General features: G+C 43.2%; 2 protein-coding genes and 1 pseudogene across 3 annotated transcripts in view; 1 reads left to right on the top strand and 2 right to left on the bottom strand.

Moving 5' to 3' along the window:
* Nucleotides 1-484: 484 nt before the first annotated feature.
* LOC125101884 (ubiquitin-40S ribosomal protein S27a-like) lies at nucleotides 485-943 on the bottom strand (annotated as a pseudogene).
* Nucleotides 944-24,096: 23,153 nt separating this feature from the next.
* Nucleotides 24,097-85,188, top strand: RNF182 (ring finger protein 182). Of its 2 annotated transcripts, none has more exons than XM_047733792.1 (2): nucleotides 24,097-24,185; nucleotides 83,731-85,188. In XM_047733792.1, exon 2 carries the CDS (start codon nucleotides 83,941-83,943, stop codon nucleotides 84,682-84,684), a length of 744 nt encoding a protein of 247 aa, XP_047589748.1. In that variant the 5' UTR covers nucleotides 24,097-24,185; nucleotides 83,731-83,940; the 3' UTR covers nucleotides 84,685-85,188. The 2 variants fall into 2 exon arrangements, with proteins under 2 accessions (XP_047589748.1, XP_047589747.1); XM_047733791.1 differs by lacking the exon at nucleotides 24,097-24,185 and adding an exon at nucleotides 24,616-24,690.
* A 58,665-nt stretch (nucleotides 85,189-143,853) lies between these two features.
* LOC125101533 (basic salivary proline-rich protein 1-like) overlaps nucleotides 143,854-144,179 on the bottom strand; it is a 1,136-nt gene continuing 810 nt past the window's right edge. The window contains exon 3 of the mRNA XM_047731956.1: nucleotides 143,854-144,179. This exon is cut by the window's right edge and continues 32 nt beyond it. Within this exon, the coding sequence (XP_047587912.1) occupies nucleotides 143,854-144,179 (326 nt within the window).

Genomic DNA, 144,179 nt, shown 5'->3' with positions numbered 1-144,179 from the left:
ATGCAATTGGAGCTTCATTTAGAATATCCAAGAATTGGATATGGATCAAATTTCAACAATAGGGAAAAGGTTAAATGCAATGCAATTCAATTTTACAGTGAAATACTTCACAATCATTAATAAATCATTAATAAAAGAGTCCTGTTTTTAAGGAATAGTTAATTGCAGGAGAAAATGTTCACAACATAACAATAACAAGAAAAATAGTTAACAGCTTACAGTAAATCCCAATTTTACTTAATACACACCTATGTGCATGCATATGCAACACCAACACCCATCCTAAAAAATCCTACGGGAAATATGAGACAACGTTAATAATGGTTTCACCTGGGTGGTGGGATTATAAATGACATAACATTCTTTATTATAGTTTTTTTTTGTTTTTCCTTCTTCCATTTTCTGTAACCAATATGTATGCTTTTATAAGCAAGAGACTTTTTTTCCTCTTAGTTCATGTCTTTTATTATTAACCCATATACAATTATTCATCTTCTGGTTTCTTGAAGCAATAGGTCAGATGACATTTGCCACAATAACGTCTGTCAAAGTGGCTGGCCAAAAACACTATAGCATCACAATCATCTGAAGGGCACTTCCGATGAAGGTAACTGACTGACCTTGCCATTCTCATCCGTCTTTAGGATCTCAGGACGGCCAGTGTAACCTTTCTCTTACACCTATTCTTCTTGGGAGTGGTATAAGACTTCTTTTCTCAGCCGCAGCTCGAAGTCTCAACACAAGATGAAGAGTGGGCTCCTTCTGAATGAGTCAGACGAACTACATCCATCTTCCAGGCACTTGCAGCAAAGATCGGTCTCTGCTGACCGGGAGGAGCTCCTTCCTTATCCTGGATCTTGGCCTTTTCATTTTCTATTGTATCCGAGGGTTCAGCCTCAAGAGGGATGGTCTTCCCCATAAGGATTTTCACAAAAATCTGCATTTGGGTGGTGGTTCCTCCTGAGGTTGAGGAAAAGGAAGAGAACAGTCAGACCTGGGGACACAGAAGAGGGTGCCAGGTAGGCCGCTGGCTGGAGAGAGCAGCAAGGAAAAATTGCTGACGGCAGTGTCTCATTTGGTTGCTTCCTGGTGTCTATTTCATAAAAGTCAACTTCCAGGCAGGGTGCAAAGGAGGAAATCAGCTCACCTCATGACTGTCATGTCTGACCTCCTGTCCCATTCTCCTAAGCTGTCCAAATAGGAAAAACAGCTTGAGAAAAGAGAGGGCACTGAGTTTAAGCTTCTTGCAAGAATGGTAAAATACACTTTGGTGTACACTCCTTGGGGCTGCACATTTTGGGAGAAATGCTTCCTTCTTCATATGAAAGAGTATTGGGTATTCAAGGCAAGTCAACATATTTTTAACTGTTGCTTTGTGCCAGTACTATGTATCCTTATTGCAAAATGGAGGGGTGGGGGGAAGAAATCCAGTGTTCTCTGGAAAAACTCAACTATCTTAGATATATTATCAATTTCCAAGGAGGCATTAGAAATGCTGCAGTAAAATACCTTGGACTCTGGAGCCTGATAAGTCAGGGACCTAGGACAGTCCCCTGCTCCTTCCCCCAACCCAGCCTAACTCTGGGGTTGCCAGAAAAGTTAAAACAGCATGTGAATCTGAGAAGCAAAGAACAGGAAACCCCTAGGGAGTGAAAAGGGGGTTGTGAGAGCTGTTGGGAAAGAAATGGGGTTGGAGCAGAAGAGGTTTGTGCTCAGTAGTTTGGAACAAATTGAGCACCCCTCCCCCATGGGTCATCCCCCACCTCATGGCCTTGGGAAAAATCATAGCATGCCTCTTTGTGGATAAACAGCAGCATCTGTCCTGTACTGCACACATTGGGTAGGGATAGTGTCCGGGAGACAGAGGAGCCAGCCTACTGGTCCACCACTGAGCATTCCTTCCTCATTCTTCCCCTCCAGACCCCAAGCAATTGGTGAGTACACTCAGGACATTTTCCTGAGAATAATGCCCGGACAGAGAATTAAAAGTGTACGGGGGACAGGATCATGGTGAAAGAGAGTAGTTAGTTGCCTGTGGGTGAGAAATAAAGCTTTGAGTTAGCATTGAACTATCCAGAATAGTTGTTACAGCAGCACCTCCTATCCTATCCTGACTATCGCATTACTCTAGGAATTGGAAATAATCGGATAGATCAAGAATTCCAAATAGTTCGATACAGAGTATCAAAGAGATGAGAGAATGTCTGTGACATGATGCAGGGACAAGACGGTGTGTAAGAGGATCTACTGATTATAGATTAAAAATACGGTTACAGGGGCACCTGGGTGGCTCAGTGGGTTAAGCCTCTGCCTTCGGCTTGGGTCATAGTCTCAGGGTCCTGGGATCAAACCCCGCATCGGGCTCTCTGCTCTGCAGGGAACCTGCTTCCTCCTCTCTCTCTGCCTGCCTCTCTGCCTACTTGTGATCTCTGTCTGTCAAATGAATAAATAAATTCTTAAAAAAAATACAGTTACAATATCAAACTCAAGAGATAGGATACAGAGTCGAAAGTATGTAGTTAGAGAACAAATTGGTGAACCGCAGTATCGGGTCCACAAACACTCCCAGAAGGCAAATTGGTGAAGAGAGGAAATGAAAGGGAAAAATAAAATAAAGCAAGAGAGGCAAAATACTGGGAATTGATGATAATGAACTTGTAAAAATATAGAAAGAGGAAAATGTAAAGTAGACGGGTGACTGGCGTCAAGAGACCTGGGTTGGCCTGGCGCTAAGTGGCAGTACCTTGGACAGATCGTTCATCCCTCGGAAGCCTCACTTCTCTGCCCTACAAGAGCTTAGAGAGAAGGATTCCAACACTGGACTGAACCTACCTCGCTTCAGTCTCCACTTTCGTCAGCTTTCTCTGCCCCTTTAGATGTTCGTGTCTCTGTATGTCGAATAAGTAACTAATCCGTCCCCAGCACAGGGTAGGTAATTTCCAATCTCTTCATTTTAGGAAAATTCTAAGATTTAATTTAGAATTCTTTAATTCTAAGAATCTAATTTAGATTCTAGTTCAACACAGTTGTTTCCCAAGTGAAAAAGTTGAAAAATGGAGGAATTAAGTCACTGAGTGTCTGACTTGTGACGAACTCAATGCTTCCGAAGCTGGCCTGTGGATCCCTGGGTGCTCATTTGTGATGCTAAGCTTAACCATTAGAAAAATAGACCTCCTTTCGTGGGTATTTCATTTTCCATAAATTATTTGGTTTCTCATTTAACTTAATGAAATTGTCTAATTTTACAGTGATTCAGTGGAGAGGTCGGTGGGTCGCTCCAGAGTGCTGGGAAGGTTAAGGGCAGCTGAAGGATTAGAACTTGTTTTTTTTTTTTTTTTTTTAAGTATTTTTAAAAAGATTTTTTAAAAAAAATGTATTTATTTAACAGACAGAGATCACAAGTAGGCAGAGAGGCAGGCAGAGATAGAGGGGGAAGCAGGCTCCCTGCTGAGCAGAGACCCTGATATGGGGCTTGATCCCAGGATCCTGAGATCATGACCTGAGCTGAAGGCAGAGGCTTTAACCCACTGAGCCACCCAGGTACCCCCAATGTGTTTTTTTTTTTTTTAGATTTTATTCGTGTGTGTATGTGTGTGTGTGTGTGTGAGAGAGAGAGAGAGAGAGAGAGACAGACACAGAGAGAGAGAGAGCACAAGCAAGGGGAGTGGCAGGCAGACAGAGAAGCAGACTTTCCCCTGAGCAAGGATCCTGTTGTGGGACTCAATCCCAGGACCCTGGAATCATGACCTGAGCCTAAGGCAGACACTTAACCAACTGACTGAGCCACCCAGGCACCCCAACAACGCAATGTTTATAGCACACAGTAACCGTCGAAAAGGAGCGTACTCTGCTGATACGTTAACTTTCATTTGAAACTTTCAGGTTATTAACGTGAAATGTATTTATTACATCTACTCATATTTAAAATAAGGTAGATACCTTTTTCAATTAAAGAAGCACTAGGTGATGATTTTGAATAAGGTTGAAAATGGAATTATTTCCTAGAGTAATTATTGTCTATATTTTGTGAACACTTCCAGATTTTTTGATATGCACATACTGACATTTACTGCTATTACTACTGCCAGCATTAGAAACATGCACAATGTTTTGCATCTTGCTTTTTTTTCGTGTATTTGTAGATGTTAAATATCTTGTCACTGACGCACGCAGGTCTGCTTCATTCTTTTTAATAGCTGCACGGTATGAACACAGCACAATTTCTTTGTGTCATCTCCTTTGATAGACATTTGGGTTAGTTTCAAGTTTTCTCCTCTTACAAACAATGCTACAATGAGAGCTCTTGGAAATACGGTTTATTTTTAATGAGCATTTACTGCTGTGAAAATGTAACTTTGGAAATAATTGTTGGCAAGATCATTCTCTCTCAGTGTGCTGAGAAATGCAATATTTAAACATCATTTAAATTTTAAAGTTGGGATTGAGTCATTTCCATTAAAACCAGGTTAAAATCACAATGATCTTTTTTCTCTTATATCAGAATGAATCCTCTTGCTCCAGATGGGACATAAAGCTCCTTAAATTGAAATTCATTGCATGGGGGCTCTGATGGCCCTTAACAGATGGGAGAACAATCTCATTTGGATGGTTATGTAATTCAGTGATGATCATGGAACCCTTCAGATCGTCTCAGACAGAAGGTGGACGGTAAGTAAGTAAGGCAGGTGAAGAGGCTATGGGTTTACTATATTTGCTTCTTTGTGTGTATTTCTTTGCGAGAGTCAGTAAGACTGGAATCAGATCTTAGCAGATAACACAGTCCGGTCTAATGACAGACTTTGGGGTCCCCGAAGTCAAGCATTTGGATACCAGTTAGAATTCCAATAGTTTCTTGTTAAATGACCTTGGGAGGATCATTCCTTCTCTCTGAAGGCCTCATTTTCACAAGTATGCCACATAATGCCTCCAGTAGGAGGGTATGATAATAATGTTTATTCACAGATACTCACTGAGCCCTGTGTGCTGAGAACTGTTCCAAGTGCTAGAGAAATAGCTGTAAACAAAATAGATGAGAATTGATTTTTCCCCCCCAAAGGTGATGTTACTTTCTTCCGCTGGAAGTCATCACCTGCTCTACTCAAATGTGGTCAATGTATCCCACCAAAATTTAGCTTTTATGTATTACATGTTAGTAACCCTGGCTTCACCACGGGGCACTTACTAGTCAAATCAAACGACCTTGTCTGAACTTAACTCATTCAACAAGATGCTATTTCTCCTGCAGTATATCATGCCTGCATTGCTAAAGTTAACACCCAGTGTTTTTTTTTTTTTTTTTTTTAAGATCTTATTTATTTTTTTGACAGACAGAGATCACAAGTAGGCAGAGAGGCAGGCGGAGAGAGAAAGGGAAGCAGGCTCCTTGCTGAGCAGAGAGCCCGCAGGACCCTGGGATCATGACCTGAGCCGAAGGCAGAGGCTTTAACCCACTGAGCCATCCAGGCGCCCCAACACCCAATTTTTAACACACACTAAAATCCATTCATCCTTCTTTCATTTTACCTGTGACAGTACCTGGAACAAGTATCTAGAAAGTAAATTTTTGTTGACTATAAATATTCACAAATATTTATTGTTTAAACTTCAGGCACTAGGGGACGCCTGGGTGGCTCAGTTGGTTAAGCAGCTGCCTTCGGCTCAGGTCATGATCCCAGCCAGCGTCCTGGGATCGAGTCCCACATCGGGCTCCTTGCTCATCAGGGAGCCTGCTTCTCCCTCTGCCTCTGCCTGCCATTCTGTCTGCCTGTGCTTGCTCTCTCTCCCTCTCTCTCTCTGACAAATAAATAAAATTTAAAAAAAAATTATAAAAAAAAAAAAAACTTCAGGCACTAGGAACAGCTTTGGAAAATACAAGGACAAATAAAATACTGTTCCTGCTTTCAAAGATCTTACATCTAGTTAGGAGATAGGAATATAACCAGAAATATGATGAATGCTTTAACAATTGAGGGCACTGTACGTCTGCCTCAATCTCGCCAAATGAAGTTGTCATTTCCTATTTTGCTGTTCTATTTACCTACCTCAGACTCAAGGAGCCCGATGCGGGGCTTGATCCAAGGACCCTGGGATCATGACCTGAGCTGAAGGCGGACATTTAACTGACTGAGCACCCAGGCATCCCTGCTCTGGACTTTTTAATTTGCCTAAAAATTAGCAGACCAGGTAAGTCAAACAAGTTTCTTTGTTTCTGCTTTTTGGTGAATCAGAAAGAACAGTTTCTATCTTTTTCAAGGATGTATTTGGAAGCAGAACTGGTAAATGTTTTATACTTAATTGCAAAGCTGGTATAAATATTTCAGGACACAATTGAGTTTTTCTCATTAAAACCCGTTCTCCTATCTCTGTATGCATAAGTTTCTAGCTGTGGAGAGAAACTACTATTTTAAAATAATTGCAAAGTTCCTAATTCCATGGTAACCGTGACAAATAGACCTTTGTTATAATAGGTTTTGACGGGCTTATTTTTAGTTAGAACAAGGAAAGACAGTTTTTGTTATTAAAAAAAAATCCCTTAACCTAACTTGGCCTCTGTTTTTTAACTTGCTCCCAGTTAAAGGCTCTGGTGGGCCACACAAATCAGAATCAATTCGTTTTTCAAGCCAGTGGCATATTCTGTGCATCACTGTTCTCAGGCAGATTTGAAGATATTTGTTGTAGGGTCGCTAGAAATCCCAAATATTTTTTTTCTTATATTTCTGCATTTAGGAAAAATCAGTGCATAAGCAAAAAGACCTTCTTTGGTACTCTCCATAGAATTATGTTTAAACGAGAACAAACAGGAGAAATTTTCATTTTCCTTTTGGTCACTTTTAACGTACTACCCATAGATGGCAGCAAGCGCTCACTCTGCTAACCCTCCAGACCCAGCCAGTCCCCGGCAGGCCCAGGGCCGATAAAACCATGATAAAGGGAGGAATACGGAAGACAGCAGGTCACGTGTCTGGAGGATGCTTTATTTAGTTGTCCGCGATGCGGTTCCTCTTTTCAGAGCTGGAGAACATTTTTTTTTTTTTAAAGATTTTATGTATTTATTTGACAGAGACACAGTGAGAGAGAGAGAAGAGAAGCAGGGGGAGTAGGAGAGGAAGTCCAATGCTGGGCTCGATCCCAGGACTCTGGGATCATGACCTGAGCCGAAGGCAGACGTTTAACCAACTGAGCCGCCCAGGCGCCCGACTTTGTTCTGTTTTGATTTTTCTTATGAGATTTGAGAGAAGAATCCCAGCAACACTGAAGGAACAGTCAAGGCCAGGCAGGGAGGGTGTGTGGCCTGGGGCTTCCCTGGGTGGCTCTGGTGCCTTCTGCAGTGTCAATCACTCAATTCATTCCACTCAACTCCTTCAACTCAAGTGTGCTGAAATGAAAGTTCTGGAAACTCAGTCTTACCCATTTGGTCTCTATGGGTCTGGAGTCTCTTATTTCCCAGCATTCCAGCAAATTGTTATTTTGGGGGGGCGCCCCCAAGTCCTGATGTACACCAGCGCCCCCACGAGGTTGGAGGGTCAACCTGCAGGTATTTTTAGACAATAATTTAAATAAGCATAAACTGATTGATAGGGCTATACATGTTTTTTCTTTTATTTTGTGCTTTTTATTTGTCTAGCACACTTTATATACATCTCATTTAATACTTAAAAGTGCTCCATAAATTAGAGATTATGAATCTTATTTGGCTAATGAAGAAACAGAAGTGAATGAACTTGTTCAAGTTTACAAATCTGGTTTAAACGGCTCTGGCTAGTTTAAGGAAGGCTCCTTCTTAAGAAGTTGTAAGACTTTGACCTTAGCAGTATGTATAGATTACTTCTGTGTGCGTTATGAAAGATATAAGTGTTCCAAACCCTTGAAGACTTTATAATGGAAGGGCTCACACACAGTAAAAAGACATCAAGGTAGTAGCGTTTAGAATTATGGAAATTTGGGTCTTTGGAAGACACTGGAATAAAAGAATTTTCATAGCAATGAAAGAGGCCTGGGCAGAAAAGTAGCAGCTAAACAGAAGCCTGGTGAACTTAAGATGTACTATCCTATTTTTCTGATTTTCTTTCATTGGTTTAACATTAAGAACACGGTCATGGGGCGCCTGGGTGGCTCAGTGGTTAAAGCCTCTGCCTTCGGCTCGGGTCATGATCTCGGGGTCCTCGGATCGAGTCCCGCATCGGGCTCTCTGCTCAGCGGGGAGCCTGCCTCCTCCTCCCGTCTCTCTCTGCCTGCCTCTCTGCCTACTTGTGATCTGTCAAAAAAAAAAAAAACAAAAAAACAGGGTCATGTTCACCTTGCAAGGGCCAAGTTGTATGAAGCGGACCTTCTCAAACTCTCATGGGAACCTAGGATCTAGAGCTGCTCTCAGAGTATCTCCGGTGGTGTAAGTTCTCCCGAAGGGTCGACACGAGGTACTTAATAAGAATCCACAGCTTACGAATGGCCACTACACCCACACAAAGATGTTCGACATCATTAGTTATTAGGAGGATACAAATCAAAGCCACAATGAGATACCACTTCACCCTCACAAGGATGGCTGGAATCAAAAAGTCAGGAAACCACAAATATTGGTGAAGATGTGGAGAAATGCCTTACTACCCATGGCAAGGAAAAATGTGCAGCTGCTTTGGAAAACAGTCTGGTGGTTTCTTGAATAATTACACCTAGAGTCACCATAGGTCCTAGCATTTCTACTCTTAGATTTATATTCAAGGGCAATGACTATATTTGTTCACACAACAACTTGTACATGGATGTTTACAGCAGCATTGTGCATAATAGCCCTAATGCAGAGGGGCTACCTGGGTGGCTCAGTTGTTAAGCGTCTGCCTTCTGTTCAGGTCATGATCCCGGGGCCCTGGGATTGAGTCCCATGTTGGGCTCCCTGCTTGGCGGGAAGCCTGCTGCTCCCTTTCCCTTTGCCCCTGCTTGTGTTTCTCTCTTGCTATGTCTCCGTCAAATTAAAAACAAAAAAATTAAAAAAAATTGGCCCTTGTGTGGAAACGCAAATGCCCATCAACTGATGAATACGTATATTTATACCGTGGACTAGTGTTCAGCAATAATAAGGAATGAGGTATCAAGACATGTCACAACATAGGTAACACTCAAGAACACCACAAGTGAGAGAAGCTAGTCCCAAAGATCCACATGTTGTATGATTCCATTTATATGAGATGTGCGTAATAGGCAAATCTATAGACACAGAAAGTAGATTAGGGGTTGCCTAGGGCTGGGGGTGGAATGTGGGGGGATGGGAGGTGATAGCCAAAGAGTATGGGATTTCTTCTGGAGGTGATAAAAACATTCTAAAATTTATTCTAGTGAAGGTTGCACTACTCTGTAAATATATGGAATTATACAGTTGAAATGGGTGAATTGGATGTATATGAATTATATCTCAATATAGCTGTTAAAAAAAAGAATCCAGGGGCACCTCGGTGGCTCAGTCGGGTAGACGTCAGCCTTTGGCTCAAATGATCTCAGGGTCCTGGGTTTGAGCCCCACCCTGGGGTTCCCTGCTCAGAGGGGAACCTTCTTCTCCTTCTCCCTCTGCCCCTCACCCCCCTTGTGCTCTTGCTCATGCTCAATCTCTCAAATGAATAAATAAAATCTTTTTATGAATAAATAAATAAAATCTTTTAAGAAATATTTTATTTATTTATTCGACAGAGAGAGAAAGCATGAGTGAGAGCATAAGCGGGGTGGGGGGATGGACGGGGAGGGGCAGTGGAGAGGTAGAAGCAGGTTTCCCTCTGAGCAGGGAGCCCGAGGAGGGCTTGACCCCAGGACCCCAGAATCATGACCGGAGCTGAAGGCAGCCGCCCAACTCACTGAGCCACCCAGGCGCCCCTAAATAAAAAAAAATCTTAAAAAAAAAAAAAAAGAATCCATAGTCTGCCACATCAAATTATGTAGAACTTATTAACTAGGTACTTTTTGGTAAGCACTTTGCATATGTTAATTCTCATAATCTTCACAACAATCTCGTGAATTCTTTAATCTTCCTTATTTTGCAGGTGGGGGGACCGCACGGTAGACAAAGGGGATGAAGGATCTCAGCCAAGGTCGCCTAGCTTGTGAGAGGCCGCATTAGACCCTCTTGGGTAGAACTAAGAGGGTCCCAGATCTGTGCTCTGAGTCCTAGGAATTCTGCCCTTGGGAGAGGAAATCTTTGTGTGTGATCACCTGGTGGATCCTTTCCTCATTTTATATATAGGCAAAAAGGGGCAAACTTACCGTGGCACTGACACAGAAGCTCTGTCTACCGCTCCCTGTCTGGGACTCACTGTTCCATCCTGTCATCCAGGTGCAAAAGGGTTAACTGGGACAGAATCCTTGGTACTGCGGTACCCAGGAACAAAGTTTTTTCCCTTAATTGTATTATTTTTGAATCTGGAAGGAGAGGTAGTTCAGAAAACCCAGACGGTGGTGGAGGAGTGTTACAAAGAAGAAAATGAAGGCGCGGGCAGTGAAATTGGTTGGGGATTTGGGAATCTGTGAGACATAAAGTAAAATAATACAAGCGCGCCCACAAAATAGTGCCTGTTTCATTTTTTCATTATGTATTACAAGAAGATTTCAAGGGGAGTAAATCTGCAGAAAGATCTCGCCTGAAGTTAGAGTGATTCTTATATGAGAAACGATTAGGTATTCCATATTCCATTTCTGCTCAACTGTTCGAGCTAGCGGGGCGGTCGGTCGGTGGGCTGTGGCAGGCATGAGACACCAGAAACCAACTCTGACATTCTAGTAAAGTAACTTAACGTCATAGTGTATTAAAGAAAGCCCTCTGGGGCGCCTGGGTGGCTCAGTGGGTTAAAGCCTCTGCCTTAGGCTCAGGTCATGGTCCCAGGGTCCTGGGGTCGAGCTCTGCAGTTGGGCTCTCTGCTCAGCCGGGAGCCTGCTTCCCCCTCATTCTCTCTGCCTGCCTCTCTGCCTACTTATGATCTCTGTCAAATAAGTAAATAAATCTTAAAAAAAAAAGCCCTCCGTATTAGCAGATGATCAAATTTCCCATCAATGTTCCTCCTCAGAGCTATCTTTTTTTTTTTTTTAAGATTATTTATTTATTTATTTGACAGACAGAGATCACAAGTAGGGAGAGAGGCAGGCAGAGAGAGGAGGAGGAAGCAGGCTCCCTGCTGAGCAGAAAGCCCTATGTGGGGCTTGATCCCAGGACTCTGGGATCAGGACCTGAGCTGAAGGCAGAGGCTTAACCCACTGAGCCACCCAGGCGCCCCATCCTCAGAGCTATCTTGCAGGCAAGCATCCCCTTGTTTAGCTAAGTCAGCCTTCTAGAACAGACCTCAGACAGCTTCTGTGCTCCCCCTGTCTCTTTACCATGCTGGCAGCCAGTCTGGCCCACAGTCTTCTGCGTTTTCTTTGAGCCTCAACTATCTTCCTCTTGCTTCCGTCCCTTCGGTCATTCCTTCTTAAATGGCTCAATTGCTCTGCTCATTCCCACCGAGGTCTCTTGAATGGAGCCCAGGCTTCAAAAAGCCCTCTGCTGTTTGTAGTCTCACATTGGATCTGCAACCTTGCAGCTTTCCCTCAGGGGAAGGTAGAGATGTGAGGGCCATGCGAGATTGCAACGTGTAGGAAAGAACATGGCAGTGACCGTGGGAATGCCGGATGCCAGGCGAAGAGCAAAATCCCTGAAGAGGTACATAAAGTAAATCCGAGGGAAGAAAGAACAGCAACGACAAGAGAGGATACAAAGAAGCGTCCTGTGGATGCAGTGATGAAAGATAAATGACACCTGTCCACGGGCGGGCAGGATGTGACAAAGGTTGGGTGACTCGATTTGAGCGAAAGCTCCCGGTAGTAGACAGAGGAATTTTCCCACAAAGCAGGATAAGCCTCTTGGCCCCGTCGTTATCGATAAGCCACCGTTTACTTAGCAATCCACGTGAGAAGAAATGAATAGTGATAGCCTTTCAGCTTAATTGAAGTAAACAGAAGAGAAATGTTTTCAATAACAGTGCCTGAAAATAGCCGAGACAGTAAAGCCACAGCTTAAATGAATCAGGTAGACTTGTTTTGCTTATATAGATTCAGCTGTTCTTCATCCTCTTTCTGATGATGATGATGAAAATAATAGCAATATCAGTTATGACCATCATTTGATTGGGTCTCGGTTAATCTTTACGGAAAGTCCTTCATTCACTCCTATCACTACCGATTTCCTGCCTATACAGTACCTTATGGGTATTGAACCAGACAGGGAGCAGACCTCAGCCCTGGGCGGGTGCAGCAGCTTCCTTGCCCAACGACTCCCTTGCTTTTCTCACCTGACATTGTGCTCTCCTCTGGGACATGATGTCTTTTGCCTACACCAATCATGGCTTTAGAATTTCCCTTCAGCTGGGATTGGCCCGGGGTATGAGCATGTGACCCAATTCAGTCCGAAAAGACTTAAGTTGCTGAGGAATTCTGGGAAAGATGTTTTCCCAGGATCAAAGAGAGTAGTGTAATGAGGAAGGCCTTTTGTCCCATCCTACTTCTTCCTGTGTGGAGGTAATTGAGTGAGGACGTGATGTTTACAGCCGTGGCAGCCATTTTGTGACTATGAGGGCCCACTGCCTGCTTACTGGGAAAGGAGAGCAGAAAGATGGCAAGAGCTCACCCTTGGTTGGTAGTAGGAGGCTTGTCTTCTTGCAGAATTGTCTTCCTCTAGATGTCTTGTTTTGTGAAAGAAACACCTGTTATTTGGGCTCCTTTTAGTCAGTCATTTCCTTCTTTGCAGTGGAAAGCATCCTACCTGATCCAAGGTGCTGTGGTCTGAATGGGTCCCCCTAAAATTCATATTTATTTTAAAAAATTATTTTAATTTTTATTTATTAAGATTTTGTTTATTTATTTGACACAGAGAGAGATCACAAGTAGGCAGAGCAGGCAGAGAGAGAGGAGGAAGCAGGCTCCCCTCTGAGCAGAGAGCCCGATTCGGGGCTCGATCCCAGGACCCTAAGACCATGACCTGAGCCGAAGGCAGAGGCTCAACCCACTGAGCCACCCAGGTGCCCCTAAGATTCGCATTTTAAAACCTAATCCCCAGTATGGTGGTATTAAGAGGCGAAGATTTTGGGAGGCGCTGAGGTCATGACAGTGGAACCTTCATGAATGAGATTAGTGCTCTTATAAAAGAGACTCCGCAGAGATCCCTTCCCCTTCTGCCATCTGAGGTTGTAGCAAAAAGACCGCGGTCTATGCACCAGGAAATAGGTCCTTCACCAAGACACATTTGCCAGCGCCTCCATCTTGGACTCCCCAGCTTCTAGAACTATGAGGAAGGAATATTTGGTGTCTGAGCCATCCAGGATAAGGTGTTTTTGTTAGAGCAGCCCAAACGGACAAAGACACAGGTACTTGAATAATTTTATGTTCCGCTGCCACAATTGTGAAAACAGTCAAGACAACCATCTGGGGTATATTCCATTAGTTTGTTCTGTTGTCCCCCGAGGCTGAGCTATCTTTCTGCTCCCTGGCATTTCAATCACTTTAATCATCTGATTTTGTGCACACACATCCCAGTTTTACAAATAAAGTCCCTGAAGAGAAAACAAAACCAAATTAAAAGTTTGCTTAAACAAATTGATCCCATAAAATCCTTTTGGAGTAAAAGCTGATGGAACAAATGTGTTCCGAGCACTAGAGCGTTCGGGGCTGTTAAACAGGGCAAAAGTCCAAGAAAGGAAAAAAAACCTCCAACAAAAGAAGCCCACATGAGTAATTAGGGACCCAGGAAAGGAAGCCCAGATTGCAACTCCGAAGCTCTGCTTTTTCTGCCAGTAAGAGCGCCGTTAGAGCAACGGGATGAGTTAATTTCCAGGCTCCATTTTACAAATTGGCAGCTCTTCAGTTTGCCTTCACCCAAAACCCTGAACAACCAAGCACCACCTCCCGTACAGAGCAGGATGACAAAAGAAAGCCTTCATGTGTATGGCCGTTTGAAGCCTAAGCAGAAATCCACAGCAATGACCCCCATGCAGGTTACACCTGGACCGGGAGTTCTACCCTGGGTGAAGTACTTAACTAATTAATTCAACGAAGAGCTCCCATTGGAGGGCAGGACACCATGTCAGGAGGGAAGATGCTGTGAGAGGGGATACGTGGGATTCAAAGGTAAGACATCCAACTTTGTGGGTTGGGATTTTTTATTCCTGACGTGCAAATACCACTCTAGCACAAAATGCAAGGGGGCAAGTTCTACAAGAGAGATACAAGGTCATGTGCTATGGGAAGTACCAGATGGGAGAGATTCTATCTCACCAAGAGGATGGGAGATTGGGGTGTCTGGATGGCTCAGTTGGTGAAGCATCCAATTCTTGGTTTTGGCTCAGGTATTGATCTCAGGGTCCTGGGATCGAGCCCCATGTCAGGGCTCTGTGCTCAGTGGCGAGTCTTGTGAAGACTCTCTCTCTCACCCTCTCCTCACTCCTGTGTTCTCCCTCTTGCTCTCTTTCTTTCTCTCTCAAATAAAAAAAAAAATACATCTTTTTTTTAATGGATGGAAGATTGCTTCATGGAGGTGGGGAGCTTTTCAAGTGAGCTTTGAAGTGTGAGTAATATTTGAACCTGGGAAGAGTCTGAGAAAAGGGCACTCCAAGCCACATAAACCCATCACTCCAGAAAGACACTGTATTTTAGTTTAGCTGTGGCATGAAGACAACGTAGTAGGCATTGCCATGGGAAAAATAAGTTAGTGCCAGCTTATGGAGAACAAAGGAATGGAGAAAAACTGTCATTCTATAGGCCATAGGGAGTTACAGAGTGTTCAGGAGTAGATCATGGCAGTACGTTAGGAGGGTCAAGCCAGCAACAATGGGGAATGACTAAAGGTGGGGGGAGACTGAGGTCACATGACTAGTTAAGAAGCTCTCGTGACACTTCAGATACAATGTAGTAAAAACCTTACTAGGCTTATGGAAATGAAAGTGAGGAGGAGGGTGGGCTCGAAATTCAAATATTTTGAAGATTGAGTTTATAGAATGTGGCAAATGGCCAGTACAAAGGACAGAGAAAAAAGTTCACCCGGCCTTCCCTCTATAAAGTGAGTTTCTGAAAGAACGGAGTACCCTCCTAGCCTGCAGGTTTTGTTTTTATTGAAGTCAAACTGTTCTAATGAATGCGTTTCCTGTTAGATGAGTTAACTGAAGCCCCCTGTGATGCCACAGTCTCCATCAGCCTACACAATAGGCAGCCTCGCAAGATTCCTGGCTCCCTGCCTTTCCCGGGCAAGCTGTTATTGGTGAGGCTAACAATGGCGCTGGTCTTGGCGACACTGGATATCCATCCATGGGAACCTGGCCTGGGACCAGCAGGCCTCTGAACTTCCAATACACTTCATTATTAATCACGGTCAGCTGTAATACTTGCAGAGGTCCTTTGAAGGCGGTCTCATAGAGGATGTCAGGGAGCATTTAAGGAAGGGTGTGTGTATATGTGGGCACTGAGGGGGTGAAGTCCCAGGTCCTCAGCTGGAAGGACAATGGTCCCCTGGGACTGTTCATCTTGAGAGTTAACATTGCGTGGGGCAGGAAAATCCAGGAAGGGACAGAGTTAGGCTCTGTGAGGTCCTGTTCACCGGGAAAGGATTTTTCCAGAGCTATAGATTTTACCACTCTGGGTTTTAATTTTACTAAAGAAAATGACTTTTCCTTATGCAGTTCCATACAATCTACTCTTTGCTACTGTCCCAATATCGTTTCCTGCCGTGAGCCCATAAACACCCTGAATTCTGGCCACACCGAATCAAGGTCTCAGAGCTTGATATGCTGGTGCGTCCGTTGTTCCCTCTACCTGGAATGACCTCCCTTTCCTTTGTTGCTTCCAGAGCCAGTGGGAAAATTACCTCCTGGGTGGCATGATCTCTGGATTGCCACAGAATGCTTACCCACTCCATTGCCACGGACTCTCGCCCCTTCTCTGCCTTCTACAGCCCTCCTTCTCTCGTGACAAGGCTGCCCCTTCTCTACATCTAGGGCTCTCAAAGAATGCGATCTTTGAATTGACTCATGTTCATCAACAGGTAGGAAGTTCATATCTTAGTGGGTTATTCTTCTCTTGACATATCTGTTCTAATCTTTTAAAAATCTGTGGCTTTTCTCCTTATTAGAGGTTGACATATTTGGCTCATTCCCTGGCCTTCCTCCAGTCCCCTTGGTGGACTGAGATTTCTATGTGTATCCTGGTACAGCCCTTTGGTTGGTGAGGAGCAGAAGCCGGTTGAAGAAGCTGAAGGAAAAGAAAAGATGACTGTAAGGACCTGGCTAGGAAACAAACTACGGCCGGATCCCTGTGAACTAGAACCTGAAACTGGAGAGCCATCTGCAGAGAGACTCTCCACCCGGTGATTACTGGGTTCCTACCATGCCAGGTGCTATTCTAGAAGCTGGGGAGTCAGCGGAGGGTGGGGTGGTGGCCAGTAGATACATCAACCAGTGACAATGTCAGAAGATGGTGTTTGGAAAACAATAAAAGAGGGCCATGTGATCACGAGGAACTGGGTGCTGTTTCAAATTGGGTGGTCGGGAAAGTTCTCTTTGACTCGTTGTCGTTGAGTGAGCAGATGTAAGACACAAGGGAAGTAGATCTGGGGGAAGAGCATTCCAAGTCAGGGGAAAAGCAGGGCAGGGGACTACCATGGGAGTGTACTCGATGGGTTCAAAGAACAGAAAGAGAGCTCGTGAGATACCCCATAGGCCTCTTGGGGGCCACAGAACTCTTGTCTCTGCTTCTCTCCTTTTTTCTTTAATGCCAGAAGAGATCATTGAATTGGCCGGGGTCTTCTCCTTCAACACAGAATCCTTCATGGCAGGCCAGACACCCAAGATGCATTCTTGGCGCTGTCCTCTTCCTCATGCTCTAGAGGAAACCACTTCTCTGTTCTTCCTTCTTGTGAGACTTCTCCTCTGCTCCATCTCCATGGCCACCCGCTGTCTACTCCAGCCCGTAATTGTCTCTTGCCTCATCTACTGCCCTAGTGCATTGTGGGCCTCCCTGCATTCATCTCGCTCATGGCTAATCTTGCCCATGGCAAATCCGTTCTCCCTCACCTACAGTCATCTTCCAAAAATTGCTGATTGCTATTTGCTCATTCATGGTGGTGGTGCATGTTCGAGGCTTTGGGGTAGGTTTTTCAGACTTATCTCCCTGTTGGGCAATCGGATACTTCTGGGAAATCTGAAGGAAAAAATGCCAGATTGGAGGGTTTGGTTTTGTGAATGGTCTTGAGGCAGGAGCTCTGAGAACCACTCCTGTAGCCCAGTGATTTGGGACTCAGAGCCAGCTTCCTCTGAGTATGGTCTTGATCTTGTGCCCAGTTCTAATAACTGTGCTCTTCCTCTCCCCATCCTCCCCATGTCTGTCCCCATTTTCTTGGCCAACCACTTAGCTCATTGCCATTATCAGCCATGACCATGGTCGTGTAGAGTAGGGCCCTTGTTCTGCCTACTAGAATAGGTTCTTCCCAGGAGCTCCTTCTGCCCCTGTTGAAATCCTCCCTGGGCTCTGCCTACGGTTGTCGGATTTAGCAAATAAAAACAGAGGATGTTTAATTAAATTTGAATTTCAACACACCAAGAATACACCACTTAGAATCCATATGTCCCAAATACTGCACATCTGTATTTGATCTGGCCATTCTAACCTGTCCTTTGTCTAGAGTCCTCCCCACCGCACTAAGCAGAGCTTGTTCCAGATCTCTCTAGTACTGCCTAGGCTGCCACATCTGGCTACAGTCAAGCCTGCATCTGGTTGTTTTCCGTGATCGCTGCCTATCTAGCAAAGCAAGGCGTGGCTCTCAGAGTGATGGTGAGGCGTCAGTGGAAATGGCACCAGGCATCCTTCCTTTGACAATGTTGCATACCTCAGCCACAAAGAGCCTGTCTGGTCATAACACCCTTGGCTTGCCTTTGATGGGGTTGAATTCTTCATTTATAATGCTCAAAAGATCTAGTCACCAAGAGGGCCTTTAAAATAATTTTACTATTGGAATGATGTGCACAGCACATAACTTCCCTTTGATACCTCTTCTAGGTGCTCCCTGCAATCGTATTATGGCACTAGAGTCACATAGAACCTTTGATCAATGAGCTTTACTAAGTGATCTAATTCAAACTTACGAAATCCATTACCGGGCATAAGGGCAAGCTTCAATACCCTCATTTTATAGACGAGGAAACTAGAAACAAATCATTTCCATTCTGCTAAGAGCTAATTTGCAGCTGTGTCAGGGATCAATAAGTAAATGAACTATGAATTTCAAACAGATAATACCGGATCTGGTTGATATGTTGACACATTTTTGCCACTGAAACGAGATGAGCTGTGAGTGTGAGGGAGGTCTGATGCCGGGGACCCCTGAAAAGAGATGTGAGCCTCTACTTCATGACTCAAGCAAAGGAGGCAGCACCTTGACGTCAACTCCTTGAATACGACATTTTTGAACAAAGCCGAAAGTTAATTTATTTCACACAAAATTTATTCAAACCAGATTAAAGCACAGCAAAAGTTTACTTAATGTGATTTGATCAATATCAAATTATACTTTTGGCGGACATATTATGTTGAATCTCTCCATAGGGAGCTCTTGGCAAAGAACTGTGATATATTTGTCTCTATTCTCTGTTTACCTACCATTTTCCCCATTGGCAAATAATATATATATATTTTTGAATTGGCTGCATAAGAAACACAAGGAGATAATAAATGTGTCTAAGGCAGTGCTTCTCCATCCTGTGTACTTTTGGCTGTGTTCTTCAGGATTCTTAGAGGTTACATTCTGCTAATTAGCAGGAACCTTTCTCATACTGAAATTGAGCCCAGTGGTTCAATATATTTCCACTACCAAAGACTGACAATATTTTCCACCAGACCTGGTTAAGTAGCAATGTAATTTCAAAATTCATCTTATCTTTGTGGAATGGATTGCGGGGAGAAGTTAGTCTCTTTCCGTTCCCTAAGTAGTTATGGAACTGGAACTGAGCTGATAAGAAAGCTGGATGTCTTTTTCTTTTCTTTCCTTGCAAAAGCCATTAGGGGAGTCTGTAGTTTTTTGTCAACCAACACTTGTCCAGGGACCTCATTTCAAGTTAGGTGAAATGCCCTGTGATTTGGCTGGATCTTTTCTTTCTTTTTAAATTTTTTTATTTTTTTAAAGATTTTATTTATTTATTTGACAGAGATCACAAGCAGGCAGAGAGGCAGGCAGAGAGAGAGAGCGAGAGAGAGGAGGAAGCAGGCTCTCCACTGAGCAGAGAGCTCGATGCAGGGCTCGATCCCAGGACCCTGAGATCATGACCTGAGCCGAAGGCAGAGGCTTAACCCACTGAGCCACCCAGGCACCCCGGATCTTCTCTTTCTTGAAGAGATTCACGATGAGGAAGGAATTGAGAATGTAAATTGGGCGTCTCTCAGAGTCTTTGAAATAAACATCAATCACCTAAACGGTCCTGTATGGCCACAGGTTGGTTTTTAGTTCAAAGCCCCCAGGATGCTCATACTGCTTAGGAGCAGTGTGTAAAGAAGTGCATTTTTCTCTCCTTGCATGGATAGGACGGTCAATATTTGCCTTTTAGGCAGATCTGTCTAGTGTCCTGGCGGAGTTATGGGAGGAGAGGAATTTGTGAGTTCTGGATTTTTAGCTTCTGTACACTCGGCGGGATGTTTGTTTTTCTTTTTCAAGCCTTCTGAATGGCTGGAACCAATCAAATTTTAAAACTATCCAGGAAGAAGACTAATTTTAAGACATAGGCAATAGAGGTATTTTTTTTTCCCTGTGTTTTGAATGCATTCCTATCCCCTCATTAAACACTATCCAAAGAGGCCCAGAAGAAAGGGTCCAGGAAGAGGAGCTGCTTAATGAGGTTGTAATGAGGATACATTGAAGTTTGCTTTTTTTTTTTCCCTGCCTATTCCAGAACTCATGGCTTAATGGAATAAAGTATATTTGAGCTCAAGCTCTCAAATAACTTAAAGATATTTCCTAGTGTGCTTAAGAGTCTAGTAATTCTGCTTCTAAACACCTGCATGACCTTGTACCCACTGTGGAATGAATATCAGCTCTTTTTTTTTTTTTTAAAGATTTATTTATTTATTTATTTGGCAGAGATTACAAGTAGACAGAGAGGCAGGCGCAGAGAGAGAGAGAGAGAGGAGGAAGCAGGCTCCCTGCTGAGCAGAGAGCCCAGATGTGGGGCTCAATCCCAGGACCCTGGGATCATGACCTGAGCTGAAGGCAGATGCTTTAACCCACTGAGCCACCCAGGTGTTCCTGAATATCAGCTCTTACTATGATTTATAATTGAGAAAAAAATAAGGATTTGGGAAGACAGATTCCAAATTATTACAACAGGAATTTATTTATTTATTTATTTATTTATTTACAACAGGAACACTTTTATACAAGTGTTTTGTGAGCGATGTCTTATTTATTTTACACATCAGGGCTTTGATGAGAATAAACAGAATATAAACCGCTTGAGGATATTTGTTACATTTGGTTAAACCTGGAAATTTTAATATTTATCAAGATTATCATGAATGCTGTTCCGGTAATTGAAACTTTTTATTTTGCTAACTTAAAATAGATCAAAATATCCCTTTGATTTTGATAATAATTTTATAACCAGTTCAGGGTTGAGGAGAATTAAATTTTCATGGCTCTGCCACAGTTCCAATCAGCTTACTTAAAGGTAGATGAAAGATTTATTATAAATATAGACTAACCTGAATTGAAGGTTAATATACCAGGTTACAGAGTTATGGTATAAGCAAAAAGTATAGAGACAAAGTATAAGAGAAAAAAAAACCCACACTAAAATTTATTCAGCATTTCTATAAGTAGAATTTTTCATGCGCTTGTTTTTTTCATTCTTACAACAACACAGTGAGGTAGGTACCATTATTACCTCCATTTTACAGATGTGGAAGCTGATGACCAGATGTATTAAACAGCTTGCCCATGTCATGTAGCTAGATTCAGGCCGGGGTCATCTAGCTTTAGTGTCTGTGGTAAAGTCTTTCTAAAATATAAGCAAATGAGCTAATGTTTGTATATAACATTTTTTTCTAATAAGTTGACACTATTTAACACAAATGGCTCTATTATGACACCTCTATGAATTGGGAAGCATTCATGAGATAATTATATATATATATATATATATATATATATATATATATTTTAAAGATTTTATTTATTTATTTGACAAAGATCGCAAGTAGGCAGAGAGGCAGGCAGAGAGAGAAGAGGAAGCAGGCTCCCCGCTGAGCAGAGAGCCCAATGCGGAGCTCGAACCCAGGACCCTGGGATCATGACCTGAGCCAAAAGCAGAGGCTTTAACCCACTGAGCCACCCAGGTGCCCTTATAATTTGTTTTAACTAAAAAGTAAGGAGAAGAGCTAACTTTGGGTTTCTTGATGATATTTTATTTTATTTTATTTTCATTTTTTAAAAGATTTTATTTATTTATTTGTCAGAGAGAGTGAGCACAGGCAGACAGAGTGGCAGGAAGAGGCAGAGGGAGAAGCAGGCTCCCCACTGAGCAAGGAGCCCAATGTGGGACTCGATCCCAGGACACTGGGATCATGACTGAGCCGAAGGCAGCTGCTCAACCAACTGAGCCACCCAGGCGTCCCATGGGCTTCTTGATGATATTTTAGCAGAAACACTCATTCTAAAACAGAGCTAGCCAACATGCCATATAATCTTTAACATTGTAGTAACCACATTATAGAGAAAAGAAACAAATGTAATAATTTTATTTTTTTAAAGATTTTATTTAGTTACTTGAAAGAGACAGAGATCACAAACAGGCAGAGAGGCAGGCAGAGAGAGAGAGAGAGAGGGGGAAGCAGGCTCCCCGCAGAGCAGAGCCCGATGCGGGGCTCGATCCCAGGACCTGAGATCATGACCTGAGCTGAAGGCAGAGGCTTAACCCACTGAGCCACCCAGGCACCCCCAAACATAATAATTTTAAAATTAGATTTTATTGAACCCAGCATTTAAAGACATTTCAACACATAATCAATGTAAATATTTTTAATGAGATATTTTGGGGGTGATTGTTTCAAGTCCATGAAATCTGGTGTGTATTTTAGACTTACTGAGCATATCAGTTTGGACCAACCCCAATCCAAGTGCTCAGCAGCCTCGTGTGGCTTGGAGTGGCCATTGAATTTGACTGTGCGCTTCTGCAAAATCTTTTTAGCCAAGTCAGTTTAGCACTTTACATATTTCAAAAATGATGAGAATAAGAAAGGCTATTCACGCATCCACACAAAAATTTCTCAGTGTCAGTAGCTCTATTTCCGGCATAACTAAATTGGATTAATGGCTGCCACATAACCTGTTCAAATGATGTCCCCTGGCCGGTACAGTGACACATTTTTGAAGGGTAGTTTCCTTACAATTTTGTCATTTTGTCTAAAAGTTAGAATGGAGCAGACCTTCAGATGAAGCTAAATCTCCTTGAGAAAAGTGAATGTCTTCAAGGATACCTCACAGAATAAGACAGAACTAGGTCACTAAGGAATTCGCTAAGTGTGGGCCACTGTGGACTTCTCCAAGCTTGTAGCATCTGAGGGCAGGGCTGGCCCATTTAGGTCTACACTGCTCTGTATTCTGTTCTGAGCCAGGCGGTAATGTATCTGTCAACAAACATTTAGTAAGGACCTTTTTAAAATTATTTATTGAAAAATTGCTAATACCTGCTCATCGAAAAACAGCAACTAATACATTCAATGATTCTGAGCTGTATGTAGTAACAAGTGATGATTCCTTCAGTTTTTACCCTAGTTTCAGAGATAACCACTATTAACAATTAGGTTTGTATTCTTCCAGATCTTTATCTATATGACTATGTCTATGTGTGTGTCTGTCTGCTATCTATCTAGAAATTCTCTTGCACAGAAATGGATCACCCCACACATGTTCTGGAGCCCCTCTCTTTTTTTAGAATAAGAAATCAATATCTTCCTGTGTATCTTATATATATATATATATATATATATATATATTATCTGTAATGGCTACATAGCACATAGGCTTTTTAAAAAAAAAAGATTTTATTTATTTATTTGACAGGCAGAGATCACAAGTAGGCAGAGAGGCAGGCAGAGAGAGAGAGGAGAAAGCAGGCTCCCCACGGAGCAGAGAGCTCAATGCGGGGCTCGATCCCAGGACCCCAGGACCATGACCTGAGCCGAAGGCAGAGGCTTTAACCCACTGAGCCACCCAGGCACCCCAGTACATAGGCTATTGATGGATATACAAGTTATTTCAAATTTCTGCTACCACAGACTGCTGCAAGGTGTGTGCTTGCCCATCTGTAATTGCACACTTGTATATTTATGCCTGACAGATTTCTAAGAACTGAGATAGCAGGGTAAAAGGCATGTATATCTTAAATTTTTTTTTTAAAGGATTTTACTTATTTATTTACTTAGAGAGAGAGTGTGTGTGCATGGGGAGGGGCGGTTGGGGGAGAGGGACAAGCAGACTGTACCTTGAGTGCAGAGTCCATCTTGGGGTTCCATCTCACCACCCTGAGATCACCACCCTGAGATCAAGACCTGAGCAGAAACCAAGAGCTGGGTGTTCAACCCACTGAGCCACCCAGGTGCCCCTGCTCATCTTAAATTTTGACAAATACTGCCAAACTGCTTAACAGCCTGACGGAAAGACCTTGTGTCTTGACTTCATCTGGATGAATGTTCCTGTTACAGGAAACCGGCCAGCCTTCCAGAAGAACAAGCTGTTTCTATTCTCCACCATAAAACGGATCTTATATTTTCATCGATTAATACGTATGGCTTCAATTGGTAATGACATTATTCTGCTTTATAGCTTTTCAGATAGGTAGCAAACCCAGAGAACATCAGGTACCCTGGATTTTTTTTTTTTTTTAATTTAAGTTATTGACATTCCTTTGGTGATTCACAAATGCCAGAAAATAAATGCCATGCTCCCTGGGGCCTAAATGCCATGCTCACCACGGGTTTGGGATTCAGGAACTGATCTTTCAAGAAAACATGGTATGGGGTGATGACTCACTCACCCCAGGGTAGCTGTCCTCTAGCTCTGTCCTTTAGAGGAAGCATTACCGTGGGTCTGCTAGTACTTTTCCTCCCTCTCCAAGAATTTCCTTAAGAAGGGACGCCTCGCAGGTGCCAAGGTCAGCCTCGCCACTCTCTTCTGGGGAGGGCCCTGCCACGGTCCGTAGCGCGCGGCAGGTCGCTGGCACGGGATGAGCCCGCACAGCCTGGAACCGAGCAGCCGCAGCCGCTGTGATCCACAGGGCAGCCTGAAAGTTGAGTTTCTGCTTGGGAGGTTACAAGTGCATCCTGTTGTTTATAGTGAAAAACCGAAGCCCACTACCCTCCCCCCGCCCCCATCTCTCCTCCCGGAGCTCTCCGCAGGACCGAGGCGTGGTTTGGATGGAGAGGAAAGCAGACCCAGGTGGGGCGATGCTGGTGAAAGAGGAGGAGCAGGAGGAGCAGGAGCAGCAGGAGCAGGAGGAGGAGGAGGAGGAGGAGGCGGCGGCGGCGGCGGCACGGTTTCCCTTGGCAGCTCCGCGCACGCTGCGGCAGTGGTAACAGGAGCGTCGAGTACCAGTTGCTCAACACTTTATCAGTTTGCCCTGCTCGCTCTTCTCTCTTCAGGGAATTTCCATTTTGAGGGTACAGCTCCACAGCCGAGAGGTGCGGTGGGCGGGGCCTTGGAGTGTCCAGGGCGGGAAATCAAGGGGTGGGGGGTGCCGACCCGGGTGGGAATAAGACCTGCCCCGGGCTTGCTCGTCTCTGTCCCCTGCCCCTCTTGCAGGGGCGGGACCGACCATTCGGTGCGGGAGGCCGGGAGAGGGGTGTGCTTGTGGTGGCCGCGGCTCCTGGTTGGGGGGGGGGTCCCTTGTCCCCTCGGAGCACCCAGACTGCCGAGCAGGAGGGCGGGGGTCGCGGCGGCGGCCCCGCGCGGCCCGGACCCGGGTGGCGCGGGGGGGGGGTTCCCCTACTGGGCCCCGGGCCCCCGGCGGTTGCCATGGTGACGCAGGGTCGGCGGCGCGGCGCAGTGGAAACAAAGCGGCCCGCCCGCTCCTCGCGCGAGCTCCTCCTCCGCCGGCGACTCCCTCCCCTCCCAGGCCCCGCCGCCGCCACTGCTGCCGCCGCTGCCGGAGCGGCTCCCGGCCCCGCGCCCGCCGCCCCCGCCGCCCCCGGCCAGGTAAGGCGAGGGCGCCCGCGGCCGGGGAGGACTCGGGAGGGGCGCTCGGGGGTGGGGCGGCCGCCCGCCGCGGGGAGCGGGCGCCGGGCCGGGTCGCTCCCGTGTACCCGAGGGGCGCGTCCCTGCCGGGCTCCGGCCGGCTGCGCCCCCGACGCCGCCGCCACGCGGGGGCCTCTGCCCCGCTGGCGCCTCCCGCCGGGCCGCCCGCCGCCCCGGACGGCGCCGCCGGGGAACCGGCGCGCTGCGGCCGGCGGGGTGGGCAGAGCCTCCGCAGGCGGGCGCTCGGCCGGGGCTTCGACGGGCTGCCCTACGCGGGGCTGCCCCGAGCGGCGGTGCGCGGGGGGCTGGCGGCGCCCACCGCGGGGCTCTCCTTTGGTTTAGTTTGGCGCGTTCGGCTGGCTTTGGAGCGGGGGGGTGGCGGGATTTCCCTTTGGACTCGCCTGTTTCCTAGTTGATCCTCTTGGAGGACGGGATGGGGAGGCTCGCAGGGGGAGAAAGCGAGACGTTTTTCAGTCTCCGGAAAGTGAGCCCGTACTTAGGTGCCTGGGACCCAAGCGTTCTGGTGCTTCTGAAGTTCGTGTGCATTTTGAACACAGTCACCTTTCTCTTTGGAAGGTGTAGTTACACCTGTAACGGAATGGGAAGGGTAGCCCGGGCTTCCCATCCAGCAACACCAGAGTTAACAGGAGGACCAGTACTTTGGGGGTTAGGTGCGTGGCCCCGGTGTCATTGCTATTGTTTCTGGAGGGTATTGTGTTCATGCTTTAAGGAGTTGCAAAATGCCTTGCCTTTTTCTGTGGAAGGAAGCAGCAGTCCAGAGCACCTCGGGAGGCAGGTAGCTGGGCGGTGTTTGCACCTGTGTTTTGAGGGCAGGGAGAGGGTTAAGATGCTGTTGCCAAGGGCGTTTGGGTGCTGGCTGGGGAATTGCTCAAGTTCTTGGTCCCTCCGTCCCTTCTGAACGGCCCCAAGCCTTGCCATCATTTCATGATACTTAGTTTTTTGCAGGCACAAAGAATGAATACCATTGTAAAGACCATTTTGTACCTCTTTAGATAACATGTGTGATAATGTGGAAGACAGCAGTATTCATTTTCAGAAACAGAGCGCATCAGTCCAGAAGGAAATAATATATTAGTACTATTTGTTTTAATTGGCGAGAGATGTGGGTTGGTAACTGGAAAATGATTCAACTAATTAAATTGTATTCCCAATTGAATAAAATAATACATAAGTTGGAATAGGCCAGTCAGAGAACGTTCTATGGAATGCGAGAAAGAAGGTTTTTGCCTAAAGGTAGTTCGTGAAAAGAAACCAGTGGCACGGATCATTTTGAATTGCAGTTAAGTTGATTAGAATTATGGTTATTAAAGCTACTTGAGGTGTCAGGCATAAAGTGATTATCTAATATTCCTCTTCTTTCTTTTGGGATTTCAACACCTGTTAGTCTGCTGATTACTAGGTTTCTAAGTCAGTTTGTATTTGCTGGCAATTTTAAGTAATGCCAATTCATAAGAAGATTGTATTGAAAACTAAAGAATGAAGTTGCAACAACAGTTTCCAGATTATTTCACAATGGGGTTTGTTTTTAAACTGATTTTACCTGTACAGTGAGTCACAGAAGCTCCGCTAAATAGTCTTTGATGACGATAATGAAATGGTACATTGATTGAAATGAAGTAGATCTGTTTTGAGAAGGTAACCAGGAGAGAAAATAAGTATTTTTTCATTCAAGCATGAAGGCAATCGCAGTATTGAAGCCTAGGCTTGTTATAGGCGCAGAATGTAGTTTCATGTCTTGTAGGAAAAATAATGATTTTGTGCTCGGAGGTACCAAGAATACAGCTTTGTTCACGTTTTTGTCAGCAAATCCAGCATTCAGGTGCGAAGACTCTGGACCCTCTTTGCAGCCGGATGGAACCCTCGCTCTGGGTTCCAGCCTCTACATTTACGTTGTGGTCCTTAGTTTGTATTCTGAAGGAGGGAGGTATCCAAGGTTAATTCAGCACCATAAAGACTCATAAATAAAGACTCACAATAAAGACCTTTGCTACTCAAGGCACAAGATTCAATAGAGTTTGGCATTTTTATTCATTCATTCGTTCATTCATTTATTATTTTTTTTAAGAGTTTGGCATTTTTAAAGATGTCTCTCTTCCCAAAAAGTAAAGTCAGTAAACATCAGGGTTAAACAGTTAAGGGACTACAGGCACCGCTTTGTAGTTTATTATGCAAGTTCTGAAGCATGAAATGGAGCTTTCATCAGTGCATTAAAGAACGATAATTTGGCATGTTCATATATGTTGCTAGAATTCTGGGGCATGTGCATACCCCAAAATGAAAGAAAAAAAGTACTTGTCATCTCCTCAGTAGCTCCCTAGGAAACGCAAAGGAAAAGTTTGCTTTATGGCCTTGATTTAGATTAGCCACCTGGTGGAAATAGGGAATAGCACAGCCATCCTCAGGTGTGAAAGCTAGTTGTCTCCCTGGCCTTTTCACAGTAGCGGGACTCTTCTCCAGAATTCCTAGGCTCAAGACTCTTTTAATTCTATGAAGTGAATCTGGTCCTCGTTTTTGGGATAAGTTATAAAATATGGTCTGATAATTGTAATCACAGCCATTATTCTACCCGAAGCATCCTGTAACTTCACTTATCAAGCCAGTCCACAGATGGAAAATGTGCCCAGAAACATTCTCGGTCAAGTTAGGATTCACATTATACCCGTGCCTTTGAAAGTCTGTTGTTCTGTAACCGCGTGAGCAAGCTGGCAGGGGCAGCAGAAGGCCACCGAAAACTTTATTGGCTGTTTCTGGGTCAGCGTTCTCTGGCAGTTTCTAGTTGCCCTGTGCTAACATGCTGACTGGTTGGTATCTTGGCATCGAGTACCACGTGCTGTGGCCTTTATAAAAGTCTATTTGTGAAGGATGATAGTTTTTTTTTTTTTTAATGATTTCTTCATTACCAAAGCCTTAGGCGTGGATTTGTGGCTGGGGAGAGGAATATGCCCCTGAGACCTGGAGGAAAAATGCTATAAATATAAGGTTAACTGACCTGTTGTGCAGGGCGGTATTGATCATAATGGTAGCGCCGAGACGAGGCATGGGAGGCACATGGCAGTGGTGATGGGAAGGGGTGTTTTGTGACATGGATTATTAATAGTGAACTATGGAGATTGAGGAATGTTTGCTGGGCATATCTTTTATTTTTTGTGCTCCCAATTAACATGAAGTAAGATGTCTTAACCATTTGGTATAGCACAAATACTTGGGGAGGGGGATATATACATTTATACTGTCTGGCACTTGATGGGAGCGTTTATAAGTACAGTTCAAGGTCAATAATTGATTTCCTTACCTGTCAGTTTTTGGTAGCAATTATATAGTGCAGTATTAATCATCAGTCAATGAATGTTTATCTGGTGTTTCCTTCTGTATATTCTGTATTGCTTGATCGAAGTTATCTGAGCTCTAGGGGTGACGAATTACTTTTTTCCAACTATTGTGATTATTTCTTGTATTTTATCTATAAATCGTGATGAACAAAATCCAAATATTCTCCTTTGGCCTAGTTTTCAGCCTTCTTTTTTCTTATGGGGAAAAGTTAATTCCTTAATCTTCTTAAATAATTTTATATCCCCAGAGTGTTGAAAAAATATGATTTGGTTAGCTTGTTATTCAACCAGAAGAATACTGGAAACTTAGTTTATAATAGTGTGCATTAATAAAAAAATGCAACACATGTTACAGTCTCACATTTTGGACATTTACCTAGATGTATGATGAATAGGAAAATTTGGGGTTCTGGAGGGTGAGGAATTGTGTAATTCCCTAAGTGTCTTCCATTAGATCCCTACTTCTTTACCTTATAATCAGCTGAAATAAAAACCAAAGGACCCTGAAGTGGAGTTTTCAGTGAGTTAACAGATGTTAGGGAGTTTAATACATCCTGAAAGTCTGCAGGGGTTTGATGCTCCAGGGAACAGGAGGGAAAAAAAAAAAAGAACTCTGATGGCATTAATAATCTCTTTCTCACTTTATGGTCCAAACTCCTGAAGAGATTATGTGAGGGCTGTTTTCCTTGGTTTTCAGAGGTTGGCCCCTCCTACATTAGAGATGACAGTCCTGGTCTCTTAGCCCCACCTTTTCTCCCCACTGACCTAAAAGTGACTCCCTTGAACTGTGGCTAAGTGCACTTTGAATAGTATAAACCACAGATTAAGGTACGAGAGTGAAGGTTTTCTTCGTGGGGTGTTATGTAATCTGATTGGTCAGGTAGATGAGTTAGATAGCCAAGATGGTAACGGAACTATAAAACTATGTGTTTGCCCAACATATTTGATGTGTTTACATGAGAAATTGTGTTTCTAAGGATCAGTCCATTATGAACCTTCTTCCCTTTCTGATAACCATAGTCGTCCAACGGAGACATGGCATTTTCCACAATTTTATCACTCTGTGACATGTCAGACATAATTATGTTGAAGAACAGATGCTTACTCAAAGTCTTGAATTGTAAATCTACACTAAAAGGTTTCTGTGTGGTCTTATCTGGCATTTCCTCTCATTACATATGGCTTCCGCAGACCTTGTTTAGTGTGACTGCGGTTGCGTCTTTTTTCTGTCAATCAATCAAAACCCTCACGAGAGCTTCCTATGAGCCAGGCCCTTTCCTTTGAACTGCACAACTACTGGCTTATATAATGCTCACAAGAACCCAAGGAGGGAAGTACTTTTGTGATCTCCAGTTTAAGACGGAGAAAACGGATGTGATCATTTTTATTGTATTAACCTAAAGGTACACAAAACATACCAGAATCCCAGTGTGTGTGGTGGTTTTTTGTTTGTTTGTTTTGTTTGTTTGTTTGTTTTATGTGAAGGAATGCAGGGAGCTTTTTTAATCAGGTCACTGATATGTGTGTGTGTATATGTTTGTGTAATAGTATAGATATAATGATGCTCATTGTTATGGCACTTGGACATTTTTTCTCATTTTAATGATGAGAAACAAAGCCTAAAATCTTAAAACAAGAAGGATTTCTTGGTAGCATATTGTGACATGTTCCAGTATTCTTTTCTGTATACAGAATCTATAGTAGGGGCTCTGGGCTGGCTCAGTCGGTGAGCACATGACTCTTGATCTTGGGGTTGTGAGTTCCAGCCCCACACTGGGTGGAGAAATTACTTAAAAATAATATCTTAAAAAAAAAAAAAAACTAGAATAGATTGATTTCCAAAAATGATGCTTTCTGAAGATAGCTGTCCTTTCACTTATTATTTGTATTCAATATTAACAGAATCCGTATTTCCTATGGTGTTAATTTGTTGTATACGTTAAGTGTGTCTTTTTTTTTTTTTTTTTTAAAGATTTTATTTATTTATTTGACAGAGAGAAATCACAAGTAGGCAGAGAGGCAGGCAGAGAGAGAGGAGGAAGCAGGCTCCCTGCTGAGCAGAAAGCCCGATGTGGGGCTCGAACCCAGGACCTGGGATCATGACCTGAGCCAAAGGCAGCGGCTTAACCCACTGAGCCACCCAGGCGCCCCTAAGTGTGTCTTTAAATGGTTGTCTCTTTTGCATTGTCTTTTGTGGGCTCGCCTCAGTCTGGTCTTGCCTGTTTTTTCCTTAGCTAACTTCTTGCCCTAAGGATTAGATTTCTGTGTATGCCTTTTAAAAAAACCAAAATGAGTTGATACGTTGTGTTGAAAAATACTTGTATCTGTTTCTTTGTGCTAGACTGTAAGCTTCTGAAGAACAAGAACCACGTCTTACTCATTTGAAAATATAAGGTAGGTACAAGTATGCTCTTCTTAATTGAATACTTAAAAGATTTTTTATGTGATATAAAATCACTACATTTTACTCTAGTTGCAAAGTCAGTAGTGAGGGCTTAAAAAAATCAATTTTAGGGGCTTAAGAAACTGACTCTCAAGTTTAATGTATCATTAGAAATTCACTATAAAATTAATTTGAGATTTTTAGTTATTGGAAACACAACGTTAGAAATCACATCATAGTTCTGTTTCAACTTACTTGGATTCCTGATATTCATGTCTCAAAGGTTATATATAAAAAGCATAAAAAATAGTACCTAGCTTGTTGTAGAAGTACAGGGTATTATATGTAAGTGTTGAATCACTACATTGTATGCTGGAAACTAACATTATACTGTACATTAACTAAATGGAATGGAAATAAAACTTAAAAAATAGTAGCTAACTTAATTTTATTCTAGCAATTATGAATGAACTTTTGATTATTGTAGTCAAAGAGCAAAAAATGGATCTTCAAATATCATTTACGTTTGTTCTTATAATAATTTGAGTGTTTTGCCTCCTATTGCTCCTCCCTACTCCATTTAAAGTGATTAAAACTGATTAAGCATTTTAACTTCAGTGGGTTTTTTTTTTTTTTTTTTGAGATTTTATTTATTTATTTGAGAGAGAGAGTACGCATGTGTGGGCAAGAGTGAGTGCAGGAGCAGAGGGAGAGGGACCGGAGACTCCCTGCAGTGCAAGGAGCCCAAAAAAGGGGTTGGGAGAGAGGATCAATCCCAGGACCCTGGGATCATGACCTGAGCTGAAGGCAGCTGTTTACCCCACTGAACCACCTAGGCACCCCTCAGTGGTCTTTTCTTATTTAAACAACATGAAAAGTAAGAGTAAGGGACAGGTGTCCATAAAAGCAAGGACTGAAGCAGAGTTCTGTAGGTTCTTTGAATGAATATTATAGTAGCTCCCATTTATTGTGCACTGACTTGGTGCCCAGTAGTCTATCAGTAGAGTTGGTGAATTTAAAAACATGATTCATGTGAATAAATCACAATTTGAAGTTGACCAGAATTAATTTGCTGATTATGGGCAAAGACCGTTTCCTGGTGCCTCGAAGATGCTTTTCCCTGGAGGGTGCTTTGGGAAGAGAGGCCATTGAGGACTGCAGGCTGGGCAGGCTCCGGACGGTGGGTGTGGTCCATTAGAGGAAGAGGGGGTTCCTCAGGGGAAAACCAAGTACATTACACCCTTGCTTGTGCTTGCCTTGCAGACACCAGGTGGGGTGAGTTCTTTCTCTCCATCTGTTTTTAGAATTAACTCCATTTAATTTTGGTTTTATCTTCTATCCCCTGAATTTATTTTATTTTATGAAATGAAAAAAATCACTCCGTACACATCGTATACCCAAGGGTGGGTGCCTCGGGTCAGAGCCACATGTTCTTTGTCCCATAGGGAGAGGTCCTTGTCCTAGGATGCTGGGGGTCTGGATGAAGTTAGAAGCCTTGATCTTGGAACTCACCGAACCTGCTCTGTTTGCCAGACCTTAGCACTGTTTGCTTTGCTGAGACTGCTCTTTCTCCAAAGAGTTGTGTGCCTTACTCCCTGTTTCTTTCAGGTCTGTGCTCTGATGTTACCAGAGTGGCCCTCCCTAAGCATGCTGTGCAAAATTGTAACATTTATCTCCAGTACGGACTCTCTCTGTTCTCTCCATTCTCTGTTCTTTCCCACAGCTCTGTTACCGCCTGGCACGTCATGTAAATTAACAAAAAGTATATATCTGTCTTACTCTTCCATTGTGTATAATTCCAAAAAGACTCTTGCTCTTCTTTTTTTTTTTTTTTTAAATTTTTGAAGATTTTTAATTTTTTGCTACTGTCTTAGCCTCTAGAATGATGTCTGGAACATAGTAAGTGCTCAGTAAACACTTCTTGAACGAATAAGATAATTTTGTATGATCGTTGCTTGTTTCCAGCAGAGGGACCAGTTTTAGCAAAACTCTGGAATATTATAGGGGAGTTTTAGATTTCCATAGTTAAGCCTCTGTCTGCTTGATGTGGTCAAATGATTGTCTCTCTAACTTATTAAGTGATCCCAGAGAAAAGCACAGAAAATACTGTCCTCTATTCTAGTAAACCGATCCAAACTATTGATTTGGTGAAACTTGAGACCTCTATAATCATTAAGATGAGAATATTTCCATGGCAGAGACTTTCTCAAATTGGTGGAGAGCTTTTTAATAATACCTTTATATTTTCATTGTTTTGTTGAAGTCTTAAAAAAATGTACTGTATAGTTCCCTTCTTTTTTCAAAGGCTTTGTAAAAAATGAATATAAACCATTTGGAGATAATTTTTGAACCCTCGCTAATGTTAATATGAATTGGAATTTCTTTTTTTTAAAGGATTTTGTTTATTTATTTGACAGAGACAGCGAGAGAGAAAATACAGGAGGGTGGGGTGGGGGATGGTGGGAGAGGGAGAGGCAGGCTTTCCACTGAGCTAGGAGTCCCATGTGGGGCTTGATCTCAGGACTTTGGGATCATGACCCCAGCTGAAGGCAGACACTTGACGACTGAGGCACCCAGGTGCCCCTGAATTAGAATTTCTTATGTACAATTTTAGGTCTAAGAAATAAAAGGTAAATGGTAAGCCCACTGCTCCATAAGCTTGAATTAGCAGTTTGCTTGTAGATATTCAAATACTAATGGTAATAATAAGCATTTTATTTTATTTATTTTTTTTTAAAGATTTTATTTGTTTATTTGACAGAGAGAGATCACAAGTAGACAGAGAGGCAGGCAGAGAGAGTGAGAGAGAGAGAGGGAAGCAGGCTCCCTGCTGAGCAGAGAGCCCGATACGGGACTCAATCCCAGGACCCTGAGATCATGACCTGAGCTGAAGGCAGCGGCTTAACCCACTGAGCCACCCAGGCGCCCCAATAATAAGCATTTTAAAAGACAGGGCTTCCCAAGAGTTGTAGGGTACAAAATCAAGTCAGTCTAACAGTTTTCTGATTTATCTGTTGTTTTTTTTTTTTTTTTTTTAAACTGAAGTGTATTTTTGCGGGGAGGCATTGCCAAGTTGTGCTTTAGCAAAGGTTTTCATTGTCTCAATCAGTGCGAAATGGGCAGGACTGTAGAAACTACAGAACAGTTCCCCATTCCCTGGGATTTAAGACGTTTTGCCATTTGTTGTATCTGATGCATCTTTGTCACTTATGAACATTTTCTTTTTGAGCTTGTATCCATGCTTCTGAGAAGGCGAATAGATTTAGTGAAGATCATTAAGTCAGCTCTCAGGAGCCCAACGTTGGAAATGAAATCTCGGGTGCTTGGTCTGACGTGTACCTGCACAGTACCTTCCCGGCAGGGACGCCAAGAACCCGGGCTTCCTGGTAGTCAGATCTGGGCTGGAACACTGGCTTTGCCCTTTGCGTCTTGCAAGGGGTACAGGTCTCTGGGTCGAAAAATAACAAGATTTAACTCTACCTCCAAAGCCAGGGCTGAGATTGACTAATTCAGAGAATGTGGGGAACAGATACATTTGTTGGGATAAGGTAGGAAGTTCTTCCAACAGACAGATGGTGATGGTATGAAATTAAATTTAAGGAGCACAGTAAACAACTCTTTCTGTTCAGACTCTGGTTCGCCTAGTTCTGAAACTGTCAACCCTGTGCTTAGCCCATGAGCTTTGGGTTTTATAAGAGAATGTATCCATTGCACAGTACCTTTACCCGGGTAAGATAGATGGCACACGTACCAGCGAGAGCCCAGGAGCTAGGGGACCTGAACTGCGAGGGGGTGTGGTGCCATCTCCTTGCAGGGTTGTTGTAAGGACATGTGATGGATGCAGGTGCAGCACACAGATGACAGATAAAAAACACTTAATAAAGGCAGCCCAGGGGCACCTGGGTGGCTCAGTGGGTTAAGCCTCTGCCTTCGGCTCAGGTCGTGATCTCAGGGTCCTGGGATCGAGCCCCGCATCCCTGCTCACTAGGGAGACTGCTTCTCCCTCTGCCTGCTGCTCTCCCTGCTTGAGCTCTCTCTCTCTCTCTGATAAATAAGAAAAGTAAAATCTTTAAAAAAAAGAAACAAAAAACAACCATTTACTTGTGTAACATATTAAGATGTCAGACATACTATAGTGTCAGTAATATTTTAATGAATAGAATAAGGATTTCTTATTAAACTAAATCTACAAAAAATTTTCATCAGTTGATGTGCATTATAAAACATTTTTCATGTAGCAGGTTTTTTTTTTTAAAGATGGAACAATCTATTGAAATCAGGATAGAAAAATAAGAATGGATATGATTAAATTGTGGGATTAAATATGTTATAAATATGTTATAGTAGCTCCTTTTCTAAAATTATTACTAATTGGGGCCCATGGGTGGCTCAGTCAGTTAAGTGTCTACCTTCAGCTCAGTTCATGATCCCAGGGTCCTGGGATCGAGCCCCCATATCAGGCTCCCTGCTCAGCCGGGAGCCTGCTGCTCCCTTTCCCTCTGCCTGCAGCCCTGCCTGCTTGTGCTCCTCGCTCTCTCTCAAATAAATAAATAAAACCTTTAAGAAAATAGAACTGTTACTAATTGAATACCTTTTTTATACTTTATTTCATTTGATTATTATGAAATAATTTTTTAGTGATTTTTAAAAAAAGATTTTATTTATTTGAGAGAGAGAGAGAATGAGTGAGTGCACAGGCAGGGGAAGGGGCAGAGGGAGAGGGAGAAGCAGACTCCCTGCTGAATAGGAACCCGGATGTGGGGCTTGATCCCAGGACCCCAGGGTCGTGGCCTGAGCTGGCCTAAGGCAAGTGAGTGAATGCTATCTTAGATTAGGAGGCAAGATAACATTTAAACTGTGATCTGAGTGACAAGGGGAGCCTTTATCAGGAGCAGAGCAATTTCAGACAGAAGGAACAAGTGCAAAGGCCCTGAGGTAGAGAGAAGGCAGGAGAATGGTATGAGATGATGTCAGAGAGGAATGGAGTGGCCAGATTGCTCAAGGTTTTGTAATTCGTGCCAAGGACTGGGTTTTATTCTGTGTGCCCTGGGAAACAACTGTAGGACTTTTTCCGAGGTAGCAGTTAGGGAAATGTGAAAAATTTGGTTTACATTTAGAAATATTTGTGCATATAGGTGTTGGATCATGGGTGAGCAAGACTGGTAGCAGGCAGAATGATTAGGAGCCCAGGTGAGATGTGGTGTACTTATTACAATTGTAATTTTACAATTATTTTTTGTGCTTATTTGGTTGATATTGCCCTTCCTAGACTGTAAGATCCATGAGGAAAGAGACAATTTTTTTTTTTTTTTTAGTTGTATTTCCAGTGTTTAGCCAGAGCCTGGTAGCATATGGGCACTCGGTGACCTAGTACTTGAGTAACTAGAAAAGGATTATGAGAAATGAATAAGATGTAGTCCATATATGTTGACGGAATGATTCAGTGTTTTTCCGATATTACGCATGGAAGATTGAGGTACGCACCATGGCCAAGGAAATTGTTACGGCTAGCAGGGAAAAAATACGTGAGGTCATAATATCAAGGTCTTTATTCAGATATTCAAGTTAGTGTTGTCAGCCCTTGACTCTTACTCTGATAGTGAAACTGTGACAAGCCACATGGTAGTGAGTGGAAGGTATTTTCACAAGGAATCTGTGAGAACATTTGGTAGTCAAAAATGATAACGTGAGTTATAACCATATGATATCACTGAAACTACTGAGGTTGTTACAATCTCTTCATTGTGGTAATTTATGTGTACAAAAGTCACTCTGAGTATCTTACACTGAGTGTTCACCAAAGATATTTTAAAACATTTAATTAGAAAAAATCAGACACAGGACTGTGATTGATTTAAGACCAACATCACTTACTGTAATGGGGCATTGGAAATGAACCAGGATACGAATTTATGCAGTGTTGGTATGGAGCTAGCAACATAACAGATTAAGTGTTTTCTCTTCTCCTGTCTTTATAGACAATGATGGAAGAGTTTGAAAGCTTTAAACAATTTTACTCAGACAGTGGGACACATAATTAGGAAGAGCTTAAAGCGTTTTAGAGCTCTAATTTATATCTGGACGGAGATTCAATTATTTGTTGCTCTGCAGTAAATTTAAATGGTTTGATTATTAACCTCTAGGTCATGGTTGATTGATCTATAAATGATAGATTTTTCTGCCATAGTCAGCTTAAAAGAGGAGAAAATTTAGACAGCCCATGTAAAACTCTCGTGTTGTAGAAAAGAGGAATTTCTTTGGTAAATGCATTAAAGATTCTGCTGACTTTACTACATTTTTTCAGTAAATACATATTGAATACCCACCATGTATAAGGCTCTGTGCTGGGCACTCGTGACCCCAAAGTGAACACCTTGTTGCAACTGGCAATGAAGGATGGTCCCAGCAAGGCCAGATTAGGAAGACCTTAAACTCTTTTCAGCAGGGAAGTAAATGATCAGATTTGAGTTCTAGAAAAATCTCTCTGGGGATGAGTGTAGACTTCTCAAAATCACAGCATTCTTTTACCTGTCTTGTGTTATATATATCCTGTAAAGATAAAAGGAAGCATCATTTTTTGTTTGTTTATTTATTTAGTAAGTAAGTAGGCTTCATGCTGGAAGCCCAATGTGAGGTTTAAAATCACGACCCTGAGATTGAGACTTGAGGCGATATCAGGAATTGGATGCTTTAACCTACTGAGCCACCCAGGCACCCCAGCATCATTTTTAAGTAAACTTCGTCATTGAAGGGGCGTCTGGGTGGCTCAGTGTGTTAAGCCTCTGCCTTCGGCTCAGGTCATGATCTCAGGGTCCTGGGATCAAGTCCCACATCGGGCTCTCTGCTCAGCAGGGAGCCTGCCTCCTCCTCCTCTCTCTCTCTCTGCCTACCTCTCTGCCTACTTGTGATCTGTCAAATAAATAAAAAAAAAATCTTTAAAAAAAAACCAACTTCATCATTGAAGATGAACATGTGTGCACAGAAAGAGAGCACAGGTCATAAGATTATAGCTTTTTGCATTCTCTAAAATAAGCCACCTTTGTAACCACTACTCAAACATCAAAACGTGAAATATTATCATTCTCCGAGAATCTGTTCGTTGCCTGCTTTCAGTCATTACCTGCACCGGCAAGGTGACCACTAGTCTGAGCTCTATCACTACTGATTGGTTTTGCCTATTTTAAAACAAATGGAATCATTTAAAACAAATGGAATCATTCAGTGTGTACTTTTCTTGGTCACTAAGCATCTCTTTGTGACGTTCACCCATGCTGCTGGATGTAGTGAAACTTGGTTTTTCTTCTCCCATGCTTTGGTGTTTTATTATTGTATATTCCACCTTTGTTTTCATCGATTCACTGTACGTAGCCATTTTAGATCATTTCCGGTTTTTCGCCATTACAAACAGTGCTGCCATGAGTGGTCTCGTACGTGTGTATGTGGGCATTTCTGTGGAGTGCATACCTAGGGTTGGGATGGCTCAGAGGTTATGTGTATGAGTTACTGCTGGTACCGCCAAACATTTGCCTGAAGTGGTTGTAGCACACATTCCCAACATCAGTGTATGAAAGTTCCATTCTTGCTCACGTTGCTATCCTAAGTCCTAGTGGTGGGTAAAAAGTGATACCTCATTGTGCTTTTCATTTGTACTTTCCCAGTAAGTGATGTTCTCCTACACTGTGGGGCTTGCTTTTAAATCTTGTAATGTCGTGCCTTTGATGAACAGAAAATTTTAATTTAAATTTAAATTTTTTAAGATTTTATTCATTTATTTGACAGAGATCACAGGCAGAGAGAGAGGCAGGCAGAGAGAGAGGAAGGGAACCAGGGTCCTGGCTGAGCAGAAGGCTCGATCCCAGGACCCCGGGATCATGACCCAAGCCGAAGGCAGAGCCTTTAACCCACTGAGCCATCCAGGTGCCCCAGAAAATTTTAATTTGAATGAATTCCAATTTATAAATCTTTCCTTTAGGTTTATGCTTTTTTGTCCTAAGAAATTTTTGCTTGGCTTAAGGTCATGAAGATATTCACCTGGCCTTTCAAGAAGTCTTATTGTGTTACCTTTCACATTTAGATCTATAACCCTCTTGGAATTGTATTTTGTGTGTGGTGTGAGGTAGGGGTCAAGAGGATTTTGATCTGTGTAATTATCTTGTTGTCCCAGCATTACTTATTATAAAGATCATCCTTTCCCCACTGAGTTACAGTGGTACACTTATCCTAAATCAAGTAATTGTGTTTGTGAATCTTTTTCTAGACTCTCAGTATTCTGTCCTATTGGGTTCTTTGTCTAACAAAATACTTTATTTATTTTTTTTTTTTTAAAGATTTTATTTATTTATTTGACAGAGAGAAATCACAAGTAGGCAGAGAGGCAGGCAGAGAGAGAGGAGGAAGCAGGCTCCCTGCTGAGCAGAGAGCCCGATGTGGGGCTCGATCCCAGGACTCTGGGATCATGACCTGAGCCGAAGGCAGCGGCTTAACCCACTGAGCCACCCAGGCGCCCCTAACAAAATACTTTAAATAATTGTAGTCCTAATTCCAGGTAGTGTAAGTCTTTCAATTTTTTTTTTCTTCTTGATTTCATTTTGGTCTTTTCTTGGTGTTTAGCAGTTACATATGAATTCTTGAATCACCTCATCAGTTTTCACAAAGACACTGGCTGGGATTTTGACAGGAATTGCATTGAATATGCAGATCAGTTTGGGAGAGTTGCTTAACACTATTGAGTCTTCTAATCAATATTAGAATAGCTCTCTCTCTAATTAGGTTGTCTTTAATTCCTCAAAGTTATGTTTCAAGTTCTCTCTGTAGCATTCTTGCACATCTTTCATGAAGTTGATTCTTCTTGTTGTTGCAAATGACGTCTTTAAAGTTTCACCTCTTAATTTTATGTTGTCTGTGTATATAAAATACAATAGATTTTGGTATATTGACTTGGATTCCAAGGATTTTGCTACATTGACTTCTTAGTCTTAATAGTTTATCTGTAGAATCATCCATCCTCACTTAGGAATTTATTCTCTCTTAGCACTTAACTGCTTCACTCACCATACTTTAACTCGGTAAAAACCCCTGTTATTGATATTTTGGGCAGTTAGGATCTATTCGTGTTTACTGTTTCTTTTTATTCCTCCATGCAAATAAGTCTGTTTCCCTCTGGGATTATTTTTCTTCTGCTGGAAGACCTTTCTTTAGAATTTCTTTGTATTTTTGTTTGAAACTTCTAAAATTCTGTCTTAATTCTGGGAGTGTATTTTTGTTGCATGTAGAGTTCTAGGTTGTCTTTTTTTCTCCTCAGTGCTTTAAAGATATAAATTCATCACCCTCTGTCTTCTATTATTTTTGTTTAAGATATCAACTGTCAGTCTCCTTGTTGTCCTTTGAAGATGACGTGCTTTTTTTTTCTGTTTTAAATTTTGTTTTCTATTTCTTTGATATTCAGGAGTTCTATTATAATGTGCTTAGGCACGTTTTTCTTACTAGTTATTCTGCCTGAAGATCATAGAGCCTCTTAAATCAGTTTTAGAATATTTTTGACAATTACCGCTTTAGATATTACTTCTTCTGGTCCAGTCTCTCTCCTCTTTTCCTGAAAGTACAGTTTTATGTATAGTAGACCTCCTCACTATGTCTGATTTGAATCAAACTATTTTCTGTATTTTCCATTGTCGATTTTTCCCTCTTTGCTTTAATTTGGAAATTTTCTTTTTCTTTACTTTTATTTTATTTCATTTTTTTTATTATTTGACAGAGTGAGACACATTAAGAGAGGGAACACAAGCAGGGAGAGTGTGAGAGGGAGAAGCAGGCTTCCTGCTGAGCAGGGAGCCCAATGTGGGGCTCAATCCCAGGACCCTGGAATCATGACCTGAGCCAAAGGCAGATGCTTAATGACTGAGGCATATAGGTGCCCCATAATTTGGAAATTTTCTATTGATCTATTTTCCAATACACTAATGGTTTCTTAATGCTTAATCTGCTCTTAAAAAACATCTATTGAGTTTTTATTGTTATAGCTTTATTGAGGTATATTTTATGTGCCATAAAATTCACTCTTTGTAAATGTACAATTCAGTGATATAAGTTAAATTTATAGAGTTCTTCAACCATTACCAGATTGAGTTTTAGAATATTTTTTTCCACCCCCAATATTCTCTTGAGCCCATTTGCAATCTCTGTTCCCCGCTCTAACTCCAAGCAACCACTGTTTTTCTTTTTTAATATTTAATTTTACATTTAGTTCAAAAACAATGATGGAATTTTGTACATGCTTTTAATTAAATTTACTTAATAGGGTTTTCTTTTATTTTTATTTATTTTTTTAAATTTAAATTTTAGGTAGTTAACATGCAGTGCAGTATTGGTTTCTGGAGTAGAATTTGGTGATTCATCACTTACATACAACACCTGGTGCTCATCAGAATAAGTGCCCACCTTAATCCCCATCCCCCAGCTAGCCTCTCCCCACCCGCATCCTTCCATCAACCCTCAGTTTGTTCTCTATAGTTAAGAGTCTCTTGGTTTGTTTCCCTCTCTTTTTTTTCTTCCCCCCCCTCCCATATGTTCCTCTGTTTTCTTTCTTAAATGCCATACATGAGTGAGATCATGTGGTATTTGTCTTTATCTGACTGACTTATTTCACTCAGCATGATAAAGTCTAGCTCCACGCACATCATTGCGTGGCCAGGTTTCATTCCCTTTTTTGATGGCTGAGTAATATTCCATCACACACACATCACATCTTCTTTATCCATTCATCAGTTGGTGGACATTAGGGCTCCTTCCATAGTTTGGCTCTAGTTGATAATGCTGCTATAAACATTGGTGTGCAGGTTCCCCTTTGAATCTGTATGTTGGTATCCTAGTAGTGCAGTTGCTGGATTGTAGGGTAGTTCTGTTTTTAACATTTTGAGGAAACTCCAGCTGCTCTCCAGAGTGGCTGCACCAGTTTCCTTTCCTACCAACAGTGCAAGAGGGTTCCCCTTCCTTGCAAGCCTAGCCAGCACCTGTTGTTTCTTGTGTTGTTAATTTTAGCCATCCTGACAGGTGTGAGGTGGTATCTCATCGTGGTTTTGATTCGTATTTCCTTGACGATGATTGATGTGAAGCATTGTTTCATGTGTCTGTTGACCATCTGAGTATCTTTTTTGGAAAATCGTCTGTTCATGTCTTCTGCCCATTTCTTAACCTGGTTATTTGTTTTTTGGTGTTGGGTTTGGGAAGTGTTTTGTCGATACTGGATACTAACCCTTTATCAGATATGTCATTGCAAATATCTTCTCCCATTCCATAGGCTGCCTTTTAGTTTTGTTGAATGTTTCCTTTGCTATGTGGCAACCACTGTTTTTATAAACTTGCCTTTTCTATGCATTTAATATAAATTGAATTATACAAACATAGTCTTTGTATCTGGCTTCTTTCATTTAGCATAATGTTTTTGAAACTTATAAATATTGTCCATTTTGTAACATGCATTGATTGGTATTTTATTCCTTTTTATTGCTGGGTAGATTTATTCTGTATGGATATACTTTGGTCTGTTTATTCATTCACCAGTTAATGCAAATTTGGGTTGTCTCCAGTTTTTGGCTACTCTGAATAATGCTGCCATGACAATTTGTGTAAGTCTCTGTGTAAACCTGTGCTCTCATTTCTCTTGGGTAAGAGAAGTAGAGTAGAATTTCTGGATTATATGGTGTATGTATGTTTAATTGTTTAGGAAACTAATGAACTGTTTTCCAAGTGGCTGTAACATTTTAATTCCCACAGTGTATGATAGTCATTTTCTTCATATCATTGTTGGTAATTATTGATTATAGTCATTATAATGGATGTGTTGAGTTTAATTTGTGATTTATTTATTTATTTTTTTAAGATTTTATTTATTTATTTCACAGAGAGAGATCACAAGTAGGCAGAGAGGCAGGCAGAGAGAGAGAGAGAAAGAGAGAGGAGGAAGCAGGCTCTCCGCCGAGCAGAGAGCCCGATGTGGGACTCGATCCCAGGACCCTGAGATCATGACCTGAGCCGAAGGCAGCGGCTTAACCCACTGAGCCACCCAGGCGCCCTTAATTTGTGATTTAACTTGCATTTTCCTAATGATTAATAATGTTGAGCACCTTTTTATGGGCTTATTATTATTGTAAGTTTTGTTTGGTGAAATGCCTGTTCAGTTCTCTTGCCCAGTTTAAAAATTGGGTTGTCTTCTATTGATTTGTAAGAGTACTTTATATATTTTAGATATAGGCTTTTAATCAGATATATACTTTGCAAATATTTTCCCCAGATCTGTGACTAGCATTGTCATTTTCTTAATGGTGATTTCTTTTGAAGTGCAAAAAGATTTTAATTTTGATGGCGTCCAGTTTAATAATGTTGTCTTCTATGACATGCTCTTGTTGTACCTAATGACTTTTTCCCCAATCTGAGCTTTTCTAGATTTTTGTGAGATACAGTGATTTTCTATATTTTTTTCCAGAGGATTATAGTTTTATTACAGTTAAGGTTTATGATCCATTTTGAATTAATTTTTTGCATTTGGTGTGAGGTAAAGGTGTTTATTTATCTTTTTGCATATAGATGTCCAATCTTTTACCAGCACCATTGGCTGAAAAGACTATAATTTCCTCATTGAATCAGCATTCTTGTCAAAGGTCAACTGATAGTAAATGTAAGGGTTTATTTCTGAACTTTTAATTCTGTGCTATATATCATCTGTCTTTCATCTGTCCTTACTCTGTATCACACTGTGGACTTATATCAAATTTTGAAATCAAATAGTATAAGTCATCTTCCAACTTTTTTTTTTAAATTGTTTTGGTTATTTGAAGCCCTATGCATTCCTATACACATTTTAAGTTTGCCAAATTCTAAAACAAAAAAAAACCCTCCCCCCACCTGTTGGGATTTTGTTAGAGATTGTTTTGAATCTATAGCTCAGTTTGGGGAGAATTTCCGTCTTAACAAGAAGTCTTTAAATTCATGAATATGGAATGTCTCCATTTATTTATTTCTTCAATGTCCTTTAGTAATGTTGTATAGTTTTCAGTGTGTATGTCTTGCACTCTTTTTGTTAAAATTATTCCTAAGTAGTTTATTCTTTTTGATGCTATTATGAATGAAGTTGTTTTTTTAATTTCATTTTTAGATTATTTGTTGCTAGTATGTAGCATATTAGCTGGTTTATAGCTGATAAGAAGAAATATAATTGATTCTTGTGTTTGTTCTTGTGTATTGCAATCTTGCCAAATTCACTTATTAGTTCCAGGAATTGTTCGTGGATTCCATATTATATTCTACATATAGGACCACATAATCTGCAAATTAAAAAGTTCTGTTTTTTTTCCCCTTCAAATAGGAATGCTTTTCTTTCCTCCTTTTTTTATTTCTCTTTCCTTCTTGCTTCTCTACTTCCTTTCTTCTTATTATAGCACCTAGAATTTCTACTATAATATTGTAGCAAAAGGGGACAACCTTATCTTATTTAGTGGCAAAAGCAGACATCCTTGCTTTGTTCTTGAACTTAAGGATGAAATCAGTCTTACAGTACTATGTAAGGTGTTAACTGTAGTCTTTTTTTTTTTTTTTTTTTTTTAAATAGATGCCCTTTGTTAGGTTAGGAAAAACCCTTTCTAGGGGCGCCTGGGTGTCTCAGTGGGTTAAGCCTCTGCCTTCGGCTCAGGTCATGATCCCCGGGTCCTGGGATGGAGCCCCGCATCGGGCTCTCTGCTCAGCAGGGAGCCTGCTTCCCTTCCTCTCTCTCTGCCTGCCTCTCTGCCTACTTGTGATCTCTCTCTGTCAGATAAATAAATAAAAATCTTTAAAAAAAAAAAAGAAAAAGAAAAACCCTTTCTATACTTAGAGAGTTTGAACAATTATAAATGAGTGTTTGATGTTGTTAAATATTTTTCTGCATGTATGGAGATGATCATGTGTTTTTCCCCCTTTGTGTATATTTATTAATTTACCTCTTATTAATATTGTGTTTACAAATATAACTTACTGCGCTAATTATTTTTTGAATTTTAAATGAACTTTGCTTTCAGGGTTAAATTTCACTTGTCTTAGCTGTCTTTTTATGTATTGTTGAATTCAGCCTGCTAGTACCTTGTAAGTGGATTTTTGTGTCTATGTTACTAAGGTGTATTGTGCTATAGTTTTCCTTTTTTTTAAAGGATTTTATTTATTTATTTGAGATGGAATGAGAGTGAGAGAGCAGAAGCAGGGGGAGCAGCAGGCAGAGGGAGAAGCAGGCTCTGTACTGAGCAGGAGGCCTGATGTGGGACTTGATCCCAGGACTCCCGAATTGTGACCTGAGCCACAGACAGCTGCTTAACTGACTGAGCCACTTAGGTGCCCTGCACTATAGTTTTCTTGTGATAACCTTATCTGGCCTTGGAACAGTACTGGCCTCATAGGATGAGTTGGAAAGTGTTCTCCCCTTTATTTTCTGAATGAATTTGTGAGCAGTGGACTTTGTTGCATCTTTAAATTTTTGGTAGGGTTCACTCGTGAAGCCGTCTGGGCTGGAGCTATTCTTTTTGGGAGGATTTTATTTACCAATTCAATTTTTTCCCCTTGTATTAGTCTATGAACATATAGTTTTTTGTAATATTCCTTATAAGCCTTTTAATTTATATAGGGTCAGGAGTGATTTCTTCTATTTATTTTGATAATTTGATAATTTATGTCTTCTGTTTTAAGTAAGTTTAACTTAGTTGGCTTTTCAATTATGTTTATTTCTTCTTTACAAAACAACATTTAGGGGGTGCCTGGGTGGCTCAGTCGTTAGGTGTCTGCCTTCAGCTCAGGTTATGATCCTGGGGTCCTGGAATTGAGTCCCGCATCCATCTCTGTGCTCGGTGGGAGGCCTGCTTCTCCCTCTCAAACTCCCCCAGCCTGTGTTCCCTCTCTTGCTGTGTGTCTCTCCCTGTCAAATAAATAAAATAAAATCTTGAAAAACAACAACAACCACAAGAAACAAACCAACATTTAGTTTCAGTGGTTTTTACTATTAATTTCTATTTTCTGGTTTATTGATTTTCTTTCTAATCTTTGTTACTACCTTCTTTTCATTTGCTTTGGGTGTTTTATTTTTATTTTTTTTAAGATTTTTATTTTGTTTTTTATTTGAGACACACAGAGATCACAAGTAGGCAGAGCCGCAGGCAGAGGGTGGCGGGGAGGGGAAACAGGCTCCCCGCTGAGCAGAGCGCCCGACCTGGGGCTCCCTCCCAGGACCCTGAGATCGTGACCTGAGCCGAAGGCAGAGACTCAACCTGCTGAGCCACCCAGACGCCCCTGGGTGGTTTATTTTTATCTAGTTTCTTGAGGTGGAAGCTTAGGTTATTAAGACCTTTCTTCTGGAGTGCCTGGGTGGCTCAGTAGGTTAAGCATCTGCTTTTAGCTCAAGTCATGATTCCAGGGTCCTGGGTTCGAGTCCCGCATTGGGCTCCCCGCTTAGAGGGAGGCCTGCTTCTCCCTCTGCCTGCTGCTCCCCTGCTTGTGTTCCCTCTCTTCCTCTGACAAATAAATAAATAAAATCTTAAAAAAAAAAGACCTTTCTTTCCCTCTGATATAGACATTTGTAACCGTAAGTCTAAGCTTTGATTTTAGTATGTTACATCCCGTTTGATATGTTGTGCTTTCATTTTCATTTAGCTCAAAATATTTTTGTAGTTCTCTTTTGATTTCTTTGATCCAGGTATAGTTGTTTAATTTGCAAATATTTGGGATTTTCCCTTATTTATTTTTGTTGTGGATCTCAAATACAGTTCCATTGTGATCGGGGCATATCCATTCTTGATTTTAATTTTTAATTTCTTGAGGTTTGTTTTGTGGCGCAGCCTGTGTTTTATCCTGGAGAATGTTCCATGTGTGTTTGAAAAGGATGTGTATTCTGTAGTCACTGAATAGAATTTTCTACTAATATCAATTAGGTTAAGTTAGTTGATAGTTTTATTTATGTTTTGGCTATCATTGCTGATTTTAGGTCTAGATATTCTATCAATTAGTGACAGTATGTTTTTGAAATCTCCAGTAGTTATTGTTGAATTGCCTATTTTTCCTCTCATGACTCTCAGGTTGTGCATTCTGAGTTTAGGAGTTTTATTATTAGTTATATGTACATTTATAATTATTATATCTTCCTGATATATTAAGTTTATTATTATGAAATGTCTCTCTTTGACTCTAGCAGTATTTCTTGCATTAAGTCCGTCTTACTTGATATTACAGCCATTTCATTTCACTCACATTTGTTGTTAACATGATATCTTTCTCTACTTTTCTTTCTTTTTTTTTTTTTAAGATTTTATTTGTTTATTTTGTCAGGGAGGAGAAAGAGAGCACAAGTAGCGGGGAGCAGCAGGCAGAGGGAGAAGCAGGCTCCCCTCTAAGCAATTAGCCTGATGTAGGGACTAGATCCCTGGACCCTGGGATCCTGACCTGAGGCAAAGGCAGATACGGAACTGACTGAACCACCCAGGCATACTCTTTCTCTACTTTGATTTCCAATCTATTTGTATGTTAGGTGTGTCTCTTGTAGATAGCATCTAATTCAGTTATGCTTTTCCATTTAGTCAGACAGTCTCTACTTTTTGAGTGAAATGTTTAGTCCATTTATATTTAATGTTGTTATTAATATAGTTTCGTGTCTGCCATTCTGCTATTGGTGTTCTATATATCTCCTATTTCGTGTCTCTCTTCCTCCTTGACTTCCTTTTTCATTAACTACTTTTTAGTCGATTGTTTTGTCTGTTGATTTTTAAATTATGCCCAAGTGAGTCTGTTCTAGTTCTTGTGTCTCTGAGATTTAGTCTTTATTTGATTCTTACTTTCTTTCTCCCATTTAAAACAGATTACAGTTCTCTGGTGAAATTCTTTGTGTGTCATCCGTTTTCTTGGAACTATTCATCATAGTTCTTTTCACATCCCTGAGGACTTCAGGATTTAAATCACCGGTGGGTCACATTGCTCTCTTGTTCCCTCCCATCCCGGGTTTTAGGCATTTGGTCTTGACCTCTAACACGCGTGATAATTCGGGATAGAACATCGGACAGTGTATTTGAAAGCATGGTGGAAACCCTGGATGGTGTTCTTTTTCTTTTGGAAGACAGGGTAGGAGTAGCCCATTTTTATTTAGTCAGGAATTGAAAAAAAATCTCATTCAGAGGTTTATTCCCTTTGAGGGATATTTTACTCTTGGCTTTCCTTCATTCCGAGGGCATAGACTTTTAGAGATTCCAACTGCAAACCTGAGGTGTTTACTGCGGCCTTCCTCTTTGTCGACCCTGAGCTCTACTTTCCTTTTCCTGGACCCCACAAATCTACCAGAAACTCTGCTTAGTGTTTTAACTTCACTTGTGCCTCTTTGTCTGTGGTGTTCTGGCTTCTCGTGTTACACAGTTTTGGAGACTTGAAGGGAAATGTTAGAATGTTCGTCTTGGTTCTTTGCTCTTCCCTTTTTTGGGGGATCTTGGCTCCTCCAGTCCCACCTGCTTTGGTAAAGCTGGCCTTCTCTTTCGGAGCTCAGGAAGCCAGAATTTTTGAGGTGCAGCTTTCTTCCTGGCCTCCTGGCCCCTGAGTGTGCAAAGAAATTGGCAAATGCCTTGATCGAAAGTGGCAGAGAAGCTCAGGCTCAGCTCGGTGCATTTCTCTTCTGTCCAGGGTCTCACTTTGTCAAGTCCTGGTTGCTTCGGTTGCTGTCAGAAAACTTGGAAAGCTTTTTGCTTTTGTAAATTTTATTCAGCTTTTCTTCACGGAGGATTGGTCTGCTACAACTTCCTCTATGGCAGTGGATCTTCAAAAGCATTCTTTAACCTCATTTCTTTATTTGACCTAAGTTGACAAAGAGATCTGATCATTGCAATTTTTTTCTCTAGATTAGGGTCTTTCCTTAGAATCATCAAAGAGTGTCTCTTCAAGATACGAGGAGTAGGCAGAAAAGTTAAAAAGTCTTGTAAAATTTGAACTAGGGAACTTCTCTTCAATATTGATTAATAGCTAAGAGACTAAATTTTTGCATAAAAGGATCAACTGACTTGCAGTGTTGTTATAATATTGGTCTTTTGAATAATTTCTCTTGAACCAATTCTTTATTATTTCTTATAGGAAAGTTAATTAAATATATAAAGCAATTTTACAGAAATTTGATAATGACTTTTTTTATTAAAGATTTTATTTCTTTGACAGAGAGAGAGGACAAGCAGGGAGAATGGCAGACAGAGGAAGAGGGAGAAGCAGGCTCCCCAGGGAGCCAGATGTGGGACTCAGTCCCAGGACTCTGAGACCATGACCTGAGCCGAAGGCAGAGGCTTAACCCACTGAGCCACCCAGGCAACTCCCTTGTTCTCTTTTTCTGAAATCCTTACAATTAATTCTAATTCTCCAAAAAACAAGTCCATGGTTCTTTGATGGAGACACAGAAATGGAACGATTTACAGACACTAAGTTACACTATGAGATCAATGAATACGGAGATGGCAGGAGAAGGGTGCACTGCCCTCACTTCTCTCACTGCCTCGAAGCTGCTGTGTCTTGTTTATACTTCTCTCTATGCCATTTTAGATTGGGAGCCCTAGGAGGAAGGGGACAGCATCGTGTTCGTTGTTAGACCTATGATACTGGGCACTTGGGAGGTCTTCCATAAACACTGGCTACGTAAATCATGTTCAAGAAAAACTTTGTACCAGGCACCTGTTAAAAATGGCAGGGACAGATTTTAGTTCTACTGCAGTAGGGGAGAGAGACTTCGGTGTACAAAAGGGGAGAGGCCTTTTCTATCCTGGTATGCGCAAAAGGAAAGGTACCAAAAAGTCTTTAAGAGGGGTTGGTCTGTAAGGTTAGGCCATCTGGACTTGTTCCCTGGCACTTATCTGGAGGAGGAACAAACGTCTCGTCTCTTTAGGACGGGGTGCAGTTTTGCAGATTGAAGCAAGGTGCCCATCCCAGGTCAGCTGTTCCCCTCCCACAGAACCTGGGGGACAGCTATGTCCCTGGATGTTTGCAATTCAAAGAGGTGGCATCTAGGTCCTTAAGGAGAATTTCTCAGTGGTAAAAGATTAACATCTCAAAGGGGGCAGTACAGGGATTTACAGTTGTGAGCTTTTTAAAGTAAGGGCTCTCAGAAAAGGGAGGTCAGTGGCCTTTCCTCAGGCTTTGGCCAGAACAAAGAGTAAATTCTTCTGGCGGCAGTGAGCTTCTTCAGGCAGGTGGTTTAGGGACGCGAGGTCCTCATTCTAGGAACACAGCCTCGGGCTGATAGAAACTATGCTAGTGATTAAGTCTCTTAGGGTGGGGCGGGGGGAAATCATTCGTGCTGCAGGTTGCAGTTTTCATAGACCAAGGTTGAGGCCTGATTGAGGAGAGGGCTCAGAGGGCCCTGAACAGAGCTTGGTCAAAGACAGAGTCTTTGTCAATAACACAAGGCGACAAGGGTGTTTTATGAATGGAAATGCAAGATGAAACCAAAAATGAGGTAGAAATCAGGGATACCTAGAATTTAATGTGCACTACTAGCGAGGGGAGAAGGAACTAAAAGGCACATGACATCTGTTATTTTTACTTAATCCTTCTAATAACCCTATGAGATCAGTACTATCTCCACATTAAATCATGAGACAGAGGCTCACACATTTTAAGTAGCATGATCAAGGTCATCTAGTTAGTGACTGCTGGAGTGGGTGTTCAGACTCATTAGACTTCAGGGTGCCAGTACCTTGTAATACATGCTTATCAACATGTGTTTTAATATTGTACAGCAGTTTGCTTTTCTTAGGAATGACTTACATTAATAACAGTTAGCACTGATAGGCTGTTCACTGTGTACCAGATCCTAAGAAGAAAAGTTAGCAAGGCTTGAGAAACAGTGAGTGAGAAAGTAAGAAGGTTATTAGTGCTTGCTTTGGGGGGACATAATGGTCTCAGTAGTCATTGGAATTACCGCTAACACTCCAATACTTATGGAAAAGCTGCTCCTCATCACAGATCCTAGTCGTGCTGGAATAGGAAGGAGGGTCTCTAGAGCCATCCGGCCCAGAGACTTGATTCCATGAAAAAGTCATAACCCAGAAAAGGTTAAGTGATTTCTCCAAGTGATTTCCTCAAGATCCCAGAGTTTGCTCATTAGAGAAAGCTGGGATGGGCTTAATCAAAAATTACTGTGGCCCAAGTTGGGGATTTACCCTAAGATGCCATTATCACAGAATGTATTTATCCAACATTCTCCTAGAGCATCACCTCAGGAGGCAAAATGACCTTAGGAGGGGACAGTGGCTCAGCAGTGTCCCCGCAGCCCCATCAGGTGACTTACTTCTCTGTATCAGAATCTGCTAAGTCTCTTTTGAGTGCCCCCAACTACAATTTCGACAAAAATAAAGTAACAGCAGTAGGACCATGATAACAAAATAACACAGATGTAAAAAACCAAGCCTTTACCAACTTTTTGCCCAAGTATGTCCATTACAGTGTTTTATAAATTTCAAAGAGTGAAATAATACCACTTCTCTTACTTCCGTCAAAACATTAATTTATGCTGTTTGGGATATTAAACAGTACCTTGTTTTTTTATTTTTATTTTTTTTCCCCTTATTGTTTTCCTTCTCTTATTGCTATGTCTGAATTTCATCTTGACAATTTTCTTCTGCGTTTTTTTTTTTGTGCTAGAATAACCCTTTAGAAAAATTGTAGTAAAAACACTTACGACGAGTTCTACGCTCTTTACAACTCTTTCAGTATGCAGCGCCATATTGTTGACTCTAGGTTCAGTGTTGTTCAGATCTCGAGAACTTACTTGCTTATCTAACATGTGCCTGTTCATTGGGAATTCCTCATTTCCCTCTCCCTACTCTTCTCTGATTTTATGAGTTTGACTATTAGAGACTTAATGTAGGTGGAATCATGCAGAATTTGCCTTTCTATGATTGGTTTATTTCACTTACTATAATGTGGTTTATTTCACCTCATACAATGTCCTGAAGGTTCGTCCATGTTGTTGAAAATGGTAGAAGTTTCCTTTTTTTTGGTGGCTGAATAGTATTCCCCCCCACCCCCGCCACTTCTTTATCCATTCATGTGTTGAAACACATTTAGGTTGTTTCCATATCTGGGCTACCATGAATAGCACTGCAGTGATCATAGGGTGCTAATGTCTCTTCAAGATCTTGATTTTAATTCTGGATGAATTCCTGGAAGTGGGATTGCTGGATAATACAGTAGTTCTGTTTTTTTTTTTTTTTTTAAGGTTTATTTATTTATTTTAGAAAGAGAGAGCACATGGGAGCACATGAGCAGGAGGGGCAGAGGGAGAGGGAGAAAGGGAATCCCAAGCCAACTCTGCAGTGAGCGTGGAGCCCCATGGGGGGCTCGATCTCACAACCCCAAGATCATGACCTGGGCTGAAACCTGAGTCAGATGCTTAACCAACAGGGCCACCCACATAGTTCCGTTTTTAATCTTCTGAGGAGCCTCCGTCATGTTTTCCATAGCAGCTGCGCCATTTTGCATTCCTTCCAGCAGTGTGCAAGGATTCTAATTTCTTCACGTCCTTGTCAACACTTGATGTTTTCTGATTCTTGATTCTAGCTAACCTGTCAGGTGTGAAGTGATAGCTCATTGTGGTTTTGATTTGCTTTTCCATGATTAGTAACATTGAACATTTTTTCACATACCTGTTGGCTTCCTTGGGAATGTGTCTGTTCAGGTCCTTAGCTTATTTCTCAGTCAGGTTATTAGTTTTTTGCTGTTGAGTCGTAGGACTAACTCCTTATCAGATACATGGTTGGCCAACATTGTCTTCCATTCTGTAGGTTGTCTTTCACTCTTGTTTCCTTTCCTGTGTGGAAACTCCTCAGTTTGATGTAGTCCCACTTTTTCCTCTTCCCTTTTGGTGTCCCCTTCGTGCTGGTGATACTAGTGGATCCCTGGATGCAGAAACCCTGGGGGACTCTTGTTACCCTTCAGTCACATGGTGCACAGGTGAGTTATTAGAGAAGTTGTGGAAGGAGGGTTTTGCACTGCATGGGGTGTGCACATGTGTGTGTGGTTGTTAGTGACCGGCGAGCATGACTGAGCTAGGATAGCAGTGAGCAGTGATAGGAGCTTGGGGTTGTGAGAGTCCATCCACATGCATGTTAAAGGGAACGAGGTAGAAATAGAATCCAGTCTTTTGCTTTCACTGAGTCATGGAATAAGGATTCAAAACCTCTGGATTTTAGGATGGGGTAAGTCAGGGCCACTCAGAGAAAGACTGCCTATCCTAGGAAAGTAGAAAATCAGGATAGACTAACTGTTACTAGATAGTAGTGAGGGGTAGGAATGAGAAACCCGGAAATGGGTAATTCCTCCTTGGCCTTGGTCCCTCAGCATACTTTGGGTCCTTCTCTTGCAGACTTTATCCTCTGTAGTATAACAGCTGCTTTTCTTACTGAGTTCTTCCTCTGCATCGTGGATCCCTTGAAGGCAAGACCTTTGCCAGCTCCTGGCACAGGGGCCATGATATAGTGAGTATTTAATAAATATTTGGTCTGGACAGATCTAATGGTGGCTGGACAGGAGAGAAACAAAACATCCATGAACACATGCGTTGGAAGTAAAGACAAAGCTTTGTTAATTGTATTAATTTATCTTTTTATTATGCAGAAGTTGAAACATATTCAAAAGTAGGAAAAAATGGCAGAATGAATCCCTTTTTACTAATTACTCAGCCTTAACAACAATCAACATATGGCCAATCTTGCTTCATTTATCTGCCACCTCCCCAGTGGATTGTTTTAGAGAAAGCCCAGATGTCATGTTATTTCATCTGTGAATACATCAGTATATATCTTTAAAACAGTAAAGAGCCTTGCCTTTTTAAAAAGTCTAATCACAGCAGTGTTCACACACCAGGAAGCAGCGTGGTTGTTCTTGCTGCTGTCAGATATTGGATTAATATTCAGATTTTCCATTGTCTTGTGAATTTTTTGTTCAGGCAGTATGGTAGAATCAGAATCCAAATAAGGACTGTACATGATTTAGTTGATAAATGTCTTAGGACTCTTTTTTCTTTTAAGTTTCTTTCCTTCTTCTTCTTTTTTTTTTTTTTTTAAAGATTTTATTTATTGGAAAAGGAGGGAGGGAGAGACAGAGAGAGAAAGAGAAAACAAGATGCAGGGAGGACCAGAGGCAGAGGGAGAAGCAGACTCCCCACTGAGCAGGGAGCCTGATGAAGGATTCGATCCTAGGACCCCGGGATCATGTCCTGGAGCCAAAGGCAGGTGCTTACCTGACTGAGCTACCCAGGTGCTCCTCTTTGAAGTTTTTATTTAAATTCCAGTTAGTTAACATATAGTGTGGTATCAGTTTTAGTTGTACAATATGGTGATTCAGCACTTTCACAGAGCACCTGATGCGAATCACAAGTGCCCTCCTTCATCTCCATCACCTGTTTAACTACCCACCCCCCTCTGGTGACCCTCAGTTTGTTCTCTGTAGCTAAGAGTCTGTTTCTTGGTTTGCGTCTCTCTTTTTTCCCTTTGGGTGTTTTTTGTTTCTTTGATTCCACCTATGAGTGAAATCCTCTGGTATTTGTGATACTGACTGCTGTCAGTCAATAATACTGACTTATTTCACTTAGCATGATACTCTCTAGCTCCACCCATGTTGTTGCAAATGGCAAGATTTCATTCTTTTTTATGGCTGAGTAATATTCCATTATATGTAGATACCACCTCTTCTTTGTCCATTCTTCAGGTGATGGGCACTTGGGCTGTTTCCATAGTTTGGCTATTGCAGATGAGCTGCTGTAAACATCAGGAGACGTATCCCTTTGAATTAGTATTTTTGTATTCTTTGGATAAATTCCTAGCAATGCAATCACTGGATCATAGAGTAGCTGTATTTTCAACTTTTTGAGGAGCCTCCATACACTGTTTTCCAGAGTGGCTGCACCAGCTTGCATTCCCACCAATAGTGTAAGAGGGTTCCCCTTTCTCTGCATCCTCTCCAACCCCTGTTGTTTCTTGCATTGTTGATTTTCGCCGTTCTGACAGGTGTGAGGTGATATATCATTGTGTTTTTGATTTGTATTTCCCTGATGCTGAGTGACGTGGAACATCTTTTCATGTGTCTGTTGGCTACCTGTATGTCTTCTTTGGAAAAATGTCCATTCCTGACTTCTCATTTTTTAATTGAATTATTTGTTCCTTGGGGTTTTTATTAAGATCTTTATATGTTTTGGATACTAACACTTGATCAGAAATGTCATTTGCAAATACCTTCTCCCATTCCGAAGGTTGCCTTTTAGTTTTGTTGACTGTTTTCTTCACTGTGCAGCAGGTTTTTATTTTGATGAAGTCCCAGTAGTTTATTTTTGCTTTTGTTTCCCTTGCTTCGGGACACGTATCTAGAAAAAAGTTGCTATGGCAGATGTCAAAGAGGTTACTGCCTCTCTGTTTTTTTTTCTAGGATTTCTATGGTTTCATGTCTCACATTTAGGGTCTTTAATCCATTTTGAATCTATTTTTGTGTATGGTTGTAAGAAAGTGGTCCAGTTTCATTCCTCTGTGTGTTGCTGTCCGGTTTTCCCAACACCATTTGTTGAAGAGACTGTCTTTTTTCCTTTGGATATCCTTTCCTGCTTTGTCAAAGATTAATTGACCATATAGTTGTGGGTTCAAATCTCTCAGGATTTCTTAATCTGTAGGTTCACCTTTTACTCTTCCTTGTAATTTATTTATTGAGGAAGCCAGATCCTTTGCCTGTAGGATTTCCCACTGTGTGAATTTTTACTAATTGTATCCCCCCGGTGTAATTTGTTTTTCTATTCATTATATTTCCTGTAAACTGGTAATGAGAACCAGAGGTTCGATCAGATTTTTAAATTTTTTGGCAAGAAGACTTCAGAGGTGGGGTAGGTGCTTTTTAATGCATGGCATCATGGGCACATGATACCTCGTCCTCCACTTTTGTAAGGTGAAGTTTGACCGGTGAGCACAGATGTTGTCATTGATCCCTCCATTATGAATGTTTTCTTCTGCGTCTTCCTAATGGTTTTAGCAACCCCTGAAATTACTGTCAAGATCAGGCATTAGCAGACTTTTTCTGTAAAGGGCTAGATAGTGACTATTTCCAGACTTGTAGACCATGTGGTCTCTGTCATGCAGTGGGCCAGTAGCTTTAGGCAAATGAAAATGATGGACATGGCCACGTTCCTGCAAAACTTTATTTACTATCTTAGATTTGGCCCGCTAGCCATTATTTGCCAACTCCTGACCTATACCAATTATTTCATTAGGGGTTGCAAAATAATATAATAATTCTATCATTCTTTGTTTATTAATTGAAGTGCTTCTGTAAAGAAGAATTTCACCTCATCTATTATTGATTACTCTAAGCAACTGTTTGTAGAGGAAAGGCAGGATAAATGCTCTAGTCTTTCCCTTTGTTCGTTATCTATTTTCACAATAAGGAGTTGGTTCCTTACCATCTCCCAGAGGTGATCTGGAAGTATCTGGTTTAAGTATCATCATGAAATTATGGATATTAAAGGTATTTGATATTTTCAGGCTTCCTAGACTTAGGCCCTGTAGACACCCAGCAGAACCCTATCGCTGGTGTCAGTTGGCAGTCACACTGCCGTCATGTGGCACTTTGGAAGCACTGTTAGCTCTGTGGTGGAATGTCTCTGTTGTAGGATTTTTTTTTAATTGCAGCATAATTAACATACAATGTTATATTAGTTTCGGGTGTACAATGAAGTGATTTGACATTTGTGTCCATTGCAAAACTTGTCACTACGAGTCTTGTTATTGTCTGTCACCTTACAAGTTAATACAGTGTTATTGACTACATTCCCTGTGCTGCCCATTACATCCCCATGACTTATTTATTCCATAACTGAAAGTTTGTACTTCTTACCCCCCTTCACCCATTTCACCCTATCCTTAACACCTTTCCCCTCTGACAGCCACCTATCTCTCTGAGTCTGGGTTTTGTTTTATGTTTTAGATTCCAATATAAGCAAAATCATGTGGTATTTGTCTGTTGTTTTTCACTTAGCAGATTCCCTCAAGGTCCATCCCTGTTGTCACAGATGGTAATATTTCTTCTTCTTTTTTAATGGCTGAGTAGTATTCCACTGTGTGTGTGTGTGTGTGTGTGTGTATCACATCTTTATTCATTCATCCATGGAAGGCACATAGATTGTTTCCATATCTTGGCTATTGTAAATAGTGTTACAGTGAACATAGGAGTGCATGTATCTTTTTGAGTTAGTGTTTTCATTTTCTTTCAGCTAGATATCCTGCAGTGGAATTGCTGGGTCGTATGGTAGCTCTCTTTTTAATTTTCTTTTCTTTTTTTTTTTTTTAAAGATTTTATTTATTTATTTGAGAGAGAGACAGTGAGAGAGAGCATGAGCGAGGAGAAGGTCAGAGGGAGAAGCAGACTCCCCACGGAGCTGGGAGCCTGATGCGGGACTCGATCCCGGGACTCCGGGATCATGACCTGAGCCGAAGGCAGTCGTCCAACCAACTGAGCCACCCAGGCGTCCCTCTTTTTAATTTTCTGAAGACCTTCCATACTGTTTTCCGTAATGGCTGCAGCAGTTTACATCTCCACCAACAGTGCACAAGGATTCCATTCTCTCCACATCCTTGCCAGCACTTGGAAATTCTTGTCTGGATGATACTGGCCATTCTGACAGGTATGAGGTGATCTCTTGTTGTGGTTTTGATTTGCATTTCCCTGATGATTGGTGATATTGAGCATCTTTTCGTGTGTCTGTTACTCATCTGTATGTCTTCTTTGTAAAACTGTCTATTCAGATTTTCTGCCTATGAAATTGGATTCTTTGGACTTTTATATTTTGTTTTTGTTATTAGGTCATATGAGTTTTTAAAATATATTTTGGATATTAACCTTTAGCAATTCTCTTCTTTCATTCAGTAGGTTGCCTTTTCATTTTGTTGGATGGTTTCCTTCACCGTGCAGAATTTTTTTAGTTTGGTGTAGTCACATTTAGGTTTGCTTGCCTTTTTCTTGCCTTTGGATACAGATCTTCAAGAAAACATCATAAGACCAATGTCAAGGAGCCTGCTGCTTAGGTTTTATTCTAAGAATTTACAGTTTCAGGTCTTACATTCCTGTCTTTAATCTATTTTGAGTTGATTTTTGTATGTATGGTATAACAAAGTGGCCCAGTTTCATTCTGTTGCATGTAGTGATCTGGTTTTCCTAACATCATTTGTTGAAGACACTGTCCTTTACATATTAGCCTTGCCTTCTTTGTCATAAATTAATTGTCCATGTAAGCAGGGGTTTATTTATGGGCTTTCTATTCTTTTTGATGTGTTCGTAATTGGGATTGTTTTCTTGATTTTTTTTCTGATAGTTCATTATTTGTGTATAGACATGCAATGCATATTTGCATATTAATTTTGTGTCCAGCAACCTTACTGAATTCATTTATTCTAACACTTTAAAAAAAAAATTTATTTATTTATTTATTTATTTATTGGAGAGGGAGAGAGAGAGAGACAGACAGACAGACAGCAGGAACAGGGAGGAAAGGGAGAAGCATGCTACCTACTGAGCAGGGAGCCCCATGCTGGACTCAATCCCAAGACTCCAGGATCATGACCTGAGCTGAAGGCAGTTGCTTATCCAACTGAACCACCCAGGCACCCTATTCTAACAGTTTTTTTGATGGAGTCTATAGAGTTTCCTATCTATAGTGCCATGTCATCACTACAAATAGTGACAGTTTTACTTCTTCCTTTACAATTTGTATGCCTTTTATTTCTTTTTCTTGCCTAATTGTTGCAGCAAGGACTTTGAACACCATGGTGAATAACAGTGGGGATAGTGGGTAACCTTATTTTGTTCATAATCTTAGAGGAAAGTCTTTAAACTTTTCAGTATTGTGACACTAGCTTTGGTTTTATCATATATGGCCTTAGGCCTGTTCCTTCTATACCCACTCTGTTGAGTGTTTTTATTGTATACCAGTGTTGAATTTTGTCAAGTATTTTTTCGGTATCTACTGAGATGATTATGTGATGTTTAATTTTTTGTTAATGTGGCATATCACATTGATTTGCGGGTATTGAACCATCCTTGCATTGCTGGAGTAAATCCCACTTGATTATGGCATATGATCCTATTAAAGTATTGTTGTATTCAGTTTGCTAGTATTTTGTTGAGAATTTTTGCATATGTGTTCATTAGGGATATTGGCCTGTAAGTTTTTTGTGTGTGTATGTATGTGTGTGTGTGTTGAGGGGGTGCCCTTGTCTGGTTTTGGTATGCTGACCTCATAAAATGAGCTTGGAAGCTTTCCCTCCTCATCAGTTTTTTGGAAGATTTTGAGAAGGATAGGTATGAACTCTTTGAATATTTAGTAGAATTCATTATTGAAGCCATCTGACCTTGGACTTTAGTTTTTGAGGTTTTTTGATTACTGATTCAATCTCCTTACTAGTAATTGGTCTATTTAGATTTTCTATTTCTTCATGAATTAGTCTTGGAAGATTGTAAATTTCTAGGAATTTATTTATATCTTCTAGGCTGTTCAATTGGATGGCATGTAATTTTTTGTTCACAGGTCTCTTATAATCCTTCATATTTCTGTGGTATGAGTCGTAACATCTGTTTCATTTCTCATTTTATTTATTTGAATACTCTTTTTCTTGGTGACTGTAGCTAAAGGTTTGTTAATTTTGTTAATCTTTTCAGAGAACCAGTTCTTAGCTTCAGTGATCTTTTCTATTTTTTTTTCAGTCTCTATTTATTTGTTTTGATCTTTCTTTCTTCCTCCTTCTTACTAACTTTGAGCATTATCTTTCTTATTTTTTAAGTAATTTTTTAGGTATAGGTAAATTTTTCATTGAGATTTTTGTTATCTCTGGAGGCAGGCTGTATTGCTATGAACTTCCCGCTGAGAACCACTTTTGAAGTATCCCATTAATTTTGGTATGTTGTATTTCTTTTGTTTTGTCTCTAGGTATTTTTTTTATTTCTCCTTTGATTTCTTCTATGACCTAGTCATTGTTCTATAAAATGCTGTTTAATGTCCACATATTTGTAGTTTTTCCAGTTTTCTTCTTGTAATTGATTTCTAGGTTCAAACCATTGTGATGAGAAAAGATGCTTGATCTGATTTCAAAATTCTTGAATTTACTGAGACTTGTATTGTGGTCTAACATGTGATCTATCCTGGAGAATGTTCCATGTGCACTTGAGAAGAATGTGCATTCTTTTTTTTTTTAAAGATTTTATTTATTTATTTGACAGAGAGAAATCACAAGTAAGCAGAGAGGCAGGCAGAGAGAGAGGAGGAAGCAGGCTCCCCGCTGAGCAGAAAGCCCGATGTGGGGCTCGAACCCAGGACCTGGGATCATGACCTGAGCTGAAGGCAGCGGCTTAACCCACTGAGCCACCCAGGCGCCCCAAGAATGTGCATTCTTATGCTTTTGGAGGAATGTTCTGTATATATCTGTTAAGTCCATCTGGTCTAATATGTCATTCAAAGCCATAGTTTTCTTATTGATTGTATGTCTAGATGATTTACCCATTGATGTAAGAATGGTGTTAAAATTTCCCAATACTACCATGTTACCTTTTAATATTTCTTTATATATTTTATATATTAGGTGCTTCTGTGTTGGGTGCATATATATTTATAAATGTTATCTCTTCTTGCTGGATTGAGCCCTTTAACAGTATGTAGTATCCTTCTTTTTCTTTTGTTACAGTCTTTGTTTTAAAGTTCATTTTGTCTGATATGAGTGTACCTATACTAGAGTTCATTTCATTTCCATTTGCATGGGGTATTTTCTTTTTAATGCCTTCACTTTCAGTCTTTGTGTGTCTTTACTTCTGAAGTGAGTCTCTTATAGGCAGAATATAGATGGATCTAGTTTTATTATTCATTTAGTCATTCCATTTTTTTTTTTAGAGTTTTTATTTATTTATTTGACAGAGAAAGAGATCACAAGTAGGCAGAGAGGCAGGCAGAGAGAAGGGGGAAGCAGGTTCCCCACTAAGCAGAGAGCCTGATGTGGGGCTCGATTCTAGGACCCTGAGATCATGACCTGAGCAGAAGGCAGAGGCTTAACCCACTGAACCACCCAGGCGCCCCGAGCCATTCCATGTTTTTTGATTGGAGAATTCAGTCCATTTTCATTTAAAATAATTATTGACATGTATATACTTATTGCCAGTTTGTTAATTGTTTTCTGGCTGTTTCTGTAGCACCTCTCTGTTCCTTTCTTCTCTCTTCCCTTTTGGTTTGAGGACTTCCTTTACTATTACATTTCGATTTCTTTCCCATTTTTTCTTTTGTGTATTTACTATAAGTTTTTGCTTTGTGGTTTACAGTAGAGTTCACTTATAACTTCCTAGGAATATAACAGTCTGCTTTGAGTGCAGCTGAAATTTAAATACCCCCAAACTCTACATTTTACTCCCCTCACCATATTTTATGCTTTTTATGTCATTTTTCACATCTTTTCACTTTATGGAACCCTTAACTAATTATTGTAGTTTTAGTTAATTATACTACTTTTGTCTTTTAACCTGTATAGTAACTTTATACATGATTAAGATACTACCTTTACTACATATTTGCCTTTTCCAGTGAGAAATAAGTTTTCTGCCTCTTTTTCTTTTTTTTTTCTGGGACCCCAATATGTGACCCTTGTTCCAGTTGATGTCATTGCAGAGATCCCTTAAGGTATCTTCTTTTTTCTCTTTGTTGTTCTACCTGGCTGAGATCCATTGCTTTATCCTCCATCACCCTCATCCATCTTTCTGCTTCATTCAGCTCTAGTATATTTTTCAGTTCAGTTACTATATTCTTCAGCTCTGTGACCTCTCTTTGGTACTTTCTTAGGTTTTCTGTCTTTTTTGTTGGAGTTCTCATTGTGTTCATCCATTCTTCTCCCAAGTTCAGGGAGCATCTTTATGACCACCATTTTGAATTATCAGGTAGATTTCTTTTTCTTTCTTTCTTTTTTTTTTTTTTTTAAAGATTTTATTTACTTATTCAACACAGAGAGAGAGATCACAAGAAGGCAGAGAGGCAGGCGGCAGGACGGGGAGCAGGATCCCTGCTGAGCAGAGAGCCCGATGTGGGGCTCGATCCCAGAACCCTGAGATCATGACCTGAGCCGAAGGCAGAGGCTTAACCCACTGAGCCACCCAGGCACCCCTATCAGGTAGATTTCTTATCATTAAGGTCTTTGTCTAAGGTTTTGTCTTATTCTTTAGTTTGGAACGTGTTTCTCTATATCTCCATGGTGCTCGACTCTCTTGTGTTAGTTTCTCTGCATTAGATGTAACAGCTTCCTCTCCCAGTCTGGAAGGAGTGCACTTCTGCTGGTGATGATCCTTCTTGTTCCAACCCCTCTAGTTCCATGTTGTCTTTTAAACCTTTCTGACTGCTTAAATGGCCTGGTTGGCCTCATTGAGGTGGATGTGCCAAGACCTACCAGGGATCAAGGGGCGGAATCTTGTTTGACACCTAGTTTCAGGCTGACTGGAAGCCAGACCATCAGGCAGCAGCTCTTACAATATCAAGTACACACAGTTCTGTGGGGCCATGATCGTAACTGAGCAAGGCCAAAGGGCTGAGCAAAGATGGAGTCTCCGGGTTATGTTTTCCTTCTTAGATTCCACATATGAGTGAGATCCTGTGGAATTTGTCTTTCTCTGACTGGCGTATTTCACTTAGCTCCATCCACATCAATGCAAATAGCAAGATTTCATTCTTTTTGATGGCTGAGTAATATTCCATTGTGTATATTACACACACACACCCCATATCTTATTTATTCATTCTTCAGTTGTTGGACATTTGGGCTCTCTCCATAGTTTGGCTCTAGTTAATAATGCTGTTGTAAACATTGGGATGTATGTATCCCTTAGAATTAATGTTTTTGTATTCTTTGGGTAAGTACCTAGTAGTGCAATTGCTGGATTGTAGGGTGGTCCTATTTTTTTTTTTTTTAAAGATTTTATTTATTTGAGAGAGCAAGCGCCACAAGTAGGCAGAACGGGGGAGTGTAGTGGGTGGGGCACGCTCGCTTCAGGAACGCACTGGGCATGGGTCTTATCTGTGTGCGCCCGCGGGCTGCAGAGGGCGGTGGAAGGGACCTGCCTCACTGGTGCTTATTGTCCCACAAGGCAGTGGCAAGTCACTACAGTTTTCAGTTTTATTAGGTAAGGAAAATGTTGAATGTTTTTTTAAACTCAGAAATCAGATTCTTTTGTGCAGTTTGGCATATTTTGATCTAGGTTAATACACTTGTCTTTAGCAGGGTGCAGTCACGGTTGTGGGGCCAGATCGACATTTAAAAGTTCAGAATGCAACATTACTTCATTATCCTATGATGTGAAATTTGATTTAATACCATATCTTTTCTCATTAGTGCCAAGTGGGGAAAAAACGGACATATCTGAAGAGCTCAAGTTTTGGCACATACCGAGAAACTCTCTCCTGACTTATCATCCATATTTCACTTAGCTTAGTTAGCCCTGAGAAGTTCTTCCTTGCTTCTTTTCTCCATTACTTTACTCTTCACATTCCTCGTCTGTGTTTCCTCTCTACCCTGGCCAGACTTTCACCCCACACCCATCGTTGTCTGTCTTCTTCTTCGAAGTTTATGGTTATGTGTGGTCTCCTCTCAGCGTTTGTCCCACTGGCAGCCTTGCTGCTTGGACACTTCCCTTCACCCTTTCTTTCCTTGGATTTACATACGACGGTTTTTCCCGCTCATCTTCTTTATGATTCTTTTTCTCTCTTTTCTTTTCCTAATCTGTTAACGATATCCTAGATCTTGTTCCAAATCCTCAGCATTTCTCTCTAAGTTACTCAGACTTCCTTGGGAAGGTCATGGTTTGTCAGTCTTATTGTCATGATTTCAGTTACTCCCCACGTGCAGATGACTGTTAGAACTCTGGGTCTCGTTCTGAGCTCTCATGTTTCTATTTCTGTATTTATTGTGAAGATGTTTCAACTTTGACTTTTTCTAACAAATAAAAATAAGATCCAAGGGAAGAGAGCACATTAAGTTCTCGAGACATCTTTTAAGTGCATGTGTGTCACTCACAGAGCCCCTGGCTGCTGGTTCTCAGTGAAAAGATTTTGAAGATGGGTTTATTTTAATTGTTTTTTCATTTATACTTTAGTTAGTTAACATGCAGTGCAATATTGGTTTCTGGAGTAGAATTCAGTGATTCATCACTTGCATACAACACCCAGTGCTCATCTAATAAGTGCCCGCTTTAATCCCCGTCACCCGGCTAGCCCAGCCCCCACCCACATCCCTTCATCAACCCTCAGTTTGTTCTCTATTGTTAAGAGTCTCTGGTGGTTTATTGCCCTCTCTTCTTCCCCCCACCCCTTCCCATATATTCATCTGTTTCCCTTAGATTCCACATATGAGTGAGATCCTCTGGTATTTGTCTTTCTCTGATTGGCTTATTTCACTTAACGAAATACACTCTAACTCCATCCACATCAATGCAAATGGCAAGATTTCATTCTTTTTGATGGCTGAGTAATATTCCAATGTGTGTGTGTGTGTGTGTGTGTGTGTGTGTGTGTGTACACACCACATCTTATTTATTCATTCATCAGTTGATGGACATTTGGGCTCTCTCCATAGTTTGGCTCTAGTTGATAATGCTGCTGTAAACATTGGGATGTATGTATTCCTTAGAATTAATATTTTTGTATTCTTTGGGTAAGTACCTAGTAGTGCAATTGCTGGATTGTAGGGTGGTCCTATTTTTTTTTTTTTTTTAAGATTTTATTTATTTGAGAGAAAGAGCACCCACAAGCAGGCAGAGGGAGAAGGAGAAGCAGGCTCCCTGCTGAGCAGAGAGCCCGATGAAGGGCTCCATCCCAGCACCCTGGGATCATGACCTCAGCCGAAGGCAGATGCTTAACGACTGACCCACCCAGGCGCCCCTTCACACTGTACTCTTGTTGTTAATAGCTCTTTATTTTAATCTTCCACTACATCCTGTCTGCTTTGGCCCAATCTCTGCTGGCTGTCCTTTGCTTTCCTCTATGACATTACTTCAGTATTTAACATATCTTGTCCCGCTACATGCTTCCTTCCTTTCCACGAAGATTTTCCAGACTCATTGTGACCACCCTCAGGGACACCAGCAGCTGAGTTATATTTTTCTCTCGACCATAAAATTAAGAAGAATTTGTTTTTTTTCATGACTTAAAATCTTCCATAAGCCAATTATTTTCTGGGCTGATAAGAAAGGAGTGGTGCTCTTCTGGGTTTGCCTTCTGAGAACATGAGTGTTTAATATGGCTGTCACACAACACAGTCTCCTAACCTTAATGTGTAATAAATATAAAGCTGTCTTCCCTAACAGTGTGCTTCTTTTCCTGTATAACTATCACTTTTGTCTCATCAAAAAAAACATTGCAGCTTTTCACTGTATCCTAATCTTCACCATCAAGTGTACGTCAATCAGTAATGCGTTAGGTAGCCGTGTAGTGGAGTGACATGTTCATTAAGATTGAGTCTGAAAGGCCTATTGAGAAATGCCATTCAGGTTGAATATGTGCAATAAAATCTAACTACAGTTCCTTTTCTCCTTGCCAGTCTTGAATTAAGACATAAAGTAAATGTGGTAGGATTTAGAAAGTGATTTTCCCCCCTTATAAACCTTTTTGCCCATTGTTAATTGAAGCATTTCATTAATTGGATTGTTCTCATTTTGCTGAGTCAGGGCACAGTTGGATTTTGGTGACTGTAAATATATTCCCTTTCAGGAGGTATTTTAAACATTTTTATTAAAGCTGGGGAAGAGATGATATATTCTTTAGAATGATGGGAAGTGAGCAAAACACTTTGGGGAGAGACAGAAAGGAAAAATATTTTGTCACTTTTTATTTTAGAGTAGTGTAAAGTAGAAATAACATCTTTCTAGCTTTTTTGTGTCTATAATAATTTTGAGAAAGCTGTATTTAGATACAGTAGTGATGACTGTTTTGCTAAGTATATAAGCATACATTTAGAGAAGATTATAAAGTCTTTTTTTAAAAAAAGATTTTATTTATTTATTTGACAGATAGAGATCACAATTAGGCAGAGAGGCAGGCAGAGAGAGAGGAGGAAGCAGGCTCCCCGCTGAGCAGGGAGCCCGATGCGGGGCTCGATCCCAGGACCCCGAGATCATGACCTGAGCCGAGGGCAGAAGCTTCAACCCACTGAGCCACCCAGGTGCCCCAAGATTATAAAGTCTTAAAGACAACATATACCTTCTCAGGTTGATGTCTGGACATTTACAGAGAAATAATCCTAAAGGAATTGCATTCTGTAAATTGTATTAGTGCATATCTTTGAGCCTGCACCTGCAGCTGACAGGACAAATATGTATGATAATTATGAATTTTCAGTGATGAAAATAAAGGAATTCATTCATTCGCTTAACATATATTAAAGCCTTCCCAGATGCTATGATTTATGACTATTTTGACATACATCTTTTATAGTTAAAGTTTTTTTTGGAAGTTCAGCTGATCAGATTCAGTATTTCTTTATGGACATGATGAGTATTAGATTTATAATTTAGAAATCTAGATTAAAAATGTATAGTGTTCAAGAATGTCAAGAACAGTGCTGACTTTGGCACACCCTCCCAGGGTGTGGTGCACTATCACAGATGGATGGAGGGTGGAGGCATCTTGGAGATCTTTCAATATATTTATTTATTTGGCAAGTAGTTACTCTGCGCTGGCTTCCCATAGCTGCTTGTACTGTAGTGGTAAACAACGGATCAAAGGCTCTCGTATTCTTAGAAATTACATTCCAGTAGTGGAGATTGAGGGCAGACAAACAAACTAATTAGTTAAATTGGGCTTGTGGAAGGTTGTTGAAGAAAGAAAAAGGCGCTATAATAGAAAATAAATGGTAAGGAATTAGGGAGGAGCTCCTTGAAGACTTTATACTGAAGTTGAGATCTGTAAGAGAGGATGAGCTCAGCAAGGACAATTCCCACCAAGGACATAGCCTCAAGCAGAAAAGAGCTTGGACTATTCAAGGTACTTAACCAAGGCCTGTGTGACAGGAGTGCAGTGGGGACAGTGGTTCAAGGTGGGACTGGACAGAAGGCAGGGGTCACACTGTAGTGCCTTGCTGTTTTGAGTTTGGATTTTAATCTATATTTAAGGTAAACCTATTGAATAGGAAATAGATATAATCTAATTTATATTGATTTTTTTAAGATTATATTTATTTATTTGATAGACAGAATACAAACAGGCTGAGCAGCAGGCAGAGGGAGAGGAGAAGCAGGTTCCCTGTAGAACAAGGAGCCCAGTGTGGAGCTTGATCCCAGGACCCTGGGATCATGACCTGACCCTAAGGCAGCTGCCTAACCGACTGAGCCACCCAGGTGCCCAATCTAATTTATATTTTTAGAAGCTCACTTTTGGCTATTGCAAGGAAAACCATTTGTAGTGGTTTAGAGCTCCGAAGTGGGAAGATTAATTAGGAGGCAGTTTTATAGTGGACAAGGTCGGATGGAGGTGGGAGATTAGAGGCACACATTGGAAGCAGAACTGACTTGCTAATGGACTGGATGTGAGGATGAGACACAGCGTAGAATCAAAGATGACTCCTAATTAGAGTTATTTTTGGCTGAAAAACTGAGAGAATGGTGGTGCCATTTGTTATGATGGGAAAACTGTGTTGGGTGGGAGTTAGAGATGAAAACTAAGACTGGTCTTAGACTTAGGTTACATTTGAAATATATTTTTTAAAGATATATTTATTTATTTTAGAGGGAGAGAAAGAGTGCGAAAGTGGGGGGTGGGCAGAGCAAGAGAGAGAAAGTCCAGCAGACTCCATGCTGAATGTGGAGCCCCACGTGGGGCTCGACCTAATGATCCTGAGATCGGGAGACCTGGCCTGAAATCAATTGTCCAATGCTTAACTGACTATGCTCGCCAAGTGCCCCAAATTTGAAATATTTATAAGAATACAAGTGGTGGTTTTCAGCAGGCAGTCTGGAACTCAGAAGAAAGGTATGAGCTGCGGATGTAAAACTGGGGGCGTTGTCAGATGGTATTTAAAGGTGTTGGAGTAGATGAGACAAGCCAAGGGAAAGATTGCAAACAGAGAGGAACAGTGGCTCCAGGCCAAGTGCTAGGATGCTCCAGCATTTCCAGATTTGACGGAAGAGGAACTGGCAGAGAACATTGAGAAAGAGCGGTCAGGAAGGGAGCTGGAACAGTGCTGCATCCCTGAAGCAATGAGAAGAGAGGGTTCCAGGAGGAAAGGGGTGGTCTTTGGGTAGACAGCTCTTGAGAGGTGAAACCAGGTGAGGGCAGAGAAGGATCCATTTACCTTTATAATCAGCGTCTGCTTTCAGAAATCTCATCTTACTTGTCTTTGCATCCCCTACCTCTGGCATCTAGCCTGACACAAAATAGGCATTAGGCGAATTCTTGTTGAATGATTAAATGAAAGAGATAGTGACAAAAGAGAGCTGGATCACGAGTCTGTCAAAAATTACATCCAACTGTCACTCCTTTGAGTGCGTTTCCACAGCAGTTGGTACAGCTTTTCTATCAAGTACTAACACACTGATAAAAACATAACAAAAGTCTTTGATACTCAGAATGGTTTCAGGAGTATAACTATATTATTTTTTTGACAAGTAGATACCTGAAGAAAGGTAGTTACATTGCTTTGGAAGAAGAGGGGACATTTGCGTAAGATTGTGTGTGTGTGTGTGTGATATTAGTTTCATTTGCTGGAATTGATGTCACTATGATTAAGTTATTTCCACTTAAGTTTGAAATTGTAGAAATAGTACAAAGGACCTATATTAGTTTCTTTAGACATTTTATTCTTTCTTGATATGGTTAGAGAGTTTTATTAAGGCTTGGGCAATGGAAATTTTGGAGGAAGTCATTAATAGCAAAGAGATCTGTTTAATGGGGAAGGATTCAGTCACTTTTAATAATGTAATTTGCAGCCTGTATTCCTAAAAACCCTTGATCTTCTTAAATCCTATCTTTGCCCCTTCCAAGTAAAGAGGAAGGTACAATGCCTCATGTAGATAGAATAAATTAAAAAAAAAAGATGAATTTCTTTATCAATTCATTAGGTAGTGGAGGATATTATGAATTGCACAATTTCAAAAGATTATGCTTTACTTGCATTGTGCTCTATCTAGAGACAGAAAATCTGTGTACCTTTTTGTACTGTGTTCAAGGTGGGTTCTCATCCAAAATTAATAGTCTGGAATTCTATACCATTAATTTGGCTGTGTTCTAGTAGATTATGATTCTGTATCAAATTAAATTGCTTGGTCTTGGAGGAGGGGTAAAATAAGAGTTTTAGTCTTTGAGGGAAGTTTCTAGAATTCTGGGTATGCCGCTAAACAACCATTAAGGGTTATTGGTGTTGCTGGTTACATTCATTTAGAGTCAGCTGTTGATCCTTTAAGAATGAGTGCTTGCTGTCTGTCGAGCCTGTTCTCTTAGGGTTTTCTAAGTTACAGCCTCTTATTGGAACAAGAAAGATTGTTTTTTTTTTTTTTAAAGATTTTATTTATTTATTTGACAGAGAGAAATCACAAGTAGGCAGAGAGGCAGGCAGAGAAAGAGGAGGAAGCAGGCTCCCTGCTGAGCAGAAAGCCCGACGTGGGGCTCGAACCCAGGACCTGGGATCATGACCTGAGCCGAAGGCAGCGGCTTAACCCACTGAGCCACCCAGGCGCCCCAAGAAAGATTGTTTTTAATGAAAAGGCATAATGGCAAAAACCTGAACTCTGAGACTATTATGCTATAATAAGAAAGTTCAAATATTGCTAATGTTTCCCAAGGGAGAATTATAACAGGCTGAGACCAAGATATTGATGATTCCTATTTACTAATGGTAATGAGAGTTTTTCAGACTTTAACTGGAAGCCAAGTTACAAATCTCTAGATGAAAAAATTAAACTTTCTTTCTTTCTTTTTTTTTTTTTTTAAGATTTTTTTATTTGAGAGAGAGGGAAAGAGCACAAGCAGGGGGAGCAGGAGAGGGAGAAGCAGACTCCCCACTGAGCAGGGAGCCCAACATGGGATTCAGTCCCAGGATCCTAGGATCATGACCTGAGCTGAAGGCAGACGCTTAACTGACTGAGTCACCCAGGCACCCCTAAACTGATCTTTCTTGAGGGTAGATGCCACATGTATGGTTTTAGCTTAATTTAAGATTCAAGTACCACAGACACTAAGATTTGTTTTTGTGAATGAGAGATTTGGCATTAGAGCGATGGCAAGGGTGTGTCATTTGTCAATAGCTGAGCTTAAAAACCAGTGTTTTGGGGGTGCCTGGCTGGCTCAGTCCTTTAGTCCAACTTAGTCCAACTCCTGATTTTGGCTCAGGTCATGATCTCAGGGTCCTGGGATTGAGACCTGTGTCAGGCTCTGCACTCTTTGGGGAATCTGCTTGTTTCCATCTCTCGGTCTTTCTCTCTCTCTCTAAAGTAAATAAATACCAAAACCAATGTTCTCCCTTAATCATTCACAAAGAAGAATGGTGTTCTAGTGCCCAAATCTTTCCTATATGTTGGGGGATAGAATTATTAGTCAAAGAATTTAGGCTGTCATAAAAAACAATGCTCATGAAATGACAATGTTCAAAGAGTGAGGCTCCTTTTCCAAAAGAAGAAATTAAAGGCAGAAGCAAACTGTTAGCACCAACTCTAAAAACAGAAACCATACATCATGGAAATGATGATACCTTAGTCTGTATCTTTTTTTTGTTTGTTTGTTTGTTGTTAGAGAGCCCTTTAAAATATCTTGCCTCATTATGTAGAAAGCAATGTTAATACTGTTTATTTTCCAGGATGGGAGGAGGACACAGGAAGTGAGAGTTGAAACTTGGCAGTTGTGGCCGTTTCAGTACAGGGGAGAAAATAAAACCTGTCCTGTTGGTGCCAAACTAAAATGCTCCATGGACTCTGGGAGCACGATTCACGCGAAATGAAACCTGTGGGGGAAAAACTTTGAAGAAGCTAAACTCACCCTGAGACACAGGAAATTGACTTGTACAGACAACAGAGTGATACGTGGCATAGAGCCCTGGATAGGCAAAAAATAGGATCACCGTGACGGCTTGTCTTTTGAGCTTCCTTTGTCCTGACTTATGGAATCTTGGAGAAAACGCTCACCATCTATGGGCCTTTACACATCTATTAAATGGGAATTATAATTGCCCTTCACTGTTAGGAAGGTTATGCATATTTCTAAAATTTTTGAATGCGGGGCTCCATCCCAGGACCATGGGATCATGACCCGAGCCTAAGGCAGAGGCTTTAACCCACTGAGCCACCCAGGCGCCCCAGTCTGATACTTCTTAATGGTAGGTAAGTTGTTCTCTGCCTGGAAGCTTTTAAGATTTTGCTTTCTCTTCATAAGAATAAAAGCACTTTCCAGTATCTACAGAGATGTCTTTTTTCATAAATCTTGGCTGGAACCTGATGAGCCACTTGAATTTATAGACTCAAGTCCTGATTTTTAAGCTCAGAAAATTTGTTTCTTATATTTATTTAATTACTGCCTTTCCTCCATCCGTTTCTTTTCCTCCTTCAGGCTTTCCTGTTACTCACTTATTCTATTTCCTAGATCCCTTTTCTCTTGTGATTTCCATCTTTTTGTATTTTTGTTCTGTGCTTTCAGATTCTTTCTCTTGACTGACCAGGCTACTAATCAAGTCTCAGGAATGATCATCACCTCCTTTAATTCATGTACTGGAACATCTGATTGAGAAATCATGCATTTCAGCTCTAGGAAGTCTTTCTCTGCTACATTGAAATCTTCTGTGCCCTTACTGCTCTTTGTCTGGTTGTCCTCGGTCTCCAGCTGCTGCCCTGTCGCATTAACCGTGTGTTCTACCTGTTCTCATGGACTGTCCTCTTGTTGGCTGTGGTGCCATTACTGGCGCCATTACTTCTCTTTGTCCTATTGCTGGGGCTCAGGTCTGATTGCCGGAGGACACATGTGGCTGCGCTTCTGTAAGCTGTGGGAGCACAGTGGTCTCCATTTCTGTACAGCAACTCCTGTAACACTACGACAGAAGACAGGCACCAGGGCCCTGCCAAGGCACCAGGCAGGAGGACCTCATGCCCCAGAGTCTCCTCACACTCTCCCAGCCTCCCAGACAGGAGGCCTCGGCCCAAGTGTTCGCTTTCTCCTTGGTCTCTTCTGGGACACACACACACACACACACACACAGTCACATGCAAACAATGGAGTGAGAGAGATTTTCAATCTTCCTCCCAGGTGTCCCTCCACCTCTGTAGATCAAGTTCTTTATCATCTCCCAGGCATTCTGATCCTCCCCCAGGACTCATCAGATGCCGGTCTTTATTGCCAGCCCAGCCCAGTCCAGGAAGAAAGCCCCCACCTGTTCCCTTTCACCCTCAACTTCCACACAGCTCAAGGCTTCACCTGCCCTGCCTGGGTGCTCAGCTTGCTCCAAGAGTGGTCTGGGTCTGGAGAGGCAGAGTAGAACTGAGAATGGCAGGATAGTGAGCCCTTTTACCTTGCTATCTCTCCAGATTCCTCGATCAACTGTAATTCCTGGATTTCCTTTTCAAATACTTACCCAGTTGGGAAATGTGGGAATTTGTGATACAAGCTTAACTGGGGGAAACATGGCAGTCAGTCCTCATGTTCAGTGACTACTATGTAAAGATACCACCAAACTGATATTTATCTCTAAGTTCATAACTATTTTTGAAATTCAGTTTTTAAAAAACTTCTCCCTTCTGCATATTCTTTCATCTTCTTTCTTCCAGAGCAAACTGTCTTATCCCAAGAACACATAAACTTGACACCCGAGAGTATCACAGTCCTTTTACTTCTTCCTTGGCTATCTTGCCTAAATAATACCTCCCCAGTTCTACTTTTTATTTCAGAGTTGTATTAGCACACACCAGTTATGTCAAAAAGCCACTAGATAAGAATTGTACATATTTTTCTATTTCAAATATACATATATATTTTTTAAAACTTAAGACTGTTTGTGGTCTTTGCTGTTTGGGTCTTAGGCTATTTTGGGTCTTCTTCCCCAGCTTTTATGACATAGCACTTCCATTTCAATATTAAATTTATTAGCAGACCATTGTACCTAACTATCCTTTGCCTTTCCCCCATCATGTGTAGTAGACTGTTTGTACACAAATAGGGTTATAATAATTCTCCACAGCCCTTTGCAATGTGACTTTTCCCTCATCCCATCAACAGGTGGAGGCATCTGCTTCCCCCTCCCCCCTCCACAACTGAAATCTAGGCTGGCCTTGTGACTTGCTTTGACTAACAAAATGAAGTTGAGTGACTTTGTGAGAATTCTGAACCCTGGCCTTGGGTTGCCTTGTGGCCTCTGCTCCTGCCCTCTTGGAACCCTGGGATGGTGAGATGAGGTGAGATGAAAAACCCAGACAAAAGCCGGCACCAGCACCTACATCAGTCATGTGAATGAGACCATCATCGAGCAGTCAGCTTCTGTTGAACTACGAGGGATTATAGCCATTTGAATGATTGCCCCCAAGACAGATCAGCCAAGGAATCATCCCTACTGAACCCAGCAGAATATTTTGATCCACAGAATCATGAGCAAGTAAAATGGCTGTTATATTAAGCCACTATGTTTTGAAGTGGTTTGCTTTACAATAATAGATGACTAACATGGCATGCACAACTTTCCCTTTCTGACCTAATTCAAAACCAATCTCTGTCCAAAGAAATTATTTTCCTCATTTATCATGGCCGTCACTCCTACCTAGAAGATTTACTTTCTTACATACTCTGAAGCTGCCTAACCCTGCAGCTCAGGCAATTTTTGTCTGGGCTAGAAAATTCTTGGTCCAAGTACAGTTCTTGTACTTTTTCTATATATAAACTTTTATAATTTTTATTATCATAGTTTCTGGTAATTAGGAGATGTGCTGCAGAAGAGAGCGCGTAGTTTCTATTGAAAGAATCTCCCGGGGCGCCTGCGTGGCTCAGTGGGTTAAGCCTTTGCCTTCTGCTCAGGTCATGATCTTGGGGTCCTCAGATCAAGCCCCATGTTGGGCTCTCTGCTTGGCAGGGAGCTGCTTCCCCCACCCCCCTGCCTCTCTGCCTACTTGTGTTCTCTCTCTGTCAAATAAATAAATAAAATCTTAAAAAAAAAAAGTGTCAGACAAGCCCCAGATTTCTCATGGATGACACAGCGTACTAGAGATGGCAGCATAACTTCTGTGGACCATGGGGACAAAAAGTCAGCCGCCTGAAAGCCACAGACACACCCAAGCTGCCGTGTCCCTGTCAGGGTAAGAGAAATTTGCTTCTCTGTTAGAATCAGAGATGCCCTCACCCATTTTCTAACCAAAATACTCAAGAAAGAGTATCAAACAAAAAGCACCCAAACCAGAAGTTCATCATAAACACCTCAAGGTGAGGGGAGATAATAGCAGAGGAAATTTTTCTAAATTAATCAGTTAACTCAAGTGGGAAGGAAAGAATAGGTTCAAATGTAACAGTCTTGATATTAAATGAAAATGAGGTGAATTTTCCCCATAAAACATTTGATACTGTTAGACTGAGTTAATAAGCAAAACCCAGTTATCTGGTGTTTATAAAAAACACATGAAACAAAGTGATAGAAGAAGGCCAACATAAAAGGATGGACAAAGGTCCCAGGGAAAGACAAAGAGAAGAACTAGCAATATAAGGGTTAGACAGGTAGTATTTAAGTTAAAGCCATAAATAGGATAAGACATTACATAATACTTGTTAAAAGTCACAGTGTATGAGGGAGGTAAATAGACCTGTGTATATGGAATAACATAGCCACAAAATCTATAAAGTGAGAGTATTAGAAATGTAAATAGTTATGGTGAGATACTTTAAGAAACATCTCTTCTCAACCTGTATTAACCTTGTATAGAACTCTAAGATGGATAAACAACAAATAAAAATGGATTCAGTGGCTGTGTGACAATTTACATCCCTTCAATACAGAATATTCATTTTCTGTAAAGAAGATGTGAAATATATATATAATGGAATACTATGCAGCCATCAAAAGAAATGGAATCTTGCCATTTGCGACAACGTGGAGGAAACTAGAGGGTATTACGCTGAGCAAAATAAGTCAATCAGAGAAAGATAATTATCATATGATCTCCCTGATATGAGGAACTTGAGAGGGAACGTTGGGAGTTTGGGGGTAGGGAAAGAATAAATGAAATAAGATGGGATTGGGAGGGAGACAAATCATAAGAGACTCTTAATCTCACAAAAACAAACTGAGGGTTGCCAGGGGAAGGAGGGTAGGGAGAGGGTGGTTGGGTTATGGACTTTGGGGAAGGTATGTGCTATGGTGAGTGCTGTGAAGTGTGTAAACCTGGCTTTTCACAGACCTGTTCCCTAGGGGCTAATAATACATTATATGTTAATTTAAAAAAAAAAAAGTGAGAGCAGTACTGCACGTGGTGGTGGACCATCGAGGTTTGAAGGATTATGAGTCTCTTAATGACCTTCTGGTCCATTGCCTCTACTTTCCCAGATCTAACTGATCTTTTGCCTCTGGATTGTCATATGATACAACAGGTGGGTTAGGAGTCTCGTTTGTTACTGTAGCTCAGGCTGTATGCAGACCAAGTTCATGGACTAAAGTCAGCTTAATCTAATAGTAAGAAAATCACGCTAGCTTTTTTTTGTATTAGTATTTTCTTGGTATATCCTTTTCCAGCCTCTTATATCAAACTTCGCAGCATTTTATCATATTTTGGGCGTGTCTCTTATGAAGAACATATAATTAGATCTTTTACCCCTTCACATCTGAGAATCTTTGGCGAGTTTAGTCCATTAACTTTTATTGTGATTGTTGATTAAAAAAAAAAAGAATATTCGTTTTCTGATCACTTACAAAACTTGATCATATGCTTGACCACAAAGAAGAGGAAATTCAAAGCAAATTCAAAGGAAAAGGGATTTTTATAGATCTTATTCTCTGATCATAATCCAGTAATATTAGAAATAAATAATAGGAGGTAGTAAAAAGAACCTTTACATTTGGAAACTTAAAAACATTCTTTACAACCCTAGCATCAAAGGAGAAAACAGAAGTCAATTTACAAGATATCTAGAAATCAATCAAAGGAACACAATTTGGGGCGCCTGGGTGGCTCAGTGGGTTAGGCCGCTGCCTTTGGCTCAGGTCATGATCCCAGGTCCTGGGTTCGAGCCCCACGTCGGGCTTTCTGCTCGGCGGGGAGCCTGCTTCCTCCTCTCTCTCTGCCTGCCTCTCTGCCTACTTGTGATTTCTCTCTGTCAAATAAATAAATAAAATCTTTAAAAAAAAAAAAAAAGGAACACAATTTATTGCAAAAGCCATGGAATACAGTGAAAGGCGTAGCTAGTGGAAATTTTTCAGCTTTTAGATGTTTTCATTACTTAAGAATAAAAGTGTACCCTTATTATGAAGTGAGAAAAAAGAATGACAAAACTAACATAAATTAGAATGAGGGAATAGTAAAGATAAAAGCCAAAGTTAATAAAAAAATAATGTAAAGGACAAGTATAGACAATAGTTCCTTGAAAATACAAAATAGATACAAAGATTTACTTGTTTGATTAGGAGATAAAGAGTCAAAAATTTATGAAACCAGAAACGGGAATAAACACGTAATCAGAGAGGCAGGAACGAATCAAAAAGGATGGCAGAGATAACTGTATTCAACGCTATGGCAACGAACTTGAAGAACCAGAAGAAATGGGTTATTTCCTTGCCAAAGATAAATGTCCAAATTTGGAAGAAAATAAAATTAGGATTGTATCTTATACCGTATATAAAGCTGAAAACAAGTCAAAAAGCAAGACAAACTTCGCAAGAAAATAACCGCATGTATAATATTAGGAGCAGTATTAAGTTCGGAGACCTAGAAGCTACGACAGAGGATAAACATATGGCCGTCCAAAGAGTAAGATATTCTGCATTTCAAAAGATATTAAGTAAGGCCAGTAAATGGTAAAATTTGAGGAAGTGTTTGCAATACGGAGGATAGAGTTTAATATGTCTTGTGACAAAGAATGTTTACAAGTTGACCAGGAAAGCCCAGAAATCCAATAGAAAAATAAGCCAAAAAATAGGAAGGTGTAGTTCAGAGAGGACAAATGCACACACACACACACACACGCAAACACACACACGCTACTAATAAATAATGATATTTATGAGGACGTTTGCATATTTATGAAATCTGAATATGTATATCCACACACAAATGAAATTTTAAAATTACATTTATTCAATTTTATAATTTATAATTTGTGTACCACTAAGGAAGAACCTCGATCTAAAAACATTAATTCTCAAATCAGATACAGCATGGTAACTGTCCAGGGCTCCTTGGATTATAAGTAAGTAGTAGAAATCCAACCAAAAACTTAGCAGAAGTGAAAAAGGGAATTTATTAGATGCCGGGAGCCTTCTCACAGGTCCAGGGCAGCAGTCATCAGCTGTCTGTCTGCCTGTATCTCTGCTTTCTGCTTTCCTGTATCTCTCATTTTATTTTTGGCTTGATTCTCTCTTATTCTCCCTCTTGACGGCCTGACAGTTCCTTGAAACATCTTCTTTTGGTCTGTGCTCCCTCCCTTCCCTGGCATGTTCCTTCTTCTCCTGGCTTCACATAACAAAGTCCTAGGGAAGAGCACTGACTCTGGTCTGAGTCACCTGCCCACCCTGACTAATCCCTGTGAGCAGGGAAGGGATGGAGTACTGTGATGAGTCAGGTCTGGGTCACAGAGTCACACCTTGAGAGAAGGGGGTACTGTGCTTGGTTGACAGTGCAAACACAATCACACTGAGTGAGTGGGGAACACTTCCCCAGAGACGTAGTGGCAGAAAGGGGAGCAGTTCTGTGTAAAGGAGAGAAAAAAGATCCTGGGTAGACAGGGACAATGGGTGCCCGCTGGAGGGCTTTGTTTCAAGTTTAAGCCAAGTTTGCGTCTTTAATATCAAATTACGTAGTAGAGGAAGTGCATTTGAATCAAGCAGTAGGTACCATGTATTTAGGGTAGGGAGAGTAAACATTTGTCCAATAACCCCAACACTTAAAATGGGTAAGTATTGACGTGTATTGTCTTACCCCAGATGTTTCACAAAATACCTGTTAAGTGATTAGGGAGGAATATCAGCTTCATGTATTTGAACATGTATTTTTCCAGAAAACAAAAACCTTTTTTTTTTTTATATCCCCAGCCTTATTGAAATGCAATTGACTTATAACATTGTGTAAGTTTAAGGTGTACAATGGGATTTGATCCCCAGATATGTTGTAAAATGTTTACCCCAGTAACCTTAGTTAACACGTTCATCATTGCAGATAATCGCACGTATTTATTTTTGAGGTGATTTTAGTGTGTTAGCTTCTTTCCCCTGTGCCTGCTGAGACACCCTTGTAGCCGCTGCTCTCGTCGAGGAACGCGTGCACCAGATGCACTCACCTTAGAGATTCCATCCATTTTAATACTGACTTACAGTAGTGCCTGGATATTTAGGTGATTAGTAAGTGACAGTTCTATTTTGTTAAAAAAAAAAATTAATGGAATTACAGACCAGAGAGGAAAAGATGGTAAGTTGATCCAGAAATTCGGGCTATAAAAAAATACTTAAAATATTTAACCAGAGATGTTTTTTCCATTTCCTCCCCTCCCATCCTCTTTTCTTCCCTCCCCTTCATAATCCTCCCCTCTCCTTCCCTTCCATTCATTCATTTATTTTTTAAAATTTATTATTTCTTTATTTTTTTTACTGTAATAGATAATACTTTTTTTAAAGATTTTTTAAAATTAACATATAGTGTATTATATGCTTTGGGGGTACAGGTCTGTGAATCATCAGTATCACCCAATTCACAGCCTCACCATTGCGCATACCCTCCCCAATGTCCATAACCCAGCCACCCTGTCCCTCCCAACCCACCCCCCAGCAACCCTCAGTTTGTTTCCTGAAATTAAGAGTCTCTTGTGCTTTGTCTCCCTGATCCCATCTTGTTTCATATTTTCCCTCCCTACCCCCAGCCCTGCCTCTCAGATTCCTCATATCATTGAGATCATATGATAATTGTCTTTCTCTGACTGACTTATTTCACTTAGCATAATATCCTCTAGTTCCATCCAGGTCATTGCAAATGGCAAGATTTTGGGTTTTTGATGGTTGCATAGTATTCCAGTGTGTATGTGTGCGTGTGTGTGTGTGTGTGTGTGTGTACATATCTCATTATCTTTATCCATTCATCGGTTGATGGACATCTAGGTTCTTTCCATAGTTTGGCTATTGTGGACATTGCTGCTATAAACATTCGGGTGCACATGTCCCTTTAGATCACTGCATTTGTATCTTTAGGATAAATACCCAGTAATGTGATTGCTGGGTTGTAGGGTAGCTCTATTTTCAACTTTTTGAGGAACCTCCATGCTGTTTTCCAGAGTGGCTGCACCAGCTTGCATTCCCACCAACAGTATAGGAGGGTTCCCCTTTCTCTGCATCCTTGCTGACACCTGTCGTTTCCTGACTTGTTAATTTTAGCCATTCTGACTGGTGTAAGGTGGTATCTCACTGTGGTTTTGATTTGTATTTCCATGATGCCCACTGATGTTGAGTACTTTTTCGTGTATCTGTTGGCCATTTGGATGTTGTCTTTACAGAAATGTCTGTTCGCGTCTTCTGCCCATTTCTTGATTGGATTAATTTGTTCTTTGGGTGTTGAGTTTGTTAAGTTCTTTATAGATTTTTGGATACTAGCCCTTAATCTGCTATGTCATTTGCAAATATCTTCTCCCATTCTGTCAGTTGTCTTTTGGTTTTGTTGACTGTTTCCTTTGCTGTGCAAAAGCTTTTGATCTTGATAAAGTCCCAATAGTTCATTGTTGCCTTTGTTTCCCTTGCCTTTGGCGATATTTCTCTAGGAAGAAGTTGCTGTGGCTGAGGTCGAAGAGGTTGCTGCCTGTGTTCTCCTCAAGGATTTTGATGGATTCCTGTCTCACATTGAGATCTTTCATCCATTTTGAGTCTATTTTTGTGTGTGGTGTAAGGAAATGGTCCAGTTTCATTTTTCTGCATGTGTCTGTCCAATTTTCCCAACAGCATTTGTTGAAGAGACTGTCTTTTTTCCATTGGACATTCTTTTCTGCTTTGTTGAAGATGAGTTGACCATAGAGTTGAGGGTCCATTTCTGGGCTCTCTATTCTGTTCCATTGATCTGTGTGTCTGTTTTTGTGCCAGTACCTTACTGTCTTGATGATGACAGCTTTGTAATAGAGCTTGAAGTCTAGAATTGTGATGCCGCCAACTTTGGTTTTCTTTTTCAACATTCCTCTGGCTACTCGGTGTCTTTTCTGGTTCCATATAAATTTTAGGATTATTTGTTCCATTTCTTTGAAAAAAGTTGATGGTATTTTGATAGGGATTGCATTAAATATGTAGGTTGCTTTAGGTAGCATAGACATTTTCACAATATTTATTCTTCCAATCCAGGAGCATGGAACATTTTTCCATTTCTTTGTGTCTTCCTTAATTTCTTTCATGAATACTTTAAAGTTTTCTGAGTACAGTTATAGATAACACTTAAAAAATGTCTTACCGTGGTAGATAACACAGAAAAATGTATTGCCCCATGGTGTATTCCAAACCCAACACTCCTGAGTACCACCTGTGTCAGGCAGCAGTGCGTTGTCAGTCTGTCAGCGGGTGCCCTCCCTGCACGCTTGCCCCACTCCCTCAAAGTCGGAAGTGATCCCGACTTTTCTGTTACTTACTTCTGGCTTTCCACCTTAGTTTCACCACCTAAACTCACATCTTGCACGGCTCAGTTTTGCCTGCTTTTTCAGCTTTCCGGAAGTGGAATTACGGAGCATGTGCTCCTTTGGGTCTTGCTTCATTGACTCTGCATCACAGATGTTGTCCACAGCTTTCTTCAGGAGTGAAGGCAGGGTGGGAACGCACAGCTCTTCGATAACTGACTCTGGCGACCCTGTGAAGTTACAGATTTTAGGTTATTAATCGAGTCCTTTGAGGAACCTTAAGAGTCCCAATGAGACAAATGAAGTATTTATTTTGTAAGAACCCTTGCAGTTGGTACCCTGCCTTCCTGAGAGGAATGATCACCGTAATGTCTTGTGCCATTCCAGGAAGAAATACTTGTGTTGGCTGCATTTCTAGGGATGCACCAGAGCTCAAGGTAGTCAGCCAGTCCTTCCCACCCAGAAGTGCCTCTCTCATAGGCAGGGCTTGAAGTATTTCAAGCTGGTGGAGTGGGTTTGCTGGAGTTAGTCTTAGAATTAAAGTAGTGTCTTTTTTTTTTTTTTTGAAGATTTATGTATTTATTGGAGAGAGAGTACGCACAAGTGTGCACATGTGCGGGGAGGGGCAGACGGAAAGAATTTTGAGCAGACGTCCTGCTGATCATGGAGCCCAACTCAGGGCTCAGTCCCACAACCCCAAGATCATGACTGGAGCTGAAATCAAGAGTTGGATGATTAACCGACTGAGCCACCAAGGAGCTCCTACGCATAAGAATTTTGTTGGTGTTTCTAGATGCATATTCTAGCTTTCTATGGGTCTGATATAATTTTGCTTATTTATCCTCACTCAGTATTTTACTGTCTCTTTTCCGGATGTCTCTGTGTATATGTTCATATACTTTTTCCTTTTTCACACACCTTCATGTACACCAGTACTTTTGATGGTAGTAGAGGCGATGGTGCTGTGATTTCTACCCTTGTCATCAGTTTCAGTACGCCTGGATTTGAGAAGGCTTTAAGGCTGAGTGGGTGGGTAGAGAGAGAAAAGAACAGAACATTCTGTTTGGATAGGTCTTTGGTCTGCACTTAGCGACCAGGAGGCCTGATGAGTGGGAGCTGTCCAGGAAGTGGATCTGCAGTAACCCGCCCAGCCCGTGGGCCCCCTCTGTGAAGGCGGCGAGGGCTGGGAACGGTGACAGGGATAGAGCACCTTCTTGGTCTGTGACTCCGCTCCTGGAGATAGATGTTCATGCCACAGGAGAGTAAGAAGCCAGTTTTGTAAGATTGTGGGCAAGACACAGTCACATTTTGTGACCATATGGGCACATGTTTCATGAACAGGATCAGGAATGAAGAAAACATTCAGGGCACATGAAAGGAAAAAGCACAGAAGAGTTGATGTCTGTGTCTGTGTATCCTTTTTGTGTGTGTCTAAGAGTGGATATATAGAAATTGGCTTATGATAACAGTTCTGAAATACATGCATTCATATATAATGAACTCTGGTTTTGTTTTTTTTTTTAAAGATTTTATTTATTTGACACAGAGAGGGACAGCACAAGTAGACAGAGTGATAGGTAGAGGGAGAGGGAGAAGCAGGCTCCCTGCTAAGCAGAGAGCCCAATTCAGGGCTTGATCCCAGGGTACTGGAATCATGACCTCAGCTGAAGGCAGATGCCCAACTGGCTGAGCCCCCAGGTGTCCCAATAAACTGTATTTTAAAAAACCCTATCTACATGTTTTGGTTGTCACTAGAGATTCTATTTATTGATTAACTTCCTTTTCCCAGCAGGAATGTCTTGCAACTGGTACCCATTATGCATTTTTGTATTATATGATGTCAATTAAAAAATTAGCTGAAGTCACAAAAAGGAAGGCAATATATATTCACAAGCCAGCTATTCATAATTTCATATATTTCAAGTTGAGCTGCCCACCGCCTCTGCCCCATTACGTAGAACAACCCACAGCAAAGTTGATCCCCGTGGGGTTCTACCTCTCTACCTGCTCTACCTCTCAGTTCTACCTACTCTACCTCTCAGCGCTGCCGTGACAGACTTCTGCTGCCGTGCTTGGGGGTATGCTCCGAAATTCGAATCCAATTTGATATTTTCCAAAGCAAAACACAACTTAAGACAAATCTGTTACCCAAAAAGTCACATATATCAAGGGCAAATGCAGATGGTGTGGTGATAGCCGCTACTGCTCCCCTCTTCGTTCATACTGATGACTGGAGACTGACCGTGCCCGTGGAATCACCCCTCAGTCTGGGCCAAAGCCAGTGACAGCACCTGAGGGCCAGCAGTGAGTGCTGTTGACTCTGTTATGCTTCCTGTTCACTACAGAGAGGGAGTTGACAGGAACTGGAGCAAGGGAACTGAGAGTGAGCCTCGCACGCCGCTGTTCTTCGTGCACATGGTGGGTGTGTTTACTTCTCTTGGTTGGGAGCTAGTCTTGGCTGTCAGGTGTCCTTTGCTTCATTCTTCTTTACGTGAATTTATCCTTCAGATTTTCCTTTTGTGTACTCCAAGATACTACTGAGGGCATTTAGATAACTGGTATTTATACTGTTGATAATCTGAATTAATCAGTCTGTATTGAATGGAATTTGACCACAAGTGTATCTGTTTCTGATAGATGACCCGTTTTATTTTGGAAGAGGCCAGAATTTGTTACCAGTCTCAGACAGTCTCTGTATCTAGTCATACTCCTGGTGCTCTAGAATGCGTTTACACCAGTAGGAATCTTAATTCCTTCTTTACTGTCCTATTTGTGGATTGAGAAAGCTAAGCATGGAGACAGCACTTCCCTGTCCTGGGGCTCTAACCTTTAAACCTATTGCTTCTAACCACTTGGAGCTCAGAAAATTCCATGAAGCACATTTCAGTGAACTGTTGACTATATTAGAATCTCTTTTTTTCCTTTGCAGACCCTTCATGTGGCCTTTTAAAATATGTGTTTGAGACAGAGTGAATGTAGAAACTGAAAATGCCTGGAAGATTGCTGGTTTCTGTTACTACCTGTCCAGCCTTTTTGCATCAGCGCCTGATTTGGATGATGTGATCTTCCGAGGGACACCTTCCTTGAAGTTGTTATTCCGTGAGTTGCCTCTGGCGGGAGGTGGTAGACACGATTCAAGATGGCCAGTCAGCTGCCAGACGAGGCGGCAGAGGCTCAGGTCTCTGATGAGCTTGAGTGTAAGATCTGTTATAATCGGTACAATCTGAAGCAGAGGAAACCCAAAGTGCTGGAGTGTTGTCACAGGGTTTGTGCCAAATGCCTCTACAAGATCATCGACTTTGGGGACTCGCCGCAAGGTGTCATCGTCTGTCCTTTCTGCAGGTTTGAGACCTGCCTGCCAGATGATGAAGTCAGTAGCCTGCCCGATGACAACAACATCCTGGTAAACTTGACTTGTGGAGGCAAAGGCAAGAAGTGCCTGCCAGAAAACCCCACCGAGCTGCTGCTGACCCCCAAGAGGCTGGCGTCCCTGGTCAGTCCCTCTCACACTGCCTCCAACTGCCTGGTCATAACCATCATGGAGGTGCAGAGAGAGAGCTCCCCGTCTCTGAGCTCCACTCCCGTGGTAGAATTTTATAGGCCTGCGAGTTTCGACTCTGTTACCACTGTGTCGCACAACTGGACGGTGTGGAACTGTACGTCCCTGCTCTTTCAGACGTCTATCCGGGTGTTGGTTTGGCTGCTGGGCTTGCTCTACTTCAGCTCCTTGCCCTTAGGGATCTACTTACTGGTGTCTAAGAAAGTCACTCTTGGGGTCATCTTTGTCAGCCTCGTCCCTTCAAGCCTTGTCATTCTCATGGTGTATGGTTTTTGCCAGTGCGTTTGTCACGAATTTCTAGACTGTATGGCACCTTCTTCTTAATTAATATGCAGACTAAGAAATTTGACACACATTGCCATCTTTGAAGTTAGGTAATTTGTCATTTATTTATTTTATATTCTCAGTGATTAGTGTCCATGACATTAACAAAGCCACTGGCCCAATGTTTGTGGTCTGTTTTCCATCAAAAAGTTGACTCCGTTGGTTTTCCTCTATGCTGGACACAGAAAGTGCTCATTTCTACTTAGGTGTTAGCAAAGATGCAAGCATGTATAAGCTAAGCCTTCACAGAGCGCTTCTTGTGAGCCTGCCCACAAAAAGGGCAGGAGTTCACTCACCCCTGCTGGAAGGCGCCAGCGGGGAGGGGTGTTAGGCTGTAGGAGGGGTCTTTGCAGAAGGTTAGGGATGAACCAGTTCCTCTAATCCTCAATAATCTGTGATGGTGGGTGGACACAAGAAGAGAGCTTTCCAAGACACATCTACCTGAAAAGTGTGACCTGCCCCTCCCACACCCCCCTCCCACACTGCTCCTGCACCCCCTCCCATACACCCTCGAATCCCCTCCTGCACCCTTCTCTGCCCCCCACACAGCTTCCGCACCCCCATACTCCTTCATATCCCCTCCACCCTCCTCCTTGCTCCCCTCCCATACCCCCTCGTATCCCCTCCTGCACCCTCCTCCACGCACCCCCTCCCACACCTCCCCACACCCCTCGCCTGCACCCTGTTGTTGGCTCTCCCCAGAATCCTCTCCAGGAGCTCTCTTGCCAGTCAGTACACTGTCCATGGCTCCTTCCTTCTGCACATGGTTCTTCGCCAAAATGAAACTCGGCCTCGTGCCCTTGTGTAGTTTCAATTAAATACCCGTTTTGCCACATTTTTAAAGAGAATTAAACATATTGCAGAATTTGTATTTAAAGCAGACTCATGACTGAATATGGCCGCCTGTCTTTAAGACCCTTTCGTCCGTATTTGTTGTTTTCTCTCCTCCCTCATCTCCGAAATTCTCACAGAGCAGTTACAGTTCACGGACATCTTCATGTGGGTCCTGCCCTCGAATGGTGTCGCTTAGTTTTGTTCACCACCTTGTTTGGCAACCCCACCCCTACCCTGGGTGACGTTCTACTTCAGTTGTTCGAAGCATGAGGATTTTTTCCCCGTTTTATTTCGAATTCTGCTAGGGACTTATTTAACTTAATCCTATAACAGTCTGGGGGTAAGTTGTGTAGTGGAAACCCAGAAACAATTACTGAGCTCCCAGCTTGAAGTGCTGAGAATGCCAGTCTTCTTGCTGTACTGGACTGAATTGTACCAGAACATAACGGTTTGGGCTTCTGTGCACAATGGGGTTGCATTTGGCCAAAGTGACGGGGAAGGAACACACAGAGACGACTTGCTGCTTGAGAGGACCCTCCAGGGCAACCAGATGGAGGCGGCAGGGCATCCTTTGACCTGTCGCTCTTCCTCTTAAAGCCCATTTTAGCATGGATTCACGTTTTCAGTTCCTAAAACCCATTACTGAGGATTAACATTAAAATATTTATAACTTTTAGAAAAGGGCTTTCCTAAGATGACTTCTACCTGTTTGTGGGAAACATTTTGTTGTGTGACACTGTTGTAGTGGACCGGGCTGATCTCTCTATTCAGGAAGAATTGACCCTTACTTTTAGAATAGTAGTTTGACTTTAATCATATAACTCCTGTCTTTGAGAATATGTACCCCTAAGGGTGAGTATGATGGAAAACCATACCTGAGGTGTGGCCCAATGAATGTAAGCCTCAAGTTATAGCTGAATACATTTAAAATTTCATAAAATCTAGATTAGAAAGCATTGTGAATGCAGTTTCCAAAAATCCATTTGTACTTAGAGTAAATACAATGTTTAGGAGGTGTTTCGTGGTTTGGATTTATATATTTATAAGGTTTTTTTTTTTTTTAAATGTTCATTTTGTCTGACATGTACATCAAATAAATGAGTTATGATGAAATTTCTGGAAAGCTCTGGATGTGGGTACTGTGTATTTTGCTTCTCCGTATAATGTCTGCAGTGCTAAATTTGTCTCTCTTTGTATATTGTGCTAGCCTTTTTTTTTAGTTGTCAGTAAATTAATTTGGTTTTAAAGAATTTTAAATGTAAGCCAACAGAAAACTCTTTATGCTGTTGAATGAAAACAGGACAATGCTTCAATATTTTATTCACTGTGATAATATTTTGTTTGTCCATTAAATTATTATTTCGACACTAGAAGTTTGACTTCCCTGACTCATGATTGAGATTCAGTTATTACTTCAGATTTCTATTAACGTTAGATAATTGTGAACTAGAGCTTTCAGAAACACTGATGAAGCCAGTGCCTCTGTCATACACATGAAGATTCCAGAACTTTCCGACAAAGTTGATCTAACTGGTCCCACCAGTTTGTTTTTGAAGAACAAAACAAAGCAAAACAAAAACCAACCAACCAAAAACAAAACAGGGGAGGGAATTTGGGAAGACAAAACTAAACCATTGTCTTTATCATTATAAGTAAATTTTTTGGTTTTAATTTGTTTGATTTATGTTCCAGAATCTGACTAGCCACTCAGCAAAACAGTGTCCCTTTTAGTCGGGCAATCACTAGCCTTCTGTGAACTGGGCAAATTTTTGTGATTACCTGATCTTAAATATGACCATTGTTAGGCAAAGTAGACATTGTTGACAGTATGTAACGGTTACATGTTTATGATAATTAGCGAATTGGCACCACATGTTAACCAAGAATAATGGTTTTCATTCACTTCTGAAACCTTTGCATAAATGAGCAAGGAACGTGGTTAAGGAAAGGCATTACCTGCACTAGTCAGTCGTAACTTGGATGAGTCCTGCTTACCTACTGAGAGACCGACAAATGATGAGCCTGTGCTAGGTTGTAAACAGACACCCTGACTTCCAAGAAATGTTCTCATATGTCATCCAGGTAGATGCAGATGCCAAGGGAATCCTGTAGTGCTAGAGAGACTGGTAACACAGTATAAGGACCACCTCTGTGAGTTCTGGAGCACAGAAGGTGTGAAAAAGAGCTAGCCTGAGTGGAATGAGGGAGAACTCCAGTTTTCTGTGTTTCTACATCTTTTGTGGTTTTTCTTTTTTCACTCTTCTTAGCAAAAAACAAATACCTGCCTTAATTCTTTAGAAACACCACAGAAACACCACATATTATTCCAGAACTTTCTTTAAAACCAATGGGAGGCTTGGTTACAGGTAAGCTCTCTGAAGAAATTTCACCACTGGCTCCTGAGGCTTGAGTCGTGTGTATTTTCCACATTCTGCCCATTAGATGTTTACTTCTCGGCCTCTTTAACGATTTATGAATTTTTACTCTTCTGTGGGGAGCTAGAGGCTTAGTATTGGGTCTACCCTTACAGGTTTACTTTTGTGTAAAAGATTTTTGAGGAAAAAAAAAAGTATGTAGATAGCTGGATGTCGAAGTTTGTATAAATTCCAAGTGAGTCCTAGAGGCAATACAGGTGCAACTCAGTTGCTTATGTCATGTAAATTTGTGGTATAATCCAAATCTCAGGTATGCTCAGTACACAGATATTTATGGTTTCTGACAAGAAGGTGCTTTAAATTTAGGAATTAAAAAATTAGAAGTTAAATTATGCCCTGCCCATTTTGTATGCTAAGTAGGGCTATGTAGTAATGTATTCTTAAAAGTGGTCAAAGCTTGAGTTAATGAAAACATTCATTTACCTGGAACAATCACACGACAAGCATTTTTAATCAGCCAGCAGTTTATTGGATTTGCACCATATTAACATTTTCCTTTTAAACCGAGATGGTGAGAATTTGATAAGAGAGAAGAACATGCTGTGACTTAGGTCATTTCAGATCTTGGTTTTCCCATGAAGTTCAGTGCTTTAGGTAAGAAAGTTTTTGTTTTTTGTTTTTGCAGTGTTCAGACCCATTTACCTCAGATCAGTGGTCTGACCAAGACACCTGTGTCTGAGCGTCTTTGGTGTGTCAATATCAAACCGGAAGTGAAGGAAGTAGAGAAATGACAAGTGGGACAGAGTGGAGGGTCAAGGTTGAGCTCTGTGAAGCTCTAACTTCATGGTAGAGGAGCAGACAAAGGGACTGCATTGGTGCAGCCCGAGCCCTGAGAAAGAGAGCAGCAGCCATTGGAGGATTGTGTGCTCACAGGGGCCAAGAGTAGGAGGTGGAATTAGCATGACTAGACGAATACAGACGGAAGCAGATGAAGATTATTTTATTGAAAAAAGGCTTGTTAAGCTTTTCTCATGAAGAAAAAGTTCAGAGAATCACGTAATTATCACTGGTACACTCACCTCTGAGAGTCGGTCACTTAACCTTTTGCCATATTTGTTTTTTCTCTCCCTCCCAAAAATAAGAGACTTTCTCTAATTTGACTAAAATATCATTATTGCATCTAAGACAAAAATACTTCTCTAATTGCTTAATATGCAGTCTAATTAAAATTTTCTAGTCCCAAAATATCTTTTATAGCTCCAAGCAAAAAACATAAGCCAGGCGCTAATCAAGATTCACATGTTGCATTTGGTTATTATGTATTTTATTCTCTTTTATGTTGGAACAGTCACTCCACTTTGTGTTCCCCGTGACATTGACAGCTTGAAGAAAGGAGGCCCGTTATATTGTATAATAGCCCACATTCTGGATGTCTGTTTCCTCGTGGTGGTGAGGAGATGGTCAGAGATTCTTCTTCTATCACTTGTATTTCCTGTAAACTGGAAGTTGGGTAGAAAATTTTGATTGCATTCAGATTTGGGGCAAGAATTTTTCTTTTTTTTTTTTTAATTTTTTTTTTTTAAGATTTTATTTATTTGTCAGAGAGAGAGGGAGAGAGAGCGAGCACAGGCAGACAGAATGGCAGGCAGAGGCAGAGGGAGAAGCAGGCTCCCTGCCAACCAAGGAGCCCGATGTGGGACTTGATCCCAGGACGCTGGGATCATGACCTGAGCCGAAGGCAGCTGCTTAACCAACTGAGCCACCCAGGCGTCCCTGGGGCAAGAATTTTTCTTAGAGGGTGCTGTGTACTTGGTGTTGCGTCACATCAGGAGGCATGATTGAAAGTCCACTCCACCATCTGAAGTGCTGTCTGATCAGTCAGTTTAAGGGGGTGACATTGAGGACTCTCATTTCCCCAATCATCTGTGGGGGGATACTTCAGCATCATGCAAATATCTTCCTTGACAATTTCAATCTGATGGTCTTAGCATCCAGTGATGATCCTTGCTTGGATTGGTTATTTCATTTCCCAAAGATTTGGAATGTGTTATCCATGAGAGCTAACTTCTCCATCACTGGAGGATTCCAAGAGGGGGTGGTCCAGTTGCCTGTTGGCAGGTATGCTGAGGAGGAGGTAGACTCGTAGGAGCCTATACCTGTCTAAAGCTTCAGTGAATCTTAAGGTTGGAATGCATCATTTAGAGTCATTCATTTATTGAAGGAATAAGCTGAAATGGCTAACAATCTTTTATCTCCTGAGATACTTTCTGTAATCTCAGAGAAGGAAGAAACGTGAAACTTCTGTGAAATAACATCTTGTAAAACTTGTAAATAATGTGCTTGACTAGCCTCAAACCTTCGAAATACCACCTGGTTATTTAACTACTCATCTGGAACACATTGTGACTCTCTGGCCTAAGTTACTTAACCAAGTCTCTGGTTATCTTTCAATCATGTTGGCACTACTTACCATTTTCCTTAAGACTCCATAGTCCTTTGCCTCAGTCTTCATCAGATCGTCTTGACCGCTCAACTTCAGATAACTCTATTTTCTTGTTTTTCTAAGAATGAGTGCACTCCTCAGTTTATCTTCAAAGTCATTCTGTTTGGCCACAATATCTCTTGTTTATTGTCTGACCATTATCTCCCTCCTAAAATCCTTTCCAGGCAAAGGATTACTTCCATAAAGTTCAGTATATTTTCCTAGCCATGATACTATTTTGGAAATTTTCTACAGGCACCCTCCCATTTTCAGATGTTTCTGTCCCTTGAGTGGCCAGTGGAATACACACAGAGCTGCTGTCAGCTCACATAATAAATTCTGTAGTCTTTAGATATATTTGTAAAGCTTCTAATAAGCATTATTCTTAAGTAAAATGTGTGCTGCATGATTCTAAACTTAACATCTCCCCTTAATTCTTGCCAATACAATTCCAATTTGGTTGAGCCCATCATGAATTACACATTAATAAATGTGTACTGGACTACAGTAAGGTGATTCTGAGAGCTGGCTTCATCCTGAATTCCTTCTCTATAGTTTAGAATAAATGAAGATTTTTATTGTTCCACATCCATAGATAAGAAAACTTACCTCCTAACATGGAATTTTAATTGGATTAAAATGACACTTAAACCATGAAATGTTATTTTTAATGCTAAATAACATCTCTAGTCAACCAGTGAATATCTGTTTTTGTTATGTCCTGAGCCAAAAGCTCCGGCACTCTTCCTTTTCTATTTTCTTTAATTTCTTTAATGCCACCTATGGAAGATCCTAGTGTTTCTCACTGTCATCCTCCTTCACACCTCCTGCATGTAGACACACACACACACCTCTCAAGTCTTCACATTGTATGAAACAGATTTGTGAAGGAGAAGCATATTAGCCTTTTGCCTGTCAGTAATTATCCATTTAAGAACTATTTCAAAATATTTTTGTGACCTCTACCCAACTACATTTCTGACTTCTCATAGAATAATGGATTCAGCTGCTTGTCTTGGAGGTAATTGTTTCCTCCTTTACAGTGTTCACCATTACTAAACATCAGAGATTATCCTGAGATACATGATGGACTGAATGTTGACACTGCTTCCATTTGGTGTGATTTTTTCAAGATGTTCCAGCTAGCATGATGTATTTCTGTGGTTAAATTTGTTGTTACTACAAGTTTTATCTTTGGTTAGAGTTTTTAAAATTATAGAACTATTTCCTGCCTATAATGTGGCAAACTCTAACCACCAGTGGAAAGGAAGCAAAATGTACCATAATTCTGTGGACTTTTTCTTGCTGTTGGAGTGGAGGGTAGAGTGAAATGGCACCAGAAGGCCAAGAATACTAACTTCTGTTCTTGAAGCCAAGGAAAAAGACTACACTGCCAATTACTTAGTCCTCTTCCTTACCTAATAGCTTTGTATTCCAAGGGGGAGCTTTGTCAGATAATTGGATCAAACACTTAGATTCATTACTGAGCCCATATCCTTCACTACTTGTTATGCATAGAATACAAATCTACCCTGACTCTTTGATAGAGCCCAGGCATGTCATGCTTCAGTGAAAAAACATAAAGACAATCACGGTGTTTGGAAAGAGAATCCTATGAAAGCAGCTAATTGCAAAATACATGACGTGGGACACGTCCGAGTAGATGGCTGGAGAAGAGAGGGCTTCATGGCTGTGTATGTTTCAGTAGCTGTGTGTACCCGATCTTCCTCTTAAAGATGCTCACTTGGCATCAGCCCAGGAAAGCACTGGAAAGACAGTTGGTTAAAGAAGCCTGCTTAGTGGTTTAATCCAGTGTTTTCTCAAACTTAAGAAACCATCAAACTTTTTCTCAAACATCGATTAATATTTCATGGAATTAGTGTTCTGTGGGGGCACATCGTAGGAAATTTTCTCTAGAGAATTGATAAAACAGCCATGTGGAATCTGACTGCAGATGTCAATCACGGAAGCGGTGTGTGAATTAAAAAGACAGTCAAGAAGAAAGTCATAATTTGGCAGCGGGTCCAAGTAGGATGCCAAAACGCAAAGGAGGAGAGGAACAGGTTTCAAGGAGCAGGGACAGTAAAATGTTGATAATACGGCTTGCTTCTGAATTCAGCAATTTATATGCTTATCAGAGTTGTATGGAATTACATGTTGAAACTCTGGCTGTATGCCCTAGGTAGGCATCAGTCTTTATATCGCACCTGGAGAAATATCAAAATATATGCAAAAAGAGGGCCCCAGCAGAATAATGAACTACGGGCTGTTTTTTGAGCTTATGTGACTTCCACAGTTAACGCTTAAAGAATAGAACCCTATGTTCCAAAATTTGTAAAACATGTGCCAGATTTCAATTTTTTTTAGATTCATTTATTTATTTGACAGAGATCACAAGTAGGCAGACGCAGGCAGGGAGAGAGGAGGAAGCAGGCTCCCCACTGATCAGAGAGCCTGATGCGGGGCTCGATCCCAGGACCCGGCATCATGACCTAAGCTGAAGGCAGAGGCTTTAACCCACTGAATGAGTTAAAAAATGGGTTAAAAAAAAAGTGGGTTAAAAAAAGTGGGTTAAAAATCTGGGTGCCCCCAGATTTCAATTTTTGATAATTGTGATGAAGTTTTAGGATATAAGTGAGGTTCAGTGGGGTGTAGTCTGGAGCTGATGACGAAGAAAGAATTCTTGGGACATCTTTGGTGCAAAATGGTGGTTTATTAAAGCATGGGGACAGGACCTGAGGGCAGAAAGAGCTGCTGTCCCAGGGGTTGTGAGGGGTGGCTGACTATGGCATTAGGGAAGGTAAGGAAAACAGAGGTTTCAAAAGAACTTTCATAGGCTAAAGAGGACCTACAAGATATGGGAGGTCTTGAGGCTTTGCCATTGTCAGGTTAAGGTTGCTTTCCCCACTCTAGCAAGGTGTTATCCTGGAAGATTGTCCCACCTGTCCCACCCAGGAGTAGGGGCTGCGGGAGGTCTCAGGGTGTCAGCTTCTGCTTTGTCTTCAGCTTGCCTTCTGCTCCCTCATCAATTGAATGTTAGGATGGGAAAGAGTTTAGAGATCACAGCCCAACCGCATTATTTTATAGACTGTAAGACCTATGCCCTGAGAAGTGATTGGAGGAGTCACATGACAAATGTCGGGGCCATGTTCCCAGCAAGGTGTTTGAAGTCCGAGCTTGCTTTTTACCCTACACTTCCCAATAGTCAATGTCGGTCAACTTATTTTTTCCATATGCATTATCAAGTTATGAACAACAAAGTACATGTGGGATGGAGATCATTTTATTCTTAGAAGTTACGTCTAGCTGCAAAAATTGGTAATGAAGATAGGAGGCAATCACTGGAATTATTCAACATCCTTCTTTGTTCTGGAGAAGAAAGATCGAAGCAGTGGTGTGAGTACTACTGGCTTATCCACACAACAGAAACTGAGAGCTTGTCCCACACCAGCAGACAGCCCTTGTCATTAGGAAAAGGAAGAGGGTATGAAGGTAAGAGGTCAGTATATGTATAATAAATCATCAGGATCTGCAGACTCTCACACTGATATTTTCTTTCCACATTCTTAAAGAAAAAATACTTTTTCTGTTAAGGAAAAATTTATTCAGTGACAGTTGTTCAAGGATGACAAAGTTGGGGGGGGGCACTGGGGTGGGTGAAGGACCCATGGGATGGGGTCTTGCAGTCGAGGGAGAGACACTGGACTCAGCTGTGGTTCTGCAGGGACAAGTGGGGATTTCCATCCAAGGAGCAAGATGGGGGTCAGTGGATAGAAAGTTACAAAGAGGAGACATGAGGGATAAGAGGGACTCTTGTTAGACCCACTCAAAATAATTCTTGCTGAAGGTTGGCCAGAGGGATAAGATATTAAGGCTGGTCAGACACCAAGGGTAGGTGATTTTTCTTGTTCAAAACGGATTCTACCAATGATGAGGGAACAGAAGGCAAGCTGAGGGCAAAGCAGAAGGTGACACCCCACGACCCCTCTCCCCCAGATGGGATCTATGGGACATTCCTCAGGCACTCCTGGCTGCTCTAGAGCTGAGGAAAGGAAAAATAAATAGTTAACTTACAGAGATCACAATCCTGCAAGACATGCATCTCCCTCAGTTTACAAATGCTTAGGAATGTCTATCAATAACCTAGCTTCCAGAAGGAAGTGTAGATACAATTAAATGTCCTTATATCCTGCAGCCCATTGACAGACACTTGAAGTGGGCAGAGTGTAATGTTCCCCCAGGAAGTTCCCAACTATCTTACCGTTGTTATTGCCTTGCTGGAGGGAAAAGCAACCTTCACTTGACAATGACAAGGCCTCTGGTACCCTGTGAATCTTCTTTAACATACAAAAATCCTTTTGAAACCTCCCTTTTCCTTACCTCCCCCAACCCCATAGTATATAATCAATCACCCCTCACAACCCCCGGGGTAGCAGCTCTTTCTGCCCTCAGGTCCTGTCCTCGTGTTTTAATAAACCACCATTTTGCCCCAAAGACAGCTTAAGAAATCTTGGCTGTGGCCTCTAGACTCCACTCCATTGAACCTCACTCGCCTCTATTCCAAAACCCCATCACAAAGACCAAGAGGAAATCCCAGGTGGGGCTGAGCTGAGCAGAGGACTCTGATGAAGAGTCTTTGTAAATATGTATCGCTCTTATCTACACCCTTCCCTGGGTAGTTGCGATAGTCTTGGAGACCTGGTCCACGGGGATACTCTCTAGTCTGATGTCCTCAGGATCTGGAATCATTCTCACATCCAGGGACATGCTCCTCTGATGCCCTGGTCCTTCAGCACCTGGACCTCAACTCCCACGATTGGTTCTCTTCCCTCTCCCCACCCTGGTTCTCATCCTGGTTCTCTTCCCCCTCCCCACTCTGGTTCTCATCCTGGTTCTCTTCCCCCTCCCCACCCTGGTCCTCTCCTCCTTTCCATCCTGGTTCTCCCCCCACACCCCCTCCACCCCCATTCTCTTCCTTCTCCCCATCCTGGTTCTCTTCCCCCTCCCCATCCTGGTTCTCTTCCTCCTCCCCATCCCCCATGGCCCCGATGCCCACCATCCTCTTGCTCACATCAAATTGCCCACATTTGGCTTTTACCACTGTGACTGTAATGAAACTCTTTTCTCAAAGGGACCAATAACTCTTTAAAAAGTAACTTCTATTTTTAGCAGTTAAACATGTTCATGTCATCAAAAACTAAATGTTTTAAGGTCATATAATGAAAACCAGATGCCCCTGACCCATCCTTCCTGATCCTCCAAGGGCAAACAGTTTCTACTCGAAGATCTTTTTAACTCTTTACTTCCATATTCCTGAAAACTGTACTTTTTGAGAAGTCCTTGTTGTTGTTTTTTTCAATTTTACTCATTGTTTTCTCTTCTGGAAAGTGAGGATTTCGTTTATTATCTGCCTTCCACCACACACACACACACACACACACACACACACACACACATACACACACGCACGCGCACGCATGCGTCCTGTGCACGCACACGCAGACATGCTCCCACTCTTTACTTTTCAATGTAGTTCGATCGCAAGTTTTGGTAAAATAAGTATTCTGTGGTTAGATTGTGAATACATTTTCTTTTTTTAACAGCTTTTTTGAACTATAACTGACATGCAAAAAAAAAAAAAAAAAAAACCCTGGACATATTTAATAAATGCAATTAGTTGAATTTGGAGATTGTGTATACATGTGAAACCATCCCCACACTCCAGGTAGTGAACATATCTGTCATTGCCTTTTCTGACATGAGTTCTACTCCTAATTGTTAGCTGCAAGCTCTGGACCTCAACTCCCATGATTGGGGAAATGGAACTTTATGCCCATTGAGTACCAACTCTCTGTTTCCCCCACCCCTCTGCCCCTGCCAACCACAGCCACGTTCATTCTTATTTTGATTTTCCCTGGAGTTCATTGCCTCATTTAAGAATTTACTTCCATGTCTCTGTCCTTACAACCGAATCATCCCCAGAGTGTCTGACTCAGCAAAGACCTTTCTTTCCCACCAAACATGGTAGCTAATCTGCCGGTCGGCCCTCCTGGAGCCCTTCATTGTCTCCTTGAAACCTGGATTAGTTGTTTTCTGCCCAGCAGGCCCACAGGGACTTCCTTTTATCCTGGGAATTGTGTTTCTGAATTGCATGCCATGCCATCTTTTTCTCGCTTTATTTATTTTGAGGTGGGGAGAGCACATTTTCCAGCAGCTCGAAGGAGGAAAAAAAAAGAGGCAGAAGAGGTAAAACTCTTAAGAATTTGTGCGTTTGAAAATATCTGTATTCTAGCTGTAGGCTTGATTCACAACTTGTTTAGGAATCATTCTCCTTCAAAATAAAACAAGATAAAAACAGAGAGGGAAGCAAATCACAAGAGACTGTATAGTTAAGAGAATGAACTGAGGGTTGCTGGGGGGAGGGGGTTGCTGGTGATGGTGGGGGATGGGTTAGATGGGGGATGGGCATTAAGGCAGGCACTTGTTGGGAGAGCCCTGGTGTTGTATGTAAATGAATCACTGAATTCTACTCCTGAAACCAATACTGCACTATATGTTAACTAACTTGACTTTAAATTAAAAAAGAAAGGGGCCACTGGGTGGCTAAGTGGGTTAAAGCTTCTGCCTTTGGCTCAGGTCATCATCTCAGGGGCCTGCCCCCCACCATTGGGCTCTCTGCTCAGCTGGGGGCCTGCTCCCCCCCCCCCACCGCCTGCCTCTCTGCCTACTTGTGATCTCTCTCTGTCAAATAAATAAATAAAATCTTTTAAAATAAATAAATAAATTTAAAAGAAATAAAAAAGAAAAAAGAAATCATTCTCCCTCATTGATTCTGTGTTTTGCAATCCCCAGTTTGCTGTGGAGAAGTTCTAAGGCATTCCAATCTCTGAGTCTTTGTATGTGATCTTCATATTTTCCATTGTGGAAACTGTTAGGATCTTCTTTTTGTCCTATTCTGAAATTTCACGGTGAACAACTTTACACGGCTTCTTTCCATTCATTGTGCTGGGTGTTCTGTAGGCCCTTTCCACATGGAAATTCATTTCTTTGGTTCTAGAAATCGCTCTTGAATTATTTATTTTTTTATTTATAATTTTAAAGATTTTTTTTTTTTAATTTGCCAGAGACAGAGAGAGAGAACAAGCAGGGGGAGTGGCAGGCAGATGGAGAAGCAGACTTCCCATTGAACAGGGAGCCCAATGCAGGACTCGATCCCAGGACCCTAGGATTATGACCTGAGCTGAAGGCAGAGGCTTTACTGACTGAGCCACCTAAGCTTCCTGCTCTTGGATTATTTTTAATGAAATACCCTCCCCTTCATTTTTCTCTTTTGGTTTCTAGAATTCCTGTAGAATCTTCTTGGCAGATCTTCTGATTTGCTCATTCTTTCTCTCCATTTCTTATCTCTTTCATTTTTTATCTGATTCCTGAGAATCGTCCTCAATTTTACCTATCAACTTTTCTCTTTAATTTTATAGTATCTGCCATCGTTTTAAATTTCTTAGAGTGCTTTCTTGTTCTCTGAATTTTTAAAATCTATCTATTTAATATATAAAATATTTAATAATATTCTCTTCTCTTTATGGACTTCAAGGACACAGAATCTTACTTTAGTGAGAATCTTAATTCTAGAGTTTTTATGTGTTCCTTTGCTCTCCTGCATTGTCTTGTTTCTTTCATGTTAATTTCGTCAGTTTATTCTGGACCCTGTCTTTCCTGGAGAACCACCCTTCAACTATCTTCCCTTGTCTGTCTTTTCAGTTTAGTGAGGAGCTCCATGAGCAGGTTGGAAATTGTATGCATGGCTGGGGCTTGTCACTGACAGGTCTCTGGGGAAGGTCCTTCTGTTTTGCTGGCCAATGTTCAGTTCTAACTCACTGTGTGTCTTTTACGTTAATGAGTTTCTCCACAGAGGCCGATCCTGGCTGCCAGTGATTTGGAAGCTAAGCTAGGGGAGGAGGATGTCAGACGCCCTTTTCAATATAGACCTTGTCACTTAGTTCATCCCTCTGTTTTCAGTAGGACTCCCTACCTCTGCCCTCAGGTATTCCCATTTCTGGGGACAGGCTCTCTCTGATGCAACTCCTCAAGAAAGCGAGCCTCTGGCCTTCGGTGGGCTAGAGGAAGAGACAAGAGGATCCAGGAGGCTAATTTCTTCTGTGCCAATGTTCAGCTAGTCTGTACCCCCACCGCCAGAGGTAGCTGGTACCTCTAATTCTCAAGCTTTTCCAAGCTTCTGTTAAATGAATGAACTTGCGTCTTCTTCTTTTGAAGATTTTATTTATTTCTTTGACAGAGAGAGAGAGTGCACGAACAGGGAGGCAAGCACAGGGAGAAGCGGGCTCCCACTGAGCAGGAAGCCTGATGCGGGACTCGGCCCCAGGACCGTGAGATCATGACCTGAGCCAAAGGCAGACGCTTAACCGACTGAGCCACCCAGGCGTCCCAAACTTGCTTCTTCTGACATGTCTTCTTCTCCTTGCTGCTTCTGCCACTTGGTCCTGCTGCAGGCTTAAGGAGAAGGTTTTGGTAAATGTTTGCCGCCTCTATTTGTTAGCTGAGGTGATTCCAAAGGAGCTCTTATGGGTTCTAGAAATTTTAGAACTGGGGTGCCTGGGTGGCTCAGTGGGTTAAAGCCTCTGCCTTCAGCTCGGGTCATGATCCCAGGGTCCTGGGATCTAGTCCCACATCGGGCTCTCTGCTCAGCGGGGAGCCTGCTTCCTCCTCTCTCTCTGCCTGCCTCTCTGCCTACTTGTGATTCTCTGTCAAATAAATAAATGAAATCTTTAAAAAAAAAAAGAAACTTTCTCTTAGAATGTGGTCGAGGTGTATACACAACACAAGGAGGGTTAAAATATTTCAAACACACATGCAGTACCAGGGACTGATTCCACCTGGTGCCTGGGTGGGTTCACTTGGGGTTCACCATCACAAGAGACACACATGTCCTCACTAGCCATCTCACAAAGGGAAAGATTCTTTATCAGGGGATGTTATTATCACTGCATTAGAACATGGAAAATGTGTGGGAAAGCTTGGCTGGGCTTTTTTTGAAAGCCTCCTCTTTCTTACATTTAATGGAGAGAAGAAAAAATGATTGCTGGTTTAGAAATTATTTTTAATAAAATTTGAATCGCTATGAGCAGAAATCATTTTCTTTTTTAACTTCAGTCTAATAAACATGCTATGGCCCTAAGGGTATAAAATAACTCTCTAGCAGAAATGAGACATAACACTTGCAATGATAAATGACCTCATAATCTGAAAATCTCGGATCGTCAAAGCCACTATTTTTCTTTTCAAAGGTTCACCGTGGCCAAGTTATTCATCAAACTCTTACTTTGCACGATGCTGACATTGTTCTCATATAAAATTCAGGAATTAATTAAGCATTTGTCAGGCATCATTTGTTTTCAATTATGCAGGTAAATGTGAGACTGGAGTCTGTTGTCTCTAAAAGTATCTGGCATTGACACTGACACCAGCCGAGTGTAGCTTCCCATCGGGTTGTGGAATTACAACACACTATATGTTACCCAGTAGTAAAAGTGAAGTGATGTACACTGTTGAGCCATAAAGTTGCTTCCTGCACTCCTTAAGTTACCTTGTGCTTGTGAATTAAGGTCTCTAAAGACTCTGAGCCCTGGTGCTGCCTCCTATAGCATGCCTTTCTGGAAGACCCGTGATGACAAGCCTGTGTGGGATTTACTGAGCCCTGACCTCGTGCCACGCTCGGGACCTACGCCTTCAATGTGTTTCCTCAGCCAGTCGTCACAGAAACCCCATTATCCCCAGCTAGCAGCTAACAACTACGCACTGCTATGTGAAAAATGAAAGTTTTCTCTACCCAAACTCAGCTGTACTCTCTACAACTCCTAACCTTATTTCTCTATGACTAGCTAACCTGCGGTTTTTAGATTCTAGCTTTTTGTTGATTTGGGGTGGAGACTCTGAGAGATGTGTGTTGCCATGTTTCCAAACTGCATTAAGTAAATATTTCTTCCTTCCTTCCTGCCTTCCTCCCTCCCTCCCTTCCTTCCTTTCTTCCTTTCTTTTTTAAGATTTTATTTGAGAGAGAGAGAGAGAGTGAGACAGCGAGCATGGGTGGGAGGTGAGGGGAAGAGGGAGTGGGAGAGACAGACTCCCGGCTGAGCAGGGAGCCTGATTCGGGGCTCCATCCCAGTACCCTGAGATCATGACCTGAGCAGAAGGCAGATGTTTAACCACTGGCATCCCCCAAGTAAATATTTCTTAAATCATTTTTTTTTAAAATTTTAGGAGAGCTTTAAATTTACAGAAAGATGTACGTGATAATTGAGAGAATTCCCATATACCCTGTGCTCAGTTTCCCCTCTTAATATCTAATGTCAATTTGGCATGCTTGTTACAGTTAATGAGCTAGTATTGTGATATTATTATTAACTACAATTCATGTTGTATTTACTTTTGCCCTAATTCTTTAGTTTGGTAATATTATTTAGTTTTACTCTAACATCCTTTTCCTCTTCTGGGAGCCCATCCAAGTTAGTGCACTCAATTGTCCTGTCTCCATGCTGGCCCTGGCAGTTTCTCGGGATTTTTTTTTTTGATGACCTTGACAACTGGAGGGAGACTGACGACAACTGGAGGGAGACCGACGAGTACAGTTGATCCTCGAACAAATCATTCAGGCTTGAATTGTGCGGGTCTGCTTATGTGCGGGTTTTTTGATAAATATGGTACAGTACTCTAAATGTATTTTCCCTTACATGTGGTTTTCTTTCTTTTCTTTTCTTTTTTTTTTTAAGTAGGCTCCGTGCCCCACAGGGAGCTTGGGCTCCTGACCCTGAGATCAAGAGTCACATGCTCTACTGCCTGAGCCAGCCAAGCATCCCTTCTCCTTATGGTTTTCTTAGCAACATTTTCTATTCTCCACCTTCCTCTATTGTAAGAATACAGTGTGTATATATATATATATATATATATATATATATATATATATATATAGGCGGCTGGGTGGCTCAGTGGGTTAAAGCCTCTGCCTTCAGCGTAGGTCATGATTCCAGGGTCCTGGGATCGAGCTCCACATCGGGCTCTCTGCTCAGCGGGGAGCCTGCTTCCCCCTCTCTCTCTCTGCCTGCCTCTCTGCCTGCTTGTGCTCTCTGTCTGTCAAATAAATAAATAAAATCTTTTTAAAAAAAGAATACAGTATATAGCACATATAACATACAAATTATGTGTTGGGATGCTGGGTGGCTCAGTCAGTTAAGCATCTGACTCTTGATTTTGGCTGAGTTCATGATCTCAGGGCTGTGAGATTGGGCCCCACGTCACACTCTACGCTCAGTGGGGAGTCGGCTTGAGAGACTCTCTCTCCCTCTGCCTCTGCCCCAACCCCCAGCTCATGCTCTCTCTCTTTCTCTCTCTCTGTCTCTCAAATAAATAAGTAAAATCTTCAACATATGTGTTAACTGGCTGTTTATATTATTGGTAGGCCTTCTAGTATTAGTTGTTACATTTTGGGGAGGTCAAAAGCTATATGCAGGTTTTTGTTGGTGAAGGGGATTGGTGTTCTTAACCGCCGCATTGTTTGAGGGTCATTTCTAGTGTTCAGAAGACCTTGAGAGTTTTAAGAGTTTTAGCTGTTTTGTACAATGTCCTCCAACTGGGATTTCTCTGACGTTTTCCTCAGGATTAGACTTGGGGTTATGGGCATTTGGGTAGAAGACCATGGAGAGTAAGTGCCATTTTCACCGTATCATATTGTGGTGCGTACTATCAATATGACTTATCATGGCTGAAATTGACCTTGATTGCAATGCCGAGATTTCTGTGTCAGATTTCTCAGCTGGAGAGTTACTTGTTTCCCTTCTTTCCATATTGTCCCGTTTGGAAGGAAGCTACTCTGGGGAGCTCACCCATAGGGAGCAGGAGTTCTGCTCTCCCGCCTTGAGGGTGGAGTATTGGCATCAACTATTTGAGGTTTTTCTTTGTGGGAGAATGATCTCTTCTTCATTTATTTATTTCAGTATAGACTCTTGGATATGTATTTTATAACTCAGGTTCTAATCCAATGCTGCTTTATTTAGTTTCTCAGATTGCTCCATTTTGGGCCTTTGGAATTCCTTTAGTTGTCTCCTATTTCCCTGTGACATACCGCCTTCATTGTGGATTTTTGGTTGGTTTGGCTTGTGAGCACTTCCTTTCTTCCTGACACTACAGGGTGGTCCAGGCTTCCCTTGTATATTTTCTGTCCCAGTCCTAACATCAGCCATTCTCCAGAGAACCTGGTTCCTTTTAGCTGGAGACTGATACTGGAAACCAAGCTACAGGCACTAACCATGCCATCGTGACTGGGGTGTCGTTAGCATCTAGGCCCCCTTCTAGGACCCTTTTGTATGTACACAAATCTATAAATATTTCTCTACATTAAGTTAAACATGAATTCGTACTATTGTCTCCAACACCAGTCCATCACCACACGGGTCATTCTAGCCTCCTCCCTTTGCTTAACAACAAAATCGCATTCCAGGGGTTAGAAAACCGGCCCCACCACCTGCCGTCCATGAGCTTCACTGTTCAATTCTAGTACACATGTAGATCAGGATCAGAATTGTTAGTCCATTTCCCCGTGGGATGCAACTTTATCAATTAACCACATGCCTTGATTTTGCACAGTTCCTTTTGCTTTATTCTTTCTTTCTTTTTTTTTTTTAAATATTTTATTTATTTATTTGACAGACAGAGAACACAAGTAGGCAGAGAGGCAGGCAGAGAGAGAGAGGAGGAAGCAGGCTCCCTGCTGAGCAGAGAGCCTGATGTGGGCCTTGATCCCAGGACCCTGAGATCATGACCTGAGCCGAAGACAGAGGCTTTAACCCACTGAGCCACCCGGGCGCCCCCTTTTGCTTTATTCTCATTGTGTTTCCTAAGTGTCTTATGTCACAATCTTTCCCTCTGCTACCTTCTTCTGAGAGGCCGTTATATTCCCAATACAATATATCACAGTTGACTCTTGAACAACAGGCTTTGAACTGCTCTGTATATTTTGGATACACGCCCTTCATCAGACATGTGTTTTGCAAATATTTTCTCCCAGATTGCAGTTTGTCTCTTTATTTTCTTAGCAGTGTCTTTTTCAGAGCATAAGTTTTTAATTTTAATAAAGCTCAACTTATCAATGGTTTCTTTCATGGATTGTGGTTTTGGTGTTGTATCTAAAAAACTCACCAGCAAATCCAAGATCACCTAGATTTTTCTTCTGTGTTTTCTTCAAGAAATGTTATGGTTGAGTGGTTTACTTGGAGGCCTATGATCCAATTTAAGTTATTTTTGTGAAAGGTTTAAGGTCTCTAGGTAGTTTTTTTTTCCTTTTTTTGTGGATGAACATCTATTTATTCCAGACCCATTAGTTGAAGTCTTTCTTTATTGAATTGCCTTTGCTCCTTTGTCGAAGATTAGTTGAACATATTTATGGTTTTCCATTTCTGGGAGAAGGCATGCAGTCTTTCATCATTAGGTATGATGCTCTGTAGAGTTTTGTAGACGCTCTCCATCACCTTGAGGTAATTCTCTCCTTTCCTACTTTGCTGACATTTTATCATAAGTGGGTATTGGATCTTGTCAAATGCATTTTCAGAATCGGTTGATATGATGTGTTTTTTCTTCTTTAGCTTATTGATGCAGTGGATTACGTTGATTGAGTTTTCAAGGTTGTTGACCCAAACTTATATACTTACAATAAATCCCACTTGGTTGTGGTATATAATTTTTTTACCTCATTGGATTTGATTTATTAATGTTTTATTGAGGATTTTTGCATCTATGTTCATAAGAGATATTGGTCTGTAGTTTTTCTTTCTCATAATGCCTTTTATCTGGTTTTGGTATTAGAGCAGTGCTGGTCTCATAGAACGAGTGAAGAAGTATGCCTTCTGCTTCTATTTTCTGGACAGAATTGTGGATATTTTGTATTAATTTAATTTAAAAATGTTTGGTAGAATAACCAGAAAACCAGATAAACCTGGTACCTTCTGTTTTTTGAAGGTTAATCATTATTGGTTCAATTTCTTTAATAGATATAGAGTCATTCGAATATCTATTCCTCTGGATGTGAATCTCGGCAGTTTTGTTGAAAGCCGGCCATTTTGTATTGTATGTTAGGAACTGTGGGTCAATAATTAATTAATTAATCTGGCTAGTATATATTTATGTATAAAAGCTGTAAAATGCAAACCTTTAAGGATTTCCTATTATCAATAAAGGGCTTTCTTTAGCCTGGCTGTCAAAGCCTTCCATATTTTGGCTTCCACCTGACTTTTCAATTTTTAATTCTAATAATAATAATATTATCATTTATAGAGTACCTGCTATTTATAGATTTAGCACAATAACACTCACTACAAGGTATAAACAAGTATGTCCATTTTACACATGTGAACTCTAGAGGCAGAGAAGTGGGAGAACTTGCTATATAGTCACAGAGATCATGAATGATGAAGCCGGGATTGGACCTCAGGTCTGTCTGGTTCTCATGCTTTGTCTCACAAGATTTCAGTGTTTATTGCTTTTATCAAAGCCTCCAGTTTACCTAGTTAAATCTGTCTGTTCATCATCTCCCAACTATGCTAATAGCTCTTTCTGTTCTCCTTGGAATTCCTGAGCCACCTATATTGGTAATGGAACAGCCAACTAAAGTATTTTAAATAATAAATGCATAGTTATTTCACATAACAGAAAATCTGGAGGTGGGCAGTCCATGGTTGACTGAAGGGCTTTACAACATCACAGGTGACCCAGACTTGTTCATCCTTGTATTCTACTACCTTCATTGTTTTGGTGATGCACCCTCCCCCTAGCTCATAATGTTCACTAGAGGGCTGATTCAGCTTTCAGAATCATATCTTCATAGGACAGGCATCCAAGGAAGCAAGAAAAGGGAGTGGGTCAGACAGGAAGATAATATTTCCCAGAATTGGAGCAAAACTGTACCCTAAACCCATCCCTAGATCCGTCAACAGCAAAGACAGCAGGATTACTGTAAGACATGACTTATTTTCCAGAATGGGCATATTGCTGTCCAAACATAATCAGGGATCTAGAAGCGATGAGGAAGGGATGAATGACATTGGAGCCAAACCTCCAGGCTGCCAAACCATCCATCCTTTAATGTCCAGATCCAGCACTGTTCCCTGCTGCCCCAATGATCTCCTCACTACACCACACAGCTTGATCTCTCTTTCCACAGAATTCTCACCAGTATCATTACTCCATGTGGTTAACTTTAAATTGTTAAACATCTTGTAATATGAGTTCTCTCTCTCTTTTTTTGAGGACTTAGGTATTTATTTGAGAGAGAGAGAGAGCACAAACAGGAGGGGAAGAGAGCAAGGGAGAGAGAATATTAAGCAGACTCTAGGCTGAGTGCAGAGCCTGATGCAGGGCTCAATCTGAGGACACTGAGATCATGGTTTGAGTGGAAACCAAGAGTTGGGTGCTCAACGGACTACACCATGGGATGCCCCATGAATGATCTTTTTAGACCTTTTTTATTCTTCAAAAATGTCTTACAAGTGTCTTGTGAATAGAGATTATGTCTTATGTCCTGCTTTATCTCTAACACATCTAGTATATGGTAGACACACTAAACATTTGCTTAAGCACAGAATGTGGTCTGTTCAGCAAAACCACCTGGGAGCCTGCATGCGTATAGTTCCTTATCACTTGAATATCTAGACTCCTCATTTCTCTCTTCTCACATACATAAAAGAAGGGATTTCAGAAAATAAGTTGTTTTGAACATGGTGAATATATAATATTGTTTTTGTAATACATGATATGCAGAACGAGTAACAGGAGATCTTGAAAATAGAGTCCCATCTTTTGAAGTCAAGAGAAGTCTCATCCGTGTGCAAGGTAGTTTAAAAAAGATTGAGGCTTTGTAATATGGCATCTTTCCCCTCTATTGTAAAAGACTTAAAAAAAAGAAGAAGAAGAAGAAGAAGAAAGAAAAAAGCATTTTCCACTCATCTCTTCCATGGTGTTATTTGACACCTTGAGATAATGATACCAGTTAAGAAGAAATGTTGAGAGTCCAGCAGACCAAGTTGTTGGCTGAAGGGCGGTATTTTGGGTATAAACATGCAGTTGTGGCTTTTCAAAATTCCGAGCACGCTTGGGTAAGATAGGCTGGGAGAGCAGCAGGATTATAGGCATTTTCATAGTGTAGTCAGTGGGATGGAGGAGGAGGAGAGAGGGAAGACTAGGGCACAGGGCGGAGGATGGTGTTAAGACGCTCATCCCACTCCTGGGATCTGAGCAATCTGCTTGCTGTTCATTTCTTGTAAGATCATCCAGGACAGGAACTCATTTTCACTTCCACAAATGCATCTGAATTTTGTCGGTCTTAAGGAGAAAAACTACTTGTTACTGCTATACATTGGGTAGTGGGTAATTTATACACATCGTTCTTTTTTGATTCTTCTAACACCCCCACCCCTCAAATAAGCATTATTATCCACGTTGTTCTGGAGAACCGCACAGGCTCTAGCACCTGAGTTCTTCCCACCCTTTCTCCTAGAACAGTTGTTGTCTTAGAATCACCTGGAAGTTTTAAATGCTCTTAACAGCCAGGCCACATCCCAGGTCAGTTCACAAATATACCTCATTCTCTTTTGCTTCACTTTTTTTTTTTAATTTTTTTTAAAAGATTTTATTTATTTATTTGACAGACAGAGATCACAAGTAGGCAGAGAGGCAGGCAGAGAGAGAGGAAGGGAAGCAGGTTCCCTGCTGAGCAGAGAGCCCGATGCGGGACTCGATCCCAGGACCCTGAGATCATGACCTGAGCCGAAGGCAGCGGCTTAACCCACTGAGCCACCCAGGCACCCCACTTTTTTTTTAAATAAAGATTTTTATTTATTTATTTGACAGACAGAGATCACAAGTAGGCAGAGAGGGGGAAGCAGGCTCCTCGCTGAGCAGAGAACCCAACGAGGGGCTCGATCCCAAGACCCTGAGATCATGACCCCAGCCAAAGGCAGAGGCTTAACCCACTGAGCCATCCAGATGCCCCTCTCTTTTGCTTCACTTTATCATGGTTTGCAGATACGGTGTCTTTTACAAATTCAACCTTTGTGGCCGCCCTGCATCCAGCAAGTTTATTGGCACCATTTTCCCAACAGCACTCGCTCACGTCATGTATCCGTGTCACAATGAGGTAATTCTTGCAGGATTTCAAATGACTATATCTATTATGATGATCTGTGATGAGTAATCTTTGATGTTACTATTATAAGTGTTTTGGGACACCACGAAGTGCACCCATATAAGATGGTGAGCTTAATAAATGTGCGTGTTCTGACAGCTCCTCCTGACGGGTTCCTGTCTCTCTCTCTCCCACCTCAGGCCTCTCTAGTCCCCGAGACACAACAATAGTGAAATGAGGCCAATTAATAACCATACAATGGCCTCTAAGTGATCAACTGAAAGGAAATGTTCCATGTTTCTTACTTTAAGTCAAAAGCTAGAAATGATTAAGCTCAGGCATTGAGGAAGTCACGTCAAAAGCCAGGATAGGCGGAAAGTTAGGTCTCTTGTGTCAAGCAGTGAGCCAAGTTGTGAATGCAGAGGAGAGGTTCTTGAAGGAAATTAGAAGTGCTACTCTCGTGAACACACCCATGGTAAGAAGGCAAAACAGCTCTGCTGTTCATATGGGGAAAATGGGAGCGATCTGGTCAGAAGATAACCAGCCGCAGGATCCCTTAAGCCAAAGTCTACTCCGGAGCCAGGCCCTGACTCTCTTCAGCTCTGTGGAGGCTGAGAGAGGTGAGGAGGCTGCAGAAGGAAAGTCTGAAGCCGGCAGAGGTTGGTTCAAAAGGTTTAAGGAAAGAAACCATCTCTGTAACACCAAGCGAAAGGTGAAGCAGCAGGTGTGGAGGGAGAAGCTGCAGCAAGTTCTCCAGAAGATTGAGCTGAGAGCTAATGCAGGCGGCTGCACCAAGCACAGATTTTCAGTGCAGATGAAGCAGCCTTGTTGTGGAAGAAGATGCCCCCCAGGACTTCCGTAGCTGGAGAAGAGAAGCCAATGCCTGCCTTCAAAGCACAGGCTGACTGTCTTGTTAGGGGCCAGTGCAACTGCGGACTTGACGCTGAAGCCAGTGCTCATTCACCATTCTGAAAATCCTGGGGCCCTTAAGAATGATGCTAGATCTACTCTGCTTGTGCTCTACAGATGGAACAGCAAAGCCTGGATGACAGCACGTTTGTTTACGACGTGGTTGACTACTTTAAGCCCACTGTAGAGACCTACTGCTTGGGGAAAAAGATTCCTTCTAAGATGTGATGGCTCATTGGCAATGCACCTGGTCAGCCAAGAGCACTGATGGAGATGAACACGGAGATGAATGCTGTTTTCATGCCTCCTCACAGAGCATCCATTCTGCTGCCCATGGATCAAGAGTCATTTCAACTTTCAAGTCTTATTATTCAAAAAATTCATTTCATAAGGCTATAGCTGCATAGACAGCGATTCTTCTGATGGATCTGGGAAAAGTCAATTGAAAACCTTCTGGAAAGCTTTCACCATTCTGTATGCCAGTAAAAGCATTTGTGATTTATGAGAAGAGGTCAAACTATCAACATGAACAGGAGTTTGGAAGAAGCTGATTTCCACCCGCAAGGATGACTTGGAGGGGTTCAGGATGTCAGTGGCGGAAGTCACCGCAGAAGTGGTGGAAAGAGCTGGAGAACCAGCGTTAGACGTGGAGCCTGAAGACGGACTGAGCTGCTGCTGTCTCGTGATCAGACCTCATGAGGAGAGGCTCGTTATGGATGAGGAAAGAAAGTGGTTTCTTGAGATGGAAGCTTCTCTGGGTGATGATGCCGTGAAGATTGTTGGAATGACAGTGAGTGATTTAGAGTATGACATAAATTTAGTTGATCGAGCAACAGCAGGGTCGGAGAAGACTGGCTTCAATTCGGAAAGATGTCCTGCTGTGGGTAAAATACTACCAGACGGCATCACAAGCTACAGGGAAATCATGAAAGTCAGAGTCAATCAATGAAGCCAACTTCATTACTGTGTTATTTTAAGAACTTCCACAGCCACCCTCCACTTCAGCAACCAGCACCCTGGCCAGTCAGTGGCCAGCAGTGCGGACGCAAGACCCTCCACCAGCAGGAAGACGGCAACTTGCTGGAAGCTGAGGTGATGGTTAGCATTTTCTAGCACAACGCTGTTGCACACTTAGTAGCTGACGGTAGAGGGTAAACAGCTTTTATATGCACTGGGAAACCAAAAAATTCATTTAATTCACTTTATTGTGAAATTCGTTTTATTGGGTGTGGTCTGGACCCAAATCAGCAATATCCCCAGGGTAGGACCGTGATCAGAACCTCTGGGTTTGGGACCCAGGCCCCCCAGAGCTTCCCATGTGTAACCACATTTGAGAACATCTCTCTTAAGAGACTGGGTTATTCAAGAGGGGTACAGAAATGTTAGAGGGGCACCTGGGTGGCTCATTTGTTGAGCATCTGCCTTTGGCTCAGGCCATGATCCCAAGGTCCTGGGATCGAGTCCCACATTGGGCTACCTGCTTGTCAGGAGGCCTGCTTCTCCCTCTCCCACTCCCCCTGCTTGTGTTCTCTCTCTCACTGTGTCTCTCTCTGTCAGTTAAATAAATTAAGGAGAAAAAAAATAAAAAAAAAAAGAAATGTTAGAATTAGGGCTTATTGATTTTATTAACATGAATATGGGGTGGAGAGTAAAACAGTGCTCTGAGTTTCATTTTGTCCTTTGCTCATAGGAGGTCTTTGGAAGTCATGAAAAAAAAGGGGGGGGTGTTCCGTCAGGGGAAAACTAGAGAATAGCCTGATGATCTTCTGTGACCCCTTCCACCTCAATCTGATCTCAACCCAATCCAAATTTGCACTGTATTACTTTAAATTTTTCTTAATAATTAAATGAATATATAGGTATCAAAAACCTATGTTCCCAACCCTATTACCCGATCTGATGACGTTTCTCATTCCCATGCAGGCTTCCCTAGCCTTGCCAGGTGCTGCTTGCCTACATACCTACTAAAATGTACATATTTTCACTCTTCGTATCAATGGCACACACACCGCAGGACTTTCTGCAGTCTCACTGCTTTTGTTGTTTAAAGTTGTGTTTTTGAGGCACCTGGGTGGCTCAGTGGGTTAAGCCTCTGCCTTCGGCTCAGGTCATGGTCTCAGGGTCCTAGGATGGAGCCCCTCATCGGGCTCTCTGCTCGGCGGGGAGCCTGCTTCCCCTACTCCCTCTGCCTCCCTCTCTGCCTACTTGTGATCTCTGTCTGCCAAATAAATAAATAAAATCCTTAAAAAAAAAAAGTTGTGTTTTTGAGATTTATCCACGAGGCTGCAAATGGCTGTGTCTATTCTCCTGACCAACCCGTATCCCGCATGACTCATCTACTTGGCTGGTGGTGGGTATTTGAATCGTTTCTAATGTCTTGCCGTTCAAAACAAGCTTACAAAGCATTTTCCTGACTACATGTCTCCTTGCGCCCAAGTGCAGGGGTGCCTAGGAAATGCACTGAGGAGAACGATTGTTCTTGGGTTGAAATCTGTGCATGTCCCCGGCTTCACTAGATTTGTCCAAACTGCTATCAGCGCAGCTTTTCCTGACATCCTTGACAATCCCAGGCATTAGCAAGATTTTAATTTTTTGGTAAACTGACCGTGTGAAATGGTTCAAAGTATATCACAGTGCATTTGTCAGTGACTAAATGATGGTAGCAGTTTTCCCGTGTTTCTTGTCTTTTCATATTTTTGCCCAGTTTTTTCTGTTGGCTTGTCTTTTCTTTATTGACCTTCAGGGTGTTTTTACGGATGTTCCACACTCGTCTGTCAGCATATACGCATGGCAAGGATCCTCTCCAGTCTCCGTTTCATCTGTTCAGTGCATGGTGTTTATTGGCGAGCAGAAGATTTTAAATTGGATGCAGTCAAATACATTGATATTTTCCTTTATGGTTTATAATGCTAAAAAACTTTTACAGAGTCCTCCTGTACTCTGTGGTCATAAAGAGCTTTGCCTGTATCTTAAAAATTTTAAAATTTCCACATCCAGGTTTTTAATCACGAGGAAGTTTTTGTGTTTTTTTTTTTCCCCCCAGAGATTTGTCTATTTGAGAGGTGGGGGGACAGAAGGAGAGAGAGAGAGAATCTGCAGCAGAGTTCCCGCTGAGCGTGGAGCCCAATTCAGGGCTGAGGTCATGACCTGAGCTGACATCAAGAATCAGATGCTTAACCTACTGAGCCACCCAGGTGCCCCTAATCACTGGGAGTTTAATTTTGGGTTTATTTTTGTTTTAGGAGAGGCTAGGTGATGCTAAAGAAACCACCTCAAATTCCAGAGGTTTAATCCCAAATTTATGTCTCATTTACGCTGTTGTCCACGGGCAGAGTCTCTGCTCATCACAGCTTCCCAGGGACCCAGGCTGATGCAGGCTTATCTAGATGGGGCCTCTGGGATCCCGGCAGCCGGGGGGTGAATGTGCCCACGTCTAACTTCAGAGGAGGCAGCAAAGTGCACCCTTTTCCTGGGCCCAGAAGGAGACACAACTGCAGTATTTGGAGGATAAAATTAGTTTTTTTCCTTGGACCAATCAATTGTCTCAACCCTGTTTTTCAAAGAGTCTGTGATTTCCTATTGGCTGGTAATGCCACGACTGTCCCCTCCCACACTCTCACACCGCCATGTGTTTCTGCTTGACCCGTGACCACCTCGTGTTAACCTGACATCTTGCAGTGAAAGACCCGTAACCTTGACCATCACCTTTCCAGCTGTCTCAGCCAGTGCTGGTCCTTTGCTTTTCGTATGACTTTCCAAATCAGCGTGTCAAGTTGGGCGAATCCCTTGCTAGGATTTTGCCCTGTGTCCCATAGCAAACAAACACTCGTGCGGGAATACGGCCATGGGTCTCTCTGAGCCCCAGACGGAAAAGAAATAGAAAAGTCTGGCGAACTGACGTCAGCAAGGGAAGATGGAGTAATTGTCTTGCTTCCTCCCCAAAGTCCTTTGGGGCCCTGGTCCTTCTTTTTGTAGCTTCTGCAGCTCCTAGCATGGGGCTTGCCCAGAGTGAACACCAGCTGGTGAACGTTTGCTGAATGTGAGTGTGTGAGACAAGGGGTCTTGGCGCTCTCAGGGAAGAGGGGCTTGGAACATCCTCAATAGGCCCGACGGGTGAAAATACAGCCTCTGCTTCCCACTAGGAGATGGCTTGATCTCCTCACCGGGTGTGGGCCAGAAGCCATATCACAGAGTAGGGTCAGGGTTTCTCATTGGCACCCGAGCCAGGCGTTCTGGACGTGAAATCTGCTTGCCACTCCTTCCTAACACCTTGATCTCGGATCGTGAGTCAGGCAGCCTCCCAGGCACCGACTCTTAGCTCTGGAGAGTTCATCAGCCTTACGGTTCCAAGTGCTTCTCCTGGGGCGGCTGCTGTGTACTCCACAAATGCTTCTGTTGAATGGCCTGAAGGGGAGATGGCAGGAGTCTGGCTCTCAGTCCTTCCGGAAATGTGGCTGGTTGGAAATAAAGAATGTTAGGGAACACATCAAGGATAGTTCGCATGTCCCCTTGCCTACACCAGTTGGGTTTTCTCATTGCCGCAGTCCTCTGTGACTCACAGCTCTGTTTCCTTCCCTGATCTCTTGTAGCCAGAAAGGGACATGCTGAGCTCCGGCTCACGCATTGTGCTTCTCCTGACTCAGTCGGCCAGCCCGGTACCGCGGATTTGCTCTCCGTGGCCCCCGCGTCGGGCAGCAGGCTCTGCGAGCCACAGCGGAGAGCACAGCGGAGAGCGTGAAGGACGCTCTTGCCTTTTTGGTTTGCATCCGGGAGGCCAGGGCCTCTATCGAAGCACCTGGTACTTTGGGGCCTCTGGGCGAACGAGGGGCCTGGGTTAGAGGCTAGGCTGGAGATTCGGATGTACTTTTCTATGCATCACCCTTGTAGCGAGTGTTAAAGAGAACTTCAGGAACGGAAATGGCAAAACTTAGTGTCAGCAAGTCTTGCAGAAGCATGCACCCCCACTCGACAAGGACATAATTGCAACTATTCAGTCAGTGGATGTGCTGCCCCACGAAAGAACAGCGGCCTCCGCGTCCCTCCAAGTGTCCCGGGGAGGCTGGCGGCAGTGAGCATCTATCTGCACCAGCAGGGAGAGCCTCATTAGCTAGGAAGGGGGTCACGTCACTTGGAGGATCCTTCCGTCTTCTGTATTCCCAGGGCTGCCCTGACCGCCACAAACGGAGGGGCTCCGACAACAGTTGTGGAAGCCGGGGGTCTGCCGTCAAGGAGTCAGCAGGGCCATGCTCCTCTGGGGTGCCAAGGAGGCATGCATTCCTAGCTCCCTCCCAGCTTCTAGCATGTTCTCTGCATGTGCTGCTCCCCTGTGCCTCTGTCTCTGTGTTCAAATCTCTGCTTTGCATAAAGACCCCGGTTGTAGTGGTCAGGACCCACCCTAGGCCAGTATAACCTCATCTTAACTATTCACATCGGCAACAACCCTGTTTCCAAATACAGTCCCGTTCTGAGGTCCGGGAGCTAGGACGTCAATCTGAGTTTAGGGCGAATGCAATCAACCCACAACAACCGTGATTCAATCAGATTTCAAGAAATAGGAAAGTCTAGTGAAACTTCATAGCCATGTACACCATTAGCAATAGCTCATCTAACTCGGCTGGCTACTCTCCACGCCCCGGCTTATAGGGAACCTGTGTTTGTGTTAACCCTCAATTTCAGAAATCCTTGAACTTCCCTGGGTTTCTTTAGCTCCGCAGAGGACTAACCGCCTACCCACCATGCTTCCCTCTAGCTAGAGATTCTTGGACTTGGTTGTACTGAACAGAAGTATAATCTGGCCTTTCGATCAGCAGAACATTTGATTTTCTCAATAATCCCTCTGCTGTCTCTTTGGCTCTGCATTTGCCAGCCCGGCATTCTGGCACTTTCTCCAGTCTGGGGGGAGGCTTCTTCCCTATCAACGTCAGCTTCTCACCCTTTGAGCCTTCTGTGTGTGTGTAGATGGTCCTCTCCCAGCCATCTTATTCTCAAGATTTTAAAAGAAACTTGCGTGAAACCGAGCAACCTCAGAGCCTCACTTTACTTAATCAGAACCTAATGAAACTTTGAAACAAAAGCACTTAAACGGTGATGAATGAATCTGTCACAGGAGGACGAAGGCAAAACGACTAATGAGGAAAATGGCGTGCCCACGGGGTTTCTTCGGTAATAGAGAGACTAATCTTCTTATAATGTTAAAGGGAAATAAACAAGAAATAAATGTATGTATTCAGTCCAATTTCAACTGCAGGGCGGCAAGGGGGAGTCAGAAAAAGAGCAGGAAATTGTGTAAGACTGATGATTCACGGACCTGTACCCCTGAAACAGATCATACATTATATGTCAATTAAAAAAATTGGAAAAAAATTTAAAAAAGGAAAAAGAGAAAGAGCAGCAGTGAATTAAGTCAAGATGTTCACAGTAGTTATTGCCAGATCATAGAGTAATGCAGATTTAATTTCTTTTGTTTACACCTGCCAGTATTTTCCAAACGTTCTTCAGGTAGCTTATGCTGTCCTGTATCTTTCTTTTGTTAACTGAAACCCAAAGATACGAGCTCCGGCTCATCCTACCAGTCACATGACCTACTGGACTTGGTTCTCTTGCCTGTTGAAGCCGTTCACTCAGGATTGGTTGAGTAACATCAAGACAGATGCTTTGGGCTGTGGAACTTTGTATGAGAAATAGTGGAGAGGGGCCATGTTTTCTCATTTCGTTTTTTTTTTTTTTTTCTTCAAGATTTAATTTATATGAGAGAGAGAACCCCAACAGGGAGAGGGGCAGAGGGAGAGGGAGAAGCAAGCTTCTCGATGAGCAGGGCGCCTGACATAGGGCTCTATCCCAGGACCCTGGGATTATGATCTGTGCCGAAGGCAGCTGCTTAACCCACGGAGCCCCCCAGGCGCCCCCATTTTCTCATTTACTATCCCATGACACTTCTGGGGCAGATCATACACCACAGTCCTCATGAAGGAGCCCAAGTTTGGATGAAAATGGGAATTCGTGTTGAAGGTAGGGAATTATCCTGCAAGCTGTTGGTGACGGGGCCGGTTATGCGGGTCTCTGTTTTCTGAATCATCTGGATCAAAGAAACTTGTGGCTTTTGTTGCTGGAAACCAATGAGCTGGGGGCACGTGGACGGAAAGATCTGAGGAATGAGCCTGGGTGCCTGGCTTACGAGGTCTCTTAATTTACGTAGCGCTGTATGACACCCAAGTCCAAATCCGAATACCTTTTCTTACCTCAAATTCCAGAGTGAAAGCACAAGCCAGGGGACTTGCTCAAACCGCCCCCTCCCCTGCAAATCTCCATAGCAACGGAAAATGCCAAGCCTCCCAGGTAGGAATCGGGAGGAACCAGCTGTAAGCAGCACTGCCTCCTAGATGCCCAGACTTTTGTCAGAAAAACCTGCTGGGGCACCTCGGTGGCTCAGTGGTTGCCTTCGGCTCAGATCAGGATCCCAGGGTTGTGGGATCGAGCCCTGCATCAGGCTCCTTGCTCAGGGAGAGCCTGCTTCTCCCTCTCCCACTCCCTCTGCTCGTATTCCCTCTATCGCTGTGTCTCTCGGTGTCAAATGAATAAATAAAATCTTTTTAAACAGAAGAAAAGAAAAGAAAAACCTGCTGTTTTTGCCCCAGTGACTAACTCCGTGGCAAAGTGTTCCGAACACGAGTGAGATGGAAGCTCCTCCCCTGGGGCGCCGGCTGGCTTAGTCGGTTGAGTGTCTGCCTTCGGCTCAGGTCACGATCCTGGGGTCCTGGGATCGAGCCCCATAGAGGGCTCCCTGCTCAGTGGGGAGTCTGCTTGTCCCTCTCCCTCTGCTGCTTCCCCTGCTTGTGCTCTCTCTCTCTCTCTCTCTCTCTCACTTTGGGTCAAATAAATAGATGAAATCTTAAAAAAGAGAGAGAGAGAGAAAGAAAAAAGAAAGAAAGGAAATCCTCTTATTAAGATTATGGTGTTATAACCAGAACAGAGTTCTCTGGGCTATTTTCAAAGCGAGCATGGGTGACCAGCCCAGAACGCCCAGAGGTTAAGCCGTCAGGGCAGCACTAAGAGAACTCCTCTGGTGTTTCCATCAGTGGTCACGGGCACATAGCCATGCTTCTTGCTCTCCCTGATGCTTCCTTTTACGCAGCATAAAGATAAGGACCATGGACATCTACTTCCCAAAACTCGAGGGACGTACCACCAGTAGAAAGTAGGTGTCTTCCTTTTGCTCCAACAAAGACTCATCTGTAGAATTTAAAGGCTCTTGTAACTCATCACAGGACTCGCTCTTTGTCCCAAATAAAAAGCAGATCCCATGGTGACGCCATGGAAGACAAAGGAACCCCCAGAGCAGAGGAAGTAATTTGCACCTAGAACGGGGAGTCTTAGAATCCCAGCTTCTGCACCTTGTTGAGATTTTATTCCCCATAGGTATTCTCTTTTTCAGGCAGAAAAAGACCCATTTCTATCCTCAGACTGAGCTGAAAAAAGAAGGGGGTAGAAGTCCACAGTAGCCCTGCACAGGGTTTTTGGACGAGGCCCCTCCTGTGCCCTTCCCTGCTTTGGGAGGCACCTCACTGGTCACCTCATGGTCCTCTCCTGCCACTCAGGGGCCATCAGCTCCACACCCAGATTGGCCAGAAGGTGCCATACTCTCTGCGTAAATGAGGCTGAAGTATCACAGGGTGTCAACATTCGTCTTGTTAGTCCAGTGATTTTTTTCAATGCATAGAAAATTTACCTATTTGTTCTTTGGGATTCTTGTATCTCATTTTCGGTGTGCCCCAGCCAGGCCTGCAAAGCAAAATGAGTGAAGCAGGTATCTCGAGAAGCAGAGTTGTTATCCCCACCGTGTCTTACACCCTCATTCGAATGTTCCCGAATGTTCCCCAGGATAGGCTTTTCACTTCCAGGACTCTCCCTCCTGCCAGCACCTACAAATCTTTTCCAGAGCCTGCCATTGGAAATTTTCTTCACCAACTGCTGCGCTGGTGGCTGGGGGCCATTGGAGGCCTTTGTGGGGTGGGGCGCTGCCCCATCTTGTCAGTGAAGACAGAGCCCTGCCCACGGTGGTTCCTGCTGTCACCTGTGAGTGGCACTAAGTGGGGTGTGTTTTTTTTCTTTCTTATTTCTTCCTGTCTTCTTGTTCTAAAACTGACAATTTTCTCCAGCTCGCCTGAGATTTAATTTGAACTTCATGATCCTTTACATGTTTTGACATTTTAGAAATCAAAATGTCAGTGAGACGATCTCCTTGCAGAGTCTGCACAGATATTACACAGACTTTAACCAAAACAGCCATTAGTCCTGCCTGTCTGTCTTCTGTCGAAGCAGGGCTTAGAGAAGGGGTTCAGCTCTGAGTCCCCCAACCTGGTGGGGGAGGGGGAGAACTCAGTGCCGAGGTCCTGTCTGGCTCTGTCACATGCTACTGCTGTGTTGGGAGGAGGCCCTTTGCCTACTCTGCCTCAGTCTCTCTATCTGTAAAATAATCACAAAGGTCCCTTTCTAAGTGCATATTTGCTCCATGTCCATTTTTTATGTAATAGCAAGTCCTTTCTTTTTTGTTTATCTTATCTTCTCTTATCACAGCAAGTGCACTCCTTAATCCCATTCACCTACATCGCCATCCCCCACCCCCCCTCCCCTCTGGTGACCACCGGTTTGTTCTCTAGAGCTAAGAGTCCGTGTCTTGGTTTGCTTCTCTCTCTCTATTTTCCCCTTTGCTCATTTGTTTTGTTTCTTAAATTCCAATATGTGTGAAATTGTATGGTATTTGTCTTTCTCTGACCGACTTATTTCACTTAGCATTATACCCTCTAGCTCCATCCATGTTGTTGCAAATGGCAAGATTTCATTCTTCTTTTATGGCTGAATAATATTTATATATATATATATTTATGTATCATATAAATGTATTATATATACATATATACTTTATGTGTATGCATTTGTATATTATTATATATGTATCTACATATGTGCATGTGTATATATATATATATATATATGTATATATATATACTGTGTGTGTGTGTGTGTGTGTGTATCATCTATATCCATTCATCTGTCAATGGGCCCTTGGGCTACTTCCACATCTTGACTATTATAGATGAGCTGCTATAAACATCAGAGGGCAGGTATCCCTTTAAATTAGTATTTTTGTATTTTTTGGATAAATACCCAGTAGTGTGTGATTACTAGATCACAGGGTAGATCTATCTTTACCTTTCCGCGGAACCTCCATACTGTTCTCCACAGTGGCTGCACCAGCTCACACTCCCACCAACAGTGCAAGAGGGTTCCTTTTTCTCCACAGCCTCACTGACATGTGTTGTTGCTTGTATTGTGGATTTTAGCCATTCTGGCAGGTGTGAGGTGTGATCTCATTGTAGTTTTGATTGCATTTTCCTGATAATGAGTGATGTGGAGCATCTTTTCATGTGTCTTTGGCCATTTGGGTGTCTTCTTTGGAGAAATGTGTTCATTTGTTTTGTGGATGCTGGGCTGTATCAGTTCTTTGTATGTTTTGGATACGAACCCTTTACTGAATATGTCATTTGCATATATTCTCTTATTCAGTAAATTGCCTTTTAGTTTTATTGTTTCCTTCACTGTGCAGAAGCTTTTTATTTCGGTGCAGTCCCAATACTTTTATTTTTGATTTGTTTCCCTTGCCTCGGGAGACAGATCTAGAAATCTGTGGCTATGGCTGATGTCCAAGATATTACTTGGGCTCTCTTCTAGGATTTTTATGATTTCCGGTCTCAAATTTAGGTCTTTAGTGCATTTTGAGTTTATTTGTGTGTGTGGTGCGGGAAAGTGGTCCAACTTCATTCATCTGCATGTGGCTGTCCAGTGTTCCCAACACCATTTGTGGGGGAGACTATCTTTTTCCCAATGGATAATCAATCCTCCTTTGTCGAGGATTAATTGACCATATAATTGCGAGTTTATTTCTGGGTTTTCTCCTTTATTCCATTGATCTATGTGTCTGTTTTTATGCCAGCACCATACTGTTTTCGCTACTCCCACTCTGTAATATAACTTGAAATCTGGAATTGTGATACCTCCAGACTTGTTTTTCTTTTTCTTTTTAAAAGATCTTATTTATTTATTTATTTGTCAGAGAGAGAGAGAGAGAGAGAGTGCACAAGCAGGCAGAGGCAGAGAGAGAAGCAGGCTCCCTGCCGAGCAAGGAGCCTGATGTGGGACTCGATCCCAGGACCCTGGGATCATGACCTGAGCCGAAGGCAGTGGCTTAACCAACTGAGCCATCCAGGCATCCCTTGTTTTTCTTTTTCAAGATTGCTTTGGTATTTGGGGTCTTCTGTGGTTCCATACAAATTTTAGAATTGTTCTTTTTCCATGAAAAATTCTGTTGGTTTTTTGATAGGGATTGCATTACATCTGTATAGTGTTTTGAGTAGTATGGATATTATACCAATATTTGCTCTTCTAGCCTATGAGCATGGAATGTCTTTCCCTTTCTTTGCATTGTCTTGAAATTTCTTTCATCAGTGCTTTAAAGTTTTCAGAGCACAGGACTTTCACCTCTTTGGTTAAGTTTATTCCTAGATGTTTTATTGTTTTTGGCGCAATTTATAAATTGGATTGTTTTTTAAATTTCATTTTCTGCTGCTCCACTATTAGTGTTTAGGAATGCAAAGGATTTCTGTACATTGATTTTGTGTCCTGTGACTTTCCTGAATTCATTCATCCATTCTGGTAGTCTTTTGGTGGAGCCTTTTAGGTTACCTACATAGAGTATCACGTCATCTGCAAATAGTGAGAGTTTTACTTCTTCCTTACCAATTTAGATGGCCTTTATGTCTTTATGTTGCCTAATGGCTGTGGCTAGGACTCCCAGTACCATGTTGAATAAAAGTAGTGAGAATGGACATCCTTGTCTTGTTCCTGATCTTAGGCAAAAAGCTCTCAGTTTTTCACCATTGAGGATGATGTTGGCTGTGGGTTTTTCCTATAAGGCCTTTATTATGTTGAGGTATATTCCCTTTAGACTTACTTTGTTGAGGTGTTTTTTTTTTTTGTTTTTTGTTTTTTTTTTTGTTTTTTGTTTTTTTTACCATGAATGGATGTTCTACTTTGTCAAATGCTTTTCTGCATCTACTGAAATGAACATACAGTTTTCATCCTTTCCCTTATTGATGAGACATATCATGTTGTTTCCTTTGTAAATACTGAACCATCCTTGCCTCTAAGGGATAAGTCCCACTTGATTGTGGTGTATGATTTTTAAAAATATATTGTTGGGATCAGCTTGCTAATATTTTGCTGAGGATTTTTCATCTATATTCATGAGAGATATTAGCCTGTGGTTCTCTTTTTTTGTGGTGTCTTTATCTGGTTTTGGTATCAGGATGATACTGGCCTTATAGAATGAATTTGGAAGTTTTCCTTCCTCTTGCCTTTTTTTGGAATAGTTTAAGAAGAATAGGTATTAACTTTTCTTTAAATGTTTGGTAGCCTTCACCTGTGAAGCTGTCTGGTCCCGGACTTCTGTTTTGGGGGAGTTTTTTGATAAATGATTCAACTTAATTGCTAGTCAACAAATCCTTTCTTGCCTTCTGAAGCATCTCTCTGACATAAAGGCAGTGTGTAGAGAGTCAATAAAGAAAGTTAGGGGAGTTGACCACTTTCTCAGTCTTGATTTAGAGACCCTTAATTTCCTATCATCATCAGAAAACATTTTGAGGTTCTTATCTGCAGTGGGCTCTGGGCTACCTGTCACTTCAGTTCTCTTGCACGGTGTGCCATGGGGCTTTGGGAAAGTCTTTTCTGGGTTTCTCGGTCCCCATCTGTAAAATGGGCACATTGGTTTCTACCTGCCATATCCCATAAAGCTGTCAGTAGTTTACCTGGAATGTGTTAAAATGCTCTGAGCTCATTAGGGGGAAAAATTTATTTTTTCTGTTTTCCTGTCGTACAAATTCTTGTGGGCTTGATAAAAAAAAATGCATTCCTTTAGATATTTGTATTCAATATTACTGAGATCTTTGAAGCAGCCTTTAGCCTCAAATAGCATGCAAAGATGCTTCTGATCACATGGAATATACCACAGGGCAAGCTAGAGAATGAAAGGTTGGAGTCAAGTTTATTGTTGTTTTTAAATATTTATTTATTAGAAAGAGAGAGAGAGAGAATAAGCAGGACAAAGGGCAGAGAGAAAGGGGAATCTCAAGCAGACTCCATGCAAAGCACGGAGCCTCAGGTGGGGCTCGATCCCAGAAACCCGGGATCATGACCTGAGCTGAAACCAAGAGCCAGGGGCTTAACCCACCAAGCCACCCAGACACCCCCGCGGCTGATTTTTTCTCAGTGGTGTTTTGCAAACGGATGGCACCTTTATTGAAGTCCTTCAGGGGGCAGCAGAGAGCAGTGCGGAGCAGAGAGCAGTGCGGACTTACTGAAGTCCTTCAGGGGGCAGCAGCAGTGACAGTCTTTCCGGGCACCTGCTCGCAGGCCTATGTTCCTCCCGACCTGCGGCTTCTGGGAGACACAGCTCCAAGCTCGCAGCATACCCAGTTCCCCCTGCGCAAAGGTCACAGCCCTAGGTGGCTCCCACTTCTGCTGTCCTTCCTGTAACCCCACCCCCACCCCAGTGCTGCCTGTGCTGCTCAGGGGTCACCTGCCGTATTTCCGAAGTCCTCACTACGCCTGTGTCTGTGAAGCTTGTGCACATGTTGAGGCATGTAGGAAAGGCAGAGACACGAGTCTGCTCAGTGCAAGCACCGTTCTTGCCCTCTGCCTGACGACGGCTGTCTACGAACGCCCTCTCCAGCGTGAGATTTAGAGGCTTCCCCGATATAGGGCAGAAAAAGCACGTTACACGTGTGGGTGCTGCTCAGGTACACTCTTCCCTCTTTCCCCCGAAGCCCTTTGCTGTATTTTTATATCCTGCTGCTCAGCATGGTCAAGACCCCCCTCCTTCCCAGGGTTCCCCTGTCTGCAGCATGTAGCAGTCACAGTGGGCGGCGGGAATCCGCCCGCCCGGCGCCGCAGATCAATCCCCAGTAAGGTGACAGGTGTCACAAGAGGATCTCATTTAGTCACAGTAACCTGTTCAGGGAATCGGGAACCAGGAGCTTAGGGCTGCTTCACAGCACTCTGGGAAGCCCAGAGGAGAAGTCAGCAACTACAGATGTGGAAGTGAATAGGCAGGACGGCCGCGGGTGTGCATACAGATGTGGAAGTGAATAGGCAGGACGGCCGCGGGTGTGCATGTGTCATTTTTTTCCTTCTGTCTTCCCAAGGAATAGTGAATTCACTAGTAAACCTATTATGTAAGCAATTTGAATTAATACCCACCTGTTGATACAAATTAGCAACAACAGTGGCTTCCCTGTGTCTAGACCTTTACAGGTTACAAAGCATCCCAGCGTCCTGAAAACAGCTGCATACCCAGGAATTGATTATGTCATGATTTTTACCAATCATCTGGTGTTACTCACTCAGCCTTAAATACTCAAAAAGTGCTCTAGGTCTTTATCCCTGTTGATTCTGTTGCTCTAGCCCTTCCAGAAGAAAACTGGGCTAGCTTGCAAAGTTATGATCGTGGAGCCTGCATTTCTGACAGTGCTGGGGTCAGTTCAGAATTAAACCCAGTTGGTGTAACTTTCTTCTGCTATAGGATGTGGAAAGCTATCTAGCCACAGCCAGGACCTGTCCTACTGTCAGATCTTTCATTTGCTCATTTTTTTGGGCCCTGAGCATGCTACTTGGTTCCCAGGTAGGGATGAAGCGCCCCTCCCTGCGGTTGTTCAAAGACAGGCATGCCGGCTGCTTACAGGTGATTATGGGGACGTACGAGGGTGTCCTACGGAACTATCATCCAGCTTGGCTGGTTGCTCACCAGCCTGGTTTCTCTTCTTCCTAGATATCAACCAAACCACCGTTCCCTACCTCCCGTGTGGATTTACTCACATTTTGTTAAGTTACTGAGATTTTTGGGCTTATTTGTTTTAGCAGCTCCCGGTTACCTTAGCTAATATGGTAACTTACAAGGTTCCGTCCAGTCCTGAGATTCTTGGATTCTAAACCTCGAGACATGGGACGCCTGGGTGACTCAGTCGGTTAGCCTCTGCCTTCCACTCAGGTCATCATCCCAGGGTCCTGGAATCGAGCTCCACATTGGGCTCTCTGCTCAGTGGGGAATCTACTTCTCCTTCTGCCTCTGCCTGCCGCCCACCTTCTTGTGTGCTCTCTCTCTCTCTCTCTCTCTCTGTGTCAAATAAATAAATAAAATCTTTTAAAAAACAAAACTTGAGACACAACACTTGGTTATAATTGCTTGTCATGTTCTCAACCACTTACAACCGATCCTTCTCATGCCTTCTCTCCTTCTGGTTCTGCATAGGATTTCCATTACTTTTCATCTTCAGAGGGCTTTGGACTCCTGGACAAGGACACGGCTAATGTCAGGTTAGCCGCTCTAGCTATCTGGCTCCAAAGCAATCGTGCTTCCTGGGCATGTGCTCAGCCTGCTGCCATTTGTCGCATGGGCCTGGGGTAGGCTGAGTACATGGGGTGAAGCCTGTCATGGAAAGTAGGGTGATATGGCCCCAGGATGTGGCAGGCACAGATGGCGTCTGACCCAAAGTGGTGATGGGGTGGGGTGGTAGAATTCATGGGCTCGTGGTGCCTACTGAGGGAGTTATCTGCAGGTGCTGGGGCCAGGCTCTGACGGCTCCTACAAGGCCACTGAAGCCTGGTCCTTGTCCCCTGCCTGTCGCCTCACTGCAGAAGCCCAGTGAGCAAGAGCCAAACGACTCTCACATTCCCTCTGGTGTTTCCGAGTGGGTCCCTAACACCTTGTACAGTCGTGAACTAATTAACAGAAGTGGAGGGTTCAGAACTTTGAAGAAAGACTTAATGAAATTTGTTTTTAATGCTAACTAATTGTTGATAAACCAAGGGACTCAGATCTAATTTATTTATTTGACAGAAAGAGAGAGACAGCGAGAGAGCACAGACGTGTACATGTGAGTGAGCAAGGGGAAGGGCGGAGGGCGAGAGAGAACCTTAAGCAAACTTCCCAGAGCCGGAGGCAAGGCTTGATCCCACGACCCTGAGATCATGACCTGAGCTGAAACTGAGAGCTGGACACTTAACCGACTGAGCCACCCAGATAGCCCTTAAATGGCATTTGAATGAAAACGTCTGTTTTTGTCTTGAAACCTTTTAAAAATTATCATCTTCATCATTAGCAGCAGCAGATTTGTAATCTGAATGAAGGTCAGAATTCTGGCTTGAGAGACTGAAACTTTTTTTTTTTTTTAAAGATTTTTATTTATTTATTTGACAGACAGAGATCACAAGTAGGCAGAGAGGCAGGCAGAAAGAGAGAGGAGGAAGCAGGCTCCCTGCTGAGCAGAGACCCTCATGTGGGGCTCCATCCCAGGACCCTGAGATCATGACCTGAGCCGAAGGCAGAGGCTTTAACACACTGAGCCACCCAGGCATCCCAAGAGACTGAAACTCTTAACCAATACCCTGATTCTTCTTTTTAATGTATATGATAGAGTGTGATGAATGAATCTGTTTAGCCTCTCATCTGGGGTGGTGATTGTGAGAGAGAAAGACGGGGATAAGAGAGAGAGAGACTGAGAGGGAGGGAGAAGATTCCATCAAAGACTTAGAGATAATCACTTTTAATCACATATTTGTCAGTTTCTCTTGAACCAATCAATGTGTGATCATATTCTAATATACAGATGTGAATAGAGGAGTGCTTTATTTAAAAGTCTACATTGTTCGAATATATTCATTCACTTGGAGCTTTTTAATAAAGTGCTTCTCTTGTAGAATTCGATTATCTTTTTTTTTTTAAGATTTTATTTATTCATTTGACAGAGAGAAATCACAAGTAAGCAGAGAGGCAGGCAGAGAGAGAGGAGGAAGCAGGCTCCCTGCTGAGCAGAAAGCCCGATGTGGGGCTCGAACCCAGGACCTGGGATCATGACCTGAGCCGAAGGCAGCGGCTTAACCCACTGAGCCACCCAGGCGCCCCTAGAATTCGATTATCTTAATAAACACTGAAGGTGAGGCACTTACTCGTGTGGCATATAGTAATTGAGGTTTTTCCCTTCCTCTTCTTTTACTCTTTGGTGTTGCATAAGCTAGTCACAAATACCAGTTGCTGTTGACGTCCAAACCAACAAATATATTTAGCACAACACACCAGAGGCTGAAAAGTAGAGCTTTTAATTAATCTGCAGGGAATTCTCTAAGATCATAGGTTTAAAAAAAGAGAGAGAGGCAGGAAGTCCCCAGAGAAAGGTAACATTTGCATTTTCTCCTGACTTTGGGATGTGGCCGGCAGAGCAGGGAGACCCCTGTCCCACTGATGTACGGTGGCGGATTGCCATGAAAAGAACACTTATTCACATCCTTTGAATAACCCCGTATAGTGACCCTGCCCTGCGAGAAAAAAATAGCAACATCCAAAAAAGGCGTTAGGATGATTAGTTTGGGATTTCAAAAACCCACAAGCCCCAAAGTTGAGAGAAGCTGTGCTAGGTCCAGCCCTTCCTTTTGACACCTTGCCTTCATGCTGGGAAGCCTCCTACCCTGCCCTAGGACTGGCTGTGACCAAGGAGCCCTTTCCTTGCAGGTGGCCTGTTGCCCCTCTTCCCCCCCGCCCCAGGGGCCAAGTTCACCTAATGGGTCGCCCATCCATTGCTCTCTACATTCTAACATAATGAGCATTTGTCAGTTCCAGACAGGGAGTGGGGGCTGTTGCCTTTCCTCCCTAAGACCCAAGACCACACTGTGATGCTCGGCATCAGTCTTCCTGCCAGACCTTGTCTGCCACCAGCCCCCGTCCATTCTTCCTTTGGCCTGTTTGATCCCCTAGCCCATCAGCTCAGCTCTGCCCTGTCCCCCTCCTCCCTTCACCACAGCTCCAGTGCATTCTCCCAGCCCTTGGGAGACTCAGCGGTCCCTACACCTCACCCTGCTGATGCTCAGACTACGTCTGCAGGGCCCAGCGTGTCCTTGGAGGCTGGTGGGTGGGTGGACTTTGGGGAACCTGGGGGGATCCTAGAGACTGTGCTGCTTCTGCTTTCCTCCACCCTCCCCTTTCTCCTCTCCACTCGTGCTCCGTCTCCTTTACTTTCTGAGATGCTCAGAGAGACAGGAATGAAGCAGCGCTCATACCTGCTGCTCCCCTAGCCGCGGGCCCGCACCGGCTCTCAGCCCTCCTCCCAGGCATGCCATCTAGACTCCTCCGCCCACCTGTGTTAGATGGGAAACAGACCACACTGTCCGTTGCATGTGGTAAGTTTACTATAAAGACCTATTTACTTCAACAGGAGAGGTGTTACCCAGAGGTCGAGAACCCCACAGAACTCCTTAAGGCTAATGGAGAGCACCTGAGGGAGGATGAGCTTGCAAGGGGACCCTGTTTCTAGGCTGGGTTTTTAAAAGTGCTGGAGAGGGTGTGATCCCAGCCTGCTGGGTGGGGGGACGCTCTCTGCTTCTCCACTGTTCCTGGCCAATGGTGGAGGTGGGTGGAGGTTGGCAGGAGAGGTCACAGAGGGCAGTGGGGGTGTCAGATGCCTGCTCCCCAACGGGGCAGTTCAAGGACGGGGGCTCTCAGGTACTACATCAGGAGCGCTGAGGCCAGGTGGTCCCTGTGGGTGACCACAGGGCTGGAACTGGGTGCTAAGCTCTGGGTGTAGGGCTGCGGCCAGCCCCTGGGAACCAGGCAGCCCCGGCGGTGTGGGAAACCGGAAATAGAAGCTCCTTGCTCCTACTGGACGCAGCGCGCGGTGCACAAAGCCTGCTACTGCGTTTGCTGCAAAGGAGAGGCGCTTCATTTCCCTTATCCGAGAGCGGGTGAAAAAGCATGGACTTGAGGCTGAGAGCAGCAGACCAATAGCTGCCCCTGACCTTGACTGCTCCCCCAAGCTGGCTCACGTGGCTCTATGAATCCTATTCCCCATCACACACCCTCCGACTTTTCAGTTTGGAGGCTAGCTGTTTTCCTCCAGGCGCTGATCTCTCTGGCCTACGGAGTTTTCTTCCTTCTCTCTTATTTTTAAAAAAATATTTTATTTATTTATTTGACAGAGATCACAAGTAGGCAGAGAGGCAGGCAGAGAGAGGGGGAAGCAGGCTCCCCGCTGAGCAGAGAGCCCGATGCAGGGCTCGATCCCAGGACCCTGGGATCATGACCTGAGCCGAAGGCAGAGGCTTTAACCCACTGAGCCACCCAGGTGCCCCTCCTTCTCTCTTCTTGATCACACTCTACCTGCTCCAGAGACCTGGCTCCAGGCCCAGCCCGGCAGCTATGAGCTGCCTCCTGACCGTTCTCTGTGTGCTTCAGCCGGCTCTGCCACCTCTGATTCCGGTCATGTCCCCATCACCTCCCTAAGAAGACAGCGCTTTCTTTGAGAACAAGGGCTGTATCTTTCTGGTCCCATTTTCCGTGGTGCCTGGACTAATGCCTTGTCCTCATAGACCCCCGATTGATAGGACGATGTGATTGAAGGAGGGCCTGGAGGTTCCAGGGCTGGGGAGCCAAGTTGGGAATGTTTGGAAGTCTCTAGAAAAGAAATCCGGCGGCTGCTCCTTTCTGTGCTCACACCCAAGACCCAGTCTGAGTGCCTCCAAGAGGTGGAGAGCCTCCATAACGGTAGCACTGCTTCTTTCCTTTCTGGAATTAGAAGTACAGTCACTGCAGCCCACCAGTTCACAGCATGTCACCGGCTGCCCTAATTCTGTGGACCGCGTGAAGGACATGTAGTAAGGTCAGGTGTAATGAAAATGATTTTGCCTACTTCCACCTGAGTCTGGCTGGGAAAGGCTGTCTTAACTCTTTTTTATCCGTTTTAAGAAACAAGAGTCGCTTCATAATGGAGACTTCTTTCTCAAGATGGAATACTAGAGATCGTAAAGAAGTGGAGAGAGAGAATGACCCGAATGCTTTATATGGGACAGTTTATTGGATCAATGCTGTTTCGTCTTATTACTTTGTGCTTTCCCACATGGTCCATAAGTGATTCTTGAACCCCTGTGATCTCGGCCTCGGTAGCCAGGGCTGGGATGTGTTAAAAGCTTTGGCCTGTGCAATGAGTCACTTGTTTATCAAGCAAGCCTCCTCTACCCTCTCAGCTGGGATTCCTAAACAGTCCTTTAGAAGTGATCACTTTCCTTTTATATCTGGGAGCGATCTTCCCTGACCACCCCCTCCTCCCATCAGACTGAGCTGATTTTCTTCTTTTGTATTTTCTTAGTATTTAAAAAAAAGTGTTGGTGTGTATAAATATCCCATATCACTCTGTACTGTAATTGTTGGTTAATTCCTTGTCATTCTGGAATGCGCCATCTTTTAACTGTGTCTCCGCAGGATGGGACTGGTGGCTTATCTGTAATAAAGGCTCAGTAAACGCCAGGTGCGTGAACGGAGGACAGAGTGATGAAGTAGTCATGCTTCCTTGGGTGGCAAATATCAGTAACCCAGTCTGACCTCTTTTACCATACACCCTGACTACGAAACCTGTCCTCCCCCCAACTTTCAAATGCCCCTGAGAGACAGAGGACAGCCCCCCGTTGAGATTCCAAAGAAAATGGCCTGTCACCCAGTCTCCATAGAAGTTCTTTTTTTTTTTTAAGATTTTATTTATTTATTTGACAGAGAGAGCTCACAAGTAGACGGAGAGGCAGGCAGAGAGAGCAAGGGAAGCAGGCTCCCTGCTGAGCAGAGAGCCCGATGCGGGACTCGATCCCAGGACCCTGAGCTCATGACCTGAGCCGAAGGCAGCGGCTTAACCCACTGAGCCACCCAGGCGCCCCTCCATAGCAGTTCTTAAAAAGGATTCTGATTGGCTCCGCTTAGGTTGTGTTTCTTCCTCTGGACCAATCACAGTGTTTGAGGTCTTCGGGAGTTTGGCCTAATCTGATTGGCCAATGTATTTGTTATCTATTGCCGCCCCGCAAATTACTCCAAAGCTTAGCCTCTTAATGCCTTTATCATCTCAAATGGTTTCTGTGGGACAGGGATCTGGGAGCAGCTTGGCTGGGGGGTGGCTCTGGCTCAGGGTCTGTTGCGAGGTTGCAGGTGAGCTGTTGTCTTCCCAGGCTCCCCTGGAGCTGGAGGGTCCACTTCCAGGCTCAGCCATGTGGTGGCTCCTAGGCCTCAGTTTCCCACTGGCCGTTGGGTAGCTCAACACATGGCCTCTCCGTAGGCTGCCTGAATGGCCTTTCCCCATGGCACCTAGCTTCCCCCAGAGTAACTGACCTAAGAAAGAGAGGAAAGGAGAGAAGGGGAGTGGAGGGACAAATCAGGAGGGGAGAGAATGCAGGGAGGGGAGGGGAGAGCCCAGCATGGCACTGCAGTCTTTTATAATCTAATCTTGGGAGGGACATACTTCATTACTGCTGCATTCTGTTGGTCACACAGACCGGCTCTGGTACCGTGTGGGTGGGGCTGCACGAGGGTCTGAGCACAAGAGGCAAGATGTTTGGAGGCCATTTAGAGGCGGGATTACAGAAATGCCAGCTCGAGGTCGTGCAGTGTAAACAAAGAGCAGATAGCTGTCCGCTGCAAATGAATATTTAAATTCACCTCATCACCAGCTCACTCAAGGCAGCACAGGGGTTGAAGGCCTGGTGAAAATAGCGCCATGAATTATTTCTCTCTATCTGTAGATCATCCCTTGTCCCTTAAGAATATTTTTTTTCCTGCTGCAAACTGATGTTTCCTGGTCAGCATTTATTTGTGCAAAGGCGTTCACAAGCAATTCAACTGCCGATTTATAAATAGGTTTTGTAGATCTTGGGAGTAGACCAATGTTTGTGTGTGTGTCTTTTATATAAATTGCTCTGGCAGTCGCTAACTTGTTCTCCAAAGTTCTCCTTTCCGTGGTGCACTTTAATTCTTTTGATTTCTAGCAGAGAGAAAGCATCAACTATACGAAGGTATGTTTCCCCCAAGAAGAAATTAAGGGGCGGGACCAGCCCCGGGAACAGGAATACCGCCCAACCCTCTACAACACCAGAGGCGACCCTTCCAAAGCAAGAATTTTGATTCTGTGCATCAGGATAAATTTTCTGGAGTCGTGCCCCCCCTGAGACTATGGGAGTAAGTAAATGCTGTTTTCTCATTGGGATTAATGGCGCACGCAGCCAAGGTGATTTTTGAGACTTCGGTCTTTGGTTAACTCACCACCAGCAACGGAGCCAACCTGACACCCCACTGCTCTCAGGAATGAGAACCCGCTGTCTGCCCTCCCACCGCCTGGCCAGGAGGGACGCCCCCAGCTGTCATATAAGCCACACCCGGGCAGCTGATGGAACATTTAGCCTTTCCGTCCTCCAGGCTTTTGGAAAGTCATAAACGCAGGGTGGAAAATGAGGCACTCAGGAGATGGATGGAAAGGAAGTCTTGGTAAGGTCTGATCGTATAAATGGAGGTACTTACTCTCTCAACTAACGAAAACAAAGATGCCAAGTGCGTGGCCCCGTGTTACTTCTGCTTGATTTTACACAAACTCTGCGTGACTGGTTGGGTACCCGTCGACCGTGAATGTTCTGTTCAGTGAGGAAGAAGAAGAGCCTGACTTCTGGCAGCTCAACAGATCGCCAGGCGGAGACCAGGATCTGTCAGGTCTCTGGACAGAGTATCTAGAAGCAGGCAAAGCACACAGCCTGACCAAAGGCTGCAGACCTACGCACGGGCCTCTCAACTGGTCTTCGGAAGTGTTTCAACATTTTTCTTTTGTATATTTCTGATCATTCCCGCCCCTTTAACTGTCCAGGTAGCTCAACAGAGAAGAGAGGAGAGAAGGTGAAGAAAAACAGCATCATTAGGAGATTTTCTGTTTTCTGTTTACCTGCGCCTTCCACCACAGATGAGAAGGGAGACTCACATGTGCTAAACTGGTTGTCTTAGGCTGGGTCACTAGGCTTGATGGTTTCCTTTGACATTTGTAATACCCAGAATACAGTATCTCCCCCCTTATACATTCCAGTACCCCCAACGGATGCTGAGGATACATTCCAGCACCCCCAACGGATGCCTGAAACGGTGGAAAGAGACATCGCAGATAAAAGAAGGGTCTTGTATTTAGGCAAAGGTTGTCTGTGGCTAGCTAGAGTCCTCGAATGAGGGGTCCCTCTCAGGGGTACAGAGAGGAGTGCTGGTTAACCTTGGTGTCATTGCCGGAGGAATGACTGGGGTATGGTTCGCCCATATCTGTGTCCCTGGTTCTCTCCTTACACTTAGCCTCTTGCCGTTCTGCTGAACCACGTTCCTCACCCTGTCCCTCCCGCTCCTGACAGGTCGATTGGAAGGGCTTGGACAGAAGGGAGCATGAGGCAGATAGTTAAAAAAAGGCTGGGTCTTAAGCTCTGGACTTAAGACCATCCTGAGTTCTAACTCTAATTCTAATTCTAGCTCTGTGAGCTTGGACAGGTTACTTAACCCCTCTGGGCTCTGTTTTCTTATGCAGACAGTGGAGATAATCATGGTACCTCTTTAACCTTTGGCGTTGTAGTAAGGACTAAGTCAGATGATGCAGAGCAGGGCATGACTCAGGAAGGATCTCAAAGTCCTTTTTCTAGCGGCTGGCGTGGTTCCCCCCACACTGGGGGCTCCGGCGTGCTGGGTGGTGGAGTGCAGGTGGCAGACCTGGAGGGACGTTACTGCTTGCAAGGGCCCCTTCCCCTCCTCACTCTTAGGGGTCAAAATCCAGCCTTGTTGCTGTTGCTGTTCAATCAGCCTTCGCTGGTTTTCTTGCTGGGAGGAGGAGTTTGGAATGTTCCAGTACTTCATCCTAGGGAGTGGGGGTACCTCTAGCACAGCCCGTGGAATTACCCGCCACCTGTGGTTTTACTGGAAGGAGCAGAGCTCAGAGAAACTGTCATCTGATCTTTTTGAGAAAGTTTGCCTCTGTAAAGATTTTTATGTATCCTAATTTTTGACCCGGTTTGGGGTTTTTTGATTTTTTTTTCTTTTTTTTAAGGAAGAGACATAACAATTGTGAAATGCAACTGGCATGGAGTAAACAGAATACTTCTATGGTTAGTAAGAACTTCATTCATTAATTTCCTACTAGGGTCTCCCCCTTCTTTTCTTTATTTTTTTTTTAAAAGATTTTATTTATTTATTTATTTGATAGAGACACAAGTGAGAAAGGGAACACAGGCTGAGGGAGTGGGAGAAGGAGAAACAGGCTCCCCACTGAGCAGGGAGCCTGATGCGGGGCTCGATCCCAGGACCCTGAGATCATGACTTGAGCCAAAGGCAGAGCCTTAACCCACTGATTTCCCCAGATGCCCCCGTCCTTTTCTTTAAAATGGAAAAATAATTTTATATTTTCCTCACTGAGAGACCTTAATAGACATTAATATCTGGTTCTCTGCTGTTTTTCTTCTCCCGAAAGCTCTGTTTCAGTCCCATCAAACATGCAGCTCCAGCCTTAAAACCTAGTTGAGAATAAAGTAGGGCCAGAATCCAGCACCTGCCATCGCCCTGCCTGGGACCGCACACAGTAGGGCAGGCTTCGCAAAGCAAGGCCAAAGGAGTGGCCTTGAGTGTTCAGGCACAGAGCCTGACGCCAAGTGGCACCACATGCCGGCTGGGGTCCAGCCCTGGCCCACCACACGGGACCCTCTGAGTCCAAAGTGCTAGGGACGCACCTGCGGCTCTGACTGACCAGGGGTAGAGGGGCGCCCAGAGAATAGGGAGCTTATGTCCTTCGGGAGAGTTGCCCGCAGGAAACCAAGGCCACTGGAAACGCATTCCTGACAGCTGTTGGGAGTGAGACCCCCTGAAAATCGAATATCAAGGAGCAGTTGAGCAGCATGGTGGGGACTTGCCCTTCCCTGGACGCCGAAGGTCAAGTAAATCACTTGTAACAGGTGTTTGGGGAGCTTTTCCTTTGCAATCATAATGAGACTGAACTGGGGTGGGGGGTCAGTCAGAGGCTGGGGAAGAGGGGAATTAGGTCCACAAAGAAGCGAGCAAACAGTGCCTGTCAGCATCTGCTTGGGCCGCGTGAGCTGGGGTCGGCCTGCCTGAGCCCCAGGGGGCATGCACCCATGCCAGCAGTCTAGGGGGGCAGGGGAAGCTGCCGTCATCCTGAGTCTGCGGAGAGGAGGCCTTCGGAGCCCAGCACCCCGGACCCCACGGAGGTGTGGGCTGCAGCCCCAGGCTCCACTGGCAGCCTTCCACACGCGTTAGGAACCACGTAGATAATGCCATTCGCACCCCCCCTCCCCCACCCCGCCTTTATGGGCTTGTATTTGCGGCCAGGACTAAAGCCTTGCCCTTGCTGGGTCTTCCAGCTTCTGGAACATTTTCTTTTACTTCTTTCAGACAGTGTCTAAATGACACCAGCAAGTGAGATTGGAGCTGTCGGATCTCTGGCCCCATCTGGGGTTAGCAAATGAATGACACTGAAGGTGCCTTCCGCACCTACCCCTGGCGCTTAACTCACTTAGGCGTCAGTGAGCTCACCCTTCAGGACTGGCACATTAGCGACCTCGAACTAATAACTTTCCCGGCAGAGGCAGAAATGACAGCCCAGCTCGAACAGTTGGGTCACTCCCCAGCTCTTGCCAGTGTAGACGGCCTCTGATGCTTTACCACTGCTTCTGAATCCATCCAGGTAGTTACCGAGCCTGTCCTGGAGCCACCACCCGGCCCCGCTGCCTTGCCGCCTTCTTACCCCACACCCATCCCACCTTCGTGTAGCCCGTGTTCTAAGAAAACCCTGACCCCTTTCCTGAACATTCTCTGCATCTTCCCACTTCTCTGCTCTCACCAAAGGTCTTCATTCACTGGAATGCCCTTCCCCCACCTCTACCTGTTGAAATCCCATGATTCTCTAGCATACAATGCAAATATTATTTCCTCCAGGGAGCCCTCTGTGACTTCCAGAGCCAGAAGTGAATCTGAGCATCACTGCAGCTTTCTGGGCTCTGGGCTCTTCGGCCACCTTGGTGGACCACGGTTAATTCCATCAGCCCTCCTCCGTGTGTGGGGTCTTAGCCTTCTGGACTCATTTTTGTTCCACAAACACCCGTTGAAGATCTTTGAGTTCCAACTACTGTGTTAGATGCTGGCAGGATGAGGATGAATGAGAGACTGAAAATGTCTTTGAGGATGTAGAAAAATCCAGAGGACACATAGGCAGGGACACACCTCATTAGAATGAAATGTGCTAAGACACAGAAACAGGGTTCTGGGAGCACGCCAGGATGGACAAGGTCTACTCAAGGCTACTCAGGTCCTGGTGTATTCCAGGAATAGTTACTAGCCTCTGAGTGGCCAGAAAGAGGGCCCGTGTTGGAAAAAGAAACTGGAGAACTACATTTGTGATGACTAATTTTATGTGTGAGCTTGGCTAGGCCATGGTACCCAGATAGCTGATCAAACACTATTCTGCATATTTTTGTGAAGCTGTGCTTGAGATGAGATGACCATTTAAATGAGTGGACTTTGAGTAAGGCAGATTATGTTTTATAGTGTGGGTGAGCCTCACCCAATCAGTTGAAGGTCTTCCTGGAACCAAGACTGGCTTTCCCCAGGGAAGAGGAAATTCTGCCAGCAGGCCACCTTTGGGCTTGAGCTTCAACTGTTGCTTCTTCTTTGGGTCTCAACCTGCTGGCTACTCTGCACGGCTAGAACTTGTCAGCCTCTATATCCATATGAAAAATAAGTCAAAATCTCTCTCTCTTTCTCTCCATGCAGGCACATGTACACACACACACACACACACACACACACACACACACACACACACACTTTTTGATCCTGTTTCTCTGGGGAGCCCTGACACAATACAGATCCCCACAAGTAGCTGAGGAACAAGGGCTTTGAAGGCAGTAGGAAGCCGTTGGAAGTCACTAAGCAGGGGAGTCATGGGTCAGCGTGGTATGAATAAAGCGTCCTTCATTTTTTAAAAAATATTTATTTATTTATTTTTAGAGGGGGTATAGAGGGAGGGAGAGATTCTCAAACAGATGCCAAGCTGAGTGTAGAGCCTGACTTACGGCTCGATCTCATGACCTAGGCCAAAACCAAGAGTTGGATGCTTAACCGACAGTACCACCCAAGCGCCCCAGTAAAGGGTTCTTTTTTTTTTTTTTTAAAGATTTTATTTATTTACTTGACAGAGAGAGATCACAAGTAGACAGAGAGGCAGGCAGAGAGAGAGAGAGAGAGGGAAGCAGGCTCCCTGCTGAGCAGAGAGCCCGATGCGGGACTCGATCCCAGGACCCTGAGATCATGACCTGAGCCGAAGAAGGCAGCGGCTTAACCCACTGAGCCACCCAGGCACCCTAAAGGGTTTTTTTTTTTTTTTAAAGATTTTATTTATTTATTTGACAGAGAGAGATCACAAGTAGACCGAGAAGCAGGCAGAGAGAGAGAGAGAGAGGGAAGCAGGCTCCCTGCTGAGCAGAGAGCCCGATGCGGACTCGATCCCAGGACTCTGAGATCATGACCTGAGCCAAAGGCAGCGGCTTAACCCACTGAGCCACCCAGGCGCCCCATCTAAAGGGTTCTTTATTAAAGGAGCAGGCAATCATCTGGGCCCAACTGCAGCTGTTAGCTTTGGCTAGCCAGCAACATCAGGCCGCAGGGGAGGGTCCTGTCATGTCAGCCATGGGTAAGGAGTTCTGTCCCATTACCGGCAGTGTTGGCTAGGCTGTTACTTTCTTTCCACTCCCACAGACCCAGTTTGGGTATTCATCACCAGGAACGGCTGAGACCGTGTCCTGCCTCATCTCTTTTGCTCTCCCCCTTCACCCATCCAGCGGAAGGTTTGGTTCTGCCCAGCCTGCCCTGGGGAGCTAGCCACTGCCTTCTGGAAGCTAAGGGAAGCAAGTCAGCAAGTGGCCCAGGAGCAGATCCAGGCAGAGATGCTGGCCCTGGGCAGTGCTTAGAATCCTAGACAGGTCCACCTAGGGCTGTGGAACCTTGTTTCCTTCTGATGGGTCTTGAGAGATGAGTGGCCCTCCATTGGTGGGGAGGGGGGTAGGACTCAGGCTATGGCTTATGGACTAGTGACTTTAAGATTGCCCTGCTTAGGGTGAATGAGGGACTGGCACCGAGGGGGAGTAGGCAGGACCAAGGAGTGGCCCAGCTCCATGGAGTGGATGCAAGGGGCAAGGGCAGGGCTGCTCAGACTTGAGGCAGCTGGAGCTTGCAGGAGCCCAGAAGTTCAGGGTCACTGGTTCCCCATCGGGAGAAAGTCACTTAGTTCCACGCCATGTGGGCTTATGTGGCCAAGGAAGTTGACTTCTTCCTGTTGCTGTAAATTGGGGCTCCAGTGCGGGAGGGGACTGGTCGTAGCTGTGGCCGTGGGTGGCTGGAGCAGGCGAAGGCACGGGAAGCGAGGCAGGGCTGACAGTCCTGGTATCATGCAGACTTTCTTAAATTAGCTGTGGGGACAGGAAATAAGAAAGAAGAGCCAGAAAGTCAACAGTCAGACTTTCCCCGACCATCTGTGATAGGAAGCAGAGAGCTGCCAAGAAAAACTCTTGTGCTAGAGCTAATTGGTAAAACTTGAAAGCAGAAGTTAACACACCGCCCCATGAAATCGAGTGGCTTTTCTTTTCTTCTGTTTTCTTTCCTTCTTTCCATCTCCCTTCTTCCCCCTTCACTCCCCTTTCCTCCCCCCTTTTCTTGCTTTCTTTCTTAAACACATAGCTCTCTGGACCCTCCAAGTAATGGTATTGCTAAGCAAATCCAGATCCGAAAATTCAGTACAATCAGAAAACAAGTATGCCAACTGGTGAACCAGGATTCAGCGGAGTCACGTTTCATAGTTTAACTCAAATTGGGGCTAGCTCTGAGTGTGGGAGTTCGATTTTTATAAAAATTCGGCTGCAAATTGGATTCCTAATTTGTAATACCATTTTAAGGGTTATTATTTTTCAGAGCCACTAATCACAGTTGGGTCCCTGCATGCCTGCCTGGATGTCTTACTTCTTTCTATTACTCGTAACGCAGAATAGTTCTGCTGTTGGGCTTCTGCCACCTGGGGTGGCGAGTGCTCCCTGTGCCAAGGGTTTGAGGAGTCTTCAAAGAGTGCTTGAAGCTCTCCATCTTATCCAGATCCTTCCAAGGCTGCAGACAGGGTTTGCGTATCTACGGGATGGAGCATTTCCCTCTTCCCCCAAGCAGATGTGGGGACCGGGCTCCGCAGAGTTGTACGACCTGAACGAAGTTGACGGCTGGGGGTTGGCGAGCCATCAGCTAGCTAGGCTTGCGTGAGTCGGAAACCTGCTCTTTTTTTTTAGACGAAAGGGCTAGTGGATTTTACAGGCAAGACAGTAAGGAAGCTACGCAAGGGCTCACTAGGGTCTGGGGATGGGCAGGATGGAGGTGGGGAATGTGGACCCTGCTCGGCTTTTAGTACATTTCTCAATCCTGTAGCCTTCTGCTTCTCTGTATGCCAGAGACTCTGACCTGAGCCATGCCTTGGCAACATGGTGTGCCGCCACGCATCACCAGAGCACGGTGGCTTATATTTAAGCAAGCGTAGCCCCTAAGTGCCCTTTCTCTCCTGATGCCCATGGTCCTATCCCAGTGCAGCCTGGCAGCTCAGCCTGATCCCCCTCCCCACACCACCTCCGGTAGTCTGCTTGTCTGCTTTCACCTTGCTCTTCCTTTTGTGCACGCTCACCGGTGGCCTGCCCAAGATTGCACAAGCTTACTGCCACAGACCAGAAGGGCTCACAAGTGTGGTCCCCACTACCTGGTCTGGCAGTCTTTCCTTCTCCAATCTGATGCTCAGAGGGGCATCCTCAAAGGGCCTCTCCCGCATTGTGAGTACAAATATACTTTGCTTTTTTGTCTCCAGTTGGTCTGATCACATTTCAACATTCTGTTGACTGTTACTACATCCGGCGTAAGTAGAATTATTGCCCAGGAGCAGGGGAGAGCTTGTTCTCTCACTGTTGATGCATCGTGTTGGTGACTGCTGTCTGTTTTGGCCCTATAAACTCTTGAGGCTTCAAAAATTAACAAAGACCATTGTTTTCTGTGACAAACCAGTAATGTGTTTCTACTCATGGTGAAATGGGGTAAGTCCTGGACTGCAAGTTCCAGCTGCTTGACCTTGGGTGGGTCCTGTAACTTGGTTATCCTCAGTTTCTTCCCATGCAGATTGGGGATACCTAGTGTAGACTCCTGGCAGGCAGCCGTGAGAATCCAAATGAAATCATTACGTGAGAGAGCTCTTCACTCTAGGAAAGCTTAGACAGATGTCAGGCATGGAAGGTTAAAAAATATCCCACATGGTTTCTCCTCCAGGATCTGCAGCCTGGCAGCTCAGTCCCTCTCATGCTGGTGGTGAGAACCTGTGGGTTGTACACCAAACCAGGCCCCCAAATGCAGCCTGGAAATTTGTACACTCACCACACCCTGCCTACATGAGTATCACCAACAAAAGCATAAGGCTGGTAGAATTATGTTTCATTTCAAATGGTATAAAGGAAGGAAAAAAATAATTGCCTACCTTAACACATTATTTTGTGCATGTTATTCCTTCCTTCTCTCCTTCTACCCATCCATCCATCCATCCATCCATCCTTGCTGTTCCCTCCTCCCATTCATCCATCCATCCACGCACTCATCCATCCATCCACCCACTCATCCATCCATCCATCCATCCACCCATGTTCTCCCTTCCTTCTATCCATTTGTCCATCCACCCACTCATCCATTCATCCACCCATCCATGCTGTCCCTTCCTTCTATCCATCTGTCCATCCATCTACCCACTCATCCATCTATCCATCCATCCATGCTGTCCCTTCCTTCTTCCCATCTGTCCATCCACCCACTCATCCATTCATCCATCCATCCATGCTGTCCCTTCCTTCTATCCATCTGTCCATCCATCCACCCACTCTTCCATCCATCTATTCATCCATGCTATTCCTTCCTTCTTCCCATCTGTCCATCAACCCACCCACTCATCCATTCATCCATCCATCTATGCTGTCCTTTCCTTCTATCCATCTGTCCATCCACCCACTCATCCATCTCTCCATCCATCTATCCATCCATCCATCCATCCATCCATGCCTTTCCTTCCTTCTATCCATCCATGCATCCATCTATCCATGCTGTTCCTTCCTTCCATCCATCCGTCCATCCATCCATCCACCCACCTTTCACTGATCACCTATTAGGCCCTATTAAGCACAGGGGGATACACGATTGATTAGGAGACAGTTTCTGTCTTTAGTTACTTGCTGTAGTGAGAGACCAATGAGTCTTCAAAGAGCTAAAATGCTGTATGACCAAGTGCTGTAAATTGATCGAGTCTTCTGTCTCCCTCCCTCCCTTCTTCCTTCCTTCCATTCCTTCCTTCTTTGCATCTAACAGAGTGGTCCAGGGGAGCTGCTAAGAAACAGCAATATAGAAGAAGGAACAGCTCTTCTTGAAGCTGCCTGTAGTGTTTATTTTTCTCCATAGATAGAGGACAGACTTCTTCATTACATGCAGAATAACAGTTTAATGGACTTTTTGGTTATGAAACTCATAAATCCCAGATTGTCTTCTGGAATAAAGTGGTTTAAGACATGAAGAATCTCAATGTTTTACATAATTAAAATGTTTTCAGTGAGGACAAAATTGCAAATCTCAGATGATTTCATTCTAGAAACCACTTCTCCCCCCTTTCTATGGAAGCCTTGGAAGAGACCCATCTGGACTCCAAGGTAGAAAGATATGGGCCTTGGGGGGGCTAGGCTGGGATTTCACCACCATCATAGAATAGGACCTAGGGAGAGAGTGTCCAGTGAGACCAGAGGAAGGCTCGGCCCACTGGCTCCAAGAGCAGCCAAAGCTTTCACCAAAACCCTGTTGATCCTTACAATCTATTAGAACTAAGGGATGGTCCAGGGTTCCAGCTTGGGCAAATGGTTCTGGAAACAACAGAAGCCCCTGTGAAGCTGGAGTCCAGTCCATGCGGGTAACTGGATGTGGACCAGAGGAGCAAACAAGAACCAGATAGTGCCGCTCGGGGAGTTCTAGAACACAAGCCTTCGTCCCCTGTTTTCAGGCTGATACTGAGCTTGTGACTCATCTGTGACACTTGGACATCAGGCAGATTTACTTAGCAAATCTTTATCCCTTTATGTGCATAGCATCCCACCCTAGGGTCACTCGTCCAAGTTCTTGACTAAAGGACACAGAGGATGCCAGTCCGCCTCCTGGCCACCAGAAAGGCCAGCCTCCTTTCAGGCCAAGGTAGCAGCAGACCCTCAAGTCAGCCTCATGGGGGTGGTGGGCTGGAGCTGCGACTCGAACAAGTCATATTCCCCTGACTGTCTATTCCCCTGTGCTCCCTGTTTCTTATAGTTTTCACTCCTACTAACATGTGGCTCTGTGGTCTTACTTATACTTATATATTATATACTTACTTATATATTCCCTCTCCCCAATCAGGTTGAACCTCTCTGCAGGCGTCCCTCCCCTAACGGGGTTTGCAGAAATACCTGTGTAAGGGCAGCCTGATGTCGAACGTCCCACGACCCCCTTTCCACAAAGCCTTTTGGAGGCACAACTAAACTGTGGCTTAGAAACTTGGGCTCCTGAAGCCAGAGAATGCTAGATTCTCCCTGCTAGGAAGAGCCTGCACGTCACCAAGTCTAACCCTCTGAGGATCTACCTGTTCCTCGTTTTTCTAAAACACTCTGAGTCTGCACAGGTGGAAAACCTAAAGGGGAAGAAGATAATACCCCAGGGGGCAAAAGAGTCTGCCTTTGGCAGTAACTGTCCCTTGCTGGGCAAAGTCACACTAATGGGGACAAAACCACACCGTGGTTTCCAGGGGTGAGTCCCTGGCCACCACGCCCTGGCTCTGTGACCTTAGGTCCTATACACATATTTTACTCATTTAATTTGCAGAACAAGCAGAGAATGGGGTGTTATTTTCATTTAAAAACAAGGAAAACGAGGGGCACCTGGGTTTAGCATCTCACTGCGGCTCAGGTCATGATCTCAGGGTCCTGGGATTGAGCCCCGAGTCGCTGGGCTCCCTGCTCAGTGGGGAGCCTGCTTCTCCCTCTGCTTCTGCTGCTTCCCCATGCTCATGCTCTCTCACCCTCTTGCTCTCAAACAAATAACATCTTAGAAAAAAAAAAAGGAAAATGAGATGGTAAGAGGTGGTGGATAGAAAATGCTGGCACTGTGCGTGTCCCCGCTGAGCCTGGGCTGGGGGCTTGCTGTCTTTGCCGCCACAGGCCCTCACTGACCCTTGGGATTTTCAGGCGCCGATGGGTGTTTATTTCCCTGAATCATGGTGTGATGATATAAAGAAGCTTGTATTTAGAGAGCCTTCCAAAATGTACAATGTACTTTTCACTCTTTATTCTCAAGAAGGGGGTACCCGTTTAAGGAATTGGCCTGGAGAGACAGGCCTTGGTTTCCTCACGGGCCACTGATTTTCCTACTTTAAGAAGAAGAGTTTTCCATCTCCTTGCAAACACCGATGCTTCCATGGTGCACAAGCCAACAGAGCTGTGGGCTGGGTGCGGGGCTCTTTCTCCTCTTGATTCTAAGGCCTCCAACTGACCGACATCGGGAGATTACAAAGACGCAGTGGTGCGGGGGAGGGGAGGCGCTGTGATGTTCTGTATGGAGACAAGGAAGGACCGGATGCATACCTTCCAGAAAGGGAGACCTTTTTAATAAATCTCAGTTCCTTATTCCTGGACCCTAAATAGTTTATCATTTTGTTGCTATCTTTTGCCATCTGGAGCTCGTTGAATGGCATTGTCTGCCCGCCCCCAAAAAAGGACGTGACACCAGGAATCTGTGAATGTGAATTTATTTGGTAAAAGAGTCTTTTCAGAAGTAATTATGTTAAGGATCTCAAGATAGGATCATCCTGGGTTATCCAAATTGCCCCTAAATCCAGTGATAAGTGTCCTCAAAAGAGACAGAACAAGGGGCGCCTGGGTGGCTCAGTGGGTTAAGCCGCTGCCTTCCGCTCAGGTCATGATCTCAGGGTCCTGGGATCGAGCCCCGCATCGGGCTCTCTGCTCAGCGGGGAGCCTGCTTCCTCCTCTCTCTCTCTCTCTGTCTGCCTCTGCCTACTTGGGATCTCTGTCTGTCAAACAAATAAAATCTTAAAACAAAAAAACCCAAACAACAACAACAAAAAAGAGACAGAAGAAGTGCAGATACGGACAGACAATGCCGGGAGAGGGGCCTCACGAAGACAGAGGCAGAGATCGGCCTGACCAGCTGCAAGCCCAGGAACGCCTGGAGCCACCAGAAGCTGGGAGAGGCGAGGACGGGCCCTTCCCTGGAGCCTTTGGCGAGAGCGCGCCCCTGCGACGCCTCGATTTGGGACGTCTTACCTCCAGAGAGGTGAGAGAATACATTTGTGTGGTTACAAACCACCCAGCTGGTGGGGATAAGTTACAGCAGCCCTAAGAAACCGATGCACCAACGCACACGCACGCAGTTCTGTCCCCAGCCCCCCAAAAGTTGCAGAAAGCAGACGAAAGTAAGGAGAGAGACGGAGGGGTGGCTCTTCATGGGATCTTGTGGTTCAGATCGTGAAAAGTTCATGCACACAGAGAAGTCGTGTCTCCTCTACCTGGGGCAGAGAAGGTTGCTGGAAGGGGTTTATTCTCTAGTAACTCTTTCTTGGCTCCCGCCGCGGGGTCACAGAGTGGCTGCTGGATTCCTGCAGCTCTAAGCAGTTGCCCATTTGTATGCTCAGTCACAGGAGGGACTCGCTCACCAAAGCCTGACGTTTTCTAGTTCTTGGGTCGCTCTTGGGTCTGCGCCTGGAATCAACAGCCCTCCCCAGGCAGGCCCCTAGCTCTGGATGGACAAGCTTTTTTTTCTTTTAAGATTTTATTTATTTATTTGAAGTAGAGCAAGTGAGAGGGAGAGAGGGTACACAAGCAGGGGAGCGACAGGAGCAGACCCCCCGCTGAGCAGGGAGCCCAAAGTGGGACTCGATCCCAGGACCCTGAGATCATGACCTGAACCAAAGGCAGACGCTTAACCGACTGAGCCACCCAGGCGCCCCAGGATGGCCAAACTTCTAAGAAATCTGAGTCAAGGTGTTTGCTGGCCTGAAGTTAAGCTCCCCCACAGCTCCCGTGAGTGGCAATCCAAGACGTCAGAGAGCTCCCTGGGGCAAGTAAGGTCCAAAGGGCAGGTGACCCGGGGGTGTGGCCCCAGTGTTGCAGTTGTGACCAGTTCACTGAAGGAGCCAACCCGGGGGCGGCATAAACACGACCTCTGGATGCTTCTGTTGCCTTTCCGGCCCCGACTTTCCCACACAGCTGTCTGGACCCGCAGCTCTCCTGGTCAGTTCTAGGCCTTCATGAGTAGCCTCCCTTCTAGGTTTAATCGAGTTGAGTCTAATACCCAAGCTTCAGTGTCTCCAGCTCTAGGCTTCCTGCCGGCAGTCCACAGAGGGGACAGTGGCCGTGGGGCCACTGCTTCGCTCCTGAGGCCGGCCCGGCCTCCCCCGTGAGGTGGAGGCAGGGAGGAGAGACAGGGCCTGGGAGCCATCATGCTTGCCGGCATTAGACAGGGCCAGAGGCCCAAATGCTAGGTCTGATTTTTGTGAGTTCTTTGACATTGTCCCTCTGGGGAACCCCGTGGGGGCTCCATAGTCACCGTATGGCTCCCCGGTGTCCCCTTGGATTGGTTGTTTGGATGTCCTCCCCCCCGCACCAGCTTCTGCTTCTGAAGCTTTACCCTCTGGAGACC

Source organism: Lutra lutra, chromosome 6 (genome assembly GCF_902655055.1).
Source record: "Lutra lutra chromosome 6, mLutLut1.2, whole genome shotgun sequence".
Classification (NCBI taxonomy): Eukaryota; Metazoa; Chordata; class Mammalia; order Carnivora; family Mustelidae; genus Lutra; species Lutra lutra.
Note: the sequence above shows the minus strand (reverse complement) of the source record. Positions and strands in the feature narration are given on the sequence as shown.

Coding starts and splice junctions, on each gene's coding strand:
- RNF182 (XM_047733792.1), top strand. CDS start 83,941: ATGGCCAGTCAGCTGCCAGACGAGGCGGCAGAGGCTCAGGTCTCTGAT.